The 140963-nt window shown below is 38.3% G+C and overlaps 12 protein-coding genes across 21 annotated transcripts; 2 read left to right on the top strand and 10 right to left on the bottom strand.

Moving 5' to 3' along the window:
* Window positions 1–21110: 21110 nt before the first annotated feature.
* On the bottom strand, window positions 21111–28172 carry LOC121193407 (protein crumbs homolog 1-like). Its single transcript, XM_041055667.1, has 8 exons — window positions 28124–28172; window positions 26679–27650; window positions 24809–25359; window positions 24497–24662; window positions 22642–23560; window positions 22485–22526; window positions 22230–22352; window positions 21111–21363 (listed from the first exon to the last, which is right to left on the bottom strand). The coding sequence occupies exons 1-8, from the start codon at window positions 28170–28172 to the stop codon at window positions 21111–21113; spliced, it is 3075 nt and encodes a 1024-aa protein (XP_040911601.1).
* A 1607-nt stretch (window positions 28173–29779) lies between these two features.
* Window positions 29780–36617, top strand: zbtb41 (zinc finger and BTB domain containing 41). 2 transcript variants are annotated; one of them, XM_041055132.1, is made up of 11 exons: window positions 29780–29861; window positions 30438–31721; window positions 32495–32702; window positions 33209–33278; window positions 33498–33645; window positions 33830–33959; window positions 34116–34211; window positions 34337–34443; window positions 34599–34704; window positions 34856–34944; window positions 35161–36617. In XM_041055132.1, the coding sequence occupies exons 2-11, from the start codon at window positions 30470–30472 to the stop codon at window positions 35781–35783; spliced, it is 2829 nt and encodes a 942-aa protein (XP_040911066.1). In that variant the 5' UTR covers window positions 29780–29861; window positions 30438–30469; the 3' UTR covers window positions 35784–36617. The 2 variants fall into 2 exon arrangements, with proteins under 2 accessions (XP_040911066.1, XP_040911067.1); XM_041055133.1 differs by having other exon boundaries at window positions 29800–29861; window positions 30416–31721.
* A 175-nt stretch (window positions 36618–36792) lies between these two features.
* LOC121193034 (complement factor H-like) lies at window positions 36793–41413 on the bottom strand. The gene is made up of 10 exons (XM_041055139.1): window positions 41246–41413; window positions 40963–41154; window positions 40047–40226; window positions 39714–39905; window positions 39008–39085; window positions 38794–38847; window positions 38311–38472; window positions 38039–38209; window positions 37184–37209; window positions 36793–37038 (listed from the first exon to the last, which is right to left on the bottom strand). Exons 1-10 carry the CDS (start codon window positions 41301–41303, stop codon window positions 37027–37029), a joined length of 1125 nt encoding a protein of 374 aa, XP_040911073.1. The 5' UTR covers window positions 41304–41413; the 3' UTR covers window positions 36793–37026.
* A 1290-nt stretch (window positions 41414–42703) lies between these two features.
* LOC121193054 (complement factor H-like) lies at window positions 42704–46789 on the bottom strand. Its single transcript, XM_041055173.1, has 7 exons — window positions 46726–46789; window positions 46446–46637; window positions 45380–45559; window positions 45046–45237; window positions 44514–44555; window positions 44050–44211; window positions 42704–42765 (listed from the first exon to the last, which is right to left on the bottom strand). Exons 1-7 carry the CDS (start codon window positions 46781–46783, stop codon window positions 42704–42706), a joined length of 888 nt encoding a protein of 295 aa, XP_040911107.1. The 5' UTR covers window positions 46784–46789.
* A 3593-nt stretch (window positions 46790–50382) lies between these two features.
* LOC121193033 (complement factor H-like) lies at window positions 50383–55575 on the bottom strand. Of its 4 annotated transcripts, none has more exons than XM_041055136.1 (11): window positions 55017–55575; window positions 54718–54909; window positions 53737–53916; window positions 53386–53493; window positions 52651–52749; window positions 52450–52542; window positions 52170–52211; window positions 51711–51872; window positions 51451–51609; window positions 50603–50628; window positions 50383–50442 (listed from the first exon to the last, which is right to left on the bottom strand). In XM_041055136.1, exons 1-11 carry the CDS (start codon window positions 55072–55074, stop codon window positions 50428–50430), a joined length of 1134 nt encoding a protein of 377 aa, XP_040911070.1. In that variant the 5' UTR covers window positions 55075–55575; the 3' UTR covers window positions 50383–50427. The 4 variants fall into 4 exon arrangements, with proteins under 4 accessions (XP_040911070.1, XP_040911068.1, XP_040911071.1 ...); XM_041055134.1 differs by having other exon boundaries at window positions 53386–53577; window positions 55017–55572; XM_041055137.1 differs by lacking the exon at window positions 52450–52542 and having other exon boundaries at window positions 53386–53577.
* A 2173-nt stretch (window positions 55576–57748) lies between these two features.
* Window positions 57749–79140, bottom strand: cdc73 (cell division cycle 73, Paf1/RNA polymerase II complex component, homolog (S. cerevisiae)). The gene is made up of 17 exons (XM_041054998.1): window positions 79004–79140; window positions 78159–78264; window positions 77900–77969; window positions 77606–77668; window positions 77313–77365; window positions 76464–76552; window positions 76043–76256; window positions 73717–73815; window positions 73393–73471; window positions 71177–71241; window positions 63676–63733; window positions 61803–61838; window positions 61503–61590; window positions 60343–60504; window positions 59400–59500; window positions 58745–58886; window positions 57749–58600 (listed from the first exon to the last, which is right to left on the bottom strand). Exons 1-17 carry the CDS (start codon window positions 79132–79134, stop codon window positions 58564–58566), a joined length of 1593 nt encoding a protein of 530 aa, XP_040910932.1. The 5' UTR covers window positions 79135–79140; the 3' UTR covers window positions 57749–58563.
* LOC121192953 (beta-1,3-galactosyltransferase 2-like) lies at window positions 66979–71100 on the top strand. The gene is made up of 2 exons (XM_041054999.1): window positions 66979–67772; window positions 69157–71100. Exon 2 carries the CDS (start codon window positions 69329–69331, stop codon window positions 70592–70594), a length of 1266 nt encoding a protein of 421 aa, XP_040910933.1. The 5' UTR covers window positions 66979–67772; window positions 69157–69328; the 3' UTR covers window positions 70595–71100.
* Window positions 79141–79526: 386 nt separating the features above from the next.
* On the bottom strand, window positions 79527–86054 carry ro60 (Ro60, Y RNA binding protein). Of its 3 annotated transcripts, none has more exons than XM_041056124.1 (9): window positions 85960–86054; window positions 84420–85029; window positions 83753–83973; window positions 83289–83435; window positions 83061–83198; window positions 82840–82956; window positions 82361–82477; window positions 81975–82121; window positions 79527–81473 (listed from the first exon to the last, which is right to left on the bottom strand). In XM_041056124.1, exons 2-9 carry the CDS (start codon window positions 85009–85011, stop codon window positions 81321–81323), a joined length of 1632 nt encoding a protein of 543 aa, XP_040912058.1. In that variant the 5' UTR covers window positions 85012–85029; window positions 85960–86054; the 3' UTR covers window positions 79527–81320. The 3 variants fall into 3 exon arrangements, with proteins under 3 accessions (XP_040912058.1, XP_040912059.1, XP_040912057.1); XM_041056125.1 differs by lacking the exon at window positions 85960–86054 and adding an exon at window positions 85771–85881; XM_041056123.1 differs by lacking the exon at window positions 85960–86054 and adding an exon at window positions 85671–85829.
* Window positions 86055–87445: 1391 nt separating this feature from the next.
* LOC121192564 (regulator of G-protein signaling 21-like) lies at window positions 87446–89566 on the bottom strand. Its single transcript, XM_041054300.1, has 5 exons — window positions 89215–89566; window positions 89030–89101; window positions 88866–88927; window positions 88607–88773; window positions 87446–88340 (listed from the first exon to the last, which is right to left on the bottom strand). Exons 1-5 carry the CDS (start codon window positions 89262–89264, stop codon window positions 88101–88103), a joined length of 591 nt encoding a protein of 196 aa, XP_040910234.1. The 5' UTR covers window positions 89265–89566; the 3' UTR covers window positions 87446–88100.
* Window positions 89567–95501: 5935 nt separating this feature from the next.
* On the bottom strand, window positions 95502–97165 carry rgs13 (regulator of G protein signaling 13). 2 transcript variants are annotated; one of them, XM_041056024.1, is made up of 5 exons: window positions 96999–97165; window positions 96825–96881; window positions 96678–96739; window positions 96419–96585; window positions 95502–96309 (listed from the first exon to the last, which is right to left on the bottom strand). In XM_041056024.1, the coding sequence occupies exons 1-5, from the start codon at window positions 97076–97078 to the stop codon at window positions 96124–96126; spliced, it is 552 nt and encodes a 183-aa protein (XP_040911958.1). In that variant the 5' UTR covers window positions 97079–97165; the 3' UTR covers window positions 95502–96123. The 2 variants fall into 2 exon arrangements, with proteins under 2 accessions (XP_040911958.1, XP_040911957.1); XM_041056023.1 differs by having other exon boundaries at window positions 96825–96884; window positions 96999–97161.
* Window positions 97166–101690: 4525 nt separating this feature from the next.
* On the bottom strand, window positions 101691–103341 carry rgs1 (regulator of G protein signaling 1). 3 transcript variants are annotated; one of them, XM_041055142.1, is made up of 4 exons: window positions 103167–103341; window positions 102868–102928; window positions 102582–102748; window positions 101691–102378 (listed from the first exon to the last, which is right to left on the bottom strand). In XM_041055142.1, the coding sequence occupies exons 1-4, from the start codon at window positions 103197–103199 to the stop codon at window positions 102202–102204; spliced, it is 438 nt and encodes a 145-aa protein (XP_040911076.1). In that variant the 5' UTR covers window positions 103200–103341; the 3' UTR covers window positions 101691–102201. The 3 variants fall into 3 exon arrangements, with proteins under 3 accessions (XP_040911076.1, XP_040911075.1, XP_040911077.1); XM_041055141.1 differs by having other exon boundaries at window positions 101692–102378; window positions 102868–102952; XM_041055143.1 differs by having other exon boundaries at window positions 101692–102378; window positions 102868–102947; window positions 103266–103334.
* Window positions 103342–107661: 4320 nt separating this feature from the next.
* rgs18 (regulator of G protein signaling 18) lies at window positions 107662–112697 on the bottom strand. Its single transcript, XM_041055140.1, has 5 exons — window positions 112476–112697; window positions 111862–111966; window positions 111578–111639; window positions 110822–110988; window positions 107662–109337 (listed from the first exon to the last, which is right to left on the bottom strand). The coding sequence occupies exons 1-5, from the start codon at window positions 112595–112597 to the stop codon at window positions 109083–109085; spliced, it is 711 nt and encodes a 236-aa protein (XP_040911074.1). The 5' UTR covers window positions 112598–112697; the 3' UTR covers window positions 107662–109082.
* Between the last annotated feature and the right edge of the window lie 28266 nt (window positions 112698–140963).

Here is a 140963-nt window from a genome sequence, read left to right as displayed (position 1 = left end):
AAAAACGCCTTACTATACTATGACGTTTTTTATGACATTTTGAGGTCAAAAAATTTTTTGACTCTTTTTGGCCGAAAAAAACGCCTTACTATACTATGACGTTTTTTATGACATTTTGAGGTCAAAAAAATTTTTGACTTTTTTTGGCCGATTTTGACGCCTTACTATACTATGACGTTTTTTATGACATTTTGAGGTCAAAAATTCTTTTTGACTTTTTTTGGCCGAAAAAAACGCCTTACTATACTATGACGTTTTTCATGACATTTTGAGGTCAAAAAAAATTTTGACTTTTTTTGGCCCAAAAAAACGCTTTACTATACTATGACGTTTTTCATGACATTTTGAGGTCAAAAAAAATTTTGACTTTTTTTGGCCGAAAAAGACGCCTTACTATACTATGACGTTTTTTATGACATTTTGAGGTCAAAAAATTTTTTGACTTTCTTTGGCCGATTTTGACGCCTTACTATACTATGACGTTTTTTATGACATTTTGAGGTCAAAAATTTTTTGACTTTTTTGCCTGAAAAAAACGCCTTACTATACTATGACGTTTTTCATGACATTTTGAGGTCAAAAAAAATTTTGACTTTTTTTGGCCGATTTTGACGCCTTACTATACTATGACGTTTTTTATGACATTTTGAGGTCAAAAAAATTTTTGACTTTTTTTGGCCAAAAAAGACGCCTTACTATACTATGACGTTTTTTATGACATTTTGAGGTCAAAACATTTTTTGACTTTTTTTGGCCGAAAAAAACGCCTTACTATATTATGACGTTTTTTATGACATTTTGAGGTCAAAAAAATTTTTGACTTTTTTGGGCCGAAAAAAACGCCTTACTATACTATGACGTTTTTTATGACATTTTGAGGTCAAAAATTTTTTTGACTTTTTTTGGCCGAAAAAAACGCCTTACTATACTATGACGTTTTTCATGACATTTTGAGGTCAAAAAAAATTTTGACTTTTTTTGGCCGATTTTGACGCCTTACTATACTATGACGTTTTTTATGACATTTTGAGGTCAAAAATTTTTTTGACTTTTTTTGGCCGAAAAAAACGCCTTACTATACTATGACGTTTTTCATGACATTTTGAGATCAAAAAAAATTTTGACTTTTTTTGGCCGATTTTGACGCCATACTATACTATGACGTTTTTTATGACATTTTGAGGTCAAAAATTTTTTTGACTTTTTTTGGCCGAAAAAGACGCCTTACTATACTATGACGTTTTTCATGACATTTTGAGGTCAAAAAAAATTTTGACTTTTTTTGGCCGAAAAAAACGCCTTACTATACTATGACGTTTTTCATGACATTTTGAGGTCAAAAAAATTTTTGACTTTTTTTGGCCGATTTTGACGCCTTACTATACTATGACGTTTTTTTATGACATTTTGAGGTCAAACATTTTTTTGACTTTTTTTGGCCGAAAAAAACGCCTTACTATACTATGACGTTTTTCATGACATTTTGAGATCAAAAAAAATTTTGACTTTTTTTGGCCGAAAAAAACGCCTTACTATACTATGACGTTTTTCATGACATTTTGAGGTCAAAAAAATTTTTGACTTTTTTTGGCCGAAAAAAACGCCTTACTATACTATGACGTTTTTTATGACATTTTGAGGTCAAAAATTTTTTTGACTTTTTTTGGCCGAAAAAAACGCCTTACTATACTATGACGTTTTTCATGACATTTTGAGGTCAAAAAAATTTTTGACTTTTTTTGGCCGAAAAAAAACGCCTTACTATACTATGACGTTTTATATGACATTTTGAGGTCAAAAGATTTTTTGACTTTTTTTGGCCGAAAAAAAACGCCTTACTATACTATGACCTTTTTTATGACAATTTGAGTTCAAAAAAATTTTTGACTCTTTTTGGCCGAAAAAAACGCCTTACTATACTATGACGTTTTTTATGACATTTTGAGGTCAAAACATTTTTTGACTTTTTTTGGCCGAAAAAAACGCCTTACTATACTATGACGTTTTTCATGACATTTTGAGGTCAAAAAATTTTTTGACTTTCTTTGGCCGATTTTGACGCCTTACTATACTATGACGTTTTTTATGACATTTTGAGGTCAAAAAAATTTTGACTTTTTTTGGCTGAAAAAAACGCCTTACTATACTATGACGTTTTTATGACACTGTGAGGTCAAAAAAAATTTTGACTTTTTTTGGCCCAAAAAAACGCTTTACTATACTATGACGTTTGTTATGACATTTTGAGGTCAAAAAATGTTTAGATTGTTTTTGGCCGAAAAAAACGCCTTACTATACTATGACGTTTTTTATGACATTTTGAGGTCAAAACATTTTTTGACTTTTTTTGGCCGAAAAAAACGCCTTACTATACTATGACATTTTTTACGACATTTTGAGGTCAAAACATTTTTGACTTTTTTTGGCCGAAAAAAACGCCTTACTATACTATGACGTTTTTTATGACATTTTGAGTTCAAAAAATTTTTTGACTCTTTTTGGCCGAAAAAAACGCCTTACTATACTATGACGTTTTTTATGACATTTTGAGGTCAAAAAATTTTTTGACTTTTTTTGGCCGATTTTGACGCCTTACTATACTATGACGTTTTTTATGACATTTTGAGGTCAAAAATTTTTTGACTTTTTTGGCTGAAAAAAACGCCTTACTATACTATGACGTTTTTCATGACATTTTGAGGTCAAAAAATTTTTTGACTTTTTTTGGCCGAAAAAAACGCCTTACTATACTATGACGTTTTTCATGACATTTTGAGGTCAAAAATTTTTTTGACTTTTTTTGGCCGAAAAAAACGCCTTACTATACTATGACGTTTTTCATGACATTTTGAGGTCAAAAAAAATTTTGACTTTTTTTGGCCCAAAAAAACGCTTTACTATACTATGACGTTTGTTATGACATTTTGAGGTCAAAAAATGTTTAGATTGTTTTTGGCCGAAAAAAACGCCTTACTATACTATGACGTTTTTTATGACATTTTGAGGTCAAAAAATTTTTTGACTTTCTTTGGCCGATTTTGACGCCTTACTATACTATGACGTTTTTTATGACATTTTGAGGTCAAAAATTTTTTTTGACTTTCTTTGGCCGATTTTGACGCCTTACTATACTATGACGTTTTTTATGACATTTTGAGGTAAAAACATTTTTTGACTTTTTTTGGCTGAAAAAAACGCCTTACTATACTATGACGTTTTTTATGACATTTTGAGGTCAAAACATTTTTTGACTTTTTTTGGCCGAAAAAAACGCCTTACTATACTATGACATTTTTTACGACATTTTGAGGTCAAAACATTTTTGACTTTTTTTGGCCGAAAAAAACGCCTTACTATACTATGACGTTTTTTATGACATTTTGAGTTCAAAAATTTTTTTGACTCTTTTTGGCCGAAAAAAACGCCTTACTATACTATGACGTTTTTTATGACATTTTGAGGTCAAAAAAATTTTTGACTTTTTTTGGCCGATTTTGACGCCTTACTATACTATGACGTTTTATATGACATTTTGAGGTCAAAAATTTTTTGACTTTTTTGGCTGAAAAAAACGCCTTACTATACTATGACGTTTTTCATGACATTTTGAGGTCAAAAAAATTTTTGACTTTTTTTGGCCGAAAAAAACGCCTTACTATACTATGACGTTTTTCATGACATTTTGAGGTCAAAAAAATTTTTGACTTTTTTTGGCCGATTTTGACGCCTTACTATACTATGACGTTTTTTATGACATTTTGAGGTCAAAAATTTTTTTGACTTTTTTTGGCCGAAAAAAACGCCTTACTATACTATGACGTTTTTCATGACATTTTGAGGTCAAAAAAATTTTTGACTTTTTTTGGCCGAAAAAAACGCCTTACTATACTATGACGTTTTTCATGACATTTTGAGGTCAAAAAAATTTTTGACTTTTTTTGGCCGATTTTGACGCCTTACTATACTATGACGTTTTTTATGACATTTTGAGGTCAAAAAAATTTTGACTTTTTTTGGCTGAAAAAAACGCCTTACTATACTATGACGTTTTTATGACACTGTGAGGTCAAAAAAAATTTTGACTTTTTTTGGCCGAAAAAAACGCTTTACTATACTATGACGTTTGTTATGACATTTTGAGGTCAAAAAATGTTTAGATTGTTTTTGGCCGAAAAAAACGCCTTACTATACTATGACGTTTTTTATGACATTTTGAGGTCAAAACATTTTTTGACTTTTTTTGGCCGAAAAAAACGCCTTACTATACTATGACATTTTTTACGACATTTTGAGGTCAAAACATTTTTGACTTTTTTTGGCCGAAAAAAACGCCTTACTATACTATGACGTTTTTTATGACATTTTGAGGTCAAAAAAAATTTTGACTTTTTTTGGCCGAAAAAAACGCCTTACTATACTATGACGTTTTTCATGACATTTTGAGGTCAAAAAAATTTTTGACTTTTTTTGGCCGAAAAAAACGCCTTACTATACTATGACGTTTTTCATGACATTTTGAGGTCAAAAAAAATTTTGACTTTTTTTGGCCGATTTTGACGCCTTACTATACTATGACGTTTTTTATGACATTTTGAGGTCAAAAAATTTTTTGACTCTTTTTGGCCGAAAAAAACGCCTTACTATACTATGACGTTTTTTATGACATTTTGAGGTCAAAAAAATTTTTGACTCTTTTTGGCCGAAAAAAACGCCTTACTATACTATGACGTTTTTCACGACATTTTGAGGTCAAAAAAAATTTTGACTTTTTTTGGCTGAAAAAAACGCCTTACTATACTATGACGTTTTTATGACATTGTGAGGTCAAAAAAAATTTTGACTTTTTTTGGCCCAAAAAAACGCTTTACTATACTATGACGTTTGTTATGACATTTTGAGGTCAAAAAATGTTTAGATTGTTTTTGGCCGAAAAAAACGCCTTACTATACTATGACGTTTTTTATGACATTTTGAGGTCAAAACATTTTTTGACTTTTTTTGGCCGAAAAAAACGCCTTACTATACTATGACATTTTTTACGACATTTTGAGGTCAAAACATTTTTGACTTTTTTTGGCCGAAAAAAACGCCTTACTATACTATGACGTTTTTTATGACATTTTGAGTTCAAAAAATTTTTTGACTCTTTTTGGCCGAAAAAAACGCCTTACTATACTATGACGTTTTTTATGACATTTTGAGGTCAAAAAATTTTTTGACTTTTTTTGGCCGATTTTGACGCCTTACTATACTATGACGTTTTTTATGACATTTTGAGGTCAAAAATTTTTTGACTTTTTTGGCTGAAAAAAACGCCTTACTATACTATGACGTTTTTCATGACATTTTGAGGTCAAAAAATTTTTTGACTTTTTTTGGCCGAAAAAAACGCCTTACTATACTATGACGTTTTTCATGACATTTTGAGGTCAAAAAAATTTTTGAATTTTTTTGGCCGAAAAAAACGCCTTACTATACTATGACGTTTTTTATGACATTTTGAGGTCAAAACATTTTTGACTTTTTTTGGCCGAAAAAAACGCCTTACTATACTATGACGTTTTTTATGACATTTTGAGGTCAAAAAAATTTTTGACTTTTTTTGGCAGATTTTGACGCCTTACTATACTATGACATTTTTTATGACATTTTGAAGTCAAAAAAAATTTTGACTTTTTTTGGCCGAAAAAAACGCCTTACTATACTATGACGTTTTTCATGACATTTTGAGGTCAAAAAAATTTTTGAATTTTTTTGACCGAAAAAAACGCCTTCCTATACTATGACGTTTTTTATGACATTTTGAAGTCAAAACATTTTTGACTTTTTTTGGCCAAAAAAAACGCCTTACTATACTATGACGTTTTTTATGACATTTTGAGGTCAAAACATTTTTTGACTTTTTTTGGCCGAAAAAAACGCCTTACTATACTATGACGTTTTTTATGACATTTTGAGGTCAAAACATTTTTGACTTTTTTTGGCCGAAAAAAACGCCTTACTATACTATGACGTTTTTTATGACATTTTGAGGTCAAAAAAATTTTTGACTCTTTTTGGCCGAAAAAAACGCCTTACTATACTATGACATTTTTTATGACATTTTGAGGTCAAAAAAAATTTTGACTTTTTTTGGCCGAAAAAAACGCCTTACTATACTATGACGTTTTTCATGACATTTTGAGGTCAAAAAAAATTTTGACTTTTTTTGGCCGATTTTGACGCCTTACTATACTATGACGTTTTTTATGACATTTTGAGGTCAAAAATTTTTTTGACTTTTTTTGGCCGAAAAAAACGCCTTACTATACTATGACGTTTTTCATGACATTTTGAGGTCAAAAAAATTTTTGACTTTTTTTGGCCGAAAAAAACGCCTTACTATACTATGACGTTTTTCATGACATTTTGAGGTCAAAAAAAATTTTGACTTTTTTTGGCCGATTTTGACGCCTTACTATACTATGACGTTTTTTATGACATTTTGAGGTCAAAAATTTTTTTGACTTTTTTTGGCCGAAAAAAACGCCTTACTATACTATGACGTTTTTCATGACATTTTGAGGTCAAAAAAAATTTTGACTTTTTTTGGCCGAAAAAAACGCCTTACTATACTATGACGTTTTTCATGACATTTTGAGGTCAAAAAAAATTTTGACTTTTTTTGGCCGATTTTGACGCCATACTATACTATGACGTTTTTTATGACATTTTGAGGTCAAAATTTTTTTGACTTTTTTTGGCCGAAAAAGACGCCTTACTATACTATGACGTTTTTCATGACATTTTGAGGTCAAAAAAAATTTTGACTTTTTTTGGCCGAAAAAAACGCCTTACTATACTATGACGTTTTTCATGACATTTTGAGGTCAAAAAATTTTTTGACTTTTTTTGGCCGATTTTGACGCCTTACTATACTATGACGTTTTTTATGACATTTTGAGGTCAAAACATTTTTGACTTTTTTTGGCCGAAAAAAACGCCTTACTATACTATGACGTTTTTTATGACATTTTGAGGTCAAAAAAAATTTTGACTTTTTTTGGCCGAAAAAAACGCCTTACTATACTATGACGTTTTTCATGACATTTTGAGGTCAAAAAAATTTTTGACTTTTTTTGGCCGAAAAAAACGCCTTACTATACTATGACGTTTTTCATGACATTTTGAGGTCAAAAAAAATTTTGACTTTTTTTGGCCGATTTTGACGCCTTACTATACTATGACGTTTTTTATGACATTTTGAGGTCAAAAAATTTTTTGACTCTTTTTGGCCGAAAAAAACGCCTTACTATACTATGACGTTTTTTATGACATTTTGAGGTCAAAAAAATTTTTGACTCTTTTTGGCCGAAAAAAACGCCTTACTATACTATGACGTTTTTCACGACATTTTGAGGTCAAAAAAAATTTTGACTTTTTTTGGCTGAAAAAAACGCCTTACTATACTATGACGTTTTTATGACATTGTGAGGTCAAAAAAAATTTTGACTTTTTTTGGCCCAAAAAAACGCTTTACTATACTATGACGTTTGTTATGACATTTTGAGGTCAAAAAATGTTTAGATTGTTTTTGGCCGAAAAAAACGCCTTACTATACTATGACGTTTTTTATGACATTTTGAGGTCAAAACATTTTTTGACTTTTTTTGGCCGAAAAAAACGCCTTACTATACTATGACATTTTTTACGACATTTTGAGGTCAAAACATTTTTGACTTTTTTTGGCCGAAAAAAACGCCTTACTATACTATGACGTTTTTTATGACATTTTGAGTTCAAAAAATTTTTTGACTCTTTTTGGCCGAAAAAAACGCCTTACTATACTATGACGTTTTTTATGACATTTTGAGGTCAAAAAAATTTTTGACTTTTTTTGGCCGATTTTGACGCCTTACTATACTATGACGTTTTTTATGACATTTTGAGGTCAAAAATTTTTTGACTTTTTTGGCTGAAAAAAACGCCTTACTATACTATGACGTTTTTCATGACATTTTGAGGTCAAAAAATTTTTTGACTTTTTTTGGCCGAAAAAAACGCCTTACTATACTATGACGTTTTTCATGACATTTTGAGGTCAAAAAAATTTTTGAATTTTTTTGGCCGAAAAAAACGCCTTACTATACTATGACGTTTTTTATGACATTTTGAGGTCAAAACATTTTTGACTTTTTTTGGCCGAAAAAAACGCCTTACTATACTATGACGTTTTTTATGACATTTTGAGGTCAAAAAAATTTTTGACTTTTTTTGGCAGATTTTGACGCCTTACTATACTATGACATTTTTTATGACATTTTGAAGTCAAAAAAAATTTTGACTTTTTTTGGCCGAAAAAAACGCCTTACTATACTATGACGTTTTTCATGACATTTTGAGGTCAAAAAAATTTTTGAATTTTTTTGACCGAAAAAAAACGCCTTCCTATACTATGACGTTTTTTATGACATTTTGAAGTCAAAACATTTTTGACTTTTTTTGGCCAAAAAAAACGCCTTACTATACTATGACGTTTTTTATGACATTTTGAGGTCAAAACATTTTTTGACTTTTTTTGGCCGAAAAAAACGCCTTACTATACTATGACGTTTTTTATGACATTTTGAGGTCAAAACATTTTTGACTTTTTTTGGCCGAAAAAAACGCCTTACTATACTATGACGTTTTTTATGACATTTTGAGGTCAAAAAAATTTTTGACTCTTTTTGGCCGAAAAAAACGCCTTACTATACTATGACATTTTTTATGACATTTTGAGGTCAAAAAAAATTTTGACTTTTTTTGGCCGAAAAAAACGCCTTACTATACTATGACGTTTTTCATGACATTTTGAGGTCAAAAAAAATTTTGACTTTTTTTGGCCGATTTTGACGCCTTACTATACTATGACGTTTTTTATGACATTTTGAGGTCAAAAATTTTTTTGACTTTTTTTGGCCGAAAAAAACGCCTTACTATACTATGACGTTTTTCATGACATTTTGAGGTCAAAAAAATTTTTGACTTTTTTTGGCCGAAAAAAACGCCTTACTATACTATGACGTTTTTCATGACATTTTGAGGTCAAAAAAAATTTTGACTTTTTTTGGCCGATTTTGACGCCTTACTATACTATGACGTTTTTTATGACATTTTGAGGTCAAAAATTTTTTTGACTTTTTTTGGCCGAAAAAAACGCCTTACTATACTATGACGTTTTTCATGACATTTTGAGGTCAAAAAAAATTTTGACTTTTTTTGGCCGAAAAAAACGCCTTACTATACTATGACGTTTTTCATGACATTTTGAGGTCAAAAAAAATTTTGACTTTTTTTGGCCGATTTTGACGCCATACTATACTATGACGTTTTTTATGACATTTTGAGGTCAAAATTTTTTTGACTTTTTTTGGCCGAAAAAGACGCCTTACTATACTATGACGTTTTTCATGACATTTTGAGGTCAAAAAAAATTTTGACTTTTTTTGGCCGAAAAAAACGCCTTACTATACTATGACGTTTTTCATGACATTTTGAGGTCAAAAAATTTTTTGACTTTTTTTGGCCGATTTTGACGCCTTACTATACTATGACGTTTTTTATGACATTTTGAGGTCAAAAATTTTTTTGACTTTTTTTGGCCGAAAAAAACGCCTTACTATACTATGACGTTTTTCATGACATTTTGAGATCAAAAAAAATTTTGACTTTTTTTGGCCGAAAAAAACGCCTTACTATACTATGACGTTTTTCATGACATTTTGAGGTCAAAAAAAATTTTGACTTTTTTTGGCCGAAAAAAACGCCTTACTATACTATGACGTTTTTTATGACATTTTGAGGTCAAAAATTTTTTTGACTTTTTTTGGCCGAAAAAAACGCCTTACTATACTATGACGTTTTTCATGACATTTTGAGGTCAAAAAAATTTTTGACTTTTTTTGGCCGAAAAAAAACGCCTTACTATACTATGACGTTTTATATGACATTTTGAGGTCAAAAGATTTTTTGACTTTTTTTGGCCGAAAAAAAAACGCCTTACTATACTATGACCTTTTTTATGACAATTTGAGTTCAAAAAAATTTTTGACTCTTTTTGGCCGAAAAAAACGCCTTACTATACTATGACGTTTTTTATGACATTTTGAGGTCAAAACATTTTTTGACTTTTTTTGGCCGAAAAAAACGCCTTACTATACTATGACGTTTTTCATGACATTTTGAGGTCAAAAAATTTTTTGACTTTCTTTGGCCGATTTTGACGCCTTACTATACTATGACGTTTTTTATGACATTTTGAGGTCAAAAAATTTTTTGACTTTTTTTGGCCGATTTTGACGCCTTACTATACTATGACGTTTTTTATGACATTTTGAGGTCAAAAATTTTTTGACTTTTTTTGGCCGAAAAAAACGCCTTACTATACTATGACGTTTTTCATGACATTTTGAGGTAAAAAAAAATTTTGACTTTTTTTGGCCGAAAAAAACGCCTTACTATACTATGACGTTTTTCATGACATTTTGAGGTCAAAAAAAATTTTGACTTTTTTTGGCCGAAAAAAACGCCTTACTATACTATGACGTTTTTCATGACATTTTGAGGTCAAAAAAAATTTTGACTTTTTTTGGCCGAAAAAAACGCCTTACTATACTATGACGTTTTTTATGACATTTTGAGGTCAAAAAATTTTTTGACTCTTTTTGGCCGAAAAAAACGCCTTACTATACTATGACGTTTTTTATGACATTTTGAGGTCAAAAAAATTTTTGACTCTTTTTGGCCGAAAAAAACGCCTTACTATACTATGACGTTTTTCATGACATTTTGAGGTCAAAAAAAATTTTGACTTTTTTTGGCTGAAAAAAACGCCTTACTATACTATGACGTTTTTATGACATTGTGAGGTCAAAAAAAATTTTGACTTTTTTTGGCCCAAAAAAACGCTTTACTATACTATGACGTTTGTTATGACATTTTGAGGTCAAAAAATGTTTAGATTGTTTTTGGCCGAAAAAAACGCCTTACTATACTATGACGTTTTTTATGACATTTTGAGGTCAAAACATTTTTTGACTTTTTTTGGCCGAAAAAAACGCCTTACTATACTATGACATTTTTTACGACATTTTGAGGTCAAAACATTTTTGACTTTTTTTGGCCGAAAAAAACGCCTTACTATACTATGACGTTTTTTATGACATTTTGAGTTCAAAAAATTTTTTGACTCTTTTTGGCCGAAAAAAACGCCTTACTATACTATGACGTTTTTTATGACATTTTGAGGTCAAAAAAATTTTTGACTTTTTTTGGCCGATTTTGACGCCTTACTATACTATGACGTTTTTTATGACATTTTGAGGTCAAAAATTTTTTGACTTTTTTGGCTGAAAAAAACGCCTTACTATACTATGACGTTTTTCATGACATTTTGAGGTCAAAAAATTTTTTGACTTTTTTTGGCCGAAAAAAACGCCTTACTATACTATGACGTTTTTCATGACATTTTGAGGTCAAAAAAATTTTTGAATTTTTTTGGCCGAAAAAAACGCCTTACTATACTATGACGTTTTTCATGACATTTTGAGGTCAAAACATTTTTGACTTTTTTTGGCCGAAAAAAACGCCTTACTATACTATGACGTTTTTTATGACATTTTGAGGTCAAAAAAATTTTTGACTTTTTTTGGCAGATTTTGACGCCTTACTATACTATGACATTTTTTATGACATTTTGAAGTCAAAAAAAATTTTGACTTTTTTTGGCCGAAAAAAACGCCTTACTATACTATGACGTTTTTCATGACATTTTGAGGTCAAAAAAATTTTTGAATTTTTTTGACCGAAAAAAACGCCTTCCTATACTATGACGTTTTTTATGACATTTTGAGGTCAAAACATTTTTGACTTTTTTTGGCCAAAAAAAACGCCTTACTATACTATGACGTTTTTTATGACATTTTGAGGTCAAAACATTTTTTGACTTTTTTTGGCCGAAAAAAACGCCTTACTATACTATGACGTTTTTTATGACATTTTGAGGTCAAAACATTTTTGACTTTTTTTGGCCGAAAAAAACGCCTTACTATACTATGACGTTTTTTATGACATTTTGAGGTCAAAAAAATTTTTGACTCTTTTTGGCCGAAAAAAACGCCTTACTATACTATGACATTTTTTATGACATTTTGAGGTCAAAAAAAATTTTGACTTTTTTTGGCCGAAAAAAACGCCTTACTATACTATGACGTTTTTCATGACATTTTGAGGTCAAAAAAATTTTTGACTTTTTTTGGCCGATTTTGACGCCTTACTATACTATGACGTTTTTTATGACATTTTGAGGTCAAAAATTTTTTTGACTTTTTTTGGCCGAAAAAAACGCCTTACTATACTATGACGTTTTTCATGACATTTTGAGGTCAAAAAAATTTTTGACTTTTTTTGGCCGAAAAAAACGCCTTACTATACTATGACGTTTTTCATGACATTTTGAGGTCAAAAAAAATTTTGACTTTTTTTGGCCGATTTTGACGCCTTACTATACTATGACGTTTTTTATGACATTTTGAGGTCAAAAATTTTTTTGACTTTTTTTGGCCGAAAAAAACGCCTTACTATACTATGACGTTTTTCATGACATTTTGAGGTCAAAAAAAATTTTGACTTTTTTTGGCCGAAAAAAACGCCTTACTATACTATGACGTTTTTCATGACATTTTGAGGTCAAAAAAAATTTTGACTTTTTTTGGCCGATTTTGACGCCATACTATACTATGACGTTTTTTATGACATTTTGAGGTCAAAATTTTTTTGACTTTTTTTGGCCGAAAAAGACGCCTTACTATACTATGACGTTTTTCATGACATTTTGAGGTCAAAAAAAATTTTGACTTTTTTTGGCCGAAAAAAACGCCTTACTATACTATGACGTTTTTCATGACATTTTGAGGTCAAAAAATTTTTTGACTTTTTTTGGCCGATTTTGACGCCTTACTATACTATGACGTTTTTTATGACATTTTGAGGTCAAAAATTTTTTGACTTTTTTTGGCCGAAAAACACGCCTTACTATACTATGACGTTTTTCATGACATTTTGAGGTCAAAAAAAATTTTGACTTTTTTTGGCCGAAAAAAACGCCTTACTATACTATGACGTTTTTCATGACATTTTGAGGTCAAAAAAAATTTTGACTTTTTTTGGCCGAAAAAAACGCCTTACTATACTATGACGTTTTTCATGACATTTTGAGGTCAAAAAAAATTTTGACTTTTTTTGGCCGATTTTGACGCCTTACTATACTATGACGTTTTTTATGACATTTTGAGGTCAAAAAAATTTTTGACTCTTTTTGGCCGAAAAAAACGCCTTACTATACTATGACGTTTTTTATGACATTTTGAGGTCAAAAAATTTTTTGACTCTTTTTGGCCGAAAAAAACGCCTTACTATACTATGACGTTTTTCATGACATTTTGAGGTCAAAAAAAATTTTGACTTTTTTTGGCTGAAAAAAACGCCTTACTATACTATGACGTTTTTATGACATTGTGAGGTCAAAAAAAATTTTGACTTTTTTTGGCCCAAAAAAACGCTTTACTATACTATGATGTTTGTTATGACATTTTGAGGTCAAAAAATGTTTAGATTGTTTTTGGCCGAAAAAAACGCCTTACTATACTATGACGTTTTTTATGACATTTTGAGGTCAAAAAAATTTTTGACTTTTTTTGGCCGAAAAAAACGCCTTACTATACTATGACGTTTTTTATGACATTTTGAGGTCAAAAATTTTTTTGACTTTTTTTGGCCGAAAAAAACGCCTTACTATACTATGACGTTTTTTATGACATTTTGAGGTAAAAAAAAAATGTGACTTTTTTTGGCCGAAAAAAACGCCTTACTATACTATGACGTTTTTTATGACATTTTGAGGTCAAAAATTTTTTGACTTTCTTTGGCCGATTTTGACGCCTTACTATACTATGACGTTTTTTATGACATTTTGAGGTCAAAAAATTTTTTTACTTTTTTTGGCCGAAAAAAAAAACGCCTTACTATACTATGACGTTTTTTATGACATTTTGAGGTCAAAAATTTTTTTGACTTTTTTTGGCTGAAAAAAACGCCTTACTATACTATGACGTTTTTATGACATTGTGAGGTCAAAAAAAATTTTGACTTTTTTTGGCCCAAAAAAACGCTTTACTATACTATGACGTTTGTTATGACATTTTGAGGTCAAAAAATGTTTAGATTGTTTTTGGCCGAAAAAAACGCCTTACTATACTATGACGTTTTTTATGACATTTTGAGGTCAAAAAAATTTTTGACTTTTTTTGGCCGAAAAAAACGCCTTATTATACTATGACGTTTTTTATGACATTTTGAGGTCAAAAATTTTTTTGACTTTTTTTGGCCGAAAAAAACGCCTTACTATACTATGACGTTTTTTATGACATTTTGAGGTAAAAAAAAAATGTGACTTTTTTTGGCCGAAAAAAACGCCTTACTATACTATGACATTTTTTATGACATTTTGAAGTCAAAAAAAATTTTGACTTTTTTTGGCCGAAAAAAACGCCTTACTATACTATGACGTTTTTTATGACATTTTGAGGTCAAAAAATTTTTTGACTTTTTTTGGCCGAAAAAAACGCCTTACTATACTATGACGTTTTTTATGACATTTTGAGGTAAAAACATTTTTTGACTTTTTTTGGCCGAAAAAAACGCCTTACTATACTATGACGTTTTTTATGACATTTTGAGGTAAAAAAAAAATGTGACTTTTTTTGGCCGAAAAAAACGCCTTACTATACTATGACATTTTTTATGACATTTTGAAGTCAAAAAAAATTTTGACTTTTTTTGGCCGAAAAAAACGCCTTACTATACTATGACGTTTTTTATGACATTTTGAGGTCAAAAAATTTTTTGACTTTTTTTGGCCGAAAAAAACGCCTTACTATACTATGACGTTTTTTATGACATTTTGAGGTCAAAACATTTTTTGACTTTCTTTGGCCGATTTTGACGCCTTACTATACTATGACGTTTTTTATGACATTTTGAGGTCAAAAAATTTTTTGACTTTCTTTGGCCGATTTTGACGCCTTACTATACTATGACGTTTTTTATGACATTTTGAGGTCAAAAATTTTTTTGACTTTCTTTGGCCGATTTTGACGCCTTACTATACTATGACGTTTTTTATGACATTTTGAGGTAAAAACATTTTTTGACTTTTTTTGGCTGAAAAAAACGCCTTACTATACTATGACGTTTTTTATGACATTTTGAGGTCAAAACATTTTTTGACTTTTTTTGGCCGAAAAAAACGCCTTACTATACTATGACATTTTTTATGACATTTTGAGGTCAAAAATTTTTTTGACTTTCTTTGGCCGATTTTGACGCCTTACTATACTATGACATTTTTTATGACATTTTGAGGTCAAAAAAATTTTTGACTTTTTTTGGCCAAAAAAAAACGCCTTACTATACTATGACGTTTTTTATGACATTTTGAGGTCAAAACATTTTTTGACTTTTTTTGGCCAAAAAAAACGCCTTACTATACTATGACATTTTTTATGACATTTTGAGGTAAAAAAAAAATGTGACTTTTTTTGGCCGAAAAAAACGCCTTACTATACTATGACGTTTTTTATGACAATTTGAGTTCAAAAAATTTTTTGACTCTTTTTGGCCGAAAAAAACGCCTTACTATACTATGACGTTTTTTATGACATTTTGAGGTCAAAAAAAATTTTGACTTTTTTTGGCCGATTTTGACGCCTTACTATACTATGACGTTTTTTATGACATTTTGAGGTCAAAAATTTTTTGACTTTTTTGGCTGAAAAAAACGCCTTACTATACTATGACGTTTTTCATGACATTTTGAGGTCAAAAAAAATTTTGACTTTTTTTGGCCGAAAAAAACGCCTTACTATACTATGACGTTTTTCATGACATTTTGAGGTAAAAAAAATTTTGACTTTTTTTGTCCGATTTTGAGGCCTTACTATACTATGACGTTTTTTATGACATTTTGAGGTCAAAACATTTTTGACTTTTTTTGGCCGAAAAAAAACGCCTTATTATACTATGACGTTTTTTATGACATTTTGAGGTAAAAAAAATTTTTGACTTTTTTTGGCAGATTTTGACGCCTTACTATACTATGACATTTTTTATGACATTTTGAAGTCAAAAAAAAATTTGACTTTTTTTGGCCAAAAAAAACGCCTTACTATACTATGACGTTTTTTATGACATTTTGAGGTCAAAACATTTTTTGACTTTTTTTGGCCGAAAAAAACGCCTTACTATATTATGACGTTTTTTATGACATTTTGAGGTCAAAAAAATTTTTGACTCTTTTTGGCCGAAAAAAACGCCTTACTATACTATGACATTTTTTATGACATTTTGAGGTCAAAATTTTTTTTGACTTTTTTTGGCCGAAAAAAACGCCTTACTATACTATGACGTTTTTCATGACATTTTGAGGTCAAAAAAATTTTTGACTTTTTTTGGCCAAAAAAAACGCCTTACTATACTATGACGTTTTTTATGACATTTTGAGGTCAAAACATTTTTTGACTTTTTTTGGCCGAAAAAAACGCCTTACTATACTATGACGTTTTTTATGACATTTTGAGGTCAAAAAAAATTTTGACTTTTTTGGGCCGAAAAAAACGCCTTACTATACTATGACGTTTTTTATGACATTTTGAGGTAAAAAAAATTTTTGACTTTTTTTGGCAGATTTTGACGCCTTACTATACTATGACATTTTTTATGACATTTTGAAGTCAAAAAAAATTTTGACTTTTTTTGGCCGAAAAAAACGCCTTACTATACTATGACGTTTTTTATGACATTTTGAGGTCAAAAAAATTTTTGACTTTTTTTGGCCGAAAAAAACGCCTTACTATACTATGACGTTTTTTATGACATTTTGAGGTCAAAACATTTTTTGACTTTTTTTGGCCGAAAAAAACGCCTTACTATACTATGACGTTTTTTATGACATTTTGAGGTCAAAAAATTTTTTGACTTTCTTTGGCCGATTTTGACGCCTTACTATACTATGACGTTTTTTATGACATTTTGAGGTAAAAAAAAACTTGACTTTTTTTGGTCGATTTTGACGTCTTACTATACTATGACGTTTTTTATGACATTTTGAGGTCAAAAAAATTTTTGACTTTTTTTGGCCGAAAAAACGCCTTACTATACTATGACGTTTTTTATGACATTTTGAGGTCAAAAAATTTTTTGACTTTTTTTGGCCAAAAAAAAGGCCTTACTATACTATGACGTTTTTTTATGACATTTTGAGGTCAAATTTTTTTTTGACTTTTTTTGGCCGATTTTGACGCCTTACTATACTATGACGTTTTTTATGACATTTTGAGGTCAAAAAATTTTTTGACTTTTTTTGGCCCATTTTGACGCCTTACTATACTATGACGCTTTTTATGACATTTTGAGGTCAAAATTTTTTTTGCCTTTTTTTGGCCAAAAAAAAGCCTTACTATACCATGACGTTTTTTATGACATTTTGAGTTCAAAAAAAAATTTGACTTTTTTTTGTCCGATTTTGACGCCTTACTATACTATGACGTTTTTTATGACATTTTGAGGTCAAGAAAAGTTCACTTTTTTTGGCCAATTTTGAGGCCTTACTATACTATGACCATTTTTACAACATTTTGAGGCCGTTTTAAAACATATATTTTTTTTGCCCGATTTTGACGCCTTACTATATTATGACCATTTTAATGACATTTTGAGGTTAAAAAAAAAATCACTTTTTTTGGCCGATTTTGACGCCTTACTATACTATGACCATTTTCATGACATTTTGAGGCTAAAAAAAATATGTCTTTTTTTGGCTTATTTTGACGCCTTATGGCCGTATGACATTTTTTATGACATTTTGAGGTCTTACTAAAATATGAATTCTTTTGGCCTATTTTGACACCTTACGGCCTTGTGACGGTTTTTATGACATTTTCAGGTCTTGCTAAAATATGAGTTTTTTGGCATATTTTGAAGCCTCGCAGCCGTATGACTTTTTTTGACATTTTGAGATCTCACTAAAATATGACTTTTTTTGGCATATCTTGAACACTTACCCAGCCCCCCCTCCCCCGAACTTTTTTGATTTGGGTCACACGGTCTGCCTGTGGCGCCGCCATGAATTTGACCCTTCGCCAACACACAGGAAATGGATGTATTTGTGGCTCTATCTCCCACATTCTTCATCCAAACGTGGATGAAAAAAATCAGGCATGGTGATCATCTGATTCCGAACAGATTGATATGCTTATATGATGATATGGTCACAGTGCCCCCTAATGGCAGCAGTTCATTTTTTTTTTTAATGAACTCCTCCTCGGGAAATCATCTTGTTATGTTGCTCTTAAGACACTATTGTCCAAAAGTTATCAAAATCTTTTCTCTACGCTACACGATGTGGGCGGAGCACTGCCGCAAAGTCACCCTCCGATTTGTGAAAATGAGGATTTTTGTTTTTCCCACTTATCATCCATTCTGGCTAATACTCTGCCTTGAAACCTATAATCCCCTACAAGTCTTGCCACAGGGCACCGTTTTAGCACAATTCGGCGTTGCCAAACAGCTCTGCAGCGCCCCCGACAGTGTGAAAATATTCCAAGTATGACCTACGGACCTGAAAATCGGTACACAGATGCATCGCGTCGAGACAAGAACAAAAGCCTCTTGGAGCAAAATTCCACCATGTACAGGAAATCGGCCTGCACCATCCTGCGTTTCGCACTCGCCGTACTTTGACAAACTCCTCTCAGGGGAATAGTCCGATTGAGCTGAATTTTGGTCAGATTGCTCATAAGGCATTAGGGACAAAAGGTTATCAAACGTTTTGTTGTGGGTCTCATGGGCTGCCCTTGGCGCCGCCACGAATTTGACCCTTCGCCAACACACAGGAAATGGATTTGTTCCTCTATCTCAACATACTTCATCCAATGTGGATGGAAATAATCAGGCATGATGACCATGTGATTCTGAACAGATTGATGTACTAATATGATGGTACAGTCACAGCGCCACCTACTGGCTGTATGCATTATTTTAAGGTCTCTTTTCCACATTTCACACATTGTATTTTAATGAACTCCTCTTAGGGACATAATCTGATACATTTGAAATGTTCTCTCATGGTTCAGAAGACATTGATGAGTAAAAGTTATCAAAAGTTTTCATCAAAGTTACATGGTGTGGCCGTGGCACCGCCACAAAATTGACCCTTTGCCAACACACAGGAAATGCATGTATTTGTATCTCACGCATACTTCATTCAATGTGTATCAAACTTTACACACAGGATGACCTTCAGACTCTCAACTCATTTAAGTGCTCATATGATGATACACTCATAATGCCTCCTGCTAGGAGGGGGTCATCGCCAAAAAAACAGGAAATGGTTGTATTTTTGGTTGTATCTCACACATACTTCAATTAATTTGTATCAAACTTTACAGTCAGGATGACCTCCAGACTCTCAACTGATTTATATGCTCATGTAATGATACACTCATTGCGCCCCCTGCTAGGAGAGGGCAATGTCTTTTCTCTGGGGAGAGGATCAGGAGAGAGGAGAGGACATAGGAGGACGACGAGGTGCACGACACCCGTGGCCCTGCCACAAATTTGACCCTTCGCCAACACACAGGAAATGGATGTATTTGTGCCTGTAACTCCCACATACTTCATCCAATGTGGATCACATTTTAGAGTCAGGATGATCTTTAGACTCTCAACTGATTTATATGCTCATATGATGATACACTTATAGCGCCCCCTGCTGGGAGGGGACAATGTCTTTTCTCTTGCTGTATACTGCTTTCCGGGGAGAATAGCAGGAGAGAGGAGAGGACATAGGAGGACTCTGGTGCTTGACTGCGGCAGCTGCGGCTCCAGCGGGTCGCAAGGGGTGTGAGGGCCCGCTCATCGCTGCTTGCAGCTTTAATTCCCTTTGTTTTTGTAATTGGGATCCAGTTAATGCTGCAGCAGGTTTAATGTAGATACGCCTGCTTTATCAACCTCAATCATAAGTGACCATGAGGGAGAGAGCTCCATTTTACGACTGAGACCATGTGGGTAGATATATTTCCTTATAACATCTATGTCAGGGGTCAGCAATCTTAAATACTCAGAGCCATTTGGACCGTCTCCCACAGAAAAGAAAACACCCGGAACCACAAAACCCTTTGACATCTAAAATGAGGATAACACTGCATATATCGTTTTTTTTTTTTAACCTGTATGCTATAGATAAAAAACTTTAGTGTGTTGCAGTTATGAAATCAGTGAACTGCTACAGAGAACACAAAATTTTATTTCTGCATGTAACAAAAACATTTTGAATTCCGAAAAAAAAGACGCTTGGTTAATACTTAATTTGAAATAAAATACTCTGTAAAAAATGTCTATTTGAGTCCTCCTCGTATTTCTGAAATAAAAATCCAAACATAAACATTTTTTATTTTCCACCTATGGCGAAGCAAAAATGCTGTCTGCTTCTGTGTTCCGTCATCACTTTATCGCGTGCGCTGGAGCGTGCAGTCAGCTGTCAACCTGAAAATGTTGCCACCGGGTGTTGCCACCGGGTGTTGCACAGCGGCGGTAGTGACGCATATTTTAAGCGACAGAAAATTAAAAACGCTTTAATTTACAAGATCACCGTAATCCTCACATTTAGAATTACATTTAAAAAATGAACAAACTAAAATAAAAATACAGTTAAATTAAATACTCATTATTTATTTTCCAAAGTCACAGGGAGCCACAGCAGAGGGATGAAAGAGCCACATGCGGCTCTGGAGCAACGGGTTGCTGACCCCTGATCTATGTGAACGTATCTGCCCACAGGAAGTGACAAAAATGAAAGAAGACAGATTATCAATCACACAGGTGTGATGAAGCAGCCTGTCCTGAGAAAGCTGAATTCACTTAAGGATGTTGTGGTTCTCTCCTCCCTTTTGTATAAAGCATTATGGATATTTAGGATAACACATCACATGATGAACTTTCCATTAATTATTTGACCATAACAGACAAGGAGGGGATTAATCATTGACATGGAAGCCCCACTCAATTTCTGGCTCATCGTCGAGCCGTATCACAAGATACGACACCAGCTGGAAGAGGTTCTGCCACAGGCCCAAGAAGAGGTACAAGTAGAAGTCACTGATGTCTATTTGGCAGTGTATCCCCGAGTAATTCATATCACACACACACTCAAAACTGTTCACGTAGTTGACACAGAAGCCTCCGTTCATACACGGGTCCGAGGCACATTCATCCACATCCTTCTCACACCTGAGAGGAAGAGAGAGAATTATGGATCAAAAACAAGAAAAGGCAAACTTAAACCTGCAGTAACTGGATTTTTGGCCATTTGGGGGCAGCAGAAACATTAGCATTAGTTTGAATTTGAATTTCTGGCCACCTAACAAATGTAAGCTTAATTTTACTCTTTTTTTTTAGCCATGTTTTTTTGGCTCCACCAACTCCTGAGGAAAATGTTAGCTAAATGCTCCACTGTGTTCACCAGATAGTTTGCTAACTTTGTCTAACTTTGTAGACTGGTACTGGGCTGTTAGCTTTTAAGGCTTTTGTGCTAAAAACAGCTCTCTGCAGTATCTAAAAAGACACAGGAGTGGTAAGTGTGAACCAAAAACACCAAAGGAGAAGTTGTTAAACCAAAACAATGAGCTCAAAGATAAAAAAAAAAAAAAGCTCTGTAGAACTGAAGGGAAAAACAGAGATGCATAATCATTTTTTGTTTGTTGGAGTTGTTTGTCTCTGTTTGCATTACACTTTTCAATCCAATGTTGCTGTTGACAACAGCAGCTTAAGCACAGGCCCATTGCAGGGTGTATTCAGCCTTTTCTGGCTCATGATCCTGATTATAGGTCCAAAGATTCTCTCAGGGGAATGGTGCAGAGGCATCCATAAACCAATTTAATGGCAATTATGCTGTGTGTAAAACCTATTTAATTATTTCAGTTATGTTCAGTTTATCACAGACAAATCAACAGATCAGTCTTAATATTAGTGGCCCTGTCTGAATATCTAGTGACCCCCATGTGGGGCCATTTGGTCCCGACCCTTGGTGCTGTGAAACCTTGGAGTTGCAACCTACAGGCTGTAAAGAGGATTAAATATCATTATGCATGCCTTACCACTGCCCTGTGAAACCCGGCAGGCAGTAACAGGTGTTGTCTGCTTCAGAGCAGTTCCCTCCGTTAAAGCAGCTGTATTTCCATCTTGTACCCATGCATGTCGATACAGGTAACTGAGGAAGTCTTAACAGACAAAAGGACACAAACAGAAATGTCAATGCCCTCCAGTTCGGCACTGGTGGAGTTAGTATTTATTTGTTTTGATGAAATAATGGAAATGTGTTGAGCTTTGGTATTTAGTGTAGAAGCACTTACGGGTTTGCCTCAATGTACCATGAGATTTCAGGAATTCTGTCACTGTGAGAGACAAAGTTGCAAATCAGGACAACTCAAAGCTTGGTAAGCTATTATAGGTGTGTGCTGCTGTAACTTTGGTGTCAGAGAGATATTAATAAAGTGTTGACAAACTCACTCGCAGTACTGGCCTGTCAGATTTTGAGGGCAAAGGCATGAGTAGCTCTGGAAGCCTTTGAGGCACGTGGCACCGTTGCTACAGTTGCTGTTTTCGCACATATCGATCTCAACCTCACACTGTTCACCACTGTACCCCAGCTCACACTCACACTTGAATCCCCAAAGTAGGTTGATGCAGTTGCCATAGATGCAGGGGCTGGAGACACAGGCGTCTGTTGGGTCTTGACACAGCGGTCCTGTCCATCCGGAGAGACATGTGCAGTGATGCAGGTCAAACAGGTCCTGACACACACCCTGGTTCTGACAAGGGTTGGGTTCACACACACTGGACCCCCAGCAGCCGTATTGCAGGGCATCGTTGCCATTTGTCCTCATAAACTGCTCCTCCTGAGGTCTGGGGAGGTTCAACTCTGTGTCCAGGTGGAAAGGAAGCAGAAGGCCCCCGATCTCCACAGAACCCAGACAGCCAGACATTTTCACCCCAGCAACCATGCTCAGTCCCCCCAAGAAAATGTCTGCTCCCTCCCTAAGAAAATCCAAGTCCCCCGCAGCTGTTTTGGAGATGCTTATTTCCTTCTGGCTTCCATCCACAGCCATGATCCACCTAGAGGTCAGAAGCGTCTTTCTCTCCATGATGAGCTCCACAGTGTGCCACTCTCCATCACTGACTGGACACTGACTTTGAACTGTCACCTTGGGGAAATCCTTGTCATCCCCAACCTGGATCTCCATGACCAAATGAGAGTCCTGCAGGGAGACAGTGAGGTAGTCTGAGTCCTTTTGTCCATGCAGTAAGGTGGTAGTGGACTGTCTTGTGCGGAAGCTGAGGGACACACTGGTGAGCCTGCGTCTGATCTTTCCATTGCTCCGGTAGTGCAAAATGCTGCTTTCAGCCCGAAATGTCACATTAGACAAACCTGAAGGAAAGAAATGGGAGAGACTTAGTGAACTGAAATGAAATTTGAGTACTTAATTGGTAGTTTTACCAATCATTTGATACGTTTCAGTACCAAGACATAGTGCCTTTTCTTACTATAATTAAATACTAAACCCCTCATCTGTAACCATGCCTAACAGTGATGTCATGGTGTCCTAAAGTACACTTCTACATCAGTGCAGGAAAACCAAAAGTTAAACCACTGGAGATCAGCAAAAACAAGATTTTTAGGCATGTGTTAAGTTACGCTAATAACATTAAATTTGAAAAATAAAACTCAAAACTTTAAGTTTGATTAGGCTTTATTGACACCTTTGGCAACATAAGCAACAACCCATCAAATAGATCTTCAGGGCCTTTAAACTATTACTGTTTGTCTGATAAAATGCACAAGAGACAAAGCAGACTGTAGACAAAATGCATACAATGTGAGCTGCTAAAATGGCTTTTACTGGCAGCTACTCTGGATCAGCAGCTCCCCTAATTTTCTCTTTGTGAACATGTGATATTTCCAGGAAGACTTGTCATCGTAAATTTCCACAGGCGTGTGGCGACAGACTTAATCTGACCAGGGATTACCACGTCTTAGAGGAATCCTATGTAGGATCCCTGCCTCAACTCTGTTCCCTTCTGTAATCAGCCGCACTGTAATTAATCGGTGCCTGCAGCAGTGAGAGTCCTGAAGGGAACACACGTTGCAGACAGTCCCTTCAGTGAATACAAACTCAAGATCAGAAATGGCCTAATACAATAAAAGGCTTACACATCTATTACGGATCCTTTTTCTTGGCAATCATTTCACATGTCACAAACAATAATAGTAACGAAGGCTGTACACAAAATATTATTTATAGCATAGAGCCTGTTCTAAGACAGGAACAGTGCAACAACAACCTGCTGATCTCAGGATACTTACAGTCAAAGCCCTGAAAGCGGGGCTGACAAATGGTACTGGCGGGGCAGGGAGACAGCTCACACCATTTAACCTCTTCGCAGCGCTGCCCTGCAGTGTTGGGGGGGCAGTTGCAGATGAAGTCATCCCACATGGAGTAACACACTCCACCGTTGAGACAGGGGTTGACCTAATCAAGAGAAAACAGTCGTTCAAATCAATCAAACAATGCTCCCTGAGAGCAATGTCTGCTATTTGTGGAGATAAGGAATGAAAACATGTCACTAGTTCATTAAGGAAAAAAAGGGTTAACATGACAGCACTGATACAACTCACAGCACAGGCATTGTCACTGCTGCATCCTTGCGCAACATTGATGAGTTTCTCCAGGTTGTAAGATTCCACCGGAGTTGCTATGGGATAGAACTGCAATCGTTTATTGTTAATCCTCAGATCTTGGATACAACCCTTAAAGTAGCCACCAAACGAAGCAGAGGCCCTTGAGTCTGGCAGCCCTCCAATGAAAACCAGATCCCCGGGATGGGCTTGGATGTGCCTGATGGATATGGAGCCTTGGTCTTGGGCTGACTGAAATAAGCTGGCTGCCATTCCTTCCAGCTTCACAGTCACCAGATGGAAATGGCCATCACTGACAGCACTCTGACCAACAAGTGTCTCAAAGTTGTTGACCTGAACTTTGACCCTGCCCTCCTCCAGCCACAGGCGGAGGTACTGGCTGGTGCTGTTGGCCAGGATGAGGAGCAGGCCACTTGACTGTCTGGTGCGGATGAACATGGATATAGTCACACTATCACCTGGGTCATCGTCTAACGAGAAGACAGCATAACTCTCCAGGTCTTGGTTTCCAAACCTTGCAGTGATATACTCTGTATGGGTACAGAGAACAGAGAGGTTAAAGTCAAACTTAACCAAAACCTGATGAATAGTACAACATTTTGGAGTTTGATGGGAAGATTGACCGCTCTCTGTCTGTCAAAATAAATATGAAGCTCCAGCCAGCAGCTGCTTAGCTTAGCTTAGCATAAAGACTGGAAACAGAAGAAAAAGTTAGCATGGGTTTGTCCAAAGATAAAAATAAAGCCACCTACCACCACCTTCAAAGCTCACTAATTAACAGGTCATATCTCATGTGTTTAATCTGTACAAAAATGGAATTGTACAAATGATAATTTGCCATTTCACAGGGGGTTATGGGCTGGACTATTTCTTGCCCAGGAGCAGTAACATCCAGATGTGTCTGCTGGTTGCCTGGCAACATCTCAGCACCAAGACAGTCTGGCACATCTAGCTTTTTTCCACAAATTAATCAAATGATGTGCAGTTTCCCCCATTTCCAGGCTGCTAAGCTAAGCTAACAGATTTTTTAATGGACACACATGACAATTGTACTGATTTTTTTTGGTGTTTTTTGGTGTTGTACTGCTGCTGGTACCCAAATTTCCCCAAGGGACCTCCCAAAGGGATCAATAAAGTATATTCTATTCTATTCTATTCTTTCTCATCTAACTCCACACCAGAAAGTGAATTAACATATTTCCCAAAATGTCAAACTAGAGCCAATAAAACATTTGATTTTTGTGCAGTTATCTGCATTATGGACCAAATTCTGTTCATTAATTTAATAAATGCTTGTACTGACAGACAGGTGAAGTAACGGACTATTTCCAGCATTCTGTTGACAATGAGTGCTCTCTTCAATGAACAGAAGAAGCTGCTGAGGATGCCAACCAATGAAAGTGCTTCTGCAAGGCGTGAGTCCATAAGACTTTCTGATTTGCCAAAGTGAAGGCACTCCAGGTCGGCTCCTGGAACCACGTTTTTTTAATCCTCAGCCCAGGTGTTGTAGAATGCCTCCTAATTGCATGACTGAGTGGCTGAAGTCTGTGCTATTTCTACTGACTCTCTAAGCTCCTTTAAAGTCGACTGACTAACTTTATCATCCTGCAGGATGGTTCTCTTAGTGGCTAACCATTGAGAATCCTGCAGTGATGCAATGGAGGCGGCTTGACCTGTACCGGTTCTCACATCATGTTGCACTTTTAATTCTGCCAACAATTCTGTGTTATTTTGTCAACCCTGTCTACCTGCATGGGAGGTTAGTTTGGTTGATTGGTTTTCTTAGTGGAAATATATTTGAAAAAATTTTAATTTAAATGCCATGCAGTGGGGTGTGTGTAGGTCTCACCTTCTGCACAGTTGTTTCCTTCATATGGTCTGTGGCACTCACACATGTAGCTCCTCCAGCCTTGGCTCACACAGCGCCCGCGGTTCTGACATGGGCTGCTGTCACACTTGTCTTTGTCACTGCATCCCACAGTGACATTTACCTGGGTGTCTGAATCTTCTGGCACTATAGCAGGCAACACCAGACGTGAGTCCACAAACACATCTCTGAAGCAGCCTAGAAAAGCAGGCAGGTAGTCTGCTTCATCCACTGCTCTGCCCAAACCCCAGCTGCCCCCAACTGCTCCTAGAAAGAGGCTTTGACGAACCAATCCTGGGTCAGGGAGAGCAGAGGCTTGCTCAAGCAACTGGACTTCGCTGCTGGAGTCTCTGGTGCAGCTTCCTTCCGTGCAGAGCAGCCTGATGAGACTGACCACGCCGCCTAATGATGCTTCCACTGTGTGCCACTTATTGTTGGACAGGTACTCTGGGAGCTCTTGAACCAGAGTGCTGGAGCCTTGACCTCTCAGGCTGCGGAGGCAGAGATGCCCTTCCATGAGCTCGATGCTGAGGAGCAAGTCGTCCACTCTGCGCTGCAAGAGGGTACCGACTGCCCTTCCTGTCTTGAAGCTGAATGTGACATGAAGAGGAGCCTCTGGGTCTAGAAGCTGTGTCTCTATGTACATGTAGCCTCTGGACTCAAACGAGAAGACTGTGGGGGTCTCACATTTTGAGCTTGTGAAGCCAGCAAGGCAGATGCATGTGTAAGTGTGCTGATCATTTACAAGTAAAGGAGAGCATATTCCTCCATTCTCACACTGGTTGTCATCACAGCCTGAAAGTGCAACTGTGCAAGTCTCTCCCCCATATAGCCGCCCATTTTGGCTCTGCTGGGAGCAAAGGCATCTGAATCCCCCATTGTGGCTCTCACATACACCACCATTTTGGCATGGCTGCTGTTCACATCCATAGATGTCCTCTCCGGACAAAGTGCCTAGAGAGACCATTACAATTCATTATGACTTATTTTATTATATATATAATATATATAATATATTATATATTTTTTATATATATATATATATATATATATATATATATATATATATATATATATATATATATATATATATATATATATAAACACACACACAAATAAACTTCCAAAATATAGATGAGAACCAAATAAAAAAAAGAACTGGGAAAACATACCACTCGAATAATTGCTTAATTTTAAAATTCAGACATAAAAGTGTTTTAGGAATAAATCTAGAATATAAAGCAATTGTACAATACATTTATTTATACCTGGGCCACTATTTCCAAATATGACAATGCATAATGACAAGAGGAAGAAAAAATTCTAATTATTACTACTTACACAACTATACTGGCTTGAAGATACAATAAACATTTGCAAATAATATTCATTTATGAATACAACATATGCATATGCAGTAAGCTTACCTGCATAAAGCAACCATAACATCCACACATGCACGTTGTATCTGAACATTGTACTCAAAAAGTCTTCCAAATTACTAGATGCTTGGCAATATCTTCATTTTAAGTCAAAGACAGGTGGAGAATCCTTGTTTGTGCAGCTCCATCTTCAGCTCTGCTCCTCCAAGCATGTGTGTGCTCACTGAAATGCTTGGAGCGCCAAGAGCCAGACAGGAGGGATTAAGCTAATGCACTTACAATGTCTTACACATTTCATGTGTTGTTGACAGGAGGGGTTCATCCAGGAGGCTAATTTGAACAACTGCAAATATTTTCCCTTGACAGAACTGTGATACACATTTATATAAGTGACCTGATGAAAACAATGCGATGTGAGAATTTTGGAGCAGATGGTGAACCTGATCTCAGCAGAGGAACAAACCGAAATTCAGCTTTTTTTTTTACTACATCTTCAGTTTTCTGTAGGAGGAAATATTCCAACAACTGAACTCTAAATACACACCCTGAAATGTGGACATAAACACAAATACGTTTGTGCCCTGAAAGAAGTAAACTGAGGCCAGTGGTTCTAATCTGGGAAGTATCTCTGTCATTAAAACGTCACGGACGTCATCACAAGTCATGTCTCTAAAGAGCCCTAAAGAGTCTAAAGAGCATGTCTAAAGAGTCTAAAGAGCATTTCTTCTGCTCATTAGTAATACTACTTGCCTTACTGTTGTTTTTAATGTTACATGTTTTGCAGTTGCTCTGGCTCAGGTTTTACAGTACAGTATGCTAAAGCCCAGAATTTGGGGCCATGGTCCAACATGTAAAATAAACACAGCAATTAAATACTATAATGTGCACGTTTATCATTATGCTAGAGCACTTATTTTTTTCTTTTAGCTGGTGTATTTGCACACATATTTGAATTGATAGATAGACTCATATAATACATCTTGAGTAAAGTAAAAGACAAGTGGTGAAATCAGCAATCAGATATTTTACTTTACATAAAAGTAGGAATACCACAATTGAAATATACTCTGTTACAAGCAAAAGTCCTATTTAAATGTAAATCTTGGTTGGTACTATCAACAAAATGTACTTAAAATTTAAAAGGCCTTGATATGCAGCTAATCTGTTTGTTCAAATTATTGATGCGTTGAGATGTAACCATTCATTTAATGTTATAGCTGTCATTGTACAGGTAGTTTTACTCATTTTATATAATTATTTATATAATTATGGGTGGTTTAATTTACTGTATAACACGTTTACATTTTACATAACATGTAACTTTATCTGTCTGATAACTGGCTTCACACTGCTGAGATGTTAAACTGGTTAGCAGCTAATGGAGGTATGCTATTAGCTTTCAAACTACATTACCCATAATACCCTCGCATGGTGAAGCCTATCGTGAACATTATGATACTGCCTGCACGTCCTCTTTGTTTAGCTCATGTTTGAATTCTTAAGGCTCATACGCTTAATGAACGAGTGAAAGAATCAAATCTCGTATTTCCCCTGATGCTTATATTGTTTTCTTCTGTTTGCACCTCTAAACCAGAGCGTTACAGGACAAAAGCTCAAACAGCCAATGAGCGAACAGTTTGTTGCAGCGTCCGACATTTCTGGTAGGATGGTGAGGTTGGGCGTTACAGATATTCAGGAAATTATTATTCCTCTGTTTATTTTCCACTTTACTTATGTGAGCTGGGCTGTGTAGTGGTTAGTAAACGCGGCCCGTATCTCTCAGGTAAGATTTTTTTTACAAAAATATCCCAATATACACGTTAATTTCCGGGGTAGCACTAAGGGTCGTTTGTCAACACTCTCCCCGGAGGGGGGTCCGCCCGTCAGACTCATCATAGTGTTAGGGGTCCTTGAGGTGGGGAGCGAATCTGCAAATGCAGGGGTCTACACCGTTAAGAATTCAGGATAGCAACACGGTTACTAGCTTAATTTCACGTCTCCTTTAGGCCTATATTGTCTACAGAGTGCAGTGTTTATAGCAACTGGTCATTCTTTCTGCGTTGCATTAATAAATGGGGAAAATACAGCTTACACGTTAGCATTAAGTCGTTATTGTGCATCTGTTTATGCACAGTGTACACATTTATGATAACTTTTCATCATAATATCCTCTTCGTGTCAGCGTCATGCTGTCGGTCTTATTGTTGTGTTTTTAAAGTTGGTTACACTTAAAAGCTAAACCATTTGTCTAGCCTCTTTCATATCACAGTCCCATCAAATGTAAATCAAAACACAGTACTTAAGAGATTATGATCTATGCATGTTCATTCTCCACAGTTTCTATTCCTCTGGTTTTCAGGAGTGATTTATGGTAGCCCATCGGACACACCGATGAAGAAAAAGCCCAGTACCCCCCTGCGTCCTAAACGCAGCAGGCTGGTCAGTGCCAGCAATGAAGGTGCCACAGTGCCGGGCAGTGTGCTGAGCACTGATGCCCCACCAAACTCTGAAACTGTTCCAGGATCAGCCTCACAAATCAGGCACGTGACTATGCTGCAGCACAGTCGCAACCTCCTCAAGTTTTTGAATGAGGACCGGACGCGGCAGAAGTTCTGCGATGTGTCTGTGTCTGTGGGTGGGAAGCTTTACAGTGCCCACAAGGTGGTGTTGGCCCATGGGAGCAGCTACTTCCACGCTGAGCTGTCCAAGAACCCTGCTACAACACATGTGACTCTGGACCATGTGGAGGACTCTGTTTTCCAGCCCTTGCTAAGCTTTTTGTACACCTCTGAGTGCGTTGTCGCAGAGACAGACCTCCCGGCTCTAACAGAAGCGGCCCGATTCCTGGACATGATGGATATACTAAAATTGTTGAGCAGAGAAGGGGACGTCCATTCTGTAAATGTGATCCAGGCCCAGGCTGAGATAAGAGAGTCTCCTGAGGTAGAAATGACCCCCAGTGACTCTCCAGCAGGTGACACAGACTTCCAGAGCCCATCTGAACAGAGCACCCTGCGCAGTCGCCAGTTTAGCTCAGAAAACTCTGTGCAGAACCACTTGGCTGAGAGTCACAGTGATGTACCACAGGAAACCTCAACTGAGAAGGAGAAGACAGCAGGTCAGAGGAGTGCTACCACACGGAGATCAGCTCGTAGGAGGAGAACACCTACTAAGTATAAGAGAGATGATGAAGAGTACTTCATCAACACTCCTGAGGAAAGACAAAGGACTGTATCACCAAGAGAGCAGGATGAAGACAGAGCAGAAGAAGCAGCAGAGGTGGCTGTGGAAAACCGAACTCCCAAATCTGACATGAACGAGACATCTAAACCAGCGCAGATGGATGACATAGTGGATGAGGAGGATGAAGAGGAAGAGGGAGGAGATGTGAGTGAAGACGTGGTTGCCCAAAAGAAAATTGCTGAAGTGTGTGCAGCGCAGAAGAGTGCAAGTCAGCAGGGTTTAGAGGTAGAAAAGACAGAGCTCCAGCAGGATGTTCGAGAGGTGGAAGTGCATGCGTCCGCAGCTGGAAGCACTAATCAGAGTCCAGTGTACCCTGAGGGCCTAGCTCCAGTCATCATCCAGACCTCCAGCAAGAAGACTCTCAAGTGTCCCAAATGTGACAAGACCTTTGACCGAGCAGGTGGGAACCATAGTATAAGGTCTAGGTTATTAGTGTTATTATTAAAGTTTTCTGTTGCAGCAGCAGCATTAGTAGTGGTGGCCATTGTAGAGGGGTGGTTGTATTGCTAGTATCACTGAGAACTGAAGCCAACTTTTTTTTTCAGCTTACCCTACCAGATTAAGATAAAAGAAGAACAATAAACACAACAATCGTTCTATTAAATATCTAGATTTACTTACTATTAGTAGAATTATAAATTCTATCTTACATGGTGGGACTGCAACTAACAATATAATTTATTCATCTTATTTTTTACTTGAGTGAATTATTGGTCTGTTGGTCTATAAAATGTCAGAAAATAGTGAAAATCCACATCCCCATCCCAAATTTACCACACCCCAAGTTAATCTCTTCAGTTTGCTTGATTTATCCAGGTAACAGTTCAAAATCCAAAGATGTTCAATTTAAAAAGATAGAAAATAGAAAAAAACAAAACATCAGCAAATTCAGACTTTTGAGAAGCTGGACTTAGCAAATGTTTGACATTTTTGTTTGATTATTTGATATGATGATAAATAATCAGAATTGTTGTTTATTGGTATTCTACCTGTTCTCCTTTTCTCCTGTTTAAAAAGTAAGACGGATAAGAGCTAATCATTTATATAGCACATTTCCTCGTTCTGTGTGAAATTCAGTTGTCATAGCAATGCTGTGTTTATTGACAGTGATTATACTAATGATTCAAATGGGTTACTGATACATGATGTTAAAACTGTGCCCGTGTTGTCCAGGGAAGTATGAGAGTCACACCAGAGTGCACACAGGAGAGAAACCATTCCAGTGTGACATCTGCCTCCAGCGCTACTCCACAAAGTCTAACCTGACCGTGCACAAGAAGAAGCATGCCAGCGACACTCCCTTCCAGAAGAAGGAGCACAAGTGCCCCTTCTGCAACAAACTCCATGCCAGCAAGAAAACCCTAGCCAAGCACGTCAGGAGGTTAGACACAGCTCTATCATTACATCCAGTCTGCCTTCAGTTTCCTTTCCCTTTCATTTTATTTTGTGGATTAATTTAGTCACCTGAACTAAGTTCAGTTAACATAGGTCATGTTTTTGTTTTAACAAAGTCAGTAGGCATAATCTTTTGGGGCCTTAGTTGCAGAGATTTTTCATTTTTCATTCTGGACAAAATTGGTCAGCTGACATACCCTGCCATTACAAGAGCCATGCTGCCACTGTGGCTAAAAAAAAACTACAGTTCTTCACCTTAACATAGGTGTATTATCGGATGTAGTACAGACATAAAATGATGGTAACAGTGTCATTAAACGCTATGGTGATGCAGTTTGAAAAAATACTGCATATATGTTCATACTGACTGAATTGTGGTTTCTAAGTTTTAGTTAGGTTTAAAGAAATAAAACGCTTTGTGTAGCACTGATGGTCCACTGGATCATGTGCTGCTACACTCATACTGTATGGTCTTCTTCACTGTCCTGCCAGGTTTCATCCAGACCACGTCCAAGAGTTTCTTACCAAGAAGAAGAGGAAGACAGAAGGCTTGAAATGTGCTGTAAGGACAGGTTTAAGTTTTATGATACAGGTTGATCATAGTAGATCACAGTTTTTGTTTCTTGTTCACAATATGATCACATGAATATACCTAGAACTTTCAAATATGAGTTCATATAAAGTATGACGATGAATTAATTATTTTTAGTAGTTCATGAATATAACAGTGTAAACTTAACAACATCTTAACAACATGTAACCTTTGAAATTTCGGAACCAGATTTGTCTGAAGACCTTCACCCGCAGACCTCACCTGCAGGAGCACATGATCCTTCACACCCAAGACCGGCCTTTTAAATGCTCCTTCTGTGATGAATATTTCAAGTCAAGGTTTGCCAGACTGAAGCACCAGGAGAAGTACCACCTGGGTGAGAAATATGCCATGAAAATTAAATTCATAATTAATCTCATAATCATAAGCATACATAATCATTTTCTTTGCTAAAAAAAAGTTCTAACAATTAAATATTTGAGTTTTTGCATCATTACAACATATGTTAACTGTCAATTTTGTCATTACAACAAAGAGTTTTTTTCCTGTCTCATTTTCAGGTCCTTTTCCCTGCGAAATCTGTGGTCGACAGTTTAATGACACAGGCAACAGAAAGAGACACATCGAGTGTACTCATGGAGGCAAGAGAAAGTGGACCTGCTTTGTTTGTGGGAAATCAGTAAGGGAAAGGTACGTCTCTCTGTCCCTAAACTTTCCCACCTGGAAGAGCACCGTGCTATTTTGTCCGGTGGCAGTGTGCATATTATGTATTATTAAAGCCCAAGCTCTTACTTTGACTGGCTGAGCTTCAGGAACATCTTGTTTAATAGTGTTTTTTCTTTATAGGACAACCTTGAGGGAGCACTTGAGGATCCACAGTGGGGAGAAGCCTCACCTCTGCAGTATCTGTGGCCAAAGTTTCCGTCATGGCAGCTCCTACAGGTGAGGCCCAGTGAGACTGGAAGAAGCTGTCTGATGTTGGTGGTTGTGAATGTTTCAAGCTCTCACTTTGATTGTCCTTATCATTCATGAAGTTGCCTATAATGAGCAAACTATTCCACGGACAGGCTTCACCTCAGAGTCCACCACGATGATAAGCGCTATGAGTGTGATGAATGTGGGAAGACGTTTATACGACACGATCACCTGACCAAGCATCAGAAAATACACTCTGGTATAGTATAAGACATACAACAGTGAGATTCTCATGTGTCTTCCTCTTCTTCTTTTGTGATAGGTTCCACTTTGTCTCATCCACACATATTAATCTTTGCCACTTGTTAAAATACAGTACAGTGTCAATCTTAACCTGGCCCACATTTATTACAGGTGAGAAAGCACACCAGTGTGAAGAGTGTGGCAAGTGCTTCAGACGCCATGATCATCTCACTGTCCACTATAGAAGTGTTCATTTGGGAGAGAAAGTTTGGCAGAAGTATGTATTTATCATATAAATCACAGTCACACTTAATAAACCTTTTTGGTATTGTTGTACAAGTTGTAATAGTAACCTTAGCCAGACCTTCAAAGTTTGCCAAATGTTGCTACCTGCTTTCTGTCTCTGCTAATGACGAAATTTTTCACAGGTATAAAACCGCAGTGCATCAGTGTGAGGTTTGCAAGAAAGAATTTAAAGGAAAGTCCAGTCTAGAAATGCACTTCAGGACTCACTCAGGTAAGGCAACAAAGAATGTGCATGCATAGAGAAGAGAAGAGTGGCAGAGAGATGCTTGCGGAGGCAAAATGTTTCTCAATTGACTGTTTTCTGATTTCTGCTCTAGCTTGGCATGTATGCCGAGATAGAGCATACGTGCCGAGCTTGCACCTTTATGCACATACTTTTTTTTTTTATACGCTCACACTAATGTTTCCACTTGTGTTGACGTGACAGGTGAGAAGCCCCACAGATGTCCTGAATGCCACCAGACATTTCGGATCAAGAAGACCTTGACAAAGCACATGGTGATTCACTCAGACGCTCGTCCTTTTAACTGTCCCCATTGCAGCGCCACCTTTAAAAGAAAAGACAAGCTCAAGTATCATGTTGACCATGTGCACAGCACCCGGTTTACTGAGCAGCCCCTCAGCACACTCAGCGAAGACAAAATAGTCTCCATTCCTTTTGAGGAAACCTCAAAGGCATATCGTGCTGTGCCTAAGTCCACCCCTCCTCCTATGAATGTCTGCGTGCCAGTCACCTTAGTTCCTGTCCAGGTGACAGGAGGAGCGCAGAGCGACCTGAACACTCACGGTGCCTCGTCTCTCTCCTCCCAAAGTCACAGCGTTGTGAGCATGCAGGCTCAAGGACAACAGCAGAACTCTGGCTACCAGGCCGCCACAGACCTGGCATTCTTAGAGAAATTCACCCTCACCCCCCAGCCCACCAACATCGTCCACCCTGTGAGGCCCGATCAGATGCTGGACCCCAGAGAGCAGTCCTACCTGGGCACGCTGCTGGGACTGGATTCAGCTTCCTCTGTGCAGAACATCTCCAACTCTGATCACAATCACTGATGCTCCTTAAACCAAAACTAGGTCTTCAAGGCACAGTCCGAAAAACCTGTTCAGTCATTTTAAACAGAAAAAAGAACAGAAGCTACAGTATTCACCACCAAAATATATTCACATTTTAAGTCAGAGGGCAGTTTTTGACCTCCATGTAAATGATTAAATTCAAGACAAAAACTACACATCTGAACTTGATTCAGTGGATTAATCAATGTGATTGTGGATTAATCAAGTGGCAGAAACAGTAATTACAGGTTTGTTAACTTGACAGATGATTCAGGTAATGTTTCCAGTAGAAATGGTTTTAGCTTCTAATTAATCAGTACATTTTTTGGACAGAATCAATTGGTTTAACAAATAAATAAATAAAACTAATATCCATAGATATAATTGTAAAAAGATTACACTGCAGCCCTTTAACAGTGAGGAGACTTAAACTGAGTGGCCTTAATAAATACTGTAATTTGTGTACCGCCTGTACAACCAGTCGCTCAGAGACTTTGGGTAATTTGTAATTGTTGAATGCAAAATGAACATAGGAAAGAATTTTTCTTTGTGCTGCGTAAATATGAGCACAGTTATTAAGTATTACAAGTCAGTGTACTGATGTGTGTGTGTGTGTTTGTGAGTGTGTGGAAGAACCTTATTTCAAATGCAGGCATTAAAATCATGTGATTTTTTTTTTCTTAATTATTGATTTTTAGAAACAAAGGAGTGGAAAATCAGATGAAAACAAAAGTGGAACAGCAAAAAAAGCGTGTAAAAAAGTGTGCACACTTTATTGTTACTGTTATTGTGGTCAATCTCATGAAAACATGAAATGAAACAGTGGTGATGCTCTTCTCAAACTGTGTCGTGATGAATAAAACGAGAAGTGAATGAATGTTTGAGTTATTAGCCCTTTGACAGACCGGTATAATTTTTATTTATTCTTTTCTTTCTTTTTTTAAAATTAATATATTTATTTTTTGATGACATGAAAACTCTGTAAACACAGTTCTAGGAAGACCAGTGCTGAAATTCCAGTTCAGGTTTTATTCAGGCCAGTCCATCACTTTGAGACTTTGAGCATACAGACAATTTACTCACATTATGTAGTAATTCATAAATCAAAATGAGAAACCTGAAATGGTTTTTGAAAAACCCAACACAGTGTGTAACATCAGAATTGTAACATTAAGTTTCCAGGCTGACATTTGTTTTCAGTCAGTGGCAGCAGTCTCTCCCCCTTGGTGATACAGCCTCAGCCTCAGCATCGGTTCTGGTCACAAGACCCACAGACAATAAATATTACAATTACAGACAATAAATAATTCTAATAAAACCTAATAAAAAACAATATGAGTGCATGATCATAAATGCATATAAAAATTAAACCGTTGTATTCAGACAGGATTAACACTCACCAACTTTATTGTCACCCAGCTACAACCTAAAAATAATCATAAAGAAGCAGAGTAGTGAATATTGTTTTGTTAACTGAATTAACTAAAGAGGAAAAATAGGCACAATTTAAAACACTGTGTATGATGCTGGTTCTTTGTTACTTTTAAGTCTTTGTAACTGATCTACAGTTCAGTCTTACTCTCGAACTTGCTGGGCCTGGTTCTGGCAGTTTAAGCTGCTTGATTGGTATTATTATTTAGTTTTTTGCATTATGTTCTGCCATTTATATATTCATTGCCATGTACACTGTTGCCCATAAAGTTGGGATAAATTATAGAAAAACAGCAGTAGATTTTTGTATGGCACAGAATGAATTATTGTTTAGTTGTGAAGGAGTCTTGTCTGCTCCTTGAGGTTGCCAGGCAACCATCAGAGAGTCCCAGCCAAGAACAATCCAACTCATAAGTCACTATATAACTTCAAGTTGTTATTTTACACTTCGTTTTCATATAGTTTAAAGAAATATATAAAACTGATAAGTAGTGAGTGTAAGATGTGCTGGTAGGTGCATTTTCTTTGGGCAAACCCAGCTAAGCTAATTGGCTACTGGCTGTAGCAACAGATTTAGCATACATACACAAGAATGGTGTGAATCTTCTCATCTACATTTCCCAAAATGTCAAACAGTTCCTTTAAGGCTCAGGGTGATCAACAACAGAGCTGAGCCTGGGAACAAATTCTTTATTTGGCCTGTCTATAAGGATCACACTGTCTATGAAACCATCTGGCAGAGAAAACAACACCAGAAATATCTGTGATCCGTCTGTATTTCTGTTAATGGCGTGATAATATAATGAGCTTAAAGTCATACTTACATCTGCTGAACGTAATTCTTCCATTAGTGCACCGGGCCACTGAATAATGACCTGTCCACCAGCTCTCCAGATCCTCACATTTCAAATTCACCTTCTCACCGTCTTTTATATATTTAACTCCAACAGATTCCAAATCACGATATCGATCAGTGTCCACAGAACAGTAGGCAACTGCACAAGAGGAACAACAGCATGTTAACTTTTTTTTTTTCTCAGCCAACCTCACTGACAGACCACTGAAATAAGAGTTTGTAGGGCTGATTGGCTCATACCTTTGCAGGTGGGTACTTCTGACCATTTACCATTGCTGTAACACACCACCGTGTCTGGACCCACTCGTGTGTAAAAGCTGTTGCACCGGTATTTCAAGAACATTTCACCAGTATCCACAACATCACCATTTGAGATGACGGGGCGTCTTCCACAGTTGATGACTGAAATAGAAAAAAGAAAAAGGTACAAATATGTCAAACTGTGGGAGCAAAGTTTATCAACTTAAAACTTTACCCCACATTTTGATTTCCTCAGCCTTTTACCAGCTGCCTCACTGATGGACTCAGTAAGGTAACTGATAAGAACCATAGCTACAGATTCTTCTTTTTAATGAAGTGATGAAGATAGACAGATAGTAACAATTGATATATAACATTTCGTGTTTCTTTGTTTCCCCCAAATCACCCAGTAAAAGGCCCTGATTGGTTGATATGTCATCCAGTACATGCAATACAAAAGGAGAAATGAATGTATTTATTTACTTGGTGTGATATGAGTAATTTCTCTTTCATCTGATCCAGAGCTGCTAGAAGATCCTGTAAGATACAATGTACACAGTAGTTATTAGTTGCTAGTTAGTTATCACAGTGAGATATTTTATGTTTTATTTTATGTTACATTTTTTCCGGTCATGCTTCCTAAAGTTTGAAAATGTTGTGGTTGTTTTTGATGAAGGAAATCACAATCAAAACCTACCTCCATCCACAGGCTGTGTCCCACTGCCACCTGTTCCTCCTACTGGAGATCCACCATGTCCAGTATCTGATCGGGGGCCTAGGTGGAAAAAAAAAACAAACACAATGTATACATATTCTCTGGGGAGATTCCTCTGGTCCTGTTCCTCTGCCTGAGAGAAAAAAAAATGAAGTCCAATATTTATTCTTTGTTTTTAGGTCCTTTGGTTTTTGTTATTTACCTTTATCATTAGCTAAATGCTAAAGTTTGGTGCAGGGCAGGACACTCACAGTGGTTTAGCAGAGCTTTTTCGTTGTGAGACAGGCGTGTGATCTCGGTGAGAGTGAACCAAAATGGTTAACCACTATTACCACTGTAGACACACGCACGTGCGCATGGGTGTTGCCATACACATTCCTGCCAATGGTTTCACATTATTCTGCAGATGGTGGTAATGAACCAAGAAACAAAAGCAATACGCTAACAAAGGCAGTGAAGAACAAAAGTGTTAGCAGGTAAACATGGTTGTAAACCACGAAGGGTTCAAACTTTTTTTGCAAAGTAGGCTTTTTAGTGAGTAATACTGAATGTCAACAGAAAATAGAAAAAGCTGACACTTTTTTAGTGTCTTGTGATGTGTTGCCAATATACAAATATTGGTTATGGCAACTTTAATGTCAATTCATAAAAAGTATTTTCATCATATCTCAGGATATTATCCACTTACTGCACGTTGGGACTTCAGCCCAGTGTCCTCTCAAACAAAAGACGGATTTATTAGTGTGTGTTCCGTCTGTAGTATATCCATCTTCACACAAATACTGCACTTTCGAATCTACGACAAACACGTCCTGGTATCCCATATTAGTGATTACAGCGTGGGGGACTTTAGGGGGCTCACTGCATGTGCTGATACTTTCTGTAAAGAAGAAAATAAATCATGAATGAGCAGGAAAAGGTCCAAATGGATAACTACTTGATTTTTGTAGTTGGTGACATTGGTTTAAGACACAGTTTCTGTGCTTTGTTTTGTTTTTCCTAACACATCTGACAAACTTACTCTCACAGATGGGTAAAGATAACCATGTTCCATTTATACATTCGGCTGTTGCGTCCCAGTCTTTGTGTTCATATCCTGTGTCACATGTTGTCCTTAGTTTGGCTCCCTGCTCGTACCAACCATTTGTGTTTTCAGTGTATTTTGCATTGGGGATAGCTGGTGGAAGGCAGGCATTTTCATCTGAGGAAAAAACAACAAAACCCCAGTCAACATTTTCAGATTTGCAAAATTACTTTTATGAATGTGTAATATTAATACTTTGGAAATACAAAGTAATATCTACTTTCGACCTTTTTTTTTTTTTTTTTTAACCCCTTGACCCCTTGTGTGGGTCCTGAACCTCAGGTTTGTATCACCTGTTCAGAACTTGTATACTATCCATAACTTTTAACAGAAAGTTAAAGCACCAAATGACTTACTTTTTAAAGGTAATGAGGAATGTGGTTACTTCTGGAAGATGTTTAATATTTGAAGTTTAAAATCATTTGTTACAGGAGTAGCAAGAGGTTTAATTGGCATTTTTCAAGAGTTTAGTGAAAGTACTTAAAAAATCCAAAGGTCAAAAGACAATAAGACACTTTAATTTTGTGTTAGCATCTTATTTCAGGCATATATTTTACATTTAGATACTGGATTTACAGACCTCTGTGAGAAAGCTGCATCCAAAAGCAGGAGCATTATCTCGCAGGAATGTGAAATGCCATTTTTATGCTGTTCCTGTTTAATTGTTGAACTAGCCTGATGTCATTGTCCCCAGTGAATCTGTCCTCCTATTTTCAGTTGATCTTTCATGTACTAAGATCATTAATGATAGCATTTCTTAGGAAAATACACAAAACCATAGTGACTACAGTGAATTTAAAGGTTTCAAATCACCTTCAAACAAATTCATTGGAGATATTTATGAAACACGTACCTATACATTGTGGTTGTGGAGACCATTTGCCATTTTGACATGTGCTGGTTGCCCACCAACCCTCCACAGCTGGTTTAAGTCCTTCATCACAGGCATAAGTCAGCTTGGTTTCATGAGCATAAGTTTGTTGATCAGGGACAAAATAACCACCAACCAGTCTGGGAGCCCGACAAGGCTGAGCTGCACTTTGTGCTGAAATACAATGGTGAACAAAAGTACATGCTAAACATTTATTTAACAAAGTCTCTAACTGTTTCTAACTGACAGAATTGAATGTTCTTACCATGCAGCATGCCAGGAAACCCAACTAGGAGAATAAATCCAAGATACCTCGCACTCATTTTGTCAAGAATTAAATCACTACGACAAAGCAAAGAGAAGATCCTCTCTTAGGACCAGTTAATAATTGTTGAGGGTGTTTCCACAAAGAGCTGATAAGTTAAGAAATAGTAAACATCAAGCTGAGTTACTGTCATTATGCTGTTGCAGAAGCCAACACAAATATACTAATATGCTCCATGTACTCTTGTCAGATGAGTCACTGTGTGCAAAAGTGTCTTGCTGACATGAGGTTCACAGGCCAGTATTATGTACAGCTGTTGCCTCATTTGCTGTCAGATTTTGACTTTGTTTTTCAATCTTTTTATTTTTGGTACACACTGCACCATGAACATATCTAAGAGGAGGGTTGATTCAAGAATTCATGAAAAAGCTGCTCTTGTTATTTCACGTTTGTTGTTTATTTGTTTAAGAAATGCCTACAGTGATTCATTTGTCCCTCAGACAATGCTTTCTACAAAAATCTATGACATTCTTTACAGTCCGCATTTCAAATTGATTTCCTGGACTGAGAGATGAGCATTCACGTCAAAGGACAGGCTTTAGAAACAGAGGTGGAATGCTGTAAAGATTTAATCACCAAGCAAAAACAGGCACACCGTTGTGTTCCATATTAGTTCACATGGGATCATTAACTCATGGGATATTTACTTTGTGGTCTTCCAGTTTGTCTTTGAGTTCTAGCTCAGACTTTGATTACCATCTGCTGGATCCTCATGTGCTCTGCATCATCACAGAAGACATACGCTTTTCTCATTAGGGTAAATTATAAAAATGATTGATGGCTGAATTCCATGTAGGTACTTCAGTTTCAGGGTCCTGGTTTTGTTCATATTGGCTCACTGTCACACTGTCACTGATACCTGAATAGCACACCTGTGCTTTTCCTGCTACAACAAGTTAATATGTCTGAAAAAGGTCTGTTGCTCCATGGGATGGACTGCTTTTTATTTTTAGGTGACGCTGACTATTTCTGTCTGCAGATGTTGCAGTGATGTGGTGTCAAGTATATTAACACAAAAAGAACCGATACTTACTGATATATCCATATTTAGAGGAAGGGCTGTTGTACACAATGTGTAGACAAAATAATACAAAGGTTACTGTTGAAATGATGAATAGTGAACATTTTTGTTCAGACTACTGTAGGACCATACAAGCTTTATTTATGTATTCAAAGGACTGACCATGCCATTGCTGCATTTAGAGCTCCAGTCATAAAGACATTAGCTGACTGATGAAGAACATCCAGATCCAACATTGTGAGTATGTATTTCAGATCAAAATGAAAAAGAACTAGTTAAAAAAAAAATCTAATAGAAATGTGACATTGTTTTTTTCTGAGTGTAGCTGTTTTCTGGTGGAGCCATTTCAAAAGTTTCCAATTTGGTTTTGTTGTCAGTCAGTGGTGAGTGATCCACCAGGCAGCAGTCATTCCCTTGGTGAAATTACTGGGCAAGATCTCTGGTTACAACACGGACAATAGGAAATAATATTAACAGTTAATTCATATAAAACTGCAGTGTAAAATAAAGTTTAAACAAAGTGTTATCCAACGTTAAAGACACAAAACAATTTAATAATAATATAGATTGTTGAAAATAAATCCCACAGCAACACTTACCCTTTGATGGTCAGAATAATGACAACCTATAAAAATCCAATAAAAGCAGTAGAGCAGTGAATATTTCAGGAAGCAGTTAAATTCACACAAACTTTTGTTATTTTTGTCTGAGTTAGGGTTAGGGTAAATTTCTGCTTGTCTCCACCTACAGTAGAAAATCTGTTGTGTTCTTAAAGAACAGGGGCAACTACTGATCTATATCTTTCCCCACCGTGACATGAAAATATTTTGTCGATATAGGTTTTTATTGGTGCTCTGAGGTATTTTATTAGTCATAAACCAGCCATCATGGACTTGTGGGGGCAACTGGATTTAGTGTGGGGATCTTTCATATTTGGAACAAATTGATCACCTACCACATTCTCATCTGAGAAGATGTGGACTGAAGACGTCTCTGAAGACTGAAATTCACTCATGAATGTATAGAAACATCTCTAACTATTGACAGTTGCCTGAAAATTAACTTTCAATCACACATTTAATTTGTTGCCGACTTTGTCTTCACACATAAAGAAAACTAGTTCCAGAAATAGTTTCAGAGAGAAAAGTGTAGGTGAGACGGACTTAAAATAAACCACAGTGCCCCTGACAAAGCAACATGTTCTTTTCATGGGATTTGCTGACAAGAAGAAAAACACAGACTAATGCTCAGCTCATCTTTTAAATACTGAAATTTCAGCTGCCTAATGTATACATTTATTTTTCATTTTTTATTCCTTCATTATTCTTCTTGAAACCCTCTTACCTACTGTGTACTCAGATCCTGGAGAGTTAATATTCATGTGTGTTAGCTAAAAATAAAAAGGCTGAGGCTAAAAGCATTGTGACAAGCTAAAACACAAAGAGCTTACATACATACTTACATCTGGTACGAGTTATTTTTCCATTACTGCATTGAACAGCCAGTGTATAATCCCGCCAAATACACTGAAGATACTTTGTCTCTCCTTCCTTTATATATTCAGATGTGTGTAATGTTAAGCCAGTGTCATAACGACCAGGGCTCATGACACAGAATGCCTCTGCACAAAATGAACAAAAACAAAACAAAAAACTTTTGGTTAATCATTTAGACCATAGTTGACAGGCGTTTGAAAAGTAAAGTCGTACTGATGTGTTTGTACCTTTGCAGACGGGTGCTTGTGACCAAGTGCCATCGCTTTGACACACCACGGTGTCTAAACCGACTTGTGTGTAAAAAGAATTACATTCGTATTTTAAATACATTCGATCCTCTTGCACAACAACACCATTTGGAACAGTTGGGTATGTCCCACAGTTGTCGACTGAAATGAAACAAGAGGTTGTTTAAAACTCAAAGTATGTCAATGAAAACGTGATCACAGCAGCAACAACATAAGTTACTGTAATAAAATTAATAGCAAAGATTTGATATGATGAACTTGATATGAAGATTTTGACCCAAGTCATCCCCAAACCATTTACTGTACTGGACTGATTGAGATTACTTTTGAGTACAGTAAATGGTCAGCCAGTGAAGAAATGTTTGAATGGCTCCACCAAGTAAACACGTAAACCATGTCCAATATGTGTCTTGTAAGAGAGGCAGTGAATCTCAGTGATTTACTTGTTATGAATGAAGGTCCACTGCCAGAGCTGGTAGAGGATCCTATAAGATACAGAGGAAATAAAGCTACATAAACAGAACAGGACACACACCAGTTTCACTTTGGGATGTTCTTTGACGTCAGTTTCTGTCTGACTCGATGTCTAAAGAAATTTCCAGTTAAGCCTTTTGAAAATTAAAAACTGTAAATACTAAAGTACATGTAACTTTAAATGAAAGAATAAATCTGCTGTTAAAGATTATATTAATTTGAGTTTAACTGAATGTTAAACTCAAATTTAATATTGATATTAAGTTGTGTCATTTCCTTAATGTACACATGTACTCGGCCCAGAATCAGCTGCTATCTGGGCAGCTACAGCAAGGCAGTTTTACTTTTGTAAAATATAACATGGTTGACAGGCTCATTTTTTCACTTGATGATCAGCAACCAGCATAACACCTGTCACGGAAATGCAAGGAAGACATAAAGTATGATTTCTCAGAACAAATGTATTTCATCACTTCATTTCTCAGCACATTGTCCACTTACTACATGTTGGGCCTTCGGTCCAGTTTCCATTTATGCAAAAGATGGATTTCTTGGTGTGTGCTCCCTCTGCAGTATATCCATCCTCGCATTCATACTGAGCTTCTGTATCTGCAGCAAACACCTCCTGGTATCCCTGATTAATTATTATAGCATGGGGGAGTTTAGGGGGCTCACTGCATAGAAAGAGATCTTCTGTAAATAACAAATAACAAATCAAATCATCAGTAAGTAAAAATGCTCATGTGCCAACAGACAAAGCTAAAACATTTAAACTGGAATTGTTCTTGTTATTTCTCTCCACAGCCAACAAATATAGAACATCTGACACACTTACTCTCACAGATGGGCACAGAAGGCCATTTTCCATTAATGCATGAGGCTGTTGTGACCCCATCTTTGTGTTCATATCCTTTGTTACATGTTATCCTTAATGTGTGCCCATCCTCATACCAACCTTTTGAGTTTTTTATATAATTTGCATTGGGGATAGTTGGTGGGATGCAGGCTGTTTCATCTGAGAAACAAAGAGAAAACAACACTACAGTTTGACAGCATTTTCATACTTCTAATGACATTCTTTATGATACGTATGTGTACACTAAATAAGAAGTCCAAGGCTCTGGAAGTAGTATTATTTCTCGTTGATCAGCTGGAGGGGCATGGATGCCTCCATGGATAAAAGCTACACCAGCTGCATCCAAGCTGGGTTTCCTGTAATAATAAACTGTTGCCCATAAAGCTGGAATAATTTTGTTACTAATTTTGTTTTCAGACACATTCCTCTTTTTATTCCTATTCATACACATCAGTCATCACACTGGAAGGGACTGATCAATAAAGTTTTGAGAAGATATACACTTTATGTATCAAGAATAAATCATGTCACAATCATTTCATGAGAAGAGGTAAAATATATTTTATTCCTACTTTAAGGGCAACAGTGTATATGTGTAGGCGTCAGCACGCTCTCATGCGCACCCTGAAGGATAGGTACACAGAGAGGGTTCGGACAAACTTAATAGGTTTTTTGATGGGCCTACTCACAATATAATCCACCATGTTCAGAAACAGCATAGTCTAATAGCAATGCCACCAAGCATGGAGTAGAACTTCATCAAATTGAGAAAATGAGTCATGTGCCACAATTTATTTACTCTCTATACGTATTTTACAAGTTTTTTTTGTGTTTTTTGTTATAACAATACTTTGATCTATTTTTTTTTCTAACGTGGCAGCAATACACATACGAATTGTTGAGATATTTTAGTCTTTCAGTATTTCAGCAGCTGAAGAGTTGTGGGTCAATGGGAAGATGTTGCGGATCGTGTTGTGTTCTACAGAGCTATGTAGCTAGCATGGCCAAACAAAGAAAACAGTAGATGTATTTATGCAACACTTACCTATACACTGTGGCTGATGAGACCATATGCCATTTTCACATTTGATTGTGGCCCACCAACCCCTCACTACTGGTTTACGTCCTTCATTGCAGGTATAGGCCAGCCTTGTTTCATGAGTGTACGTATCCTGTTTTGGGGCAAAGAAACCACCATCCAGTCTGGGAGCACTGCAGGACTGTGTTGCACTTTGTGCTAAAATACAACAAGTAAGATTACTGGACAGTAACTGTGCTTTTGACAAAATGAAATGGTTGTATGTGAAAGTATTTGATGTTCTCACCATGTAGCACACCAGGAAACCAAATCAGGAGAACAAATCCAAAACATCTGATGCACATTCTGTCAGGAATTGAATCATTCAGTGACAGAACAGAGCAAAGACCCTAGTCCAGATCAGAAGTAGTTCAGTAATATTTAACCCCCCCCCCCCCCCCCCCCCCCCCCCCCAAAAAAAAAAACAAAACACAAGTAAACCCTCAAGTATGGCCTGGCGCCAAAGCAAAGGGCAAATACAGAATACACACAAAACATGCACAAAACATAGGAACATAGGCGTTACACAGTTTATTGATACAAATAGAAAATTTCTGATCAGTCATTTTTTTTAAAGCATCTCATTTAAATGAAGTTCCTAAAAAACATCTGTTTTGTGTTTAATATTGCTTATTGACCTTGGATAATACTGTTCATTATCATACTTCAAGGACAAATCTGACATTTGTGAACTTGTTTGGGAAAGGCCTGTGATAATGATTAATTTGTCCCTAGAGTAGGGCTACTAGACCATCTACAGATCATTTGCTTAACTCTCTCAACAAAAAAAGTTTTGATTATTTTCATTTTCTACTTAATCCTCAGGGTCGCGGGGGAACTGGAGCCTATCCCAGCTGCTTATGGGCAAGAGGCAGGGTACACCCTGGACTGGTCGCCAGTCAATTGCAGGGCTGACACGCAAAGACAATCACACACGCACACATTCACACCTAGGGGCAATTTAGAGTAGAATTCACCTATCCCATGCATGTTTTTGGTATTATTGGAGGAAGCCGGAGTACCCGGAGAGAACCCACGCAGGCACAGGGAGAACATGCAAACTCCACACAGAATGGTCGAGACCGGGGTTCGAACCTGGAAGCCTCCTGCTGTGAGGCGACAGTGCACCACCGTGCCGCCCAGTTTTGATTATTTAGAGTTCAAATTTCAAAATGGACTGTTGTGATCAGAGGTCGGTTTTATGCCCCTGATTTAATTATTTATCCATCTGGGTCTTCAGCACTTTTGGATGAACGATTTCTAAAAACACATTTTTGGCCAAAGGATGTGTAACACAGTAACACAACCTTTGAAGCAGATTCTTACATCAGATTCTTGATTTGACCAACCAGTTTCAGTAGCATATTTCATATAAATGCTCTAAAATCAATAGGAAAACCTCTAAACCTGTGGCAATACTCTCAATTATCAAGAAAGGAGGGGAAAATAGTATATCCTACTTGCAAGAGAGGGGGAGACTAGTAACAGTCCAAGGCCAAAGCTCAGCTGCACTGTAGGTTGGTTGCTGCCTTACACTCCACTGACAACTTCTAAACATCACTTGATGGCAGTCTTCTCTGAGTGGTAACCATGGTCTAGGCTGGCTATGCTGGTCTGCGCACAGAGAAACACAGAAAAATGAGAACCAGCAGCGTTTGCTGCATGTGGCACAAGTAGACCACAGTGTGGAGGCACATCCAGACACACTTGCCTTCAATCAGCACCTGAATCACAGCCAGGGGCTCATAGCAAATATGAAGTCCCTCTCACTCTGTCTGTCTGTCTGCCTCTCTCTCTCTCTCTCACACACACACACACACACACACACACACACACACACACACACACACACACACACACACACACACACACACACACACACACACACACACACACACACACACACACACACACTTGTCTTACATACTAAATTAGTTGTGAGGACACTCCTCAACATAATGCATTCTCAAGCCCCTTACCCTAATCTTAACCATCAAAACTGAATGCATAACCCTAACCCAAAAAACAATTCTTAACCCTTAAACAGCCATTTTAAGGCTTGTTAGAAAATGAGGGCCGGGCAAAATGTCTTCACTTTCCCAAAATGGTTTGAAATTCAAACCGGTCCTCACACTGTCATACAAGTACACACACACACACATAAACATACATACACATATGCATTCACAGATGCATTCTGGCTTGAAAAAAAATTCTCGACACGAGTAACACGTCTGTATACATTCAGAACACATGTACACACAGCCTCCACATCGGCACACACGCACGCGTGCGCGCACACGCACACCCACACCCAAAGTCACTCAAAACCAGTACCAATTAGTGTGAAGGTGATGATACAGGCCTGTTACAGTTGCTTCTGAGAACAACAGTTGCCTTCAATAGACCCAGATCTACATGGATACTCTACCATTACATGAATAAGACTCAATGAGACACTTAGAAGTGATGGTATTCTAACTGCTCAGAGTTAATACCTGTTTTGCGTCACTTACATCTGCGACTGAATTTGTTGCATTCTCAAAGATAAGAATCTCATGTTGACAAAACAAATATTATCTTGTGTCTTTTATGTCAATCAACTTGGTCACTCTCATTTTATGAGAAATCTATAATGGCAACTTCATAGAGAATTGTAGTTCAGAAATAGTCACAGATTATAGATGTTTTAATGGAGGGAAAGAGTAGATGGCATTTTGAGAACGTTTAACTAGTTAATTGAGCTTGTAGTAGAAACATAATTTACAGCAAAACATTATCTTACAAAGCAGAGGATTTTAAAAATGCCTGGAGGGGAACTTACATGGAGGAACTTAAAGGGAAATAAAATATAAATATTTTGCCAAGATGAAATTATGTCTCAATCAAAGCTGAATTCCCATTTTTGAAGTTCAGTAATGACTACACTTTTCATGTGTAATGCAGATGGTTTTATGGAATCCCATTTTTAGTTACAAATAAAACAACAATACAATAAGCAGAATAAAACATTGCACCTGTTTAACCAGTGTAAGCCTGCATAAACCTCTGTAATGAGCCATTATAACCGATATTAATCAGTCAGTTGGTCCACAGCTTTGGTCCAGATTGAAATATCCCGACAAACAGTAGATGGATTGCCATGAAATTTGGTACATCATTTCATCATCATTTAACAGGTTCTGTTCAATGTTTCTCTCTGTTAAAAGGGAGTTTTTCCTTGCCGCCATCACCAAGTGCTTGCTGTTGGGGCAAATGTTGGGTTCCTGTAGATAATATAAAAAGTACAGTCTAGGCCTGCTCTATATGGAATGTGCCTTGAGAAGTTAACTTCTGTTATGATTTGGCGCTATATAAAGAAAATTGAATTGAATTGAATTGAATTCATTTGTGCAACAAGTTTTGTTTATAACTACTTGCAAACTGAGTGACCTTCTCATGAGCCCCAAATGTACTGCTTGGTGCTCATAACCATATTAGCATGCTAACATGCTAAAGTAAGATGGTGAACATGATAAAGATTATACCTGATTAACATCATCATTATCATTGTGTCATGTTATCACCATAACATGGTGAGCATGTTAGCATGTTGATGTTAGCATTTGGTTCAAAACACAGTGGTAACAAGCTGTAAACAGTGTTTGAAATGTATTTGTAGGCCATACAAGCTTTATTTATGCATTCAAAGGACTGACCATGCCATTGCTGCATTTAGAGCTCCAGTCATAAAGACATAAGCTGACTGATGAAGAACATCCAGATCCAACATTGTGAGTATGTATTTCAGATCAAAATGAAAAAGAACTAGTTAAAAAAAATCTAAAAGAAATGTGACATTGTTTTTTTCTGAGTGTAGCTGTTTTCTGGTGGAGCCATTTCAAAAGTTTCCAATTTGGTTTTGTTGTCAGTCAGTGGTGAGTGATCCACCAGGCAGCAGTCATTCCCTTTAGTTACAAACTCTCTGGTTACAACACAGACAACAGGAAATAATATTAACAGTTAATTCATATAAAACTGCAGTGTAAAATAAAGTTTAAACAAAGTGTTGTCCAACATTAAAGACACAAAACAATTTAATAATAATGTAGATTGTTGAAAATAAATCCCAGAGCAACACTTACCCTTTGATGGTCAGAATAATGACAACCTATAAAAATCCAATAAAAGCAGTAGAGCAGTGAATATTTCAGGAAGCAGTTAAATTCACACAAACTTTTGTTATTGTTGTCTGAGTCACTAAATTTCTGCTTGTCTCCACCTACAGTAGAAAATCTGTTGTGTTCTTAAAGAACAGGGGCAACTACTGATCTATATCTTTTCCCACCGTGACATGAAAATATTTTGTCGATATAGGTTTTTATTGGTGCTCTGAGGTATTTTATTAGTCATAAACCAGCCATCGTGGACTTGTGGGGGCAACTGGATTTAGTGTGGGGATCTTTCATATTTGGAACAAATTGATCACCTACCACATTCTCGCCTGAGAAGATGTGAACTGAAGATGTCTCTGAAGACTGAAATTCACTCATGAATGTATAGAAACATTTCTAACTATTGACAGTTGCCTGAAAATTAACTTTCAATCGCATATTTCATTTGTTGCCGACTTTGTCTTCACACATAAAGAAAACTAGTTTCAGAAATAGTTTCAGAGAGAAAAGTGTAGGTGAGACTGACTTAAAATAAACCACAGTGCCCCTGACAAAGCAACATGTTCTTTTCATGGGATTTGTTGACAAGAAGAAAAACACAGAATAATGCTCAGCTCATCTTTTAAATACTGAAATTTCAGCTGCCTAATGTTGTATATATTTATTTCTTCCTTCATTATTATTCTTGAAACTCTCTTACCTACTGTGTACTCAGATCCTGGAGAGTTAATATTCATGTGTGTTAGCTAAAAATAAAAAGGCTGAGGCTAAAAGCATTGTGACAAGCTAAAACACAAAGAGCTTACATACATACTTACATCTGGTACGAGTTATTTTTCCATTACTGCATTGAACAGCCAGTGTATAATCCCGCCAAATACACTGAAGATTCTTTGTCTCTCCTTCCTTTATATATTCAGATGTGTGTAATGTTAAACCAGTGTCATAACGACCAGGGCTCATGACACAGAATGCCTCTGCACAAAATGAACAAAAACAAAACAAAAACTTTTGGTTAATCATTTAGACCATAGTTGACAGGCGTTTGAAAAGTAAAGTCGTACTGATGTGTTTGTACCTTTGCAGGTGGGTGGTTGTGACCAAGTGCCATCGCTTTGACACACCACGGTGTCTAAACCGACTTGTGTGTAAAAAGAATTACATTTGTATTTTAAATACATTCGATCCTCTTGCACAACAACACCATTTGGAACAGTTGGGTATGTCCCACAGTTGTCGACTGAAATGAAACAAGAGGTTGTTTAAAACTCAAAGCATGTCAATGAAAACGTGATCACAGCAGCAACAACATAAGTTACTGTAATAAAATTAATAGCAAAGATTTGATATGATGAGCTTGATATGAAGATTTTGACCCAAGTCATCCCCAAACCACTTACTGTACTGGACTGATTGAGATTATTTTTGAGTACAGTAAATGGTCAGCCAGTGAAGAAATGTTTGAATGGCTCCACCAAGTAAACACGTAAACCATGTCTGATATATGTCTTGTAAAAGAAGCATCTGAATGATTTACTTGTAATGAATGAAGGTCCACTGCCAGAGCTGGTAGAGGATCCTGTAAAATACAGAGGAAATAAAGCTACATAAACAGAACAGGACACACACCAGTTTCACTTTGGGATGTTCTTTGACGTCAGTTTCTGTCTGATTCAATGTCTAAAGAAATTTCCAGTTAAGCCTTTTGAAAATGAAAAACCGTAAATAGTAAAGTACATGTAACTTTAAATGAAAGAATAAAATCTACTGTTAAAAATTGTATTTTGTTAACAGTGGCAGAAAGGTCCGTAACCCACCTCCAGCCCCAGGTTGCGTCCCACGGCCAGTAGATGTGTCTCTACTACCTGTTCCCACTTCTGCTGAACCACCACCAGCACCTGGTCTTCTGACTAAGTGGAAAAGGGAAAAGACATCAGATATAGAGTACATACATATTCTTTAGAAAGATTTTATAAATGGATATACTAATCCATATTTAATACAGATCAATAACCTACCTCCACCCCCAGGTTGCGTTCCACGGCCAGTAGATGTGTCTCTATCACTTGTTCCCACCTCTGCAGAACCACCACCAGCACCTGGTCCTGTTTCTATAACTGAGTGGAAAAACATTAAGCAGACATATGGTATGCTGTATGCTGTAGCAGTTTAGTTGCACAGCGATATAACCTACAGGACACAGGGTTGTGTAGAGAGACATTTGATAGAACAGATATTTCGCAAAATCTGCTACTGCTGGTTCAGCACCCTGTTTTAACCTGAATGCGGCCCCTTCACAAACTGAAATCATGCAGAGATGGAGAGTGACAGAGTAAGAGATGAGCAGCAGGGAATCTGCACTCACTATAATAGTGATCAACACTGTGAACTACTAGCTTAATAGTAGTAGCAGTACTGTACTTATGCCCTATTTCTACACTGCCAATGGTTGATTGCAGTATTTATGGCTTAATGATGATATTTTCTATCTATATGCTTTACTTTTACAGGAGATAAGGGTTCAAGGATGAGGTATAACCAATGAGCTTGGCAAACATTTGACTTTCTAGTGGATGGAGTACATGGTTGGTAACCTTATGAAATAATGTAGATATAGTTTACAATGGCATGTGCCCCTTGTCATTGTAAAGTTAAGCTAACTAGCTGTACATGCTACGGTCAGTTGTTTCTCTTTTGCATTTATAATTTAAAGTATTTTCATCACTGCATATCTCAGCACATTGACCACTTACTGCATGGTGGGGCTTCAGTCCAGTCTCCACTCATGCATATGATGGATTTGTTGATGTGTGTCCCCTCTACAGTATATCCATCTTCACATTCATACTGTACTGCTGTATCTGCAAAAAAAACCTCCTGGTATTCCCGATGAATGATTACGGCATGTGGGATTTTAGGGGGCTCACTGCATGTGCTTCTACTTTCTGTAAAAATAAGCACATTTGTCATCAAAAAGCAGAAGTAAGCTTCTCCCGTGAGTGGCGATTTGGTTGAAGTAGCTGGTGAGAATTCAAACTTTATATTCTTGTAATATTGTGGTTGCTGTTAGTTTTTCAGCTTACGAGAACATGTGACAGACTTACTCTCACAAACAGGCACAGAAGACCATGTTCCATTTACGCATTTGGCTGTTGCATCTCGGTTTTTGTGTTCATATCCTTTGTCACATGTTGTCCTTAGTGTGGCTCCCTGCGCATACCAACCATTTTCATTTTCAGTGTATTTTGAATTGGGGATAGTTATTGGGATGCAGGCATTTTCATCTGAAAAAAAGAAGCAACAAATTAATTTGGTCACATTTTAAAGTTTTTTTTTTGGTTATTAATTAACTAATATCTTTAAAGACTTGCTGATTTGCTGACTTTTATTTACAAAAGTAATGACAAAAAAAAAAGAAGTGAACCCTTTGCAGTTACCTGCATTTATGTAGGAATTTATCTTATAGTCAGGTCTACATGTTACAATTAGTAAACTCACAAATCACAGTATTGTATTTGTGCATATTGCATTAATCATTCAAACATTCACAACGAGACCCCCCTATTTCACACACTGTTTGACAACTCCACAGCGCCACTGGGAAAATGTTTTGAGGACTGATGGAACTAAGGTTGAATTGTTTGGGAAGAACATGCAGCACTACACATGACATAAGGAGGGCGCTGTATATCACCATGAAAACATCATGCCAGTGGTGAAGCACGGTGGAGGGAACATCATGATTTGGAGCTGTTTTGCTGAGTGTTGAGCAGTTGCTACTGGGAGTGCTACGGGCTCAAATTAGGGCCAAAAAGATTAAAGTGACGTTCACAAATAATACCAAAGGTTGTAGTTTTGAATCAACCTTTGTAAATCTTTCAAATAAATCTACATAAGAAATGTTGTATATGCATAGAAAAATGTGTTTGTAAAAAACATTTGTTCTTATAAAAAAAAGAAAAGACACTGTGAATAGAACATGTGAACAAATTATATCAATAGTGAGGGTACACAAAGACACTGAAAAAAAAGCTTTAGTGAACAACAAATATTTTTTTTATGGTTAGGGTTAGGGTTACACTTACCTATACATTGTGGTTGTGGAGACCATTTACCATTTTGACATGTGCTGGTTGCCCACCAACCCTCCGCAACTGGTTTAAGTCCTTCATCACAGGCATAAGTCAGCTCGGTTTCATGAGCATAAATTTGTTCATCAGGGACAAAATAACCACCAACCAGTCTGGGAGCCCGACAAGGCTGAACTGCACTTTGTGCTGAAACGGAGATAAGCAAAAGAGCAAAGAAATATGCTAAATGCTTTTTTTTTTTTTTTTTTAAACACATTAAAATGATTGTAGGGGACAGAGTTTAATGTTCTTACCATGTAATAGTCCTGGAAACCAAATCAGCAGAATAAATCCAAAGCATGTCGTGCACATTTTGTCAGAAATTCAAAAACCGTAGGACAAAGCAGAGCAAAGACCCCAGTTCAAATCAGAACCAGTTAATAATTGCTGAGGGCATTTCCCCAAAAAGTTAAGAAATGTGGAGTAAACACTTCTGTAACTGTGACTCTGACATCATGTTCTTGCTCCAGAGCCAATACACTGATAAAATTCAGCAAGCCCTCCTTTGTTTAAAAAAATAAAAACAAACAAAATTTTTTTTTATTGTAATATGGTTCTCAGTAATCCATGTGAGGAACACTTTGATCACTTCTAAAAGAACAAAACAAAAAAATTAAATCAACACCGTCTATAGTTTTTTTTTTCTTTTTTTTGTATGTCACAATACACTTATGCTCAAATCCTCAAAAAGTAATAATAATAAATCACAACTAAAACATACTTTGTTTGAGCCTAATCTCAACTTTAATCTTGTTTATTGTAACGTGTGTCATATTCCGTTAAGCATTGTGGCATTCAGCGGTGTTTCTCCGAATGTTTGTTAACACAGTTTCGCCCACAATATTTGTTTAGAGACCGGATTTCAAAATGATTTCCCAGACTGCTGTGACCAGAGGTCAGAGTTACAAAGTACAAAACAACACCATCATGCCAAAGGTCGCACTTTAAAAACAGAGGTGAAATTCAGTGTTTTTAATTGCTGTCATTCAAAAACAAACATCTGGATCTGGTGCTATTAATAAGTAATACCTACTAATCAATTTATCGGTCTTGATGTTGATCCCATTGATAGATTTGAGTATCACAAAGTATCCGTCTTTATCTGATTCATGAGTCTTGGAAAAAAAACCCTACAGTTTCCTTGTGGGACACTCAGTCTTAGACCTGTGTGGGTGATATTATAACCTGGATATTTATCCAGGTAATACAGTTGTGTGTGAAAATAAACTGCATGGTCAAAAATCAAGCTGCAGGCAGCAGGTTAATGAGTCAGCCCCTAATACAGTGACTCAGCTCAGTTAAAATTACGTTCACCATTTAAGTTTTGTGATTTTCAGTATTTGTTGCTTCTTTTACTGGTTTACTCCACATTTAATCTTAAAACCAGACATTTTACGTGGCACTGCCAGGATTGCTTGACATTTTGTGTCAATCTGAGCTCCACTGCCACCAGATTTCCCGAACATCATTATGAAAAACCAGCAGAAACCAGTAACTGACCCACAGAGAGCACTGCATCTCTGGACCTACTGAGGTAGAAGGGTTGGATGTTGTGAAAGACGACAGAAGTCTGGATGCAATTTGTCCTCCCCTCTGTGTGCGAGACCATCAATCTCCAGAACTATGTATGTATTTGCCTGCTTTACCAATCTGGTCCTTGATGAGGTTGCTGGTTTCGTTGTGGGTTTTGTCGCACTACATCTTCCTCCGTCTGAGATTGTCTTCTCACACCTCATACGATCCATCCATTCCCAGTCTGTTCTGAACAGAAAACAAGTGAGCTGAAAGTAGACAAAAAAAAGTGTTTTGTGCCAGTGTGGGTAATAAAGACTTTGCAGACATATAAAATACACTAGACAATAAAATTCATTTGTCTGGTTTAGCTGAAGAAAACACGAATCATAAAATCTTGAGAAAAAAATCTTTCATTTTCTTTTGATCCTTTTTCATTTGTCAAAACTGCCTCCAGACTCCTCATATCTGCTTTTTTTTTTCAAATTCAGCCAGAAGCCGTGGAAGCAGTTACTTAATCAGCCACTGTGTGGACTGAGCAGTGCTGATAAAGAGCTCATTACTCTTCATTTGGGAAACATCCCCTTCATCTGCCACAACAAATGGAGAATAATTACTGGGGTTTCGACACTTAGACTAAAGCCAGGATACCCAGTCAGGACTTGTTACGACAGCCTTGCGGCCAACCTACATTTGCTGTCAAAGTCTGTGGAAGGAACACATGATACAGGGTACACTGTCCACTGCAGCACAAGTTCATATAGCAAAAGTTCATCCTGATCTTACAGCAAAAAGCTGTTAGACAAAGTTAACTGAAGTGTAGTTGTTTTTTTTCCTCCACTCATCTTTGAACAGCAGAAAGGGGAGAAATCTGTGAGCTCCAGCTGTGGAGGCCCCTGAGACAGGAGGTACATGAGATGAATATTAATTATCATAAGTGCATTATACACTCTCTTCACCCTCATAACACACACAGGAGGGAAAATGGTCGGTCACACAGTCTTTCAGAAGTGTTTTGATGCTTCTGGCCACGTGATGTGACTGTTCTAAGAAGATCTGAGTCTGGTATCACTCTGGTATGATTCAAAACAGCCTTGAGATGGACAGTGTGACTTCAACTGATTAACAGTGGAGGCTGGAAACAAAAAAGCAAGTGAAGTTCTGTAACATTTTTCCCATTTCCTGGGTTTCATCTAAGTGTTTTAAGTCCAAATGTTGTCAGTATCTGCAGGACGTATAGATAGGCAGATACACACCTCTTGATCTGAAGTGTGTTATCTGTATCTCAGACAGTGATGTGTTAGCTGGAGCAGTCGTGCTCACAGGCTCTTAAGGCTGGTTCACACCTAGTCTCATTGATGCTTCCGGTCTGCATTACTTGCACATTTGCATCTGTGTCAAGAAATGTAACCTAAATGAAACAGAACATTTTTTTAAATAAACATTAACAGTCTACAGTACACAAGTGTTTGTTTCTCTGAGGCTTTATTGTCTATTTTCATGTGATGACTTAAAGCAATACTTCCCATCGTTCCTCTCCTCTAGCACAACACCAACAAAGAAGAAAAAGAAGACTGTAACGAGGCCATTGCATGACCAAGAGATGTGCTGATCTGTCAAAAAACTGATCTGGTTTGTTGACTGAGATAATTTTATTGAGCCAGAGCAGAGTAGCTTCACTAAGTATTAACAAATCTCTTCCCTGCACCCTCCTCTCTGCTCTAAGTTTCAGCTCTGACAGGTTTTATCATATATGTACATTCAGACCACAAACACCCAAAATGGAAAAAAAAAAAAGATAAAAGTGAAGGAAGTCTCTTTCCTCAAACTCAGTGGCTGTTTTTTTTGTACCGAGTTATTTTCACATTTCACACTCTTGATCTAAACTGTTCTTAGTAGAATTCACAATATTCTGCATTACTATTGACAAAACCTCCTCGGCCTCCAACCCCTTATTTTTTTTTAATATAAAACATATTTTGGTATTTTTATTTAACTACATGAAAACATTAGAAAACAATTACAACAGGAACACAAAAATCCCCTAAATTCTCCTCTCCAGTGTCCAGGGCAACAAATCCAGCGCATTACATTAGGAGTCCTTGAGGAAGTGTTGGAGGAAGAGCACTGCATAATCTGTCCTCCTTCTCTAGTTTAAATGGGAATCGTGTTGGAAGGTGGGATGGCAGCTTGGATGAGAGGGCGATGCCTCTGCAAAAGGTGGGCCGTGGAGAGTTGGAGAATTCATTTTTATTTTCATTTTTAGGAGGTGGACGCTGTGATCTGGGCTCAGAACCTGAGGTGAGATTTGTGTTTCACCATGTATCTGACGATTGAGAGGGAGAAGGGAAGAAAGGTCAGTCTGTGGCAAAATGTATACATATATTAAAGAATTTTAAAGAACTAAGAAATAAGATGTGCACCGTAGGCAAAAAGATGGGTATTAATGAAGGTGTGCGAGAATAAATACCTGTCGAGGGTTTCCCAAAAGCGCAGGAAGACAGGCCGGTCCAGATGGCGCCTGTGGCGGCTCAGCTCCAGGACGGTCACGTCCCACTTCTGCACATTGGGGTCTATCTTTGCCTCGTCATACTTCAAATGAAAGGCTCGAACTGTAGGGGACACATCCGCACATTTATATATATGAATCAGGGTTGAGTGTGGAAATAAAAACCAGCCGTCTTCACTGTAGAGGCCCCTCCCTTTTAAACCTGCATTACAACACTACAATGTGAAAAGATCTGTAACTGCTTTTCCCACAAATATGACCAGGCGGTGCTGTGGAACCTGTTACATGGTGAAAATACGGTCATGTAGTCCAGTATTGTCAAAGGGCTTGACACATTTTAGTGATTTGAGACTGAAAAACCTCAAAGGGCCCTAATACACTGTCGTATTATATGAGATATGTCTGTTAAGATTCTCATTCATCCAACATCGACATCTTTCTTCCAGTGTGATACCCAATGTGACTTCAAGATGGATGAGGAACAAGACACTAATACTGAAGCTCACTCAAATTATAACTCATTTGAATAGTGTCGAATGTTTGCTGATGCACTGTTATGAGGGTGTTAGCAATTTCCTAAAGAGGGGGAAGAAATAACAATAGGTGTGTTGCTCACTTTTGGCGAAAATGTCAACTGGAGATCCATCGGGCAGCAGCCACGGCCAGCCTTTGAACTGCCAGGCAGGACCCTGCACAAACACAGCCACCACCCGATCCCTGCAAGAAGAAACACCCACAAGTTGTTGTTGTGATAAAACACAGACAGATGTGTTTTACTTCACAGCTGGATTAAAATACAGAACTAAACATTTAACATAAAAAAAGTTACCTGTCACCAGTTAACACTAAAGCTGCAGTGATGCTATTTAATTTCAGGCCAAGGTTTCATGACCAATGCGACATTATGTGTTTGTCTTTGCAGTGTGTTGTCGTGAGCCTGTAGATTTAATTCACCTTGTACCGTATGTTTTGTGCACTGAGGTTTGACATTGTGACCAAACAGCCACTATTCTAATCTCAAATCCACAAGTACAAGGTGTAGACAACCCTGATAAACCACACGCCCAACTGCAAAGATGTAAAACCTCACTCCTCCCCAACGGTGGGTGTAAACAATGAAACTATGAAAACAGAACTGTGAGAAAATGAAAAAAGAAAAGTCCACTCTCCTCTTATAAATCTAAAACGAAGGACTGGGACAACAGAGGGGCCAGTGTTTTGTACCAATTAGACAACACAGATGCTGAAATATCCTCATGAACTACATTTTTGCTTGTTACACAGGCTGTATGTGTACTCCTAAGTCATATTGGTCATATTTGTAATGGGTCGTCTGAAGAGTGATCTGACGTTTGGTTGTTTCACGCTATGACTAAGGCAAACAACAGGCTGTACCTCTGAAACTGCCCATCCCAAGAAAGTTCAAGTTGAAAAAGACTTTGTACCTTCATCAGACCGGCTCACAGTAAACGTTAAAAGTTATTCAGCTAGAAACGTTCACGCTATGCCAGCCTCAGAGACTTTGCTGGTTTTCTCCACATAAAAGTTCCTGTGCTCACCAGTCCTGCGGAGCCAGTTTGAGAGGCTGGTCAATGACACGGTACGGCACCGTGACACTCAGTGTTGTTCCACCTGGCTGGATCTGGTCTTTGCGCCTCTGAAGAAGAACCTCATTGTCGCGCTGGATGCCCCCTTTCTTCTTTTCTTCGGATGTGACAAACCTAGTAGGGAAAAAACAAACAAACAAAAAAAAAAACAGAAATTATATATATATATATGATTATGCATACTATATATGATATCGGAACTTTGAGTTTTCACTTTATCTCATTTCACTGTGCCACTGTCACACTTTTTTTTTTTTTACTTAAACACATCCATTACATTCAGACTAAATCCCTGTCCCCAGCACCAACTGTCCAACTGTAGATGTAATGGCAAGTCTGACAAGCTTTGGAAATATCCACATGATGCTGGAGCTGCAGTAAGACAGAAGATAACCTGTATATAAAGAGTTTGGGTGGTGGATTCTTCCAAAGTGGCATTTCATACTTTTGGGATGCTCGTTTGCTAGCTCTCTGCCTGGCTCTCGTGGTATCTTTTTTCAGTGCCGGCTGCACAGTAATGTGAACTGTCCTGAACCAACTTGATTTAATGTAATGATGCTCAATCATTAAAGTGAAGAGGTATATTTTATAATATGGCAGGTGTGCAAAAATGTATTAGTCATTTCAACATCAGTCATCAGTACGCTGTACGCTGTAGATAAACATATCTCCTGTGCAGTTAGGAGGAGGTAAGCAGTTGGCTTTATCTATCTTGCACACTTGGGTGCGCGCACACACACACACACACACACACACACACACACACACACACACACACACACACACACACACACACACACACACACACACAGAAAGAGTGTGAGATGGTTTGGTTAACCAAATCATCTCTGAGATGATTTGGTTTGGACACACCAAACCATCTCTGTGTGTGTGTCCGTTTGTCCTCTTGTGAGTTTGTTAACCTGAAGCTGACTTCATGTACCTTCACCAAATCCCCCTGAGAAATATGATTTGGTATGTTTGTAGTAGTTTCACAAACACAATTCATTCTTTGCCACCAAAAACCAACAATAGCATCTCAGTGTTACACTTCAGCATAACAGTGAGGGCATTAAAAGAATTTTCAAAAGTGCAATAGTATATATACTGACTTTAGATCCTGCAGAAGATCCTTGGCATTGAGCATTGTGATGAGCGAGGTGGTGGCAGCCGGGATGATGATGATGGGTGTCCGGGACCCTGTCGAGAAAAGTCACAATAACAGAGATAACATCAGTCAGAGATAAAGCATTGGACAGATAGTTAATCAAAGGCAGTTACAGGAAATCATATTAACCCAGGGTGATGATAAAAAAAAGACATTTCCATAATGTAATGTTTACATTGTTTACATGTTTACAAGGTACAGTAAACAGTTTGTATCTATGCCAACGGGATATTATCTACTGTACCTTTCTTCTGATTTGGTGGAGGTCTGGCTTGTGAAACTAGACAGAAAAAGGAAAAGAAATATGTGAAAAACATTTATAAACACAAACACATGATAGATAGAATTAAAGTTCACGGAGCAGGAAAAAATATGCTACACGTGATTCTCAGTTAAACTGCTTTAACTGCTTTGCAGTGGAACAGCAAAGCAGTTAAACTGCTTTGCTGTTCCACTGCTGTAGGTTACTCCTGTTAGGATTACTGTTTCCACAAACAACATTAAATATCGGTTTTAAATGACTGTAACAGGATTGGAGGATTGAAGGACTACACTAGCTACTTAACTGCAATTATTAATGTACACATATATTAAATGCTTTAGCTGGATGTATGGATGTCAGGCAATATATTGTTTGTACATTTAACTCTGAAAACCCCCCAAAAACAAAGATTTTGATAAAAAGTAAAGTACTGACTGAAGATGTTGGAAATTCATTACTAGGAAAAACCCTTTCAGATGTACCATGGGCTTTTCAAGGGCAATGACATTAAAACAATATAAACACAAATAAAACCTTTAACAACAACAAAAAAGACATTGACAATCACAATTAAACAATGCCAAATATAACAAAAAAGCCCCCCCAAATAAGAGATCATATTCCAAGTAAAGCATGAAAATGGATCACTCACTCATAGATTAAAGTATAAATATTAATGCCAGTGATGGTTTTACAAAATAGAAATAATATAAAGCATAGATATAAAATATAGCAGATACAAAAGAGCTCTAGGATGCAATTAGTTTGTTTCAAAGGTTGAGCTGTTAATCTCTGTCACTGCTGTGGGGCAAAACGATCCCAGTCGACCAGTCTCACAAACTCACACAGACTGGCGCTGCTTTGTTGTGCTCTCAGACTTTCTCAGAAAAATGAAAGTAAAAAATGTGGTGGAGAACCTTGGGTCAGTGTTTGCTGAGGAGTCAAACAGAGGTGGGATTCTTCTCTCCAAACAAAAGTCCCTTTCACGGAGGCAGTTTTTTCCAAACATAATGTACATATTTGTGGTATGGTCATGTGTAAATATGCCATGTGTGGCAAAAGTCAACCTTACAGAAACTATGACCAAGCAATTTTTCCAAGTAATAATTTATTGAGCAAATGAGGTAGCATGTTTTGGCTGTGGACCTTAAATGCACCACCTCATCATGCCTAATTCCAAACGGATGTGAACAAAGGAAATCTGTTAGAACCACAAAATCTCAGGTGTAGCAGCTGCTAGGGTCAGAAAACGATTACTGACTGACTGGTCGGGCCAGTGTTAGTTTTCTCCTCTGAACTCTTCCTGCTGAAGCTATGGGCAGGAAATCCAAATGACTGACACGTGCAGACGTCTGCCCAGGATTTACTGACAGGCAGCGCTGGGAAAGAAAACTCCCTCAGCCACGAGGGATGGTAAAGATGTAAAACACAAGCAAGCCCAGTGAGAGGTCAGGGTTACAGAGGATAGTGAGTGAAATTGAAGGTGCTGCAGCAGACAAACAAACCGACCACTGAGAAAGTGAGAAAAAGGAAGTGAAAGGGGAAAAAATGAAAGTGCACATGAGAATAAAAGCGGCTTTGTTCCAGCATGTAATTTAGTTTTTCATCAAGCTGTGGGATTTTCCCTGTTCTTCCCAAATGAAAAGGAATGCATGAAGTAGATAAAGAGGATAAGACTGCAACATAAGAAAAAACACTTGTATTTGTGTTTAAACTTATTTTGTCCTAAAACTTCCTCTCTCACTTCCTCTATCTAATACACAATAACATGCACTGGAACTAGGCAACTTTCAGTAAAACATTGTCACAAGACATATGCATGAATGTATGTAGGCGTTTTGAATTAAATACTGACCTGGGCGTGGGACAGGCTGCAGAGCTGGGGTCTGAGCCTTCCGAGCAGATGCTCCTTCCTGGAAAACACAACATGTAAAGGTCATATACATAAACACACTATGCTGTAAGTCTGTCACAAAGAAAATGCTGCAGCAACATTAGGCAAAGCTTGTTTTGTTATCTGTGTTGCTGTGCATGTGAGTTCAAAGGCCTAATCCAAATAAATACTCATTAAGTCATTGGTGAAAAGCACCTAGCAATAAATCCAGCAACTTTTTTGGACAAACCTTTACTATTTACCCCAGACTAGAGTAGCCAATGTCGCCCAGCGAGCGTGAGGTCGGGCTTTATCTCTCGACGCTAACGTGAATACAGCCTTTGTCTTTAACTTATGTGTGTGGTGATTTTCTCAGACGATGTCGAGGTTATAAAACCAGGACCAGGACCACCAGCAGAGCAGCAGCTTGGACATGGCGTGGAAGTGACTGCTGGTTAACATGTCATCTTGATGGGCCACGTCTCAGTCACTATTTCATATTTGTTTCAGTGTCTGACCACAGAACCAGAAAAACATGTAAATAAGATAACAACTTTATTAAATTACTGTATATGTGAGCACAGAGAGTAAAGGGCGGTCCAGCCATATACTAGGCTTTGACCTAGTCTTGTTAGAAGTCGAACATTAGTCAAGTACAGTCTAAGAGGAAAATGTAGATCAAGAAAACAGTTGAATTATGGGAAAAAGGGGGCAAGTTCCATTTAAAGGCTGTGACCCTTTTTCCATGTGCTTTGTGGATAACTGCTCATCCTCCGCTCCCTGCAGGTCACTATTGATTCCCTGTAGAGAAGTGTGCGTGTGTGAGAAAGCATATGTATAGTCATGTGTTTGACGAGGAGGGGGGGGCTTTACAGGGGGTCATATTAGGCGTCATAGTCTAACAGTAATCCAGTGACACCCCCTGAGGCTGGAGCTCAGGCGGATAGAGGAGCTAAAGAAACATGCAGACGTGGCTGGCCTGTGGCTGAGGAGCGGTGACAGTCCCAGAATTTAGAAGCAGCAATACAATGCAGCACAGCTATGTCACACAAGCAGCAGTTATCCCAGAGACAGGTTTATGCAAAGGCTGAGCACAGAGCTAAACGCATAATAAATTTTGCAAAAGTAAGGACGACGTTGCAATTTTTATTAACTGACTTGACAACAAAAGGGAAAAAAAGCTGTTACATGTAGGATCAAAAAGAATTCTAAAATTTTAAAATCGTGTGAAAAAATTCTCACATTTGAGAATCTGTATCACACTCAGTTTTAGCACTGCTGCTTCATAAATGAAGAAATACAAAAATCGGTTCAAACATTTTTGAAACCCTAAAAAATGTATAAAAATATTTGAGTTGGGACATGATACAAACTAATACTGATAATTTGCTTAGTTTCATGCATGTAAGAGACCTGTGTATAGCCTCTGTTAACATGCACAAGAGGTCTCTTGGTATAAATTATTGAAGCCATGTTTCCCAGTAAAAAATAATGAACAGTGTGTGAATATTTTATAGGATTAATTTAGACTGTCCTCTAAAATCAGCAATTAAAATTCTTCTGAAGGAGCCAAGAGCCCCACATCCCTGCTCAATCCAAGCAATCCTGATGTCAAAACCACTGAGCATTTGGAAAACAGCAGCTCTGTGCCACAGCTGAGGTTTAGAAAATAGCATCTGCACATTGTCAGCACTTTAACAGTAACATAAATGAAATATAAACAATCCACCGTTCACAATTAGAGCGCCCCAAGGTCTCGAGATGAGTAGCAAATAAATTTATTTTCTCTGCTCCCATCACACTTGCTGCAGGGCAGAGACTATCAGCAGCACTGCAGGATCACTGCCAATTACAGATAAACTGCTTGTCTGCAGTCCGGGTGCTTGTATTTTCTCTCCGTTGATATTACATTCCGCAAGAGATCCTCTGCTCCACGTTACAATTTTAATATACAGTATTTACGGGACTGCAAGGTGAAAAGAAAGCCGCAACAGGAACTGTCAAGGTGGATGGCAGCCATCAAAATGATGCAAAAATCCTATAAATCCAATACTTGTATACCTTAAAGAAGTCTGGCTCACTTCATTGTAACACTGCCAGCAACAACAACAACAACAACAACAATAATAATAACAATAATAATAATAGGTATTATCTGTCATGAAAACAGTTTGTCTGTACTGTCAACACAGAGTCATTTATATCAGTGTCATGAAAAGATTGTGATTTATAATGTACAATCTCCAACTTAGATAAAAAAAAAACAACAACCAGACCATCTGAAAAACCCTGACAGTTTCTATAAAACATATTCATTTAATCTCAAAAATTTGTTTGGATTTGTGAAAAAAAAAAACCCCTTCAATCTAAATTTTTATATTCCAACCTCAAAGCAGATGGACCAACACCGTAACAAAGCAAAGGAATCGGTTCTTGGAGAATCCAAGTATCCATTTATTGGCCAGCAAATAAAGGTATGTCTGCTCAGAGAGGTACTTTTCAATTTTTATTTTAATAAAGGGCACTTCACCTTTACCTAGGTTTGTTAACTTATAGATAATAGATAGATATATAGATAATAGATTAAACTTGAGTACAGACACTTGAATATGAAAAGCTGTGCAAGCCTGTTAGGAGGTGACCAGAGTGCAGCTGAAGGGATCGTGACTGCCTGTGGGCAAGCATGCAAAAACCACCACCCCCTTCCCCTGCCTTCCTCTGGGAAAAAAAATAACTAAAAAAAGCACAAAAAAAAAAAAACAAAAAAAAAAAAAAAAATCAAAACATTGCTCCCAGTCATACTGTGGTAGAATTAAAATGACAATGCTCGAATATGAAAATTCAGGCATGAGACCAACACAACTGAATGAGCGTAGCGGAAAGATTGTTTTAATTATCTGTTCTAATCATTGTCCAGCACATCAGACTGGCAGAAACACATTAAAGACTGCGACTAACATGAGGTTTTGAGTTGCACTGTCCACTATTGCTCAAGCAAGAGGATGCAAGAGGATGACATTCGCAGTCTTTCAGTCAGATTAGGCAACTGGCAACCCCTTTAACATCTCTCTGCTTTCCTCTTATTTCACAGCATGTCAAATTGAGATAATGGTTTATTGCTCTTTCTGGAGAGTGGGCGTGAATACAAATAGGTCAGGAGCCCACTATCCCCCACCCCTTCGACAGAGCAGTCAGCAACAGCAGCAGAGACGGCGTGACGTGGTGGGAGAGCGTACTGCCACCAAGCCTGGAGCTGCCTTGCAGAATGAACACACAACTCACAGCACTGCTTCCTGTTCATCTTTCTCCTCCCCCGCTGTTTTCACCCTTCTAGCCCTCTCACAGACAACACAACGACGGCACAGAGGGGCCGCTGAACGAGGAGGGTGGGAAGAGGAAAATGGAAACCAAAAAAAAGGAGAAAAGGCACATGGGGGAGGGAAGTTAACATGCGAGCATGTGAATTAGAGGAAGGAGAAGAATGAGAGGAAATAAGCATCAGCATTGAAATTAGAAGAAAGGCTGGACAAACAGAGAGACTGAAGGCTTACGCATCAAGCAAGGATTAACCCGATCTATCCACCACTGCTTTGATTTTCACAATTTGGCGAGAAAGGCCATGGGGCTAACTGTCTACCGACTTTATCCTTCCTCTGGCCAGATGCAGCAGCGGCGGCGGCGGCAGCACCGTCAAGCATCAAGCCTCTGGGGACAATGCGCCAAGACAGACAGAGAGACTGCAACACTCGAGCTCTGGCACATGTTCTGCCGATGCACACAGACACCCCGGTGCATGCATGTGGTACACTGCTACAAATATCTGGAAAAGCACTAAATTTCCAACTGACCAATGATGAAAAACTATTACTTTTACTTCCTGAGTAAACAAAGAGGTTTATCTGCCACACGTCGTAAAGGAAATTACTGAGGATCTAAGCCGTCAAGCTCCAATGACTGTGATTTGGCTTGGTGCACAGAGCAGACCAAGACCAAGAGAGCGATCAGTGGATGAGGACTGCAATCTATCAAATCCAAGAATGGTGGATACCAGGAAGAGACGAGTACTCTGATTAAAAAGGGTGAGCTTATGTTGTGAAGGGTTAAAATGAAAATGCAAATCAACACATAGCTACACAAAAAGAAATACTTCCTGCTGCAAAATCAATTATCAGTTTTTATGCTAGACAGGATATGAAGGGTGTGTCAGTTTTTAAAGGACAAGACAGAACACTGGTTTCCATTTCTATAGATGCAACGGCAGGTAAGACATCTAACATAAGTCTTTTCAGTGCTTCTGTGAGCTCTCACAAACCGTTCTTTGTCTTGTTGGGGTCCTTTAAGAGGGTAGTTTGTAATTCAGTTAAAAAAAAAAACTGAGAACACACTCCACTTCAGGGTGCTAGCAGCATGCAAACATAGGCTGTTTCTTCTATAACCATTCCTCATCTGAACTCTGCTCAAGAGCAAAGGAAAGTAAAGTTGTGAAAACAGAACATAGCTCTGTTCTGTTGTGCTCTGAAAGCAACAATATAAGAAATCCCTTTAACCAAACAGCTGAAGTTTATGAGGCCTAAATCAAGTTTCAGTATATAAAGTTTTAAGCTGTTAAAGTAAATAAGTCTAGAAAAATACGTAGTTATTTTGTTCTACATTAGCCTTTCTGTGTAAACATGAACCTTTTGTGACAGAATAGTCGGTTGACCTGTCTTGATTTACTGCAGTTAGTTATCCAACATTATGATGTTAGTCACCTGCAGAGCCTCCGGGAATTAATCAAACCAGGAAGGAACATGGATTTTATGTCAAAATTCAACCTTAATTCAGTGTATTACATTTGAAATGTAAAATACTACATGTATCCACTATATGAAACAAATTTCATTTAAAGATAAAGGGACAAATTAATTATACAATCTCCTACTGTTATTTTCTTTACATATTCTAACACCAGAGGAGATACCTCTGGTGGATACAAATTGAAGACTGGGACAAAAAACTAATCTTAAAAGAGCAACAACAGATTTTTATACAACCTGAGGACAGTGGAAACGAGCTGTAAACAACAGTGACATTTTGTCACCTTTTAGGTTATGTTTCTGGCCACCTGGTGAATGTAAGTGCAGTATTCACGCTCCTTTCATTGCTCTTGCAGTCTCTATCAACTCATGAAAAAAGTATCTGGCTGCTAAATGTTCACCAGCTTGTTGGCAACTTTGTCTATCTTTCTTGTGGTGCTGGGCAGGTAGCATACCATGGCTTCTTAGAGCGTTTTGCAAGCCAAAAACAGCAAAGTAATGAGAGAGGTGACAAACAAAAAACAAAACATAAATGTGTGTACGTTCATGTAGTGTAGATATTCTACCCATTGCAAATAACAACATATTAATTACAGCAACTTTAATGTGATTGTGAGACGTGCTTTATCTATTTTATTGATCAATTATATCCTCCTCTGTTTCCTAGGCAATCTCTGGACAACAGCAAAGAGATTTACACATACAGAAACGAGATATCAACACAGGGCCAACCCACCACATAAACTTGGCTTCATCGCCAGGGACCAGGACCTGGTCAGAAGCTGCTGATCAGTGACCTTATGAGCGTAATGACTGAGTGAACAGTCACAAGCAGAACCATGCTGTGGAGACGGCGCCACCGCTGTATGCACACAGCTAAACTTTTCTATATCGTCTCACTGTTGGGTGTACTGATCTTTCTGGTCAACCAGGTGTGGCTGCCTAGGCTCACAGGTATGCCGTGGTGGAGAGATCATCCTGTGGTGTACGGAGGTGGAGTATTTCATGCTGCCAAACCCAAACTGAACACCTCCCAACATTCAATGTGGAGGTTTGTCATTGTTTCTCAGCCAATTTTCGAGGACGACGCTAACATCAGCTCCCATGAGAGCAAAGGCGTCTTGTCTCATCAACAAGACCAAGATTTTGAGGACACACTGGCAGCCAATACAAGCCAAAGTGAAGAGGGAGACCATGGAGGCACAATAACTCGTGGGCCCTTCCCTTATATCATCAATGAGCCAGACAAATGTGTGCAGAGCAGAGCCACGCCATTTCTGGTGTTACTGATAGCCACTGAGGCGAGGAAGGTGGAGGAAAGGAACGCCATACGCCAGACATGGGGGAATGAGAGTGTTGCCCCTGCTCTGGGATTCATTCGGCTCTTCATGTTGGGGAAAAATGAGGGAGAACTAGGACTTTTACAGCAAAAGATGCTAGAAGCTGAGAGCCAAAGGCATCATGATATCATTCAGCAGGACTTTCTGGATTCCTACAAAAACCTGACCATAAAGACATTGATGGGAATGAACTGGGTGGCGATGCACTGTCCACAGGCCAGCTATGTCATGAAGACGGACAGCGACATGTTTGTCAACACTGAGTACCTCATATATAATCTGCTCAGGCCAGAACTGAAGCCCAAGAAGAACTACTTCACAGGCAATAACATGAGAGGCTTTGCACCCAACCGAAATATAAACAGCAAGTGGTACATGCCCCCGGAGCTGTACCCAGGTGAGAAGTATCCCACCTTCTGCTCTGGGACTGGTTACGTCTTCTCTGGTGACTTAGCAAGGAAAATCTACCAAGCATCTCTCAGCATCCGCCACCTGCATCTGGAGGATGTGTATGTGGGAATATGCTTGGCCAAGCTCCAGATTGAGCCCACGCCACCGCCCAATGAGTTCCTATTCAACCACTGGCGTGTGTCTTACTCCAGCTGCAAGTACAGCCACCTGATAACATCGCATGGGTTTCATCCCAATGAACTACTTAAATACTGGCATCACCTGCAAAACAACAAACGCAACGCCTGCATCAACACACTTAAAGAGAGAGTGGGCAGGACGCACAGAATGCATGGGAAGAAACAAGCTCAATAACAGAAACTGTTGCACCCACAAGCTCTTTGTTAGATGCAATCATTGTTAGCTCAGCACATTTTCTTCTTAACTTGATATGAAGGGAGTAATCCACAGTTTTTCCATATGAGAACTCAAAACAAACTCTGCATTGATGTGTAAAAACTGACGAAGTGCTCCAATATTCTTGCCAATTTTGTACAAAAGAGATGAAAACTGTTTCTATGTCTGAGTCAAAACACTGGTCTATTTTTACAAAAGAGTAAGATGTTGAGTGAGACCCTGTTGTGACACGACAGTGGATGAGATGACACCTCTCTCAGAACGTGAAAGACCAGCAGGATTTTTATTTCATATATTGTTGATAATTTAAACATTTTAAACTATTTTTACTGACCTACTTGAGAAACAAAGAGAGTTAGTCAGTGCCAAGTGATGCTGTGAGCCAGGACATGGCAATAATCATAGGGACCATATGCTCCTCCAGCAAACACCAATCATTAAAATAAAAGGTTTTTTTTTCTGAATGTGTGCAAAGTGAACTTCATTTACGCTGTGTTCCTCATTGATTAGTCTTCAGTGAACAGGAAGCTGCGTTCTTACCGTCACTGACTTCAGGGTCATGCCGTGGTAGGTGCCCATGGTATCGATCTTGAAACCCTCCGTTTCTAAGAAAACCACACACAATGAGTTGCAGGCAGCTGACGGAACAAAGTTTTCAAAAGCATAGCTGTACTAAAATACAAAATGACAATATTATGCAATATGTTTGCACTTTTAAATTCTTAAACGTAACTAAAGGAAAACACTGCAAAAGTTCAACCATCTCTCTAATGATTTTTCATTATTTGTCATAACTATGTACGTGCTGAAAAGAATCCCTGTTACAAATGTAAACAAAACTGAGCAGAGAACATCGACTACCGACTCTGTGATATGACCACAAGCTGCAAAAGAAACAGGTGAGAATATAAACACCCCAGAAACTCAGAGGCGTGGGAGGATGTCTGTGCGGTTGTGTTAGAGCAGGGCCACATTCCACCTGGCTGGTATCAGCACTCTGCAGTAGAAGCTGGTTTAGCTACCACAAATCAGAAACACTTTATTGCCAGGTATGTTACACATACAAGACATTTGAAGTGGTGTTGTTGGTGCAAAACAGATGAATTGGACTGACAAATCCAAAAAAATTTTTTTTATACTAAAATGAAAGAAGAAAGAAGTACTAAGAGGAAGAAACAGTTTGCACAAATAATAATAGCAACAATGTGCAATGTTGCAAAGTAGATGTAGTGCAAAGAGATAATAATAAAGAGATAATAATGCCATAGGAGCCTTAATATAACAATGTTAATAAAGACAGTGATCTATGTGACATCTGTCAGTGGCTCATATGCTGTGATCGTTTTACAAAATCAGCAGATCAGTGACATGCAAACACAGTTCATTTGCCACTGAAACATATACTGCTTCTGTCTTCCTACAAAACAGTACCACATGTTAAGAATGAGGAACTAAAACTCTCGGTGATTTCACATCACCTTCCCTTTAACATAATTACCATTTGATTTCCAAGTAACCTTGAGAATAATCAGTACTTGCAGCACCTCGATAGCTGGTATTAAACCTACATTTAATACTAGTATAATCACTAGAATTTGTATAAAACAGATTGAAGAGTAAAACCAAAGTGAAGAGTAAAACCAAAGTCTGGTTTCTGACGCTTGAAAAGATGAATGTACAATATGAGTGTCTGCGACTAAAGCCTGATTTTCACATTTATGTGCATACAATTGAACCCGTAATTTACAAGGTCCGTATAAAATTTTGGTTGGGTCTCCCCAAAGACAAAGGCTCCATTCACTGCCCTTCAGGTGTCCTACACCTGATGATGCACAGCAGCAAAAACTTGTTTCTGATCCAAGACCTTTGGCCTACCTCAATACTCACTTGAGTGCTTCAGTGAGAGTTCGTGCACAGGTAGGTGGTAAGTAAGTGTGTCCAATGTCAGAAAAATGCCAACACAGTGCACCTAACACATTGAATGTAAGAGCCACATGTATACCACAATTCAATTCGGTCTGCTGTGCCATTTCAGTCCAGTTGTTGGCTGTAATATGTCTACTACTACTATTATTATTATTATTTACATTATTTTTGTTTTTATCATTGCTATCAAAACATCACACAACTACAGTGAAACGGCCACAGATAGTTATTCCTCAATCAAAAATCTGTTCTTCTTAGCAGGACTTAAAAGATTGATACTGCATATTTGACACTGTCACCCCTAAAGTTTTATCAGACAGAGAACATTCATAGTATGGCATTATGTCTATTATTTACAGTAGATCTAAATGCTTCTGGATAACTTGATTTATTACTTGGATTATTCCTTCAGCTCCATAATGCTTGTTATTCACTATCATCTGACTGTTGCTGTACGATATAAATGTAAACAGTGAAAACTTGTATTAACCCTCCTTAATTATGTAGAAATTAAACCAGCAAAGCATGTGGGCTCTATAAAGGCATGTATTGGTGCAGAGCGTCTGACGCCCGTCAATGTGTGTCCCTGCAAACTCTGATGTGATCTTAACAAGCAATTTAGCAGATAACAGAATCACATCACACAAGTAAGCCCTTGCCTATTTGGAAATACTGCAAGTGTGGTTATTGGGAAGGAACCTCTGATACTTTTCTTGACTGAAAATTATAAGCTAAGGGTACAGAGATACGATGAAACGGTAGTTTTCTTTTAGACGCAGAGCAAACAGTTCAAGACTAACATTACCTACAGAGACACTAGTACAACTCACCCTCTTTTCCTTTGAATCGCTCCTGATCGTATCTGTTGTATGCCGCTGGGACAGGCTGCTTGTTCCTTAAGGACGGGTCCTGGAAAATTGCATGAAATATGAACAAATAATTTAAGTACATACCTATCAATACTCTCTTTAGTCAAAACCTCAGTAGCCATTTATAGGCTTGCTGATGCTTTCATGGGTTAAATACCTACTGACCGTTTCTATATACCCTTAATTTCAAGCTTGATTTAAAAAAAAAAAAAAAAAAAGGTATGTGTAGGGAGAGAAACTGTTTTATATAATGTACATATAAAGCACAGTAAATGTTGTGCTCACCACTTGAGTAGTGTTTTGTGCAGGTCTCTGCTCTGGCGCTCGCCCTTCTTCTCTGGCTTTCACTGACTGAAGAATGGCAAAAATGTTCTTGGAGAAATTCTGCAGGAGGAAAAAGGGATACGGATAAAATGAGTTAAGCTCACCTACACAGAAAATGACTGCTTTACTCATCATTTGGTGTTGGTGTTTTATAATCTGTAACCAAACACTTTGACCCAACAGTGCCACCTGCAGGCACATTATATCTTTAGCATGACAGTTTATGCTGTGCTATTTTTATTAAAGGCATGTGCAGCAGAATGAATCAAATGTCCTTCACTGAATGGAGACTGTCTATAACATTACATTAACATATACAGTTTTCAAGGAACACTTTGACTTTTACAGCAACTTGGGCCTGAACTCTTCAGCGTGCTGAGAGACATAAAATAACAAAGCCAAAATGTTGTGAGAATGAATATCAAGTTGTCAGGTGTCTACCCAAGGTCATTCTGTCCTACTGAAGAATGTCAGCCACAGTGCAATGTGGATTCCTCTTCAAGACAGATGTGATTTGGTTCTGATCTAGCGAACAGTATAAATTAATTTCTAAAAGACTGAAAATCATAAAAACATGAAATTAGGTTGAGTCATCTGGCAACATGCACATAAATACAGGTCAATAATAAGAACTGCTGGGCCACCCCCATGGTGTAGGGGTTTAGACGACGAGTGTGCAGTATCTTTGGACAAAATCAGCTCCCATTTAATACCTGTCTTAAAATAACAGCCAGAGACCCATGTGAAAACTGAAACAGGTTTTGCTTGCTGTAATTATTTCTCCTGTCTTCCAAAGTTACGGTCATTTTAGCAAGAAATTCAATCTTTGTGTTTATCTTTCCACCGCAGCGCAAAAGGGAAACACTGACTGTGGAGACAAAAAGAATTTTATATCACACTGTAAAAACACTTTAACTTTGGAAGACATCCACTTGATGTGACTTAGAGTTCTGAAGGCTGATATTACTGTCAAATAAGCTTCGGGATACATTTTTAGACAAACAAGGACTCCAGAATTCATCTCCCCTCACATTGTAAGACCAACTGAAAGGGATTGTTGATGCCAGAATGTACAGAGGAAGGATTTTTTGGTAAGAGAACAGCTTAAAAGCATGAAAGACCAAAACAGAGAGGAAAAGATACATTTTCAAATTTTATGCATTTTCATGGACATTGGATCTGGTAGGTGATTTATATTCTACCAGACTAATTACTCTAAGCATACAGCCGATCAACACTTTAACACATTTGTCAAAGTCCTTCCGTGGCCCATAAAGAACCCATATTTTCAGAGTAAATTCACACTGGATAGAAATTATTATTTATTATTACTGCTGCTACCTAGTGGTTGTAACTGTCTCCTTACTACACACTTTGGGTGTTGTCAAGGTTGGGCCATTGGGAAATGTTTCCCCACCTGCACAGCTTTTGTCCCTGAGAGTTCAGGAGTTTTAGTCAAATAAATGAGCTGCTTTTGAACTACATACAATAAATGTGGTCTCGTGTACACTTCCAAACAGTGGTCTGAAACTTTGCCTCTAGTCCGTGAAGTCTATTCAACTGCTCATTTTGACAAAAAAATAAAATAAACAAATAAATAAAATGTATATCTGGTGAAAGTCTACAGCAGTTGACATGTTGAGAACGACTGAATAAATAAATCTGGATGTGAACTCAAATTATTTGGGCCAAGCCTGAAAACAACCTCAGGCCCAAAGCCAAATGTTATGCAACACTGCAGTGCATTGCTTCAGCTTCTACCTCCTGAGAGTCTGTGGCTCAGGAGGTAGAAGATGCTTGTCGAGCAGGACGCCTCATCAGAAGGTCATGGTTTGATCCACGGCTATATGGATATAGCCGTGGATATGTTCAATTGTCCCTGGTCAGGATACTGAACCCAAATTGCGCCTGATGGTTACGTCTTCGGCGTGTGAGTGTGTGTATGAATGTGTTTGTCAATGGGTGAACAGTATGTAGTGTAAAGCGCTTTCAGTGGTTCAATCAACTAGAAAAGCGATATGTGGATACCATCACTGTTGTGTGTGATCAGAATTACAACAGAACAATTCTTTTCCTGTGATTTCAGACCTTTAAATTATGAACCATTACCTGAACCACTTTTCAGGTAAGAATACAAGAAAATTCACAAATGCTAATCTGACACAGATGTATTTGAGGGAAAAGTCTAACATTTTGAGAAATGCACTTATTTACTGTCACAAGAGAAAGAAAACTGCAGAGAAAGATCACTGTGATTGGATATCGTTAGGTTAAAGCAGACTCTGACCTTTCCTGTGCTCTGAAGAATGGTTGTCCTGGTCCTCCAGACCCTCTCTCTGCTGACAATATCTCTGGTGACATCCACCTCAGCATCCACAAAGCTTCTCTGCTTCAGGGTTATGTCATCATCCAGATCTGTTTTGATGGTGGAACGTTTCTTGGCCATAATCTTGGCTTTGATGGCTGCGATTTTCTCCACTGACATGGCCTCAGACAGCGATCTGGAGGAAGGGGAGAAAAGATGCTGATCAGTTAAATAGCTCAAGCACCTGTGAGTGTTAATGCGTAGTGAAAACATGACATCAATATCAGTCGCTACACACTGAAAATACGGTATGCTGAATAAAAACGATCTACAGGAACCACATAACACACACACACACACACACACATATATATATAATGTTACTGCGAAAGATCCACAGTACCTGATCTGGTCAGTCTGCACAATGCCCTCTTTGTGGCCCTCCAGACGGGCAGCCAGACGCTCCTTGTCCAGACGCACTCGTTCTTCATCCTTAAGCAATATATACACTATTAGCAAACTACAGAATATCACACACTGTAATATCACAGATCTACAATCTAACAAGTCAATGCTTAATTTACTCATTTAAAACAAAGTATTTTATCACCTGTCGCTACTGTGAATTAGAATGTGAAGTTTGATTGTATAATTTTACAATGTAATAACTTACACTGCCCACTACAAGGAACATTATGGTTCTTTTTGCCTTGTATGTGAGCAAGGTAGTTCCTCTGTTTGTCAGTTGAAACAACAATTAACTTTTGTAAGTGCATACACACAGACTGTATTATTCTAGCTAAATATATACTGTTTTTCAAACAAAGACAAATGGACAACATACTAAATTCTTAAAGCCACATTTATTAAATTGCATTTAATCAAAATTTAACAGCTAACTAAAATAAAATTGCTTTCTGGCTCATGATGTTGTGAGTTTTTTGGCAATTTGAACGCATTAGACCAAAATATGTCAGGTTATCAATTCCAATAACCAACAATATTGTGTGATCATGTAGGTCAGCCTTTCTTTTCATCATAACAACCTGAAAAAAACATTTAATTTAGCTTTTTACAATTGATGACTGCGTGCTGAAGCTGTTGCTTTGTGTGTAGTTAGAGATTCAAACTAAGAAAGTTTAGTGCTCGAGAGTGGTATTTAGCTGCGCTGACCAACATGTGATAATGAATATCATTTAAGGTTACTAGTGTTTTGTTGGCAGAAACAGCTGTGACATTCCTGTCAGTTTACCTCAATCCTTGGCTTTTTGGCTTCAGAAGATACCTCATCAGCTGCTCTTTTGACTGAGAAGCGAAAAAAAATAATTGCATTATTTATCTATGGTTTCATATCAGCCCTCCACACCAAAAAAACCCCAGCACAGATTCAGTGGCAAACATATGTAAAACTAGGACAGTTAGCAGCAAAGGTCGAAACAAAAGCCACAATTTCGTAAGTAATAAATTGTAATCTTAGTTTCAGACGGTGAAGATTAATGACAATAATGATAAAGTTATAATCAAACAAATATGCTGTGAACTTACCTTGTGTTGGTCGTTGCAAACCTATTTCTATGGGAGCACTTCTGTCGATACTTGTTGATGTAGCTGTGAACGGACAAAAATTAAATAACACATTATAATTTATTACCAGGTCAACCCCACGAAGGGTACTTTTCAAAAGACTTTTAATATTTAGTGAATCAAAATCTATAAGAAATCAAGACATAAGTGGAAATATAATGAGCTAATGCACACATGGGAAAACAAATTCTTAATGCCCTAGACGGGACAGAAATACTATCTACAATCTCCACAGATCTCACAAGCGCTACTTACAACTCTCGCCATTGAGATATGACAGCAAGCCCTTTCGATCAGGTCGTCTGACAACAGGGATGTTCTCTGTCTATAAACATCAAACAATCATGTCACACAAAACCACAGGCAGGGCAGTTGTGAGAAAATCTGAAAGATGTTGCATAACAGACGAAAAAAGGCTAAAACTGGAGCTGGTCCTCAAGTAATACTTTGATAAGTAATGGAAATCTGGCATTGACACGTTGTAGCGTTATGATATTTAATCCAAAGCACTTACTGCAGCTCTTCGCACATAGGATGGATGCGGGAGATGCACATTGTTGAGCAAGAACAAGATAGAGTCCAAAGTATAGTACTCTTTGGGCTGGCCCTCTTTACCAGTACTGAAGGTAGAAACACAGGCAAATAAAGACATGAAAAAAATCCCCAAAACACTCAGACCTCAGGTTTATTTGACCATCATAGCACACGACTGAAAATGTGCACTGCAAGTTGCAAGTTGAGGTTAAAGTAAACTGCATCAATCTATAAAACGAAATACACGAAATTAGGCGCAAGTTACTTCACGAAAGTAACGAAACAGTGGTTCTGATGTCAAATTAGCACGCAACTATCAACAGATAGCTAGTCTTCTAATCCTTGTGCGATTTTATTTCATGGATTACATGAGCAAAGCTTTTCGCACTGTTAACAAAGCTGCTGATAGGCACGGCTATAGATACTTAAAAACACATTGCTCTCCCACGGATCCATTGGATCCTTTACTCCATTGGAGTAACAACTCATCGCTAGCCAACGTCGCTAGTTAGTTAGCATCACATCACTCCTGCAAGTTTAACTCTACAACTCTCTCAAATAAATTTCAAGTTTAAGAAAGATAAACTGAGACACAAAGGAAAGCAGCAAGACTCTATGGTCTAGGCTACAATATTTAAGTATCATGCCAAAGCAGGCAAGGAGTGCTTAAAGTTTCAAGTACAACAACGAAGACAGGAGTTAGGTTAGCATCTTAGAATCTGGTGGCTAGCGAGTGTTCCGCCGTTACGAGCAGCACAAGGCGCCGCTAAGCTTCAGCAGCAGGCCCCCAAACGCCATTTGCACTTATTTTTAGCGCTGACATACCCCCAGATTATGTAGTTGGTCTTGACGTTTTTCGGCCAAGAGAACTCTCCAAATATAACTTCATCTCCCTTTGCGACGATTTCTTTTTTCTGGATATTATACTGACGAAGAACACTCAACACATCCGCCATCTTCACTTGTCTTGTTGTAGTGTGTTTGCGAAGCCCCCGGTTATCAACAGCATGTGGCCTCACAGGATGCCTGATCTAAATGAAACTTTTTTTTTTTATTTAAAACAAATCTCCCCTCGGTTAAAGGATCTGACTGTCAATACCCGTGTTTGCCAGGCAAAATTTAATTCCAATGTTGACAAACGTAATTCTTAATTTTGACTGGTTTGTTTGTCGACAGTGAGACACTGTACTAGGAGAGTCACAGTGCCTTGCTCAAGGACGCCACTGGATGGACACTGGTCACAGTCAGTGATAAACCCACAATGAAGTAATATTAGTTAATTTCCAGCAATTCAGACACCATTCATAATGCAGAAAGCCAAGAATAAAACAATACTCGATGAGCAGCAAACTGTTTATTAGGGGTTTACATTGCTACTACAGTCAGATACGTGTATGTTAGGCAAAATGGATACAACAGACAATGGGATGGAAAAAAGTTAACCATGGTGGTGAAACAATTGTGAACTACCAAACTTCATATTGACTACATTTTGTGCCAGACTTTCAACTACAAACGTTGTATCAATAAGCATATTACATAAATATTTCAGCTTTATTGTATTTTGACCTTTGGCCAAAAAGACAGTGGACATTGTCTTAACATTGAAAATGACAGTATCAGCATTTGTGGACAAAAATCCTTCACAGTAACATGGTCAGGAGTTTATTTTTCTTCATAAAGAATGATTTACACTAGAATGAGTAATAAGTAAGGTAAGTTCTGTGAATGCTGTCAGTAATTACAGCAATTACTGCTGACTGTAACAGGAGCACCACTAAAGTCATTTTCTTGCATTTCCCAAAAATGAATTGGCCCCTAATGCTAAGACACTGCAAGCAGTGTGTGTTTACTCAGTGTCTGAAGAAATATAAAGCATTGTACTTTAAATCTCTACGGTTACATGTTTTACAAAAGTACATTCAATTCATTTAATTCCAGGAGGGTAGCAATTATCTGTTAGTTTTTGCATAACGAACATTCTTACATCAAAAATACAGAATCATTACTTTGCTAGCAGATTCAGTCTAGGTAAACAGTTGTTAAATAGCTATGATTTATCCTTCCTGGACATAATAATAATAATAATAATACAGTAAAACCCATATTGTGATGCATAGAATTCTGACTAAAATGTGAGAACAAATCTATTTCTTCATCTTACAGTAAACTGACTTACAGTCCCAAACATTGGCATCATTGTTTCACAAAGGACGATACAATAGTCCATAACGCAAATACCCCCCCCCCCCAAAAAAAATGGATCATGACATTTAAGAGCACCAAGGGTATTCTTTTATAGAAGAGCTTCAACACGAGCAGAACAGACAACTCCATTTTAAAATAAAAACTGGCTTAGGGGAAAACAAATGTTAATACTACAAGTAACAATTGTAGCTAAGCTAAAGGCAAGAGTTGTGTAAACAGTATAAAAAAAAATCTTCTCTGGTCAAATAAATCAAAGAATTTAACCAAATAGCCAAAAAACTGCAAGGTATTCTGTGGACTTTTGGTGCTTTGTTTCAGTTCATTTCTTTTATATCGGTTGATAATTTATAATAATGCTACATAAAACAAAGGGACAAGTTTTCAAATTTAAAACGCCTCTACCATCACTTCAAACCTGCTAAAATCATTCCATAGATACATACTAGAAACTACAGTAAATCCCCTTAAAAGAAACCTACAGTTGCACTAAACCTTTAACATTCTGACTCTTCCCCTTATTTAATCTGCCAACATCTTGCTATAAATGAGTGGAATATATTACTGAATGGGTTAGTGTCTCACTAAAAACCATCAAAGCACTAAACAGCCCGTCATACAGAGTGCCGTTTGCACCTTTACTCTTAACAGAATGATATGCAATGACATATCATGTCTTAACACCTCCTTTTCAAATTTCAGAAAAAATATATGCACACAACATTTCCAGAGATTTGTCCAGCCCGCTGGACACTTTGTCAATTGACCTGTAAGCGACATAATACAAAAAGAGAAATTGGAATTGTAAATGTCAACATCTTTTGGATTAGTGCTGTTTTAGGGCACTCTACATGCTAAGTGAGCCACATTGGTCCACTTTGTGCCTCCTTTTTGTACTCTAACCACATGATTCCAAGACCCAAGTCCCAGTATTTAATCAGATCAGATCCTGGGCTATGCTACGCATGACGCTCAAAGCTCCGAGGTCGAAGCCGCAGATGCTAAGTAAACCCCTGTCTTCTGTGTCTGCGATGGTGTGTCCAGTGGAAGTCAGTCCACACATCACCAACTTGGAACTGGCTCCTGATTTCTATTGAGAAAATGCCACATTTAATGAAATTACTTTTTGCAAAAATCATGTATATGTATGCTTTCATTTACTTGAAACTGGTCCCTAATTCTTCTGTTATTGCTGAAAATGTTACAGCTTCCTTTATGTCATAAAGACATACAAAGACAGGACAGGATAGACATGCGTTTTTAGTAAATGTCATGTAATTAAAGAAAATTAACAGCACCCCACCACCCAATCCCATTACAAATGTCTAACATAACACAAATACTAGAGAATTATATGACATAAACTGTGTACTGGTCAAATGCCATGCCATTCTGGAAATTAAAACCCAGGGATCATCTTTAATGTAAACGTGAAAAGGTCCTTCATCCCATTTGTCTGATGAAGTCTGTACCCATCAAATTGCAAATTAATTGGCGTTTGTGTAATCCTATTTTCAAAAACAATCTTTATCTTAGAGATCATGAGCCAAATAAATCCCCTGCACAAGCAGACGCGAATGAATAAATGTACCTGTCTGTGCTTTTGTAGAGACTCCACTGGGCTGGCAGTAAACGACCACAACGGGTTGTTGGTCAGAACGATGAACACATCTACAGCTTTCCCATTCTCTGTGGCCCATATGATGGGAAGGGAGCAGTCTGTGTTCCCTCCTGGGATCTGGAGCATATGGCGGAAAGGTCAGAGTTCAAGAGCAAGATATGTTCAGTGAAGTCAGTGTTAACACAACGGCTAATCTGTCACTGGGCTTCTGAAAATGTATTAAACAATTTGTAAATTTTGTATTTTACAACTATGAATAACTAGGTTATAGATGGTCATAAAATGCTCTTATTCCTAAAGCACACTGATCAGTAACTAAATAATTTCTTACGACTTGATGCTGTGAACTGCCTTACCTTAACCAGTTCAACTGTTGCTTGTGCGAGAGTCATGTCAGCAGACAAAGTGCATGGAACCAAAGCTCCTTCAGAGTAGGCTAGCACTTGTGTGTCCACCTCTGACCTTGCAAAAATCTGCACCAGACACACACACAAAAAAACAACAACAACATGACGTCACTGTAACAAAACTCCACCTCTTATGTACACATACGTGTATTGCAGCAAAACATAACAAGCAAACATGCTACAAGTATCTGAGAATCATTACTGTGATGGCACACATCTCAGCTAATAACTCCTGCAGGGCCTGGGGACTACCATAATCACGCCGCGGAAGGAATTTCGCAGGAATCTGCAGTGTGTCAACAGACCAATTCCTTGACCCAGACTTCCTCCAAAGATGGAGTGGCCCGAGCCCTTCTCACAGACACAGCTGTTCCAACTGCAACAACAATTACCCACACACTGTGTATCCAACTCTAGCACTGTCTTACCATGGTAATGGCAGCAGCAGCGACGGCAGTGCTGATTGACGTCCCTGGGACAACGCTGCTCAGTGATGTGCTCACATCTACCGCCACTACGAAGCGTTTACCCACAGGCTCCACATTCTGGGGACAGAATTGCAACGGTATAAGAAATTATTTGTGTTCTTTAATTTAACTGATTTCTGTCTTTAATGTCTGTGAGAAGCTGTGGGACTAAAAGACCTTACCATAAAACTCTTGTAAAATGCAGAGTCCATTGCTTTGAGGATGCTGCTGTCTGGTTCCCATTTTGTTTTACCCTGGTAGCCCTGGCCTCTTTTGTAGTTCTCTGAAGCCAAGAGTATGCTTAAAGGGTGGATCTTTGCCTGGCATTTTCAAGACAAACATAAAGTACCGTCTCATGTTTTAATAAAAACACAGCTGTAAATTAATCAGAAAGGCCAGAAAGGTCCTACCTTCTTTAACGCTGTCTCGCTCTGGATTCTGTCACATACAGCTTGTGTGTCTGAGCCTCCCGGTTCAAGAATTTTGTTTGACGTCATCTTACCCAAGATCTTCAACACTGATTGGAGAGGCATTTCCTTCAACAGTGATCTCCATACCTCCAAAAAAAAAAAAAAAAAAACATAACCACATTTTTCCTTAACAGATTAACTCCAGATGATACGCTTCCAATCAGTCTTTCCGATATCTAGGATTTGCTCACAGAAACGTGTGTCCCCACCCATTTTCTTTATTCCCCTGAAAATGCAGCTCTAAGTGTAAACAGATTGGCACATTTCTCAGTTGTACTGACAACTGAAAAAACTGTTTTCAAATAACAAATACCCTAACAACGTAATGCTGTTTTGCAGCTGAGTCTATAATGCTGATCCAGAGGAAATCTCAAGACAAAAATGATTTTAAAAAACACACTCACCTGTTTGGATTTCAGGTGGTCTGTCAGCAGCTGTTCTCTCTCCAGTTTGTGTTCCTCTATTAAATTGATAACCTCTGTTTCATCGCAACTGTGTTTGACCTTTTCCACTACTTCAAGATACGAAAGTACTTTGACAACTTCTTCTGAGTTCTCTTTGTCCGCGTAAGCAACCTGGACTTCCTTCCATCCTTTTGTTACATATTTGCTGATCAAGGCAATTGCTGAAAACACAAAGGTAAGACTATTACAGTCTGATGCGAGCAGGCTTTTTTCATATACGTCATGGTGTAGAGTTAAAACTTAATGTTGTTAATCAGCACAGGTTTGCAAATGTATAGGGTCAGCCCAGATCAAACAAATACATCTTACAACACAGTAGAAATGCAGTCAATAAGAAACTGGTAAAGATCATGCTTTTGTTTGTTTTTTTTCTGCACTATTACTGTATGTAATGTAGCAAGGGAGAGTTTCTGAAAATTTGACAAACTGGTCATAACAAGGCCATCTACAACAATAATTTAAAGACACTAAACAGAAAAAAAACCCTCTGAATTTAATGAATTCTTCTAGCTTTACCAAAATAAATAAATAAAAAGTAATCTCAGGTTGATATTTTTGCCTGTCCTCTGTAAACAGTAGTGAATAATGTGAGCTTGTGTAAAGTCACCTTCATTAGCTGGTTTGGTGTGAGAGAGTCTGAGCAGATCCTGGTGTGACCATCCCTCTCTCTGTTTACATTTGGTCACAGCCGCAGCCAGACTCAGAGCATCTTGCTCATTATACCAGTCAGATACTGCTTTCCTCAAGGCACGTCCCCAAATCCCACACTTCATGCCCTCTTTCAATTCCTTCTTGTACTGGATGAAAGAAAACAGATGGGCAGGGTCCCGACAAACTTCCTTCAGGGCTTTGAAAGCTGCCTGCCTCGTCTTAAGCTCAGAGTGCTGAGAGCACAAAGCCAATGCGAAGAAGGAGGGGCCGAGTCTGACAGCTCGCCCATCCTGAGTGAACCTTTTTATCTCCTCCACCACCTCAGGACCCCGGCCCTCCTGCAGCAGAGAGAGGAGGCCTCCGGCGCTCTCCATGCTGACACGACCCTCCTCCCTGGCAGTGTAAATGTCTCCCTCTGAGCCATAGCAGAGGAAGCGGCACAGTCTGGCCTTATCGCTGACCTCCCATGGACAACCTCCACCACCACCTGTTGAGTTCAGGGTGTGGTTGCTCGACGAATCTATTGTAGCACTTCCCGATGGCTCCATTGTAAAACTGGACCAGGCCTGAAATAGGAAGCGGTGAAAGGGAATTATACACACTTTTATACTGACTGGCCACAATGAAGTTGTTGATTGTAAAAGAAACTTTTTTAATGTTGTCACACATCAGCTCTGCACTGATCAAAGTAATCAGTGGACTAACTATAAACCACAGCTCAGATTAAAAGAATATGCCTGAGTTAATGTCCCATTCATGGTGCTGCTGTGGGATGGGATAAGCAGCATGAAAAATAATGAACCCCAGTAAACTGCTGCGGAGATGTATGGACACCCAGAGTATCTCCATGAACACAAGGCATTGTTGACTTCGCTAGCAACATTACTTACTCACTGGCTCTGTGCGCTGACAGAAATAGCGTAAAGCCGATTACAGGACATGATGATACACATAAGACAGATACTAAACACGCTGAGCTGTTTCGAGAAGATGGCAGAAAACTTAAGCACACATGACGTTAAAGTTACATACGGCGAAAATCTCAGCTGCTTACTAGCTTGTCAACCTCGACTTAGCTGACTTTACCAGTTCAGGTCACTAACTAAGTTAGGCTAGCAAAGGAGAGCAGTCTGGTCGAAGTTATTTAACGTTAGCCAGCTGGTTTAGTAATGTTATATTCACGTTAAACAGCTACATAGCTAGTTACGTAGTCAGATATGTCCAAGTGCTCCTAAGGTTTCTCAGCCGTAGATACATTGTAATGTTAGCCACCCGGTCTCCTCCAACAACAAACTATAAAGACCCACATCTAAGCTTTTTCCTAGCCGGGCAACGGAAAGCTGGGCTAGGCGGCTTGATGCAGCTCGCCTGGGATGGGCAGCTGGCTCCTTAGCTACGACAGCCTCCAGGAAACTATGTCAGTTTTCCTGCTAACATGCAGTGTTACTCATCGAAACCTTCCGGTCGGCAATTTCATGACATAGACACGAACTTACCACAATATATGTGCACAGTGCTCAAGTTTTTGATGAAGCTTGATGCAAAAAGGCCTCCCCTCTGACCGTCAGTGAGCTAAACAGGGGCGGTGCCGCGATGGATGCTGGGATACAGAGTACCATCACACAGCACCATCTCTCTCTCAGTAGTTACCATAAAGCACTGAGTTTGCTTTTGATCACTCAATACACTCATGAGGAGAGTGCCATGCAATAGTAAATGTAATTGTGCATTCCCACCCAGCACAATATTTGATTTCATTTCTCAGTGAAATATCCATTCTCTAATTCCCCCATACACCCAAATCATCTTGTGGTCAGTTATACACATAATTTCTTCCCCTTTTGCATCCTCCCTCTCTCCTCATCAGCTGAAGAGAATGATTAGAGCAGCCTAGGAGAGGCATGCTGAGAGGCTGAAGGCCTGCAAGAAATCACCACAGATCATCTCCATTGATGACCATCAGCTGGCAGATGACCTGAAAGAGTTCTAGCCTATTAGACTCCCCTTTCCCCCATTATACAGCCACTCATCTTCACACCTCCTTGATCCATTTCTGCACTGCCATTGTTGAGTCCATCCTCATGTCATCCATCACTGACTGGTACAGTGCATCCTCATTCACTCAGCAGAGAAGATTACAAGCTTCATTTAAGTGGACTTTACATTGTACACTCCTTTTCCACCTCCTGCTCTTATACAATTTAATTACTGGTTGCACACGTCACATCTGATCTTTGTACTTGTCACTTTCATATATTTCATACACCTCACTTTCTCCATTGCACATTTCATTTATATCCCACTTCACCACTATCATAATTGACTGTAAATACATTCTGATTTTGTTTTCGTGTTATTTTATATTTGTGGGGCAAACACCAAGACACATTCTTTGTAGTTTTGCATACTTTTCTAATTAAAACAGATCCTGATTCCTGATGCTGCCAGTTTTTCAGCCACTATTTCCATAATCAAATCAGAAATGCCACTGGTAGGCTACAGAACGTGGAAGAAGGCACAGAGAAGAAAATGATAATGTTGAGTGCTGACCCATTGTTCACAAAGTACGAAGTCTGTTCATACCACTCTTCTCTCTCTGGAGTGCTTGTGACTCAGATCGCCCTCCTGTAAATGTCATTTCCATTTTCAAGTGTAATAGTTTTGATCGAGCCTGACTGAGTCCATCACTTTTCCTTTTCTGCGGAGGACATTTTGACGTGTCACAGTAGGAAACAAAAGTAAAGATGGATGTATTGTACATTCCAGCAGAATCACCAGTTTGACTGTTTCATCAGTCTTTTTACCACAAGACAGTGCTTGTTAATTGAACACAGACAGAAAGCATTTAGGCAAAAGATATTATTTTTTGTTGACAGAACTTGACAGAAAACGGAACGGATTCACTGGAGATTATTTTAGAAATGTGATTTCAAACTGACTGAAATTAAATGGGTTTGACTCAAACTTAGCTAGGAATCCCTCTTCAAAATAATAAAACTAACTTGTTTATTTGTGGCATTTTGTCGAAACAGGTTACAGATGAGACAAAACCTTTGGCAATGTCTTGATAGCACCTTTCTGGTGCATGTCATTGTCAGACAACAAGTGAAGAATAGTTTAGAAGTTCATAATTCATCACTTTTATCTCAGTATTACACACAATTTGTATAATTCATTTTCCTGCAAATGTTTACATCAGTAGCTCAAAATGTATTTTTGTTTGCAAGTGTTCCAAGTCACCACTGGGTGGCAGTAGCACACCAACTGTAAGCACACAGGATGCATTTTTACACCCAGGGGACACAGTCTCCTCAACGGACTTGCTCAGTCAGTTGAACAGTTTATATTAATTTAAACACAAAATAAAGTCTATAGCATTGCAGTTCTTCATGATACATACATGTCAAGATCATGTATCTTATTTTATAAATATTGTTTAAGTGCAAGCTCACAAAATAGCTCAGAAAACACACAACAGTCCTGCAGTCACGTGCATTTCATGAATATTAAAATTTACATTTAAAATATCACTTAATTAAAACTCATAATTTTACTTTTGGTAATGTCCGGTGTTCACTAGATGACACTGCCGGCAGTATAACTGGCACAGCTTTCAGTCTTGTCAGACATTATGTTGTTAAGGTGACATTTTGAGGAACGTGTCTGCTTTGTGACTGGCCTTCCAGTGCTTCCCAAAGCCTCTCTGTTTAGAAGCTGCATCGAACAGGACTTTGTATTGCTCCGACTGGATGAAGCGCGGGAAGGAGCCGTTCGCCATCAGGCTGTAGATTTTCTTCTGTGCCACAACAAAACATGATGGACTTGGTTCCCGGAGACTCCGACTGATGAGCTCTCTTGTGTAGAAATCTACATTTACCTGGAAAGATATGTAAAGCGATGCAGAGTTAAAACATCCAGTTACAATTTAGACATTGGAACTACATACTACACACAATGTACCATCTACCTACTTCTTTAGGACTTTGTCTGCTTGTGCATTTTTCCAGGAAATTTGTAATAAACACAATGAATATTCATGTGCTGACAAAATGATGTTTTTCTTATGCCATGCTTATATTTAAGCGCATTCTGCACAAAAGTTCTCCCAAAATGACTTGGTCATCCAGTTGAATATATTTTTACCTGTCTAGGGGACCCAGGACTGACGAACTCTTCATATATCTTTGCTGCTCTCCTTGTTCGCTCCTCTGAACTGTCAAATGTTTTGAACTCTTGACATGCGAGCCAGAAGTCGAGGTTTTCCTCACAGAACTCTGACTTTAGAAAGTCCCGAAATGCTATTTGTCCACCTGTAACACAAAAGAACATAACGTCATTATAAAGAAAACAGTAACCAACTGTGATATTAGTTTTGTAGTGCTTGAGAGCAGATGAAAATTACATTTCTGGGAAAGGAGTGTCTCAAGAGATTCTCCCAGTAGGCTTGCTTCATTAGTTTCCTGTCTGTAGATGGAAGACAAGGAAGGTTTTTGAATTTGTTCACATTTTCAAGAAAATACTGGACAATACCATATTAATATGCTGTTTGATCAAACTAAAATCCACCTGTTTGTTTTCCTCCATGGTAATGGACTCTGGACGAGGTGTTTTTGTATTCTTGATTTCCATGCGTTATGTCTTCAAGAGAGGAAAACAGTAGGAACATATAAGTCTTACAGTCCCAGTGGTATGAAACAAAAAGCATTCAAAATAAGCCTCACTGCATGACAAATGAAACATATTGTACTTACATTTTCTTTGTGTCCTGGAGGTCCAGAGTCGTCCTAGAAATTTCATTCATTGTTGAATTTGAAATACACTTCCTCCTCTGTGAATTAGAATTTGAAGGTATTTCTCAGTATGCATGGTGCCGCTGAATCCTCAGAAGAATTTTCCCTGTATTTCAGTCATATTTCCAACCTGACAGCTTCGCAACCCGGCCCTGACTGTGTCTGCTCACTGATGAGGGTCAATATCAGAGTGGAATCTGACTGTGATGTCAAGACAGTTTTTCTCCCAGCTCTCGGCACTTTTCTTTCCTCCCTTGTGTTTTGCTATCTTTAACCTCTGTTAACATGCCAACTATTTGTTACATAATTAGAAGGAGCCACATGAATACTCAAAGTGCATCAGACCTTGTGCTCTTCCTTGTTTAATTTTAGAACAAAACTTTGCTCTGTATCACAACCCTCATCAGATTCTCCACAGTTAAAAGTATTACACAGGCTGATCATTGTCATCCAGTCTCTACGTCATTTAGCTCACCATTCAAGTTTGTGCTATTCTTAGTCACACGTCAAGGGGTCATGAGTTTCTTTAGGCAGTTTTGATTTTGATTTGCTCTTCCCTCTTTCTTTCCCATTACCTCTTCTCCACTATCGATGTTGGTTTTTCATGTTTTTACTTTTTAAAAAAAAATGTAGTTTCTTTAAATTGCTGTTAATTTCATGATGTTACATGACATTTGTAGCATTTTAATAAGGTTCCTCCGTGCCTCCGTTTATACAGAATAAATTTGTGATGATCAGTGTGTTTATGTACTTGAAACTGTGATTTTGTGTTTGTAGTGGAACATCAGAAGTTGTAATATAGTGACAACTGTTTTCTCAAAGGGACAATTCAATATCAGCATTAGAAACCTGGGGTGACTTCAAATTGGTATTTGTTACAGTCTAGTGGTTTAAAGGTCCAATCTGTAATTTTTTTTAAACCATATAAATTACAGGTACAGTATGTTTCCTTTCGTGACAGGAGTCTTATGTTTGTTCATTAATGTAATTAAAGCCTGTTTTAATACTGTGTTTGCAGGCATTACTTGAACTAAGTAAATCTTTAACTTTAAGTGCTGTAAGTATATACAGGTTCTAAGATCATATAAATTATGGACATTTTATTTATTTACTCTTTGGGTCCAGTGTAGTCACTAAGCAATAAAACACCATCATTACTTTCTCACCAATCTGACAAGAACCTCTTTTGAATTTTAGAAGAACCAGCATTAAGCAGATGCCCAAAAATAGTCTGAAACAAAATGCACCACAAATGGAAGGAGACTATTAATGAAGTTTACAAAATTTAGATGACAACTCACAGGATTGGAAATTCACATGGAATGTCGAGGGAATGTCATTAGTTTTGCAAATATTTGTTTAAAAACAAACTGACATATTAAGCAAATTAAAACTTTGACCTGACGATGGCACTAAATAAAATGTTAACAGATACCCAGAGTTATTATGATTTATTCTGACCTGGAAATGAATGACCAGATTTCATGACAATCCATTAAAGATTTATTGGGAGATTTTACTCAAAACCACAAATGTCAGTCAGCTGGTGGCACTACTGGAAACATCAGGGGGCCACTAAAGTCAGGGTGATGCATTGTCTGGAAACCATGAATGTCTGCACAAAATTTCAGGGTAGTTGTTAAGTGGTTGCAAGATATTTCAGTCTGGGCTGAAGTGGTGAATCAACAGTCTAAGAGAACAACACTGTCATCCCCACAGCCATGCCACTAGCATGGCTAAAAATGCTTTGGTCACAAGATCAGAAAACTGAGAAACTGCAGCATAAACTGTTAGGTAATGATACATATAGCTCTGTGTGAGAATCTGAAAGTGATCATTACGTACTCTTTTTTTCTGACTTTTCATTTTCTGACAAGATTTTCTATCTACCCTGCCACTCTGGTTAACCACTTATTACTAAAATTAAAATCTATACATGTAAGGCACCTTCTGTTAACAGCCATTTTAAAAATAAAACACAATCATGAATGAATGTGTGCTTTGCATTAAAGGGAAAATGAGTATGACCTGTGGAGCAGAGCGTCACTGTGAATGAGATACTAGACCACACAAACCAGACAAAAACCGGTACAGACAAGACTGAACTTGAACTTGAAACAAGGACATGATACATGAATTAGTATGTGGTTCGCAGGACCAGACAGGGCTGTACTGAACAGGAAGAAGCTGTGAGAGGGAAAATCTGCAGCCTCATACACATCTAAAAGGGCCCTGTAAAGTTTTTATGACGTGAACTTGAAAGTGAGAAATAGCATGGTTTGAGAACAGTTACCTCTTGTATATAGATACCATACACCCAATCCAACACCATTAACAGAGAAATCACACACACAATTAAACCTCATTTAGTTATAAAAGTTATAATAAACTTTGATCCGTTAGATTAAGCCTGAACAAATCAGCAAAATTTCCAGTCCTCTAAAATCAGCAACTCATAGCTCAGTGTTTAGGCCTATTCTGTAACATATGATTATACATACTGAGCATGTGAAATATCACTAGTATGCTCACTTTTTAAAGTTACTACTACTCTTCTCAACATTTTGGTCTTGTGACACCTTAAAACAAAAACAAAACAGTGTCTACCTGTGACCCCGTCTTTCACTGGTCTACCAGTTGTGACCAAAGACTGGTTTTCTTCCTTGTTTAACATGAATATGAACTTTTAGACTGTCAAAAACAAAAATCAAATGAAACCACTTACAGAGACCACAATTTGTCCTGATATCCACTAAAAATCCAGCTTCTAAATGCTTCCTGGTTTGGATAAAATACAGGAAAGAAAAGAACAGATTAAATCAGAGGTGTCCAAACTGTTCCACAAAGGGCCATGTGGCTGCAGGTTCTTGTTACAACCAAGCAGCAGCACACCAGACTTGACTCATTTAATCAACTGATCTCAGTCTTCAGACAGTCGATTGGTCACACTGTGTGCTCTTGATTGGTTGGAACAAAAACCTGCAGCCACACGGCCCTTTGTGGAACAGTTTGGACACCTCTGGATTAAATGATCTCACCTACTTATAAATGTGACCTAAAAACTAAGAAAGAGACCACATGACTGAATGTGGATGTTTTTGTAGTGCACACACTTCACTATTAAGGTCGTTGCTGAGGAAGTGGTGTGAACACAGGTACAGCAGAGAAGCAAAAAAGAATATCTAGGTCTGGTTTCACATGTGTATCACATCATCACTTACATAGAACCTTTGTAATCACACTGGATTTTAGGTCACAGGAGGCCAGAATATGCAACGAACCTGTTACTGTTTGACGTATGAACTGAACTCGGCCAGTTGGTCAGGATCATCTTTGATTATCTCCAGTGATATTTTACGCTTTCGTATTTTGCATGACTCTCTTTTGCAGCACATAAAACCGTGTTGTTCTAAAACAACAAGTTATATAACCCCTCTATATAAAGATTATGCTCATGTGGCTACATACTTCGATCACATTTTAGTTTTACATAATATGGATGTGGCAGCCAAAACCAAGGGTGAAAAAAACTTTTATAACTTTTTATTTGCAGTCAGCATACTAGGTGGATGTATCAGTGGGATTAACATGTTAACATGATAACACGCACGGTCAAGTGGGGTTTCGCTGTGTGGTCTATAGCTTCCTCTTCCAGTCCAAAGATATGCAGGTCAAGTGGAATGGAGACTATTTGTGTATCCAGGTTGTTTGGCTGTCTTCAGACTGATGCATGCAGGGAAATATTTGATTTAAGACCTAATCCCACCATTTTACAGAATTTTAATCTGTTACAACAGAAACTGAATCACAAAAAATGTCATGATCAACTCATTTTACCAATCATAGATAAACACATTTGGTAGATTTTGTGAAAACCTGTTCACAGATGAAGTTAAACTTTTGAACTATAGTGAGCCTATCACTTCTAGGTCTAAACACACTTAGTATACTTAAGTTTTTAGTATGTAGTCTGCCCTGCTGTCAGTTTAAACCGAAAATGAAAATATAAAAATTGCACAGGGTTTAAGTGCTAATCAGCAAATGTTCTTGTATCTCAGAGTGTACTGTGCAATATTAATCTCTGTGACATCAATTTCCCTTTTGTTTGTTCTTCCAGATAAAGTTTACGGTAAAAAAGACCTGATGTCTTAAAATGGTAAAGAAATAAATACAAATTCTGTTTTAGATTTATTGTGTGATCTAATAGGCTCAACTTTTTTCACCTGGTTCTGAAACAGTCCTGAAACAATGCCTCCTTTGTTGAACTGGTCAAACAACATCACACAGTAATCCAGTGGCCTCCTGAATACAGCCCATGTTGTTCTAAATGGATGACCTTTGTCTCATGACACACATGACAGCTTAACTTATAACAGTTTTTTTGGTCTCAGTGACTGAGGAATATATGTAGTGGACAGAAGATATCCTTATCATTATATGTCAGGGATTTGTATATGTGTCATGCATTGCCTGATAACTTGAACATCCTGTTTTTTATTGCTCCTCATGGTCATATGACTAACCTATCACAGGATCATCTAGTCACTAATGAATAGAACAGTCAAATAAGGAAACGATGACTAGTTAGGCCCATTTGTGTCACTTTAGCACCTCAGCTGCATCTGACGAAAAAAAATTGACGTGTGAGAAATAAAAAAGGTTGTTCTCATCCTACTGAAAGCTCTTTTGACAAAAACATGAAATTATTTCTGTGCCCATATATAGAACTTTTTTTTATCTATTATAGTCTGAAAGCACAAAAGGTGTTTCAGAGGCATCATTACTTGTGTATGTGAGTCTGCCTCTATGTTCTTGTGCAAACACGACTATACATAAGTGAAATTAAAAGAGGATGTGGCGGAGCATTTGAGTCTCAACTCTCCTTCCTGATTTCTGTAACCTTTAGCAGAGTGATACCTGATGGGTTCCCACAGATAAACTTCCTTTTCTGTGTTTTTTGAGAAATAAATGAAGTTTCACTTTTAAACTCATCTGTTGTGTTAGGATTAGCAATTTCTAAGGGTGAGATCTGATGGTTATACTGAGAAAAAGAAAGACTGAGAGGTAAAACACAGGCTGAATGAATCATTGAAAGGGAGGATGAGCTTGAGACACATTCATAAGCATGAAAGTCCAAATACACATGAAAGGCTGAGGTAAGAACAGCGGCATAGGTGGGAGCATTATGTGACAGCCTGTCTCATTCATACAACACATACTCAACTGTCTGAAAAAGTTTCTGTAGAATATACACAAATGTCTTTACCACAAATGTGGTGCCATCAGACAGAACTTAATTTTGTATTCTAATGGTAACCTCAAGGCTCTGTGAGTTTTTGCTTTCTTGCCGAGAGTTAGATGAGAACATTGATATCACTGATGTCATTTGCCGCTTATCTGGGTCCAGGCCCAGGTCATGGGGGCGACTGCCGCCCAGTCCACAATGTACCGAAGTCCTATGGCACCTCCCACGGGTGGTGAGCCCATAGGAGGCAGTGCCGCCCGGAGTGGGGTTCAAATCCACGACCCTGAGAGATTGAGTCTCATGCTTTACCAACTGAGCAGCCCACGGACATGTCTGTAAGCTAAATGACATTACAGCCACCAAATGGTTAGCTTAGCTTAGCATAAAGACTGGAAACCGGAGGAAACAGTTAGCTTGGGCCTGTCCAAAGATATTCTGTATTGGTACAGATTAATTTTAAAAGAAAAACGTGATACAATGTGTTGATTATTGAGCTTTAGAGGTGCTTGTAAGTGGACTAGACTAGCTGTTTCCCTCTGTTCCCTGGTTGGTTGTAGCTTCCTATTTACAGTACAGACTTGGGAGCGCTATCTTCTCATCTCACTCTCAACAAAAAAGTCACTAAGTATATTTTTAAAATGCAAAATTGTTCCTTTAAGTAAAGTTTGACATCAATAAACATAAAAAATAACAATTTCAGACATGTGAACACCATACACTGTTGAGCATTGCAGAGGACATGACTAATACATCCTGCACACTGATGCAGACATTTCTAAACTCCTGATAACTAACAGATGGTAAATGTAGGGGTAAGTACAGTAACTGTGAGCAAGTATATGAATGAATGAAAAAATGAATGAAACATTGAATGAATGAACTGGTGACTAAGTTGTTTCCCGGAATCTTGAGGTGATGTACATCTAAAGCTTCACCTCTCTGATTAAAACACATTTTAGTCACTGAGGCATTGTACCATTTAAGACGATTTGTTCTACACAGATTTCAATTCAAATATATAAATTTTATTAAATATGTACAAATCCATCTTAATATTCACATTCACAGAGGTTTCGCACACTATGGCACATATATTCCGCATACATCTCATAACAGATTATGACATCTGAACATATCAGCTATTTCAGTGTTACAGCACTGATGTCAGAATGTAAAAAACAAACAAACAAAATCCACATCTAGATGTCATCTACTTAGCTATTGCTTTAGTGAGATGACTGAATTTAAGATGGTGTGCAAATGTAGATACTAGCTCATGCACTTGAATCTTGGGCGGAAGACGTTGTGTGCACCACAGACACTTCCTGGCGTCTCTCGCAGAAAGTCCCCAGCATTTTCACTGCATAATCACTTAATCTCTGGGAAGTCCTTTGCTTTACAGGAGCTATCACAACAGGTGCAACCCCAAAACGGGACTTCTCCAACTGAAAAGGAAGCCATGAATATGTTGAAAATTATATGTTTTGGGTGCCTTTGGTTAGAATCACCAGCAGTGGTCCCAGGACAGGCAAACACACCCCACAGCCTCTCTCAGGTAGTCCAGCAGTGGGCTTAGCTTTACAGTCCAGCTTCTACTAATATAATGTCCCCAGTGTCTGTTTTCTTTACATCTTCACTGATTGCGATGTAGAGTCCATTAGAGTCCGATAGATGTCAGACCTGAGGAAACGTGGATAAGAGTCCCTCTCCATTAGCCCGTAGACAATCCTCTGGGCATCGTTGAAGCACTCTGCAGTGGGAGCCTTAATGTTCCGCCTGATCAGCTCCCTGGTCTTGTGATCAATGTTGATCTGGAAGCATAAGGAAACATGATGAGGACCAATGAATACTAAAGTAGTGGCAGTAGTGGTAAGTACTGTGAAAAGAGCTGTAAATCATTATAAAAACCCCTGTGCTTACCTCTCTCGGAGCCTCAGCCTGAATGTAGCGTTTGAAGATCTTTTTGGCCCTGGAGGACATCCTGAAGGAAGACCTGATCTTCTTATAGTCCTCACAAACCATCCAAAAGTCAATATTTTCATCACTGAACTCTGACTTTAAGAAGGCCTGGAAGATCTTCATGCCATCTTGAAAGGTAGATAAAATGAGCAGCGGTTAGACAGTGCTGAGGAAGGATATTGACTATGACTACTGACTATCTGTACATTGATTAACTTACATTTGGATGATAGGAGTCTCTCTAGTGAGTGTGACCACTGGGACATCTCTTCAAAACAAAGCCTGCAAAAGAAGGGTGCACTGTCACTCATACATGCAATAAGTATGTCAACACTTTCACGTTTAGTTTCCAGTTTTCTTCACTTACCCTTCAGTGTTAGCAGTTTGAGATGATCTACACTGCAGCCGAGACTTCAGGTTTCCTCTGCTAGTTAACCAAACAAACACATATTTTACTGACATTTTCATGTTATAAATAAAGTTTGATCAGCAATGACTAGAGATGCTGTAGGAGGCATTATGCATCAGTTAAAATATTTACCTATCTTTCCTCTTCTTATTCTCAGTGTCCATGTTGAAGTGCAGAAGCTCCCTTGGTGGTGATGCGACTAGACTTGGCATGGCAACAACGCTTTGTACAAGTGTGCCTGTGTTACACTTATGATATCTCCAACTGCCACTGTATGTGTGTGTTTGAGGAACCTGCTCAGCGTCAACTTATAGCAGGAGTCTGAGATGAGTTTGGTGAGTAGCGTCACAACAGCTAACCACAGAAAAAGAGGAAGCTGAGGATGACGCAAATATACACAGACTGCAGCTACAGTTGTATGTCTGTACTCTGCTCAGACCTGCATCATTACTTGTTTGGTTTAAAGTCTGGGGATGCAAATGTTGCTGTGGAAACTTCAACATCAGATAGGCAAATGTTTTAGTCTCTGTTCAAGTGTGGCCAGAGAACCAATGCCTTAAACCAATGTTTCAGGTTTAGTGAACTAGATGCTGGGGTTATTTTATGGATCAAATAACCCAATATCATATTCTTCCTTTGACTTGGTGTTGTCCTGTGAGGACAACTAACATACGATTCTTGTCTTGAACTTGTCTTGAATTTAGCTTCAAACATTTAATGCTACTCCACAGCACTCCCCTGAGTCAATTTGAGCCTTCTCTTTCTGCAAGTGCATTGCTACATCACTTTAACGATGTCTTGGTTTCCATGTAGCAACCTCTTGCCATTGTTTGATCTTAGACAGTGGAGGCAGTGGAGGAAGTACAAGGGGAAACAGAGAGGGGGTGACATGTAGAAAAGGTCACCCACCGGAACCAGACCAGGGTCTCTGTGGTTCCATGGTGTGCATCTTATATCACTCAGCCGCCCCCCTTGATTCCATTTTGGACAGAATTCAAGCTTGTAGACACAGAGGGTATAATGTAGCTTTTTGTCATAAATAAGATACTAATGACCGTCTTGTTCATTTCCTGTTTATACACTGTTGCCCATAAAGTTGAAATAATTTTGTTTTCAGACACATTCCTCTTTTTATTTCTATTTATATACATCAGTAATCACACTGGAAGAGATTAATCAATAAAGTCTTGAGAAGATATACACTTTATCTATCAAGAATAAATCACTTTGTCACAATCATTTCATGAGAAGAGGTAAAATATATTTTATTCCAACTTTATGAGCAACAGTGTATGTTACCAGGTAGTTTTGACGAAACAATAGCCTTCACTTGTAGTTTGGAGATTTTCCTGGACTTTTTGTTTTTAGTTTTTTTAAATTCCAGAGGAACACGATCAGTCTTTAAGTTCCAGTTTTCTCATGATTGCTTTTATCAAGTTTATAAATGTTGTCAGGTGTAGTTCCGCTGTTTGTTTGTTTTTTCCTCTGTCTTACTTCAGTCCCAGCGATGTAAGCAATATAACACTGATCTGAACTTTCCAAGACTGAGGAGGAAATGGTTGCAGATCAACTTCTTTTTTTAATGACTGATCATTTCTGTTTAAAACACATTTATTCAGATTTTACAGCTTGTCACGGTACTCAAGATGTGCTTAATTATCTGCTTTTATCGTATGAAATTTAAGAACCCCTTAGCTCTAAACCATACGCCTCTCTAAAAGCATCCGTCATCCATCTTTGGATTCTGTCACCTTTGAACCTGTGGACCTTTATTTCCTTATGGATTGATTCACAACATCATGTCTCCTTTAGTATGGACAATACAGATATATCCAGCAAATTTCTGTTGTGAATTCAAGCAGCGACTCAATTTCTTTTTTTTTTTTTATTTCAAAACTGGCCTGCTCTACTGGTAGTTTAAAATATACTCTGTGGCAGTCAGCGATGGACACCACATCCATTACCAAATGTCTAAAAACCTTAAGCATCATGCAAGTTCCTGATCCTCATAAGTGATGCAGAATGCTTGAACCCCCCCTGTTTTCAGTCACCAGGGTCAAATTTGTTATATAGTCACGTGGAAATCTGATGTTGTTGATAATAACATCTTCAGGGCTGGAGAAACTTCAAAACTGCCGGCAAACCAGCTTTTGTGTTCATATCTGCAAAAAGCCTGAAAATTTTCAGACATACTTTCCATACATCTAATTTACTCTGGTTCTCTCTACTCAGACAATGGTAAAGTGTCGCATACTTGGCTGACATCACACTTGCAAAGTTTTTTATTCACCCAGATCATTTAATTCTTGAACCCCTTCTTTAGTTACTGGCAAACCCTGTGATCAATTCAAGGCTTTTACTGTATAATAGCTCTGTTAGGACATACTTAGGCATAGAGTTAAATGATAATGCTGGTGTGCTAGCATGTGCACAATGACAATGTTAACTTGCTGATGTTAAGCAGGTACAATGTTTACCATCTTAGTTTAGCATGTTAGCAAATTATATTATGTAATCCATCTAGAGGGAAAGTAAGAGGATCACCAAAATAATTGTACTTCATCCTCTGGGCACCATGACTGTACAATTTCAAGGCAATCCGTCCAGTTGCTGTTGAAATATTTTAGTCTGGTTAAAAGTGCAGGAGAGACTGACTAACAAAAAGTCATACACAACCATCCATGGAGCCATGCTGCTAGCAGGGCTAAAACCAGCATGTGGAGATTAAGCCTGAAATGTCTGTTGCATTTCTTCAGAAAACGTATCTGTGTCGAATAAAGTGAAAGCTGTTTGCTTTCACTTTATTCTGCCTAATGGAATTCACCTAATTTGACCTCAGTACCATCCTGTTCTGTGTTCTGTACTGTATTGTTCTGAATTCATTTTTTAAATCAACCTGCACTTGCAACTGTATTACTGCAAAATCGTTATGTAACTGACAACAGGAAGTGCAAGCATGATGTTCACTGTGAACATCTACAGTAATTCAAAGGACTTTGTTTGTCCTGTAAGGGTCTGTATTATTTGATTTTCATACTGTTGTGAAGCAGTTGAAAACCATTGGCTGGTGAAAGACAAGAATAACACGCCAAAGAATAAGAATGTATATGCATTTGGAAAGAAATGTAAAGAACATTCAATTTGGTGTAAATGCATGGGCTCAAACAGGAGAAAAATGATATGGCTCTTTGAGAATTAATTCTTAAATACACATTTTCAATTAGTATTACCTGAATCAATACATCTTAATAAAACTAATATGTTTATGTGTGCTGTAACTTGTTTAACAAGCGGCCCCCCTTGACAAATTCAGCGACATGTAAATTTACATAAACACAAAATAAGCCCACGTAAAGTGTGCAAGTAAAGGTAATGGGTTGCTTTTGAACATCAAGCAAATACTGTTTTGTTTTGTTTATGCTCATACTTGACAGGAAATGTTTTGTGATAGGACAGAGCTGTTTTTGGCTTGCTGTGGTGACAGAAACGGTTATCTCAGACATTTTCTTTATCGGTTGCAACACCCATCTGTGAGTTTCCTCCATCAACTGTTGTCACTCTGACAATTATAACTGTGCTCACTTTCTGTCATTTTTGTGTCTTCTCCACTTCCTGCAAGCAATATCTTCCACAGTTCTTCTCACCTGCATATTTTCCTCCATAACTACAATTGAAGGTTAAACGTGGTTTGTCAAACACATTGTTTTTTTTTTTTAATTACAGTACCCAACGAACTTAACCCTCCTCCCACAAAGAGGTGAATGCAACCAGAGATATCTACACGAGAGGAAGTTGCGGTGAGCTGTCTGCACAACACAGCTTCTGCCAAACATGTGAAACACCTCTTAAAATAAATCCCCTGCACATTTAATGCCACCAACATAAACAGAACAAACTGTTTGTCTAACACTCAGCAGTCACATGTAGAAACCACGCTGTGCCTACTTCCACTTTCCAAACACAAAAAACAGATCAGACAATAAATTGTGTTAAGGTTAAATATGCAAAAGGGAACAATATTTTAAGTATTGTATCCATCATGTTCTATTGATTTAAATCCTATATGCTCATAGCAATATTTTCCATGAGAAAATATCATGGTGGATCTGAACAATGTATCTAAAAGCAGTTTAGAAAACCTGCTTTATTGTGTTCTTTAGTGTATTTGCATACTTTTTACATTGACAATTAGCTTGTAAAATTCAATGTCCTAACTAGAAATGAAAAATGAAAAACAAATACTGTCTAAGATGACCAAAAACTAAGATCAGCGTAGGCTGCATGACACAGCCTACACTGATCTTATTTTGAAGGGAGATTTACATAAAGCACAATGAGCTCAGTGAGAGACTTTTTCCATTTCATCTGACTCAAAGTTGTGACCTCAGTCCTCTCTGATACTTGATGAATACTTGATACTCGATGAATGATTTCGCCTGGCAAGATGAAACCGATTGAATTGCCACCAAAAGCACAACCCCGCCCTCCCGCTCCCGGTCTGCTACCATAAATTTAACTCTAGACAGATTTGATTCATAAAGTTCCTCTTCTTGTTATGCTTAATGTACACACTTCTTCTAAGTGCAGCTGAGATGATGTAGAAATACACTACATAAGGTTGGAGGAAGTTGCCCCAGACATCACTTGACCACGTGATGTTGCTTGAAGGACTCTATTGCCATCTGGTGTTTATGTGACCAATGACCAAATTACAGTACAGTGTATGCAGACAGCCCTTCTCTGACAACAACAAAGGTGATTTGCATTACATTCAAAAAGACCACACCCAAATGTCATTCAACTGATTATATTTAGTTTTTGTTTTTAAGATATTTCAAAAACTACAGCGTAAATGTACAAGAAAATGTTTGATAGAACACAAAAGCAAGAGAAGTTTAACAATACACTCATATTTATTTGCAAGTGAAAGCTGAATTTCTCATATTATTTTTGGATTCGTATTTCCGTAATCAATTGTATAAACTTTTGATAATACTTTACAATAAAGGAATCCTTTTTTAATTTTTAACTTGAAAGGTTGGTGGAGAGAAGATAGATAATCACAGAAGAATTATGTGCGCAGTCTCTTTAAATAATTTTTTTAACCTTAACATGATTAAAGATATAAAGTATAATACAAACCTCAAATTCACTTGAGCTGTAACTGTCTACTGAATCACACAGGTTGGGAAAAGCTATTTCTGCTACACTTAGGATCTGGATTGTATGGCATAAACCTGTTATCCACACTGAAATCAAAGTGTGCTACAGCAGATCAGAGTTGGAGAGAAGATTTCGCCAGCCCTCATCTGAGAGGCTGTCAGTTTTAAAACAGTCACCTTGAATGGGTTCTCCTCAGGAGTCCCTGATAGATGTCAGATTTGAGGAACCGCGGGTAGCAATCCCTGGCCATCAGGCTGTAGATGAGCTTTTGTGCTGTATCAAATGAAGTCAGGGTCGGCTGGGAGATGTTCTTTGTTATGTTTTCTCTGGTACCACAATCTATGTTGATCTAGAATCAAACAATATTGCCCAGGGGCGTATTAGAGCAACTCTTTTCTTGGGGGGAAACAACTTGAGGCACAAATACACAGCTTTATCACAGTTACTACATCACAGTAGGCTTACTAAAAACCATCTTTGCACATGTTCCCAATTTGAATTCCTACAATTCTTTTTTTTTTTTTTTTTTTTATACAACTTGCAGTCATTTACCTGTCTTGGTGCTTCTGAGTGGACAAACTCTGAGTAGATCCTGTTGGCAGACGAGATCATCTCTGGGACGGTCTTGATTTTTTTGTACTCCTCACAGGCGAGCCAAAACAGTATGTTCTCCTCACTGTACTCAGACTTCAGGAACTCCCGGAAAGCTATCTGTCCGGCTGGAAATCAGAGATGACCGCATGTAAAGTGAGAAAGTGTATGTACAAACAAATCTTTATACATTTATATATACATTTATACACATACATATATATACACAGTCAGAAGAGACTCTCACCTTTGCAACCAAGGACTTTGTCCACAGACTCAGTCCAAGCCTCAACATCCTCCAGTGGATCCTTGGGAAAGCAACACAATCTACCCTTGAAAAGAGCATCAAGATCTATCACTAGCCCAGTTATCTATGAACTCCACAGCACATACCTCTAAACCTCACCTGCAGACCAATTAATTGATCATTTTAAGTATGTGATATGTTTTAAGATGACCTGCAAACACTCAGTCTAATGCATTGATCATCCTCCAGTCACTATAAACCCATTCAGAAATAAAAGCACAATGCCAAGTGAGACTTACAGTGAGTGGAAACCTCTTTGGTATTTTCCACATGGCTGCTGTAAGCTGTTGTCTGCTGAAAATGGTAAAGGCCCAATAATCAAATATGCAGTAACTCACTTTATCGCCATCTCCTCGTCCTCTACGAAGGGAGACAGAGATAAGATCCTGCTAGACTGAAGATGGGGTTGTGATTGTTTGGAAATGAGGGAGTCAAGTGACTGAACAAATCTAAATGGCCCCCCTACCCCACCCTACATAGATGGAATATATGGAAATCTGTATGCAAAGTGCTGTTGCTCTTGGGAGAGACGGGGCATCCTTCCATGCCTGTCGCACTTTGAAGAGCAGAGAGCTCAGCTGTGATTAAAGCTGACCTCGCCAATGTCCAAAACAGTGATCACCATTAACATGGATGTGACAGTCTGAGAATTTCAGATTAAGGAATAATTAAATGAATCTGATCAAGAAACCAATGAATTTCTAAAGATCAGATACTTTATTTCTTCACCACTTAATAAGGACTATAAACCAGGTTCTATAGTGAGGGATATGGTAACACAGTGGGGGACTGTGGTAGATTACTACGTGTCAAATTCAGGATGAGATTTAACTAAAGCAATTAACAATGGTCAGGAAGCTCCAGGAAATATCTTGACCATAAACAAATAACCATAAACAAATTCACTATTAAGGAAAAGGTTCGACCTCCTGCTATTTGCATGTCTGCAGAGTTCCTTATTCATCATGACAAAAACATAAACTGAAAGTACTGATTTATTAATGTGCCACATACAACACCTTCAGCTGATTCAGATGACTGTTGACCATTGAAACAGAAAGGCTGTGATTTGGACAAAAGTCCTGCATGTCTATAAATTGGTGAGCTTCTTTTTTTTTTTTTTTTTTCAAAAAAGCTTGAAAAATCATCATTACATTGGCATGGATTTATTTCTAGGGTGTTGTGGTGACTTGATTTTAATCCCATTCAGATCGTGTATGTGGGTAATTCTTCAGCTCGACACCAGTAATAATTACAGCTCCGATTACCTACTGTTTCTCCTATTACATTTCATTTTAAGGAATACATTGTACATACATGTCTGTATCTATAGAATCCTATAGATGTTGAACCATTTTGCTCAAGACCAAAAACGTCAATTTCATGGTCAAATTCACCATAGTCACTGAGATTTATCTGCAGACCATGAAAATGTTTACAAAACCTTGTTTAGCCAATCCATCTAGTTGATTTTTTTCTAGATTAAAAGAAAAATCTGCTTGTGGTGGTAAAGAAAAGGTAAGAAGATGACCAAAGTCATTAGGGTTCATCCTCAAGAGGCCATGACTGTTCAAAAAATTCTAAATCTCAAGGCAGTCCACCAGATAGCTGAGATTTTTCCCACTGGACCACAGTGGTGGACTAACAGACAGCAAAAATCCTGAAAAAATTGTTCGTGTGAAAAATCGATGTCAGGTGAAGAACTGAATGAATTTTCACCTTTGCACATTCACAGAAGTGTGATTAAATACTGCTAGAGCTGAGTCAGCAGCAGTATTTACATAAAGTCTATTGTGTAGTTTTCAGTATCCACGATTGGATGTTTACTTGTTTGATTTAGAATTTACTTTGACACTGTGCGGCATACTTCACCTATTCACAGTACATTTTGCCTAATGTTTACAAAAGAATTTACATACTGTTTGAGCTCAAACTCTTGTGATTTAACAGGAAAGGCATCTCAGCTACCGAGAATAGCATTATGCTCATTCACATAGAGGACAGTATGTGAAGGACTGTCCTCTGGTCCTTTGGGTCTGTGGGATGTATGCCGGTCATGACACACAGTGAATCATAATACACTCATCATAAGTATGCCCAGTGAATTTTAACCTGTCCTGACCTTCCTGACCACTGCTGATAATGTGATGGGGCCCAAACAAACCAAGAATGTAAATCACAACAGGTGATGGAAAACACCCAGGCTGCCCCTATTTGCATGTGTGTAGATGCACCAAGTTGAGGAATTTGTTTTTCAAAAAAGGCACTGCCGGGAACCAAGATGTTTTGTCTTGTTGTGATTTAGCCTTTCATGTTCCTAAATCAAAAGTGTGACCACCCAGTGTTGCCATCCAAGGACAAAAGGGACTCCATACAGCCCTGAAACGGCTCATTTTGTGAAAGAGCAGTGATTCATTTTCATAGATCTACCATGACATGTCCCAGTAGTGATACAGGAATGCACTGTGGCATCATACCAAGTTGCATTCTTTTCATCAAACACAGGGTGGCACTCTAATACTCTCTAGGCCTCCTATATCTTCTTTACAATCCCCTCATGTGTCCACATTTCTCTGTAATTGGTGACAGCATTGAATTTGTGTGTTTCTCTTTGCTGCTGGTCTTGCTTGCTCTATTCATTTGAACATGAATGGGGTTTAGACCCTTCTGCTGAAGCTGCGCAAGTCCCGGACAGCAGGGTGGAGGTTGCTGTAGAATGAAGATGTAACCAAAAACCCATTTAAATTAGATTTCAAGCCCCTGAAAATGATTCCGTAAGCATGCATTTGATTTAATTAGAAAGTTTCTCATCTCTTTATACCGACTTGTACGGTTTCATCAAGTGACCCTGCTTTCTTTTTTTTTTTTTTATCTACTATCACGGCATCTCAATTTTATCCAGTATTAGATGGCCTCTACATAATACATCAAAACCTAATAAATAATGCTAGAAAAAAACTCTACTCACCTTTAGTGAAAAACATTGAGAATCAGCTTGAGTTACATAAATCTACTGCATTTTATATTTTCTTTTACCAAACCTTTTTTCCCCTTCCCACTGCTTTTAAAGGCATTTGCAGATGCAGCAGTGATTGGTTGTGGCATACAACTGAGGAAAATAGCTTGTTTGTACAGGTCCAATGCTTTCCTTGTAGACATGGCTGTGGCTGTGGCCTTCAGTCTGCAGACACTGTGCTTAAGAGTTATTTGACCTCCGGACACCTTCCACTTTTTCATTGATGAACATGAAGCCACTTTCAGAATCATGGGCAGGCAGTCCATCAGCCAACCAGCTGTATGTGTTTTTCATCCACATGTACAGTGTTGGAGCGGAAGGCACAAACTCACCTTGAGACTTTCAAGCTGAAAGTGGCCTTCTGCTCGCAGCTGCACTGAAATTTATTTATTTATCAATATCAATGCAGGCCTCCAGCATCAAGTGCAAGCAAGCAAGGTTCAACATATGAGCCTGGGATTCAGGAGATCTATTCCTAACTTTAACACAGAGTCAGTTAAAAGTCTCTGATGGGACAAGGTGTTTCTAAAAATGGAGGCATGTGGTGTTAAAGTCTGGAGAGAGAAGTTTAGAGCTCATGGGCCAGCCTTTGGGTTTAATTGAGGATTCTTTTAAAAATAAACCTATTAGTTTTAGACCAGAGGTGTCCAAACTGTTCCACAAAGGGCCATGTGGCTGCAGGTTCTTGTTCCAACCAAGTAGCAGCACACCAGACTTGACTCATTTAATCAACTGATCTCAGTCTTCAGACAGTTGATTGGTCAAACAGTGTGCTCTTGATTGGTTGGAACAAAAACCTGCAGCCACACGGCCCTTTGTGGAACAGTTTGGACACCTCTGTTTTAGACAGTCCGGGTAAAACTCTACTATTAGACACCTCACAATAAATTTTTTCTTTTTGCTTTAAACTCCTCTTAGACCAGTATTCATCTTGTTTTACAAGGCTCATATCTTCAGGCAAACTGCTTTCTCACTCTTTTGTTTCCCCTCAGAGGTTCTACAATACATCTTTAACTTGTGGATGATTTCAGAGGCTTTTAGCACCAACTGAGTCACAAATTTAAATACCAATGGGAAAGAGAAAAGAAATCTGCCAGTAAATTCTTAGCGGGCAACTAGTCTTAAGCTGTGATGAATCTGGCAGGCCAGCTGAGCCTCTACCTTTGTTAACACATAATTATGTTCTCCCCCTCCTTCTCTGATTATTTGTGCAAGAAGACAGCAGGAATCGCAGTATATGCGTGCCACTGTCGTATACATGGATGCATAATTAATGTGAACTGCGAGGTGTTCCAATAGGTTTTTCTAAAATTACTAACTTGGGCTGAGATTGACTTCATCCCTCTGAAGGCTACTGGAGACCTTGACATCTGTGTTAATGAGCTAAACCAGTCCTGTTTGTATGTACTGGGATGTGTTTATTTCTACATATGCAGGAGTTTGGGGGCAAACTCAGTGGGATCACTGACAGTTTTGAATTAATACACATTTGTCTTTGTAAGAAGTGTAGCTTGTGCATACATACATACACAGTAACATGAATAATTCTGTGCTAGAGTGGTGGGAGTTGATAAGGTTTATTAATTTTTCAGGAATAGCGAGCTACGCACGATCACAATTTTCCCCACTAGTGCAATATGCACATATTACGGCTTCATTTGTCACATTTAGAAGAGGTCATACAAGCTAATTAATGACACTAAAGGCCTCATTAAAACTACTTTTATAAGAAAGTGTTTATTTGAGTTACTCCACATATTGTAGTATATACATTTACAACAGCAAGGCAACACATATGATCATAATAATACATAAATTATATTAGATGGCAGCAAACTGAAAAACAGCAATCATTATTAATATAATGTATTATTAGTATTCAAAATAAGATATATGAATTTTCTGTGTGTGAAAATGGGATACATTCTAATTAATCACAGAAAATGAATGAAAGCTCTCTATCCCTCATTAAAAAGTTTCAATGCTTTGCAGGCACTATGGCTGTGGGCTTTCACTGCAAGTTAGTCTGGAGGGGGTTGGACAGTGCGAGGGATAAAATCATGAGTCCATTTTAATGAGATATGGTCAAATTAGCTTGTTCACCATATCAACTGTATTAATGTTGTATAAGGTGCTATTGCTGGATCAGAAGACGAAGCAATTTAAGTTAAACGTGTCTGAAGTCAGGAGAGTCGCCTCAGTGTGGCTGCCTGCACACCTGGCTGGGTACTGTCAGTAGTATGGAGGCACTTCAGCTTAGATTCTGTCTCCAACCATCCCATTGTCATTCAAGTTTTGCAAGGTTTGAGAAAGGAAAGAGAAATCATCAGGTTCAATCCACAAGCAGTGCAATGCCTCTGAGAGAGAGAATGGAAAGATCTTTGCTGCAAGTGCTCAGTAATCTGGTTTCATACTGTGACCACAGAGAATATTCGTTCGATTGGCCCGAGGGTGTCCGTTATTTTCACATAACCACATGGCTGTGACGTAGTGGCCTCATAACCTTTATACATTTCTTCTTAGATTTGGAAGTCTAATGTTGGCAGCTGTTATTCAGCTGTGTAGTACAGTACTTACAGAAAAAGTACATCTTGGGAAATATGCTTATTTGCTTTCTTGTTGGGAGTTAGCTGAGAAAATCAATTTCACTCTCAAGTCATGGTAGATATGAGCCAGTTAGCTTAGTGAAGACTCCCCCAAACACTACAGAAAAGATAGATAGAGCTTTAGAAATGCTGATAAGTGGATTTGTTAACACTTATGAAGGCTAGCTGTTTCCCCTTGTTTCCAGTCTTCATGCTAAGCTAAGCTAAGCATCTCCTGGCTATAGCTTCATATTTACACACGAGAGTGGGATCAACCCTCATGTTTAACTCATGGCAGGAAAACAATGTTATTTCCCAAAATGTCAAACTATTACATGTTACTGTCACTGGCATGCCGCCATGGTATGTTATTGGGATAATCCATAATGGCCCCTGCGATTATAAAAAAATAACGCACTCTGCAAAAGCAAACCTGTGGATAATAAGTCTCTGCACCTCACATTATGTTTCAACAGCTGTGCAGAAAATCACGGATTATCTCCTATATAATAATCTGTTTCACAGAGTGAGCTACTACACCTGCGATTTTACGACTACCAGGCCGAGGGTTCAGTCGTGGCCTCGCCTCTCTCGTTGAATACACAGGAGCGTGACCTTCTGCGAAACATGGTGGCCCCGGGGCCTTTCCGCCTGGTGACACGCAGATAAATGTCAGATTGCAGGAACCTGGGGTAGGAGTCCTTTTTCATCAGGCTGTAGACTTTCATCTGTGCGGCTTCAAAACAGCTCTTTGTGGGCCGTGCTAAGTTCCTCTGGATGGCCATCTTGGTGTTGTAGTCAATGTTGACCTGAATGAAAGGAAAGACAATGAAAAACAATTTAGAATAACACAGTCAGTGATAGTGCAAATCAACTACATACATTAAATCTATACTTAAAAGGAATGCTACATGTGATGATGCACTACGCATCCGTGTAGGTCTGAAGGCGTGAGTTAGGGATTTCTGTGTCTTGCGAGGTAGATTTGAGTAAAATTTAGAACAACACAGTAGTAAATGGGGTGGATGAAGGCCCTAGTAGATTTGTTTCTGGCTGAGAATACATGAAATAGTGATGAGGAAGAAGGGGAAACCCCAAGACCCACAGTGAGTGAACAGTGTGAAACAGATCCATTTGAAAGAATCAAAATCTGCATGATTTTAAAAAAATTACACACATGACATCAAACATTAAGCCCAATTCAGACAGTAAAGATGCTTTTCTGTGCTTGAGAAATGAGTTCTCCTCAGAGGATCTCTTTCTACAAGGACACAAGCACCACTTGGAAATTTCTGATTCACTTAAAGCCACAGGTAAAATCTGTGTAATTTATGACCCTGCTCTTTTGGTGATAGATAAGACTGAGGCTTGTAGATGCTGCTACAGGACTCAACATTATTAATAAGGAGAGTTTTTCAGATTTTGTTTGCGGCAGTTGAGTTTAAAGCTCACACAAGCAATTGCTGGCATACAGCATCTTCCTGGATATCATCCCAGATAAAGATACTCATTTTCTGGCTCCTAGTTTTATGAATGAGTTGTGTGATTAAATATACTAAGACAATCATAATTATGCGAATTGTGAATCATCTTTTAACAATGTTTTTTTTCTTTTTTTCCTTTTAAAGACAAACAATGGTGAAGCAATAAAAATAACCACCATTGATACAACTCTCAAAGCTGCAGTATCTCTCACCATTTGATACCAGTTAGATTCTTTTAAATTAATGTATTTACACGAATTAAATCAATCATGCTGGTATACGCTCTCATGTTACTGCAGAGTGCTCCAAAAAAACATGTTTCATATTTACATACATTTATCTTAGACTGAAAGTACGTGGGTGACGCTCTCTCAGCTCTGCAGAGGTATGTAAAAAAAATCCGACCAGACACAAAACGGTCAGATCTGCTACAGGCCCTGAAAGCATATCGGATGGCGGTCGCATCACTGAAACTGCAACTGTCTTGCACAGAAATAACTTGACCCGCTTTGTAATGTTGCACACACTAGATGCATGACCTCAGTGAGCTCTTGCTCCTAACGATTGTTCACAAAGGTCAACCTGCTGCAGGCTCATGACTATGCAGAGCTTTAGATTTCGCCCACTGTTATTTTCATTACAGTGGCATAAATATTTCAAACCTCCAACAGCCCTCAGTGACAAGTAAGCCAAAGAAAATGCTAAACCACAGGGGTTTTTTTTCTGGGCCTTTGCAGCTCAACTTTACAGCCTATTTTGCAGTATTTACATCTGTGCAGTTTATGATAAATAAACATGCCATGCCATACCTCTTTAGGGGCCTCCGATTCAATAAATACTGTATAAATATATTTGGCCTTGGACAGCAGCTTCGTCTCAGAATCAATGGTCTTGTATTCTTCACAGGCCAACCAGAACTCAATGTTCTCCTCACTGAACTCTGTCCTGAGGAACTGAGAGAAGGTTTCTACACCATCTGATGTAAGAGAAAGATGTAGAGACAGAGACACACTGTTAGTTACTGGAGTGAGAGTAAAAGAAAGTACATGACAGCTAAAAATCAGATCAGTAACTTTTGTGAGCATGATGGGCAAATGAGGCTCAGATTTGATTATAGCAGGATGTGCTAAGGAGGGATGGACCCATAACATCCTCCTCACAAAGTCACTAAAATGTGCCTATACATAATTACATAATTGAATCATATAATAAGCAGTAGCTTTAATATACTGAGATAGTATTATTATCTTCATTATATTGCATTAACTGCATTAATCATTCCCAGATGAGCACATACAGTGGTCCACAGTGTTTCAGTGCAGCACCAAAGTGCAACTTCTGTGATTACGAGGAAGTTGAGCAGTTTCTGTATTACTATCTGTGCTAACAAACATTAAAAGATGTAGTGAAACTCTCACTTGCTCTCTCCATTAACTATTTATTGCCTCTAGCACTCCTTAACAGTTTACAATTCAAATGGAGCAAACTGTTCGACAGCAGGCAAAACTGTTTTGGGCAGCAATTTGACACAATGTTTTTGAGAAGTTTGGGGGCATTAATCTGACCTGAGTGCTTGAGCAGTTCTTCAAAGGAGTCGCTCCATTGCAAAGCTGCCTCTGGTGAGATGCTGCAAAAAAATAAAATAAATAAATAAATAAATCAGAGATGCAGTCAGCTCTTCCCTAATGATGCAGCAAAAATGTTTAGGATTCTCATGAGATGTTGAGATGCCGTGTTTCTATAAGTGTGCAATGAGTCATGGAGAGTGTTGGAAACTGAGGTTAAAAATGAATAATACTTGTCTCCAAACAGCACTGCTTGTATATGAAATTAATGGATTTTGCCTTACTTGCTGGATGTCGTATTTGTCTTTTTATGGGGACTGACGTTTTCATGAGACCCTGACTTGGTGAGAAAAAGGCTTAGTCGGCTCTTCCTCTCCTTGTCTTTCTGTCTGCAAACAACAGAGAAAAGAACATCAGGTTCCACAAACGGTCAATGAGACCAGCTGTGGCACTAGTCACAAAATCTGTAACTTGTCACAGACACATTTCTAAAGTGCCTTACACGACACTCCAGAAATTACACAACATTTTTGTGGTGCAAATTGCAAGACAAGTCACGTATGCACATGTGTTTAAACAAAAAGTCAGAAGAGAGTCATCATGGAGGACGGCAGCTTTTAAAAGCCAAACAGCTTTACATACAGCAGTGGCTTTCAGCCACACTCTGACAAGGTACCATGTAGAAACATTTCATATCTATTATGGCAGAGTTTTGCTATTGTGATTAAAATGAGGTTCCTCTATAAAAAAGAAACTGCTACTTAATCTCTTTTCTCATGATTAAAGTTGCATTTCTCAGATTTCCAATAGTACCTGTAACATTTGCTAAAGTACAATGTGAAACTACTCATCACAAATTAAAAAGCCATTTAAAAATAACTAAGGTTCACACACCAACCTGCTAGAATCGTCCTTCATCTTTGGTGCTTGCAAGTCTTCTGGACCAAGCATTTTGAAATACGCTTCCTCCTTTGGGGCCATGTAGTTGAATTGAGGAAATAGAAAAAGAAGCGTCTCCATGCTGTTCTGTCTGTATCTGGCGTGCGAAGCGGCAGGCCACAAATAGCTCTCTGAAATTTTTAACCCATCATTCGATGAACCACCTCGCCTCTTATAAACCTTGCTTGCATTTCATTTCCCATACCTTTTGCTCTACTTCCTGTAATGGTGTAACCACTTACTGCTAACAGCTTTATCTGTGATACAGAAAACCCCCTGGGTTCAACATCCTGTGAAATTTACTCAGAAATTAAAAGAAAAAAACAAAAAACCAAAACAGTTGGTTACGCTCATTCACAGAGTAGAATTCTTTGGTTTGTTTATTTTTGATTACAGGAATATGCTGTCTTGATTATTAGGACACATATTTTAAAAAATCTCTGGTGTTTTATACACTCTCACTGATGCAATGTGATTATGTGGTTGACCTATGACTCATATTAAGCCTGTCGATAAATATCTTCTGTTAGTGTGGGGTCCTGGGTATTAAAAGAGAGGTAAGGCTTATTCTGTGATTCCACTTGCACCACCAACAAGGCCAGACACTGCAGAGATTGAAAGAATGAAATGTAATGAATAATAAAATGTGACTGCCCAGAGTCTGGGCTTAGCTCTTTCCAGAACATCAGAGCCTTAATGGAGAAAGACAAACTCACTGTGACACAGTGGAAAGCAACAGGGAATAGGTACGTTCTGGGGCAGATGGAGACAAATGTGATGTCTCTGTTAGAGAGAGAGACAGAAGCTGTCTTTAAAGATACCAGTAGAAAATCCTGACATTGTTTCTTCTGACAGCAAGAAAAAAAAGAGTTTTGCTTATTGTTACATCACTTGGATGTTTGACCTTCACTGTGCAGAATGATGTATGTGCAGAGTTTGAAACGGTTTTCTCTAAGAATCAAGATCATGATACTGTAAATCATTATTTTATGTGTCAGTGCCATTAATGTATTAAGACTGTATGTGGGCTTAATGTGGACCAAAACAAATATCCCTGTAGACTACATCAGATGGACGAAACAGCCAAATTTTGTCTGTTTTTGAACCATGACTGATTTGGCCCAAAAAATGACATTGGTAAACGCGCTAAGAATCGCAACACTGATACGCACACATCCGATGCTACTTCATAGCAGAGCTGCGAAGTGGGAGGAGCTATTTTGGACACCCTTGTATCTGGATATATAAGTCCTATTCATATTTCCAACAAACAATGTTACGTAACTCACAGTTGGGTGGTTCTACAGTTTCCTGCTGGTTGAATCATAAGTACAAAAGAAGAACATCTGTGTCAGAAAATATGTGGCTCTTTGATAAAACGTTCAAAGATACAAGCTTAGGTATGTAAAACTTTGTGGTAGATGTTAACTGCAACCCTCCAGGTGCATTTTGACAAAAAGCCTCCAATCACAGAACTTAAAATGCACCCACCATAGTGTTGCTAATGGTGGGTGGAAGATAACAGTGCTGAGAAAAATGAAAATGCAACCTACACCTTTATTTACAGATGACTTCAGCAACTATGGTGCCACCTTTTGTTCTCAGCTGTGTTGTTGAAGCGTTTTGAATTTGCTACTTTTATTCGTGTGTCTGACAAACCTCAAGGTTCATGTAAATTTTAGTATTTTGACCTGTCCACCAGACCAGAATTATGGATGAAATGTGAGCCAGCAACCATCTGGACAAACAGTCCAATGGTCAAAGACACACAAATACAGCAAGGTGAAAATTCTCTTTACTTGTCATATAACTGTGTAACTCCAGGCTAAATCAAAGCCCTTCTTTATACTCGCATTAAAAAACAACACCCATTGATTAAAAGAGACAAATTCTCTACTGCAAATGCTTGTGTGCAGCTACAGCCCACTGGTCCGATAAACTGAAGCTGCAGTATCCTTCCCCTTCAGGTAAACGGCGTACTGCTGAATCATTGAAACCAAATTAAATAGCAGCCATTTAGCTTTGCTGTATGTATTTGCCTCTTGTCAACATACCAGATGAGAGAACCACCAAAATCAATACACACACAGAGCCAAGAAGGTGCTACCGCCAGCTGAGCACAAAAGATTAGGATTGTTTTATTTGATCATTTTGAAATGATATTTCCATTTACTGTTTTAATTACGTAACTATTTCACCAGCACCAGGTCTAGTAGTTGGTTCTCCATACAATGAGATCATACTGTTGGCAAAGAGTGAAGGTAAAACAGAGACCAAAGACTGTACTTCTGCATTTACTGCCAGAGAAGTTTATGTAAAAGCAATTTAGGTTGGGAAGAACCATGTTATTTGTAGTGTCACTGAGCTAAGCAATTAATACTGCCTGCTCACACTAGTCACACTTATATGAAATCACATGATATCTAGTTGATGTTGCTGTATGTTGGTTAACTTTGTATGTCTTCCCACCATTGCGTGAGTTTCCTTATTTTGTTCTCGTATAACTGCATCAGTAAACAAAACTGTACATCTGTGGGTAGAGATAATATGCAAATAGGTCTTTATGAGAGTGCTTTAGATGTTGTTTGGTGAAAGGGGAAGTGATGGAGTTGACACTGCAAAGTGCTGACATGGGTAAAGGGGGAAGGAGGGGTGTTGTTACTTCCCGTCTGAAAACATCTGTTCACATAGGCCTTGTCCGCTTGCTATGTCTGAACATTTTGTCATTAGGTGAAAACACAGTAAAGTCAGACAAAAAAAAAAACATGTCAGAATTACAGGCTCCAAGGAACCAGCAGGATACCACGCAGACACACACACACACACACACACACACACACACACACACACACACATATATACAGAGAGAGAGAAAGAGAGAACGATAAAACCACAAAGAAACAGAGAAATAAAGCTAAGGTTTGAAATGTCTTGAAACTGTATATAATTTGCTTTATTCCCTTTGTGTTCCTGCATTCAAATGCCGAACGAACAATGTGCCTCAGTGGGATTGCTTTCATCTAAAAATGGAACACTGCAATTGTGATGAAGAAAAAGACATTCGGGTGCTCAGCAGAGAGTCTGGGCATCGATAAGGCCTTGATCTTTCCCAAGAGGGTACAGTATGTCAAACCAGGACGGACGACTGAAGAACTTCTTCCATTTCTTTTTATCATCTGCCATATTAGGCAGTCTATTTAATGACATCAGCTTTGAATTATAATGAGCTTCTATCCCATTTCTGATATCAAAATTGTGCAATCCACTCATTCATTCATTAAATGATTAAAAAAAAGTTTTATCTGAGAAAATGTATGTCAGCTTTGAAATTAAAATTCAAAAGTCATGCTTGTATTACACCAGACTTATGGGCTGAATTACATTGCTTGGACCAACCAAACTGGGTGCATTTATGTATCTGGTTAAAAATGGTCCTGAGAGGGGTTTCCACTTCTGACCATAAACAAAGTGAATCCTTCAATCTATAGACCTCTGTTACAATCAGAGGCAGCGTCCACCTGTGGGCTCTGAGTCTACCTTTCCCCTAGACGAAAAGTTATTATCACTCCCCACTCCATGCTGTGCTGAGCTGGGGGTTTCCTTATGGGGAGTGACGAGGTGAGAGATAACTATTTCTGTATTTATTTATTTTTTTGCAGAGGAGATGCCTCTGAATATAATGCAGTCCAATATAACATCATAACGTCAGTACTAAAGCATATTTCTGTCAACATCTGTATGGCAGGTGTACCTAATTATATGTTCCACTGTGTTTCTGCCCATGTAGTTTGCTAATGGTGTTAAGTAGGTGGAGCCCTTGGGGCACAATTGGCCCATAAGTTAGATTTCTTTTGGTTACCATGTGGGTTCAAGTTGAGTTGGCGTACAATCAAGTCACCTGGAAATCTAAATTGTAAATCCACATTTATTTGCAATTCTCTACCACTCCCACCAAGGAAAAGTACAGAAAATATGAGCTCTATTAAAGGTGATTTTGGTACTCCTATGTTACAATGAACACGCAGCGTTCTGTCTTGAAAGATTGAATATGTTCAAGTACACTGTACCTTTAAATGGTAATCAAAGCTTAGACTGGTTCACAGCTTTGTGATCAAGCGTGGGATCTCCCACATTAGACTTTACAAGAAGGTTGAGAGCTTCCAGGAAACGGCCTCTACATTTAGCTGATGTATCTGTGAAACAGACAGTAGAGTCTGAACACAGCAACATGGGTGCATGTTGGTGGTGACATCATTTCCCTGTTAGCGAGTCACACAGGTGCTCCCTCCACAGATGAAAGGCATGCTGCTCTTTGGTACAAATTGTCAGCTCACAGCTGTATGTGAAAGGGGAATGTACAGGAAGGCAAAAAAAAAAAGTTTTCTCTGGTTTAATGTGAAATGGCTGTGATCTGGGAAATGACTCAACAACATATAATCAGAATGTCTTGACTCTTATACTGAAGCATCAACATCAGATTTAGTAAACTTACACTAAAATATTTCTCTCAGATATTATTATAAACATTTTGGCAATAAATGCAATTAAATTAGTTTAAAAAAGTTTCTGAGCAGGCCCTATATGAACATATTCAAACCTAGGCTCGATTGCCTCTATTTTTCCAACATCCAACAGCATCTGGTTGGTCGACCTCAGTGCTCTAACTGGGTTGTGATGATGTACGCCAGTGGAGGGAGGCCAATTCTGGTGTTACTATGCGATCAGGCTTTCTTTTGCTGCTGCGTTTTGTACTAAATGCAGACTACTGCAGTCTTAACAGAAAAAAAAAAGTTTTGACAACTGAACTCCACTGTTTATCAAATTTGAAGAAGCTGTCAAAAATCACACCAAGGTTCTTGACAAAAGATCGATTGTAAGAAGCTAAAGTGCAGAGAGTACGATCAGGGTCATCCAAGATGTCAAGTCATCCAAATATAACAATCTCAGTCTTATTTCCTTTGAGGTTTAGGTAGTTTAAATCCATCCATGTTTTATTATCTCTTAAGCAGTCCAGCAAGGCCTGCACTGAATCTTTACTTTGTATCAGATAGATACAAAGAGATATACAAAGATAGATTTGAATGCCATTATCAAAACAATGAAAGGGAATATTGTGTTTCTTAAAAATGGACCTTGAGGGCAACATATGCTACATAAAACTGGCGTCTTGAGGGACCCCACAAGTAAGTGGGACTGCAGTCAAAGAATATTCACCTAGGTGAAGCAAGAAACTCCAGTCTGTCAGGTATGACTGTAACCATTTGAGGGCAGTACCTTTAATGCCTACGCACTGTTCAAGATACGAAGAATCCTATGATCCACAGTGTCAAAGGCAGCTGTCAGGTCTAAAAGCACCAAAATAGCAGAGTTCCCTGAATCAACACTGAAGAGAAGCTCATTAAAAACTCTTTAAAGAGTTGTTTCAGTAATATGCCGTGGTTTAAAACCAGACTGAAACTTTTCCTAAATTCCATGGTTATCTAAAAATATTTACAATTGAATAAAAACTACTCTCTCTACACGTCAGAAAAGGTATGTCAGAAATTGGCCTTAAGTTAGAATAAGGGTCAAGATTTTTCTTTTTTGATGAGATGCTGCACCACGGCATGTTTAAAACCATCTAAAACCCAACCTGACATTGGAGAGGTATTTATCAGAACAATCATAATTGGCCTAACAGTACTAAAAACTACTGTCTAGGCTGCAATTTGTAGGCTGTAGATGATGAACTACCTCTGATAATAAGGAGAACGCTACAGGCAGAAACTGATCGAAGACAGCAGGGCACATAGGAGGATCAGAAGGGTCTAAGGCAGAGGGAGTGGGTGAAGACCTAAGAGCAAAAACCTTGTTGACAAAAAATATAAAAGAGTTTCAGTGTGAATGTTGGTACAATGCAAGAAGTATCACAGGGATTTATAAGAGAGTTACACATCGAAAAGAACCTGAAGCCAATAAACAAAGTTAGATACATGCTCTGTTTTTAGCAGTTTTAATGGCTCTCTGGCTTGTCCTTCTTCCACTTTCTCTCAGTTCATCTACATGTTTGTCTGAGAGAGTGATGGGTTGTATCATTCAGACACAAGTCTGAGTGTTTAGTCCTAAATGGAGCAACAGAGTCCAAGATCTCAATTACAAGTGGAGTCAAAAAAGTATGGGAAGCTCCTCAGCACTCAGATCAAAACAGCCATGCAGGGCACAGAGCATAGAGTCTTTAAAATCAATGGAAAACTGCAACATATTTAGGAGGTTAATCGCGTGCAGACACCGTGCAGGAGTTTAAACTGTAGAATAAGGGTCTGTAGTATTAAATAAAACAGGCAGATGATCCAGTATGTGTGTCACAAATTTCTCTGCTACATACACATAAATCATGTGATTTATGTGTAATCATAGCTCGTAAAACTATGATTACTGTCGACTTAGTTAAGTCATAGCAGAAGTAGAAATGGTACAGCTTTAGACTGGTGTATCAAGCTGCCGGTACCGAAGAGCTTTGCTACAGGTGAACCTACCTTTGCATGACTTCACACAGCTTGGGCTCAGTTTTCTCTTCTTTCTCTCTGGTGAGTCGGTGAGTTGACGTCTGCATAAACCAAACCAAATGTTGTTTGAATCTCTTGAACTTTAACACTAAAATTTTATCATCACAGACAAGTTAAGTGACATCTACCTGATCCCAGCGTGTGAAGCCATTTAAGTGGCCCATGTCCTTTTCCTCTAAGGCTTAACTTTGGCTGAGCTGGATGTGGCCTCAGTTGCAGCCTCTTCTGAGTTTTTAAGTGATTCTAAAAAGAAAAAGGAAGAAAGAAGAAACATGATCATATTGTACTTACAAAGTTAGAAAACTTCCAATTTCCAAAATTGTCTATTTTAAGGTGTTCACATATTGCAAGTCAGAGTCAGAGTTTTAATGTGAATGTTCTGTCAACTACTTCTATAATGTTTAGACTTTCAACGATTTCTAATTAGTTTCTATGACTTTACATTATTATTATATTGCCGCTCTTCTGATCACGGCTGCTTGTCCTCGACTGCATTTTGGATTGGGTCTAATAATATATTTGAAAGGGACAGGGTCTTCAGCATTTTGGACCACCACTCTATCTGCTCTGTTGCTAATATTACCCCCCTGGCTTGGTGAGTGTCAGGGAGTGTGTGGATCGTATACTATATTGTAGCTCTGTCTGTATACAAGACAAAAGAGCCACAACACTTCCACTCAGCTCGGCTGCAGGATTTATTCTGCTGAACATAAGAATAGCTAAATATTCAACTTCCAACTTTCAGTATACAACTGATTATCTGAGAATATTTATGTTGATTAGCAACCCAGATGCCATCCTATGCAGACCTAGACCTACAATCAATAAATTATTGAGGGATTCTACATCATGACGCAGCGCTAATATTTTAACCAGCACAGCTTTTCTAGTCCATCCCACGTGACGCTGCTCAGCCAATCAAATTTGAGAGTGAAAGTGCGACTCTGAATACAGGGAGATGACATTTATAGACAAGTGAGCCGGAGACAAAAAGAGAAGACAGAGAGACGAGTGAGCGGGAGACAGGGAGAGACGATGGCACTGACACCATTCCAGCCCAGATTTAAAGTCCTGGCAGGAGAAGTTTTAGCTCAGTTCTCTCACTGAACAACAGAAAGTCGGGGCATAAAATATAAGAGGGGAAGAAAGAGAAACTGTAAAACTGTTCAATTGTTAAGATGTGTTTATATTCATTTGTTGTAAAAATTTGTTGAGACAGTTAAAGAAAAAGGGAAACTCAAGCTGCTGGTATTTTATTTTTCTAAAATGAATCACTTTATTTGATTATTTGTTTTGCACAATTTTTCAAATGTTTTATTTTCTCTATTTATTTATTTATTATTTTTGAATTGTACTTTGTTTAACAGTCAGTTGCAGATGTTGATACAACTATGAGGCTACTTCTATATATATATATATATCACACTAATTCATAATGTTTGACATTATGATGTTATGACCTTCGCTTGAAGAAATTTTCTCTCACTGGACCTCTTAAAACTTTAGTTTAATACCCCTGCTCTAAGGGTTTTATGTTCCTCTCTCCCGCTAGGCGCCACCTACTGACCTGTTTGCGCATTACGCCATTAAACACAGTGGAATACCCCAAAAGATGTGGGTAGGTGTAATTCACCTACATATTCACTTTAAAGCACAATAACAATAAAAAATAAAAAATTATATGAGGTGACCATTTTTACACATTTAACTTAATGTTTATGTCTATATAATCTCTGTCCTCATCAGCCCGTTTTATAACCCTTCACACTAATCTGACCTAAAGACATTTTCTGGTTCACTAAATTGAAGCCAGTTGAAAACATGAGTCTGTTGCTGAAAGTGAGCCTACTTGTGGTTGTCTTGTTTAAATCAACCTTCATCCTCTTTCTCTCTAGCGGACCACTCTCTGGGCTAAAGCACAAACCGAGTACTCTTTGAATCTCTTCAAATTTAAGAGTTTCTGTCTATTTTAACATGTAAGTAGAGAAAAATCAGAAGAGGATGGTTGTAAGAACTCCACCTTTCATCACTCTGTGAGGCCTCAAAAGTTTTCCTCCTCATTTTCCTCAAAGGTTCAGTGTTGTCTGTGGAGAAGTTGAGTTGCTGAGGTTGCGGTAGATTCTGGTCTTGGATGGCAAGGTTGTGTAGAAATGCCCAGTACGAGGGGATGTTCTTGGGGATTGTGCCAAGCAGGAGCAACGTGGTAGGAGACATTGTGTTGGTCCATGCTGGCAGTGCTGGTGGAGGCCTGTTTACTGACGTTCAGATGAAGCATCTGCTTCAGCAGCTCCACAAAGCTCTCCTGGTCTTCAGTTTCTGCTGCGGTGTCTTCATCTGATAGATGTATGGCTGGTTTGATCTGAATCAGAAAAAAATCACAAAGATTGTTAGAATCTCACTGGCTGATAGCAGTGTCTGTCAAATGCTCTCAATTTTTACTGGTGACTAAATAGAAATAACATTCAGTTTAGCTAATCTGTCCTAAACACAAGTTAAAAGATAAAAGCAGACTGATGGAAGGAGAGAGAAAAAGAAAGTTAGTGAGTGTGACTTTTAATCTCCATCGACGTTGGAGTGAACGCCATGAACCAGCCATGAACGCCACATATTTTAAAATGTAATTCCGTGAGAGCCATACAATATGTTTAAAAACTAAATACAAGTAAATGTGTGCATTTTATGTAAGACCAACACTTTTAAAGTACAATAAGTCTCTGAATTCTTTTTTAATAACGTAAAACAAAAGTTTTACAAAAATGTCATTATATTTTGGTTAAAATTCACATTTTAGTGCTGTCCCCAGGTTTTCACTCATTGCTGTTACCCAAACACATTTCCCCCTAAAAATTTTGGAACATTCCACCAGTGACAGGTTCTGCAGGAAGTAACATCATTTGGGTCTTCTGCAAGTCATGGGAAGACCAAAACTAAGTTATCTCATTTTTTCCCCCTTAAATTTAATGATATATTGGCTGTGTCAGAGACGGTCAATCTAAAAACTCAGTCCTGTTACCTAAATTATCTCTAAGAAAATATTTGTTGATATCAAAATAAAATTTTCAGTTAAATATTAAGAATGTGCTCCATGTGCTCAAGCTACTAGCATAGATGCTAAATGGCTAGATTTCACACAATTGCTAATTTTATGCTAAAAAATCATTGCTGTTACCCTCATTGCTGTTACTCAAATAATTAATAATAATAATAATAATTATTATTATTATTATTATTATTAATATGATGTTCTTCATGTAGCTCAGTAGTGCAATGGGTTTGACACAATAAACTGATCACACATACTCACATAACGCACTCACATACTCATTCCTGTTACCGATTTTCATTCCTGTTACCAAATGGTTTTTTTTTTCCAGATTATTCTGATTTTGTCATAAATATTAGTATTTTCATCATGTAACCAACCATTTCTTCTACATTAACTCTTTTTCTAAGGGAAAACAATTTTTGAGGTTGATATTCTTTTAAACATGGTTTTAAAATGGCATTTGAGTTTCGGTAACAGCAGAGAAAAAAATGCAATTTTAATAAACTTTCAAAAGTTGTAATAAATTAAATAAAGTAGCCTGAAATTGACCAGTACTCATTTTGAATGAGTAAATGTGTATATTACTAAATTCTATATTTAAATGGAATGAAAAATGAAGTTTAATTTTTTAGAGTTACAAAGAGAAAATTGCACTCTTTTGGCGGAATGACCCATATTTAGGTTACATTTTCATTTTTTGATAATAATCAGAAAAATCTCATACTAACTGCAGTGATACTGTAGAAAAAAACTCGCACGGAACAAAAACAAAACACAATTTAAGGCAACTGCTGCGACAGGAAATAACATTATTCATTGCTCACCATTCTCATGTAATTCTACACGATTCAGGTAGGTCACCTGTTTTGGCTTCAAAACGGCGAATTTCGCTGAAAGGTGAGCGATTTTCATGCCTGTCCATCACCTAAAAGTCCCGGTATTATCCTAACATTACTACCTGCTTACCTGCTGTACCTGTGCTACACTTCCCTGGTCACTCTGTCCCTCGGGTTCCCTGTCAACAGTCTCTGGCTGCTCCTGTCCCTGTTCACCTTCAACCTGGGCTACAGCAGCCCCTCCAGAGAATACGTCTGTTATTTTAGCACATTTTTCAGCGTCTCTAGCGAGATCTTTTAATCTTTTAGCCCGCAACTTCTCTGCACCTCCTTTCTTCCGCTTCTCCATGTTTTCACGCTCAACACCATGAAAGTGGCGTGGATCAGTGCAGAGAAAGGGGTGGGGCCGCTCTCGTAAGCTACTATATCCTGATTGGTTTAGTCCACGTCCACTGTCTATATTGAAGATGGACCAATCGGCCACCCCCTCTAAATTGTGGGCCGGTCTCTAAGTTAAAAAACAAAAAAAAACAACAACAAAAAAACAAAAACAAACAAACAAACAAACAAAGCCGGGCAAAGAAAATGCCCGGTATGCCCGATTACCAGTCCAGGCCTGACCTGAATACAGACTGTAGCCATCAACCCTTGCAGGTGGTCCGAGGGGAGCTAAAACGTGCACAGTCAGGAGGAAGTTGTGGAAAACTCACCAGCATGAAACCAGGTTTCTGTCACAAAAAGAAAGCTTCTGAGAGGAGACACTATTAAGCATGACAGTCTTGTTTGCTGAAGGTCGAGGTATGAGGGGTCACAGTCTCTGCTTTATCCTAAGAGGTCACAAGCTAAAAAGGTTGGCAAACACTGTTTTAATGTGATGAAAGCTGAATATCTTGAGGGTTTGGAGTGTTGGTCGACAAACAACATTACACATTATCTTGGAATTCATGATGTTGTCACTGTCATTTTAAATTATTTTCTGATATTTTATTGCCCAAATGATTAATCGATTGATCAAGGAAAGATGAACCAGTAATGAACATAATGGACCAAAATCTCCATTGTCCTAATTTCAGCGCTCATATGGAAGAGTGCTATCCATCTTTTTTTATTTCTGCCATCTGTTTCTAATGAAAAATGCTGCTAGCTGACTAACATGGGGAACACAGGCCAGCATCTATGCTGTTCACATAGGAGCCTTGCATGAGATGCTTTGACAGGCAAAGCAGACTCAATGCTGCCATCTGATGACATGTTGAGGAATCATTGAACAACCAGAGGCTGAAAATCATCAAAACACATGTAAAACTAAGTTGGAGTTTCTTAATGCAGAACTAAGTTGGAGTAGCTGTGGGACATAAAAATGTGTTTTCCTCCGCTGGAAGGTTGGATGGAGACTCGAAACAGGATGAAGCATTTTTGTGCGGTTGTGTTCACAGTTATCACAAGCCACATACGAGATGTACTGTCTATACTTGCTCCGTGAGCCAGGAGCTTAATCAGACTGGGCTTTTCTGCCTGCTGTTGCAAAATGCTAACTCCTTCCTGATTACCATACGGGCTGCTGGAAAGATCGTTTTTCACATTTTATTTTTCCCCTTTTGCCAGTATGATGTTTCAAATCAAAATGGACCACCCCGCCTACTCTCGAGAACAAATTGGCTCTGCTACTGGATCTTACTACCATTTCAAATGCGAATCGAATGCAAGTCAGATTCCACCACTCTGCTACCCCATGAATATTACATCTGTTTTTGCTGACAGTTTCAAATTTTTCAACACATTTATGTTTTAATTTGATTTTAATTTAGGTTCTTATTCAAATCAAGTTTGTTTTTTCTTTCTTAAAATATTCTGTAGCCATCTTTTATAAAGAATTTCTGCAGACCAAATGCAAGAATCTCTGCTGGGATGAAGCCGACTAAAGGCGATTGTGCCAAGACAAGGCCTGCAACGTGAGTTTTTTTTTTTCCTTTTTGCAATGCACTGTTCCTTTGTGCAGACACCCTGAGTGATGTGGTTGTAAAGAGGCCTGGACAGAGTTCTTTATCATAGGTCTATGAGACTTTCAGAGTCTCTCCAGTAATCAGGTCCACATGCCAATAGTGATGGATTCTACTCTGCAGCTACTCTGCACCAGACAACACACACATACAAATCAGAATTTACATGGCCAAGTCTTTCTTGATCAATAAACATTTACTCCTGAAGAGAGGCTGCATCTGAAGGCCTGTCTTCATAATCAGATCAAACTTTTCTACTGATACATGAGAAAATGCATCAATGGGATGACCTCCCAGTAGGCTGGCTCTTATCATGCATTTTCTGTTGATGTAAATAAACAATACTTTGTTTTCTCACATCAGCATGTCTCAATTGTAATTTAAAGTCCAAACTCTTACAGGAATAGGCAGCTAATACTGTCTGTAGACGCACAGCTGCTGCAGCTGCCAGAATTACAAGGAGGCTAATGATAATGCTGTAAAATACAGTGATCATTTTAATCAATTAGCTGAAAGCATCTGTGTCTCTGATTAAGCCAGAGGGGAAAGCTACAAATGACTGGGCTACTCAAGTAGTATGAGGAGGAAGTCGCCCTATTTCAGCCGTGACAGATGTTGGAGCATGCCTGGACGCCACTGGACTGCTAAAACTTTGCTGACAGACGCTTGATATTTCATATTCAACCTCAGTGTGGCTCCATGGGAAGAAATGTAACATGCGTTTGACTGCTGGACTATGAGAGAACAGACTCACGCTGTGACACAGATTGGAGTTTCGAATGTGAAAAGCCTTTCTGCAGGACCAGCAGTTTTTGCAGTCCTCTAGTGTATTTTATATCAGTTTAATATTTGTGGGGGTTTTTTCAAATGTAAAATGAAAACATTCATCCCCTGTTATTCTTCCTAGAATAATAATTTTAACTCTAAGGTGAATGGATTACAGCCAGAAATGGACATCATGATTATTTTGTCCTGTTGTTGTTATTTTAGGTATGAATACTAATGTGAGTCAATTTCTCCAAATAGAAAAAACCCCAAAAAACTTCAGCATATTTTTATGACTTCTAATTCCTCACATACTGATCGAGTCCTTCTGGTTCACACTGAATCTGTTTGACCAGCGCTGCTATCTCATCCGTGCAGCCAGGGGAAAAAAAGAGAAAAAAGTAGATAGAGTATCATACCTAAAAGAAGGGAGATTTTTTGATTCGCTTCCTTCCCTCTGCAGGGAGGTCAGAGGTCAGAGTCAGCTACAGGCCAGTAGTCCTGGAGCTGGTGGGGATTTCAGTGTCAAGCTCAAGGACTTTTCGGGAAGAAGGTTTCTTGAGTCCCCTGGTATTAAGGTCAGTGACCCAGCTCAATGTGCCACCCTGCTGCCCAAAAGTCACAACTAGGACACTTCTTCTAAATATACGGCAATTAATAAATAATTAAATGAATAAATTAAATTATTGTTCTTTCAGTGATTTGAATGGAGTTTACTAACCTGTATTTCAACTGATAATGGCTCCACAGTGTGTTTGTTTCACACTCTAAATAAAATAGAAAAGATTATGTTCTGCGTATTCCCATAGCGTTGTGTCAGTTGTAAATCAGTGCAAGCCCTAATTGAACAATATTGCTGTGCAGAGAGTGTTAAATGCGACTCCTGATCTGTGTTATTCACCGTGCAGGAGAATGTGAGTCACCTTCATCCCACTATATGCCATTTTGTCTCTAATTACAGAGGATACATCCTAATGTTTTTTATTTAGACCATTGATTGTAAATCATGAAATGCAGCCACCTGTTTTCTCTCCTTCATCTCTCTCCCTCTGAATGATTGTGAATGTTTCATGATCATCACTGAGGTTTCTCCCCCCTCTCATTCCCCTCTCTCTTTGTCTCTCATCACATCTCCAATAGCCCACAATCTCAGAAAGTTCAGTTCTCCTGCTCTCACTTTGTATGAGGCACGTCTAATTAGAGTGAATTATTTGGCTGATGGTCTGTGAAACACATTTCACCAATTATCAGTGTACTATAAACAGACTGTTATCTGTGAAATCCCTCTGCCTGGGAGCGTACGAGGATGGAAGCGTGATTAATATGCAAAGAAACCAGGTCACAGATAAAACTATCCATCGGTCAGACTGGAGACTCCTACAGGGGGGACGACTGTAGTCTCTTCTCTTTCTTCTTTCTGATGGGGTGTTTTGTACTGACATGAGGAATGTCTCAGTAGGAGGTTAATCATATTTACTCCCTGTGCTGTGGTTCATTTATATTTTGTTTTTTTAGTAAAATATTCTCAGGACTCACGTTTCAATATTACTGAAGACATGAAGTGGTTAAGGTATAAACATTTTATTCAGAGGCTTTAAACTATAGGGACACAGTCTGCTAATTTTCAGCCAAGGATTATGTTAGGACTAATCTTTTAAAAGTTCTATCATTTATTTAATAATTAAGTAAAAAACATATTTGTTTTAGTAATGGAGAACATCTGTTTCTCAAAGAAACTCATTAATGACTACATTAATCATCTGCCATGGAATGATAAAAGTACTCAGAGTGACTCAGCAGCCAACACTGAAAATGCTTCTCTCCTGCCAATGCAGAATTGAAAAATAAGAAACACAGTAGTTTAATACACTCATATTATTGATGCCATCAGGCTTCACACACCCAGTATTCCAGTAAACTCACCATGGGATCTGCCATTGTGTCCCAGTGGTTTTCAGTTGACTGTTCCTGCCAAATTCCTCTCCCAAAAAGTAATTGTCCAATCACAGAGTATAGATAGAGTATTTGCTGAAATGACTGATGCTGTCTCACATGACTCTTAGATGTCTCTTAACAATAAAATGTGATAAATGGGTCGTGATAAACTGCTTGCACAAATGAACTATGGGGTTGTTTGGTGAGCAGACAGTCTCAGATCTGACGTCATTATCATTGTAAACTGCGTATGTATTGTATCATGTGGTTGGAGACGTAGCAACAGTAACTAAGGGGGGTTGGTTCCACCCTTTCGGGGTGAACTTTCCCTTTAATGTGGGCTGGATAGAAATTAATATAGAAAGCTCTTTGACTCCTTGGTACTGTTTACATTGTGTTTTTAAAACTTTAATGTCCACTCTATGGAGGGACATTTGATGCTACCAGGGACCTCAGTCCCCTTCAACTGCTAATAACAGCTTACCTCATTATATTATAGAGTACATCATAATGTTTACACTGCAGTTTTCAGCAGTGCCAGCCCACTATACAGTCCTAAATCGTATTAGTAATTCTGAATAGCTTGTGCTCTAGTTAACACAATTCATTTGGGTCTCATTAAAGTGTTTTTAATGAATAAAGAAGTGACTTAATGTGCTCCGGTAGTGACCTGTGATGGTTTAGAACATCATTAGAATCACCAGACATCAAAGTGTAGGCCGATCCTGGCTGATTACCAAGAATGTGGACAAAGCAGTTTTGAAAACCTAATAAATATCAAGCTAAATGTAGCTTGTTTACATTTGTTATTTTAATTATACTCCCCATAAAGCAAATACCTCCACACACTATGACGTTTCCTCTACTGTAATTAGACAATTTTAAGTAAAAGTAAAGAGGCGAAGGCACATTTTATGGATTTAGCCCCTCATCAGATCAGATGCTTATGACCCCTGTGAGCGTGTGTGTGTCAGTGTGTGCAAACTGAAAAAATAAACACCATTACTCTTAATGAAAAAAAAAAACAAAATGGTAAATTATCATGTGTGCCATGTGTACATATCAGCAGCCTTGATAAATATTAATTCACTATACTCTTCGTGATGGGAATTAAACAGTCACTGACCTGACAGTTAGTTATGATTCCATATAATTTATTTAAATTATCAAGTTTTAGAATATGACAAGACACAGAATAGACAACCCTGTCCTTTCCTGTAAGACATTTCAGATGTGGAATAGATCTGTTCAGCTTTGATCTGGTGGCTCATGCAAATTCTGTGTTCTTACAATCTGATGGAAAATCTAAAAACAGACCTTCTATTAAATGCTGAATGCTGATTAAAGAGAGGTTAAAAGAGTTCAGCAGACAACAATCTTGGTGTATTTGTGTCATGATGTAAAATGCAACTTTCTTAATGTGTGATGTTCACAGCCTCTAATTTCACAGTATCTCCACTGCAATTTCATAAAAATTAATGTAATTTAATGTGCACCTACTGTATGATCATGTACCACATTTGATACAGAAAATTGCTAATGTTTTCATGGCTGCAGCAGAGCTAAGCGTAATAGGAATCAAAGCTTTTAAAGGCAGCAGCTACAGTAATGTGGAGGTTTTAGACTGGGCCTTATAAATGGCAGTGTGATGATTTGGGTAGTGAATAGAAGACTATTATATTCTTCGACAACTAGTGTTGAAACCATGAAATTGGCAACATAACAGAACATCTGAAAGATTGAGATACACAACAGAAACATATACACAAATGATGCAGAATATAGCTGAATTAGATGCAATCCACTGAATGATTATCAAATTAAAATAATTTCATAGGGTTTTCCATAACGGCTCAGTGGCTCACACAGTAAAAAGCTTAACATGGGTGTGAATCCACAGGCTGACAGGAGCCTTTCTGTTCATGTTCACCATGTGCCTGTTTCACATGTCTCACAGGTGCTCAGGTGTTTCCTCCCACTGTCCAAACATGCAGTTCAGGTGAATTGCAGACTCTAAACTGCCTGTTGGTATAAATGTGGGTTTACATAATTTGCTGTCTGTTCTGTGTGTGTGTTAGCTTTGTAATAGAGGCGACCTGTGGGGGGGGGGGGGGGGGGGGGGTGTACCAGGCAGAGCCAAGGGTGTGCTGGGACAGGCTTTAGCAACCCCCCCCCCCCCCCCAAACCCCAAAAGCTGCACAGAAAATGAATGAATGGATATTAATTCCCAGCATGTAGCACACTCAGTCAGCTCTCTATGGGTAAATTAAAGCCACACTATCTAACTTGTGAAAGAGGAAATAAGACATTCTTCTTCTCATAAATGAAAATTTGAATTGATGAGCAATGAAGCGCAGCCCTGCTCAGTTTAGTACATTCAGGGGTTTTGCTGCCACAGCCTTACTTGGTCTGGTGTGAGCAGTAGCTTATGGTGGCTAATGTTAACTACATACATATATCCTGTAATGTAGTCCCTCCTGTCACTGTGAATCACTTTAAATGTTGCTGTATTCATATACTGGAGTCATAGCCTTACACATAAGAGGCTAAACAACGTTATCAAATTTTGCACTTCGCACCCACATACTATGTTTACAACATGTGTGTTTACAGTGCTCACATTGACAAAGGTCATTGTAACATCAATACAGTACATACAGACTTGAATAAGGTCACGTTCTTCCAGTATCCCTGTAGGGTTCCTTTCTGTAGATGCTGCAGTTTTTCTCCTACATAACATAGTGATGCGAGTTGGGAACTGTAAACTGAAGACTCAGATTTCTGTGTGTTTACTGTTGACCTGATCCTCTGTTTCTGTCCAGTCCATGCTGGGAGAGGCATCAACCTACTTTTACTTTACTTTACGTTTCTGGAAGTGGAAATGTTGAGCGGGTTTCTGCTTCCAAGTCTTTTGTCATTTGTTAGTTAATGCACAGCTTTCATTCACTCAAATGTAGACAAATTGGCCAGACCTACCAGGTGAATAGTATTTCAGCAGGCGGACCAAAAAAACTGCTGCTAAATGTTGCCTCCACTTCCTGTTTTTTCAGCTTAAATTTGGAACTTGAAAAGCATCTATGCAAATCATCCCCATAACCATGCAGCTCGGATCTTGCCCTTGTTGAGATGTATCAACACAAAATCTTCCCTGTGGTGGAAGGAGTGGTGTTTTGCCCTAATTAACCCACTTAGATTGTATCCGAGGCCAAGATTAAATGATACCTTTCATTCGGTGCCAGCAGTCAGCCTCATTTGTCTTCAGGACACAGTCTTTTCTGTTTTAAGTCAAGGGTAAAAGAACAACACACACTGGGTGGTTTACCAATTGTATAAAAGGCTGAGTCTGGCCAACCAACACAGGACAGAAGCGCGTCAGAGCTCAACTGATGACTTGAGAGAACTACTATCACAAAAAAAACAGGAAATTAGATAGGTGAGGCATTCTTCTTCTCTTCAAAAAACTCCATCTTTGGTATTCATGTGAGCCATTAAGAGGCCTGTCGAGGTACCTCCCTCCTAATATTCAGGGAGATTAACTCTGGGTGTGATAGAGGACACACTTCCTTTCCCACATTCCTGTTATAAGAACTAATTAACAGGCAGGAAAAACATTCAGCCTTGAATATTCTTTCTATTCAATTCAAAAGACTTGCAGAGACCACTCATTCTGAAAACGTCAGTTTGTGCCCAATAGATTTTTTGGCAAAGTGAATTAGTCAGTGCTTCAAACTGTGTGTCAGTCAAGCACTTGAGTAATGAATAAGTAATTCAGGTGTTTGCTATCTGAAGGAGGAATAGATCAATTGCAGAGATCTTCAAAATGCAGCCATATCACTCACTGACAGAATAAGGGAGAGCAATCGACAGATGAGCTTTAAACCTAAATCAGAACGCAATGTCTCTCCTCTTTTTTTTTTTTTTTTTTCAGCCAGGACTTTCTGACAACTGATAAACAAGACACGCTTTGCATGCAGTCAATAATATTTGCTGGGTGGTTCATCTCAGTCAGGCTAATTTTAACAATTAACTTTTTACCCCAGACTGGAGGCTGCATTTGGAGCTTTTCAGCTTCTGACCACACACTTATACAAATTAAGGCAAGCAAGATATCTAGTTAAGCTTTCAGCAAAACTGTAATAAATCTTTCCTGCTGTTTTCCAGAGTTGCCCGTCTCAATCTTCTATCACACCTGACTGTTTTAGATTCTGCTCACAGAAAATGGAGGGTAGACAACAGGGAGAGACTGATCCTCGGGAAGTTAACTCATTTAGAATCAACCTCTGTGTCTAAACAACAACAGAGAGAAAGTTTTCATTGTGTTGTTTGCGCTACAGAGAAATATACTCTTGGAAAAACTATGTGCTGTTCTGATAGGAAGATGTTAGAAATAGAGAAAATGACAGAAACAGATGTGTGGGTGCTGTAGATGTACAGCATCTGTAATGTCATGGATGACCCTTTAAAATAATCACTAAAAACCTTATTTCATAAAACATATAAACATGAGATTCTCGTCATACTCTTGATTGAAAAAAGGACATTCAGGACTTTTCTGAAGTTCCTTAAAGGTCAAATCTGTAACTGAACTTTTCTTCATCTAGAGATTTATTGGACCAAAGATATTTCCATCAATCAAAAACGTATTAATTGAGCCTTTCTAATTCAAGGCCTGTCATTATATGGCAGGGAGAATTTATGAAGTGTTAAACAACAGCTAAAAATAGTTCAGCTGATTGCAGTATAGGGCCATTATACTCCATATCACTGGAGAAACAAACAAAACAGACCAGTATTTTGAATTAAAATGGACTGTAAAGTTTCTGAAAACTTATTAAACTTATACTTTATTTTATTTATTTATTTTTGGGGATATTTTTTACCTTTATTAGCCAAAGTTGAGAGATGACAAGAAATGAAGGAGAGTTTTTCCAACTGTTTTTCTTCTTCTTCTTCTTCTTCTTCTTTTTTTTTTTTGGCCACTCATTCATATGCAAGGTTTGCTTACTGAACAGTAGAAGTCTTCATTGTGTCAACCTCTCTGTCTCCACACTCTGTTCCTTGAAGAAGAATAAGATGGTACAAAACACAAATAAATAAACTCTTTTTTTTCACAGCTGGATGCAACTGAATGAAGAAAATGAAAATTGCAACAAAACTAGAATTAAAATAAAATGATATTCCTGTGGATCTCGGTGCATACAGAGCAGATGGCCTTTTAGTTTGTTCGTGCCTGAAATTTCAAGCATAAAATAAGGAGAAATGTCCAGTGTTTAGTCAAAAGTGTTGTTGTCCTTCATTTGAAGGTTAGAAAAACATTCTTGTACTTTGAAAAAGAATAAAAATGGATCTTGAGTAAGAGAAGTTCAAATAACAACTGATAAATAAAAAGTGTAGATATAAAAAGATTATCTGCTCTGTGAAAAACATGTGAGGGGTTAAATTTGGAATTATGCCCCGTTTATTTTTTGTTCTTTGTTCATCATGAGGGGAAAGTTTTCTTTACTTGCTATGGGCCCAAATGGTTGCCGTAGTCTTTTTGATCTAGGAAGCAGTGTGCGTCCTAGAAAGGATCTCCACTGGGAGCAGCGTGATTGCCTCACGCTACAATATGATTCCGTGAATAGAAAATACGCTGAGGATGACTGACGGCCGCCTAAAGGTGAGAGAAGCTGTGCGGAGACTCAGAGGTTGTCTGTTCAAACCCTCAGACTCGATGGGAAAATTTGAGCAGGGTAAGTGAAAGCGTTAGACTCTCTTCAACCTTTACTCATAGCACAGATCATCAAGAAGGCATCCCATCACCGCTAAAAAATCCCATTTCATATTACAGGCTCGTGTCACTACTCTTACTCTGTGACGGCGTCTTCTTGCCAGTCAAACGATGGAGCCTTTGAGCTGTTTTGAGGAAGTTAAGTGATGCAACCTTCTATCTCATATGCTGAAATGTGGCAAGTTGTGTAGATGAAGTACACATATTCTCTCAGATGTGCGTATTGGGGGGGAGGGGTTGTTAGGACGAGGGTCTCTGCTGACATTATTGTTTCAACAACAGAGGATAAAAGGCTGTGAATGTGTCTGAAATATTCAGAGTTTCACTGACCGGCATTGACACTGGCGCTCCTTGTTCCAGGCTGACGTGGCGTAGACAGATGAGAGAGGAAGACATTTGCACATCTGTCACTCCCTCAGTCATAAAAAGGGTGAGCTTGCTGTTGTGCATCAAAGGAGGGCGCATCATCCGAAAGCTCTGAAAATAAGTTGATGTGTAAAAGCAGGAGATGTTTGAGATTCAGGGGCAGAGATAGGGCCTGTGTTCCAAGACAAAAAAAAAGTATGTGTGCGTGTGAATATAGGAAGTGTTTGGCATATGACACATGAACGCACAAATTTATACATGCTTTCACACCTACTCCAACCAGAACATATGTCATATATCATGTAAAGAGCTGGATTTTAAATATGGAAGAACTTTGAACTGGAATATATTTCAAAGCAAGTTACAAGTAAATGAATAATTACCAGAAAGCTAGAAGACATTAACACAAATTACTATGCTACATCTGCGGTAGTTTGTGCCTCCAGCCTCATTGATCAAGTAAACATTAAAATGAAATTAACAAACCACTAAGCTAGGAATTTAATGAAAAATAATCATAGCTGCTCATCACTTGCTCTCCTTCTGTAAAGTAGGGGTGTGCCTATTCAAGCTTGATTTCCATGTGAAGGTTCCAGCTTTTCACTGAAATATCACAACTCCATTAAGCCTTTAATTGGAAACTCTGTGTCAGGTGGATGGTTTCACTGATGTGTTTCCTGTGTCCTAATTGCGTGTTATTTTAAAGTGGTTCATTTTCCTCCACATTGATTATTACCTTCACCAAGGAGCTCCTGTTGTTAGCTGGATGCCTCAAAAACGACTTCAGAGATTTCCACGGATTTTAGCGGAGAGCTAGGGCCCAGTTACAGCAGCATAACAGTGAATTTTAGGACAGAAATCAATGAACTTTAGAGGATTTGTCAATGGAGGATAAGTAAATCTTCACTGAGCTCTCATAGAGTTCAAATTTGGTGAACTCTGAAACGTGAATTTGTACCACTGACAAATTGCAAACCGTTATAAAGACCTTTGAGAAAACCACGTACCAGAGAGTCTAAAATGCATAGCTCTTAATAGTTGTGGACACAATCCATTTTTATATAACCCCTCTGTGCCAGATTATAAATAGCCTCATGAAAGAGATACCACAAGGTCGCCTGTTCCTGCCTGTTTGCCTGCCTGCCTGTCAACACACCTGCCTGTTTGTTCATCCATCTGCCTGTAAGTCTGTTATTTCACAATAAAAGTTACTTCACTGCATCAACCTGCCTTGTGAGCCTGTGTTCATGGTCCTCTCTGCATACACATATGGTCCCAAGACAGGTTTAGGTCTCACAGGTATGTTCCTGTGAATCAACTATGTTCTTGTCTTGTTTTGTTAGAAACTGAATGTGAAAGAAGCCACTACATCGCCAATCTTCCAAAAAGCTGCTCATGTCATTTTCTCGATTACTTATGGGTATGGCCTACTGGATATAAAATGACACAAGTCTTGAATTATGCAGTTACAACCACATTAAACCCATTTGTCACATATAGACTGTACGCAAGCCTGCAAAAATTTAACATTTCACCTTAGCAGCGTTCTACAGCATTAGGATTTATTTTTAAGCCAAAACGAAAAAGACAAAAAAGTCCAACTCATCTAACCTTTTTCAACAATCTTTTCCTGTACAAGCTTTTATATGCACACAGTTTCAATGTCCCCCAAAAATCAACAGGATGTCATTGTAAGCATTCTGATGCAGAGCTGGATTCAAACGCTTGACAGGACTGTGTGGCCTCGGCTGAGGTATGTACTGTCTGGTTAACCTTGATTTAAATGTGCTCCACAGCAGTTGAACTGAGTTTCAACAAGTCTCAGCAATATCAAAGAATCAGTCGGCCTCTCAACTCCGTCTTTGTGCAGGGTACTGTACCACAGGACAGCAGATGGCCACAGAAAAAAAACTCTCTTTCATTGCTTGTGCCTTTTATCTCTACTCATTAAAAAAAAGACCCTTTTGAGAGGATGAAGTCCAACACACAAGCATCAGACCTCAATACACAAACACCCTTATCTGACTCTCCTTGTAACAAATCTGGACATAGAGGTTTATTGAATGAAAAATTTCACCCAACAGCATGGACCAATTATGTGACCGTGTTGTCCAGGTATGAATCACCAACCTCATAAACCTGAACAATAATGACCCTCAGTCCTTAAAGCGATAAGTATTGAGCAGCCTGGAGAGTCATCGGCCTCTAATGCCTTGACTGAGAGGGGTAAGAGATGGAGGGGAAAGAGAAGAGGGACAGAAAGCTCTATGGGCTGCAGCTGCCAGCCCAGCACCTCTCGTGGAATAAAAATGCACCTCTTATCTCTGATTCTGTGGCCTCGGCTTGATCCACACTGATCTAAAATGACTTTGTAGTTCCAGAACATTATCCTGCCTCTCCGCAGCCATCAGTGGCATCGGCCAACACACAAGCATTAATTATAAATCCATTAAAAAGGCTAGTTCGTCAGCAATGCAGCCATTATCAGATGACATGTCATTATTTTCCCTCCTCACTGCAGGAGTGAGGGTTCTTGCGGGTTCACAGGGACAAACAACTCGTCTGTTTAAGAGGGCGGGTATGGGAACAGATAATGCACAGTGAGGGGCGTCAGGGTTAATGTGGCATCCACTTTGACAGTACAGTGACAGTGGTAGGGATATTACTTGTCAACTCTGATATATGTTGTTCATTGGCCAGTAGAACTCATCTCAGAGCAACTTCAGAAAACACAAGGAAGTGATAAAACAACTTTCAAATCACATATTTAGCCTTTAGAAAAACACAGCAAACAACAAAAAAGCAAAGGCTAATTTTTAAAAAAACATCACACAGCAGCATAAAGAAATAAAAAAACAGAGAGTCGTACACAGCAGAACAAAGTTTCTATACGTTTCTTTAATGTGCTAGTAATTAATAAAAGGCTAATGCTGTGTGGCATCTCTAGATGCCAAGCTTTTCTTTTAAAATTTCAAATTAAAAAAGCAGTTTTTATTACGCGTTTTTATACTTTGCTCCTGTTTTGATTTTTGATCAAAAAATCCCAATGAAGCTCATCCCTCCAAAGTTTTCTGGATCTTTCAACCATACCACCCTGTCTTGATTAATTAATGGATTTTGCTCAGTTGCCACAGAGATGGCTCTGTAGCTCAGTGGTTGTTATGATGTTATCAGAAATCATGTTACAATTTAATGTACAGCTAAAGGCTCCAAATAAAAGACAGTAAGTGGCCCTTGAATTCCAGTTTGACAAGTAACTATTTCCAAGGTCGAACATGAACTTCCATTCTGAATTCATGTGACAATACAGACAAGAAAACATAACAGCTCCTGAGCTCGTATTTTGAAAGATACTTTACATCTCTGTGACAATGTAATAATCTCAATCCACTGTTGAAGACTCTTGTATGTGATATGGTTGAAAAATCTTATACAAAGCCCAGCACAGAGATACTTTTTTTAGTACTATTTTTCACTGTTTGAAGAAAAACTTTAGATCAGAGATGAAACTGTTCTTCCCAGAGCACCAAGGCTTATTATGTTAAAAGTTTCCCACTGTTGGAACTGCTCAGATACAAGGGCTCAGATGTTCAGCCTATCAACTGGGAAAGGGATCATATGTCTGTGCCAAATCATACTGTAGTTTTGTTTGTGTAGCAGGTGGAATGTGTGCTAACAATAAGACCCAGCCCAATCCAATTTGATTTGTGTTATGTTGTGCAGGATAGATAAGCTATAATCAAATGGCATGGTGCAGCTCTAGAACAGGGAAATCCTGCCTTGGGAAATCACATACAGAAGGGTTTTCTGTAGACAGACGTCGTTCTTAACAATGTTGTCCTCGACAGGGTAAACAGCTTTCTGGTGTTTATACTTGATGGACTTAAATGACATACTCACAAGCATAAAACTGCATAAAAACTCATTTTGACCCAAGATGACTCAATTGGTGTCTTCATTCAACAAGATAAAAATGAAACGACTAATTAGCGCTGTGCAGATGGCCACCTAAAATTAAGTCCTGCCCGATAATAAAAATGAACAACTACTGAGAGGAATTCAAATCCCCCTATCTTCAGCACACAGTTTCTCTCATTCTATAAAAATCACAGCATAAAACCACAATGAAAGAGGAAAATCTGCATGTACAAAATTAGCTCCGGGCTTATCATAATTTGCCCTGATTCAGACTGAAACATCTGAGCCTCGGGGCTGAACACAGGTCTGAAGGCACAGGCAGAAAGAGACCGAGCTGAGTGCACCTGAACCTTAACCGTTCTCTATTTATAGATTTTTGTTTTGTCAGTGGTTATAAAAGATTCTGATGAGTACCGTAGATGCCACTCTACACTTTGTTTTATATGTTTTCATTTCCCCACCGGTGCTTTCCGGAGGGACTAATGATACCTACAGTATGTGTTGGTTTCTATTTTGTTATGCACACTCCATGAGACATCCTCATTATCTCCAACTGCGCTCTCAAAGGCAAAACACCTGAGCCGTAATTCTCATCCAAGTTAACTCCTGCAGACTGGAGCTGGTCTTCATTATGTGCTGATCATATTTACTTTGGCGGCACGCTGTTTTTAAAAGGTACTGACACAGCTGGAATGACATAATGCCGACATTCTACTTCAAACTTTATTTGCATCTTTCTGAATCAAATCTGTGGGACTGTAAACAACCATTTCTCCTCTTTCACTACTGTAGTTGTGGTTATTCACGCTGCTGGCACTTCACATGTTGAATATGTTGTGCAACAACAGGGCCACATCAGGACACTCTGACAAGTAGATCCTCATGTGCCTGGAGATATTCTTGAAATATAATGAAACCAGAGTGCAGAAAAGAGGAAATAACGGTATTTAAATACAAGTTTCAGTAATGCTTTAGATTAACATCCAAAAAACTGTGTAAGGAAAATTATGAGATGGGGTAAGTCTTGAAACTGCAAGAAAATTTGCTGTGGTATTATTTATTTTAAAATTATGATATACTTGCAAAATATTTTTTTGTGACATGACATACTGAAAAGTTTTTAAATAAGTACTTTTTATAACCAATGCAGTCAAAGATTATCATTGCTGGGAAACAGAGCACTAGGCTAATCCTGCATATAAATAAAGTTACTGTATAACAGAGGAATGGTTTGGTAGGTAGGGTATGTATATATCTTCAACTGGTTTCCAGCTAACCAGCTTCAGCATAAAGACTGGAAACAAGTGAAACAGCAAGCCTTGCTCAGTCAGAAGATGAGAGCCCAGTTTCAAGGAGCCATCCACGACTCCAAACTATTTAGAAATAGCCTAACCCTCCATAAAATAAACTTTTAGTAGTAAACAAATTTGATATAATATGTTCATAAGTGAGCTTGTGAGTTTTAGTTACCTTTGGAGCGAGAAAGGCAAGCTGTAATGCTAAGATAAGCTAACAGACTTCTGGCTCCATCTATATATTAACTGAGCAAATATGAGAGTGCTATCAGCCTTCCCATGTATCCGTAAGCAAGAGACAGAATAAACGTATTTCCTAAAATGTCGAACTACAGCTTTAAAAGCCCTGGGGAGCAGGGATGTAGTTTTGGGATCTGATGTAAAATCTGTTCTGCTGGGAAAGAAGAAACTAGGACATTTTTTTAAACCATGTACTTTGTGAGTGACGTTTTTGTAGCATGCATGAATAATTCCAGTTGAGGTAATGGCTGTTACTGTCATGTAATAATACACCACCATCAGGACAAACAGGACTGAAAATGTGGTAAAAAAAAAAAAAAAAAAAAAAAAATCCTTCTAGTAACATAAGTTCTGGATATGTGGGCTGTAAAATAAACTAACCCCTTGTTGATCCCTTTTACAATAACGTACACTTGGCATTTCAAGTATCACGTATCCAGATACAACCCAGATGTGATGTAATACACTTTTGTTTACATTTAGCCACATACAGTTTTTGTCTCTGACAGATCATAAAGGTGATTGCAGCCTGTCTTGGTTTTCCTTCGCTACATGCAAATCAGTTCCATTTCAGACCTAAAGGTGGCAGTAATGCAACTAAAGCTGTTCAAAAGAAAAAAGAAAGAGAGAAGAATAAGTTGTTTATTTAGCCATCAACTATTCATAAACTAAGATTTGTAATCAGCATCAGGAAGAGCAATGGCTGATTTCTGTTCTTTGGTTTGGAAGTACCACAAAGGACAGAGCCTGCTAGCGGATATTTCCAGGAACTGTAAGAAGTAATGATCACGTAATGGTTAATGTCACCTGGCTAGGGTGACAGAAACCACCTCCTGAGGTGCTTTTAGCGATCACATTTCAATCCTCTCTCCAGTGCTTCTTGGATGCATTTAGCTTTTCGATCCCCGCAAGATGCAGGAAGTGACCGAGTGTAAATTGGGTATCAGTGTCAAACCTCTGTTTCCTGCTGCTGCAATTTATATACCCACAAAAAGTGCATTTCCCTTTTTTTCCTGTTTCCTGTATACTTCTAACACATTTCATAATTGCAGCACTCTCTGGTGAGTAACCGATGATTAGTTGTGCCTCATGTCAGCACGCTCTGACATTAAGGTCAACACCTACAAAAACAAAGCAATTCAACAAACAGAAGGCCACCTGGAATATTTCTTGAAACTCTGAGCATGCTCTGCCTTAGTTTGTAACCACAGCTGACAGCATGGCAGGAAAGGTGAAAAGCACTGAGCTCACGGGGACCGTGAAACTGGCAGATTGGGTTAAGGTTGCTCCTCTACATGAGCTCCGAACATCCGGGTGAACATCATGGCCAGCCCACGCAGTACAATAAAAAAAAAATTAGAATATGGCTGTTTGGCCGCAGATCTGAGTGTAATCACTGGAGTCAGGCTTTATTTGACAGTGTCTCCAGATGGCAGGAGGCAAGGGGACATGGCCACATGACCATATCTTTCTCCTTCTGTTCTGTTTGGAAAATGCTAGTTCTTAAGTTTCCTAATCACTGCAGTGAATGCCACTTTTGCTGCAGAAGGTATGAACTCAGATGCTTGAGCAATGTTTTACCTCATAATGTATACATAATGGTACCACTTCAGTGAGGCCTAAACTGCTCCATGTAAATTATGCTTGCAGGGGATCTGGGAGAAGATTGCTCCTTTGCACCTCCTGATTTCCCGATGCATAACTGTTTTTTAGCCCTTGAATTGATGAATT

This window comes from Toxotes jaculatrix, chromosome 14 (assembly GCF_017976425.1).
Source record: "Toxotes jaculatrix isolate fToxJac2 chromosome 14, fToxJac2.pri, whole genome shotgun sequence".
In the NCBI taxonomy this organism is placed as follows: domain Eukaryota; kingdom Metazoa; phylum Chordata; class Actinopteri; family Toxotidae; genus Toxotes; species Toxotes jaculatrix.
Note: the sequence above shows the minus strand (reverse complement) of the source record. Positions and strands in the feature narration are given on the sequence as shown.

What these genes read in the sequence shown, in the direction of transcription:
- LOC121193034 (XM_041055139.1), bottom strand. Translation starts at nt 41,303, where the DNA reads ATGAGTGCGAGGTATCTTGGATTTATTCTCCTAGTTGGGTTTCCTGGC. An exon ending in TCCACAACCACAATGTATAG is followed by an intron (nt 40,227 to 40,962) that starts GTACGTGTTTCA and finishes TTTTTTCCTCAG; the next exon opens with ATGAAAATGCCTGCCTTCCA. An exon ending in GACACAGCCTGTGGATGGAG is followed by an intron (nt 38,848 to 39,007) that starts GTAGGTTTTGAT and finishes TGTATCTTACAG; the next exon opens with GATCTTCTAGCAGCTCTGGA.
- cdc73 (XM_041054998.1), bottom strand. Translation starts at nt 79,134, where the DNA reads ATGGCGGATGTGTTGAGTGTTCTTCGTCAGTATAATATCCAGAAAAAA. An exon ending in GTGCAGACTGACCAGATCAG is followed by an intron (nt 76,257 to 76,463) that starts GTACTGTGGATC and finishes CCCTTCCTCCAG; the next exon opens with ATCGCTGTCTGAGGCCATGT. An exon ending in TGACCCTGAAGTCAGTGACG is followed by an intron (nt 63,734 to 71,176) that starts GTAAGAACGCAG and finishes TGTGTTTTCCAG; the next exon opens with GAAGGAGCATCTGCTCGGAA.
- rgs18 (XM_041055140.1), bottom strand. Translation starts at nt 112,597, where the DNA reads ATGGAGACGCTTCTTTTTCTATTTCCTCAATTCAACTACATGGCCCCA. An exon ending in ACAAATACGACATCCAGCAA is followed by an intron (nt 111,640 to 111,861) that starts GTAAGGCAAAAT and finishes ATTTTTTTGCAG; the next exon opens with CATCTCACCAGAGGCAGCTT. An exon ending in AGAACTGCTCAAGCACTCAG is followed by an intron (nt 110,989 to 111,577) that starts GTCAGATTAATG and finishes CTCTTACATCAG; the next exon opens with ATGGTGTAGAAACCTTCTCT.
- LOC121193033 (XM_041055134.1), bottom strand. Translation starts at nt 55,074, where the DNA reads ATGTGCACGACATGCTTTGGATTTATTCTGCTGATTTGGTTTCCAGGA. An exon ending in AACGCAACCTGGGGGTGGAG is followed by an intron (nt 52,543 to 52,650) that starts GTAGGTTATTGA and finishes TTTTCCACTTAG; the next exon opens with TCAGAAGACCAGGTGCTGGT. An exon ending in TGGACCTTCATTCATTACAA is followed by an intron (nt 51,873 to 52,169) that starts GTAAATCATTCA and finishes GTTTCATTTCAG; the next exon opens with TCGACAACTGTGGGACATAC.
- LOC121193407 (XM_041055667.1), bottom strand. Translation starts at nt 28,172, where the DNA reads ATGTTCAGATACAACGTGCATGTGTGGATGTTATGGTTGCTTTATGCA. An exon ending in GTTATGGTTGCTTTATGCAG is followed by an intron (nt 27,651 to 28,123) that starts GTAAGCTTACTG and finishes TGGTCTCTCTAG; the next exon opens with GCACTTTGTCCGGAGAGGAC. An exon ending in CCGCTTTCAGGGCTTTGACT is followed by an intron (nt 23,561 to 24,496) that starts GTAAGTATCCTG and finishes TCTTTCCTTCAG; the next exon opens with GTTTGTCTAATGTGACATTT.
- LOC121192953 (XM_041054999.1), top strand. Translation starts at nt 69,329, where the DNA reads ATGCTGTGGAGACGGCGCCACCGCTGTATGCACACAGCTAAACTTTTC.
- rgs13 (XM_041056023.1), bottom strand. Translation starts at nt 97,078, where the DNA reads ATGCCAAGTCTAGTCGCATCACCACCAAGGGAGCTTCTGCACTTCAAC. An exon ending in CAAACTGCTAACACTGAAGG is followed by an intron (nt 96,740 to 96,824) that starts GTAAGTGAAGAA and finishes CTTCTTTTGCAG; the next exon opens with GCTTTGTTTTGAAGAGATGT. An exon ending in GAGACTCCTATCATCCAAAT is followed by an intron (nt 96,586 to 96,677) that starts GTAAGTTAATCA and finishes CTACCTTTCAAG; the next exon opens with ATGGCATGAAGATCTTCCAG.
- zbtb41 (XM_041055132.1), top strand. Translation starts at nt 30,470, where the DNA reads ATGAAGAAAAAGCCCAGTACCCCCCTGCGTCCTAAACGCAGCAGGCTG. An exon ending in GGGAAATCAGTAAGGGAAAG is followed by an intron (nt 33,960 to 34,115) that starts GTACGTCTCTCT and finishes TTTTCTTTATAG; the next exon opens with GACAACCTTGAGGGAGCACT. An exon ending in CGTCATGGCAGCTCCTACAG is followed by an intron (nt 34,212 to 34,336) that starts GTGAGGCCCAGT and finishes TTCCACGGACAG; the next exon opens with GCTTCACCTCAGAGTCCACC.
- ro60 (XM_041056124.1), bottom strand. Translation starts at nt 85,011, where the DNA reads ATGGAGCCATCGGGAAGTGCTACAATAGATTCGTCGAGCAACCACACC. An exon ending in CTGCTGCTGCCATTACCATG is followed by an intron (nt 82,478 to 82,839) that starts GTAAGACAGTGC and finishes TGTCTGGTGCAG; the next exon opens with ATTTTTGCAAGGTCAGAGGT. An exon ending in CTCTACAAAAGCACAGACAG is followed by an intron (nt 81,474 to 81,974) that starts GTACATTTATTC and finishes TTTTCTCAATAG; the next exon opens with AAATCAGGAGCCAGTTCCAA.
- rgs1 (XM_041055141.1), bottom strand. Translation starts at nt 103,199, where the DNA reads ATGTGGAAAATACCAAAGAGGTTTCCACTCACT. An exon ending in CAAAGAGGTTTCCACTCACT is followed by an intron (nt 102,953 to 103,166) that starts GTAAGTCTCACT and finishes GCTCTTTTCAAG; the next exon opens with GGTAGATTGTGTTGCTTTCC. An exon ending in CAAAGTCCTTGGTTGCAAAG is followed by an intron (nt 102,749 to 102,867) that starts GTGAGAGTCTCT and finishes TCTGATTTCCAG; the next exon opens with CCGGACAGATAGCTTTCCGG.
- LOC121193054 (XM_041055173.1), bottom strand. Translation starts at nt 46,783, where the DNA reads ATGTGCATCAGATGTTTTGGATTTGTTCTCCTGATTTGGTTTCCTGGT. An exon ending in TCATCAGCCACAGTGTATAG is followed by an intron (nt 45,560 to 46,445) that starts GTAAGTGTTGCA and finishes TTTGTTTCTCAG; the next exon opens with ATGAAACAGCCTGCATCCCA. An exon ending in TGGACCTTCATTCATAACAA is followed by an intron (nt 44,212 to 44,513) that starts GTAAATCACTGA and finishes GTTTCATTTCAG; the next exon opens with TCGACAACTGTGGGACATAC.
- LOC121192564 (XM_041054300.1), bottom strand. Translation starts at nt 89,264, where the DNA reads ATGAATGAAATTTCTAGGACGACTCTGGACCTCCAGGACACAAAGAAA. An exon ending in CTCCAGGACACAAAGAAAAT is followed by an intron (nt 89,102 to 89,214) that starts GTAAGTACAATA and finishes CCTCTCTTGAAG; the next exon opens with ACATAACGCATGGAAATCAA. An exon ending in CCATGGAGGAAAACAAACAG is followed by an intron (nt 88,928 to 89,029) that starts GTGGATTTTAGT and finishes TTCCATCTACAG; the next exon opens with ACAGGAAACTAATGAAGCAA.